The sequence below is a fragment of the Kogia breviceps genome, chromosome 2 (assembly GCF_026419965.1).
Source record: "Kogia breviceps isolate mKogBre1 chromosome 2, mKogBre1 haplotype 1, whole genome shotgun sequence".
In the NCBI taxonomy this organism is placed as follows: domain Eukaryota; kingdom Metazoa; phylum Chordata; class Mammalia; order Artiodactyla; family Physeteridae; genus Kogia; species Kogia breviceps.
This window is the reverse complement of record NC_081311.1, coordinates 105,662,278-105,806,456: the sequence shown is the minus strand read 5'-3', so window position 1 is coordinate 105,806,456 and position 144,179 is coordinate 105,662,278. Positions and strand designations below refer to the sequence as shown.

The following is a 144,179-nucleotide window of genomic DNA, read 5'->3' as shown; positions in this document are numbered from 1 at the left end:
TTAGTATGATAATCTAGGTCAATCTTTGTTGCTGCAGATGGCATATATCTTATTTTAAAAAATATTAAAAACTTTTTTTCTGGAAATACGATACCATTATAACTTTTTGTTTTGTATTTGATGCCTAAAACTAGCATTCTCCCAATTTAGGGACTGTTATGTCCATATAACTGGATATATAAGATAATAGCCACATGGAATGTTTTATGTCCCTTACATTGTTACTTAAAATGCTGAAGAACATTTTGTTGTAGAAGAAATGATAACAGGAATTAAGTATGAACTTACATGAATAGAATAGGAATATATCAGTAGAATATATATATATATCAATAGAATATATCAATAGAATATGGGAGAATATATCTCCCATACAGTTGAATACATGTAGCTTTATGCATGAAAAGAACTCTGATTCCCTAACTCATATTGCACACGCAGTTTTATCTTCCAATCCCAGAGCTATTAGAATATACAGCAGATGCCTTTGTGCTATTCATTTAAAAAGATTCGAACTTTCTTCCTTCCATAAATTCAAAGCATTTTAGTCACCAGCTGTATCTCACACTCCGTCCAGTGCTGTGGCATAAAATGAATCAGAGATAGGTAACACACACAGAGAGATATACGGACAGCAGGACAAGTATATTGAACAAATAGGCGAAATGAGTGAACGCGAGCTAGTGTGTAATATTTCAGAGTGACATATGCATCTCTCTTTCTTACAGCTTTATCTCCCTCAGCACTTCTTATTTGACTTTGAAGGCTGAGGGTGACATGAGGCAATAAATGAGTGCCAGGTGTGGTACCTGGCACAGAAAAGGTAATTCAGATGTTGGAAAGTTTTACTGACTCCATCTATTGCATGAAGAAACAGGCTCAGGAAGGTCCAGTGATCTGCCCAGGTTGTCTCCTGGTAAGCCAGAGAGAGAACCCCAGTTGAGATCTCTTAGACACCCTGCCCTTTCCAGCACGTAACCTTTTTTGGGGGGGGATGGGAAGAAGTAAAAATATATTTACTTTCTGATTACATGATCTTGTATTTAAGAAATACATCCCCCGACACACAGTTAGAACTAATAAATGAATTCAGAAACATTTCAGGAAACATGATCAATGTAAAAAATCAGTTATATTTCTATACACTAGTAATTAACAATACAAAAATAAACTAATAACTTTACTTACAATAACATCAAAAATGATAAAGTACTTAGCAATAAATTTAAGCAAAGAAATCCAGCGCATAATGTGTACTCAACCTTTTCTCCTGTTTCCACTACTGGGGTGGAATGTGGTCAGGTAGTCAAATACCAGGGCAGGAGGGCTGCTTTCTCTTGGAGCATTTTACAGTGTCAATTCCAGGAGCAGGTCGCTTCATAATGAGCAGGAAGGTAGCATGGTGGCCGAGGAGGGAAGATGGCATTTCATGAGAGGATTCATCTACTATCTGAAGCATGGACAAGACAGATGTTTTTCCTTTGTTTTATTGAGGTAGAATCAACATACAGTGCTATGTCCATTTAAGGTGTACAGCATAATGGCTTGACTTACATATATTGTGAAATGATTGCCACAGTATGTTTAGTTAACATCCATCCATCATCTCAAATAGATATTAAAAAAAGGGGCAGGGGTGAAAAAAATTTTTTTTCTTGTCATGAGAAGTTTTAGGATCTCCCTTAGCAACTTTGAGATAAACCATACAGCAGTGTTAACTACAGTCAGAAGACAGATTTTTATAGTTTTGCAACTTTAGAGGCTTATGCTGTGCCATTTTGGAAATACATTTGAAAATTTGAAAAGAATTTACCTATTACCTGCCAAGTAGGCATCAGTGAGAGCTTAATTAAATGTAAACGGATGAAAAAGGGTATTAGAAGCTGCTGTAAATCAAAGAAGGGTTTAAACATTCATAGTTTCTTTAGAGACCCCATGTCGGAAAAAGAACATGGGCTTCCTTACTGGTGAAAGACAGCTTTCTGCTCCTTGACAAGTTACAACTTTAGGTATAAACTCTATTCAGTTGTAAAGGCTTGATGCATCAGTATCTTTGGAAGTCCACAGGGTCAAATTTTCATCCTCATAATGTAGCTGTAGCTCTCCTTTTCCTTGGCTTTCACGTTTTTCAGCAGGTTGCTTCTCTCCTCAAAGACTGTTTCTTCCCCAGCGTCATAGCACCCAGCTCCCCGAGTGTACGCAGTGACCTTCGTATCCCTTAGTGGGTGATGGTGTTCTCTGCCTGGAATTTGCACCTCTCCAGGGTGCAGTGTCAGCTAACCTTTCCAAGCCATTTCCTACTGCCCTGCTCGGAGTCTGCTGCTTTAGCCACATTGATCCTCTCCCCTCTCCCACACCCGCTCAGACACTGATGTTTGATTGGTTGCTCTTACCCACCGGGGGTAGATTTCCTTTCTCAGTAGGACACTCGGGGTTAAAACATAGGATAAAAGATTCGTTTTCCATCTCTGGTCTCAAAAAAGATTCTGTACCTACTATTAACAATCATTACCCCCCTTTCAACCTCCCTTTCCCCCAGCCCGAAGCAGCCACTAACCTACTTTCTGTCTCTATGGATTTGCCTGTTCTGGATATTTCATATAATATGTGGTCTTTGTGACTGGCTCCTTTCACTTAGCTTAATTTCTTCAAGGTTTATCCATGGTGTGGGATGAATCAGTACTTCATTCCCAGTATGGCTGAATAATACCCTATTGTGTGGATGTACCACATTTTGTCTATCCATTCATCCACTGATGAACATTTGGATTGTTTCCAGTGTTCAACTTTTGGCTCTCATGAATAATGCTGCCATGAGCTTTTGTGTGGGTCTAGGTTTTCATTTGTCTTGGGTATCTACCTAGGAGTGGAATTGCTGGGTCAAAGGGTAACTCTATGTTTAACCTGTTAAGGAACTGCTAGACTGTTTTCCAAAAGAGCTGCATTATTTTCTATTCCTACCAGCAGTGCTTGAGGGTTCTCATTTCTCTATGTTCTTGCCAACACTTGTCATGACCTGAATTTTTGATTATAGCTGTTTCAGTGGATGAGGTGATATATCATGGTGTTTTTCATTTACGTTTCCCTGATTGCTAATGATGATAAACTTGTTTTTTTCATGTCACTGTCAGGTGTTTAACCCCAGCTGTTTTCTGCCCACTACACATATGTGTTCCTAGGTGTGTGATGACCAACCTTTTCTGCCTGAATATTCTAAGGGATGTGACATGCTTGTATTAGTAGCAGTACCTGGGGGCCTATCAGAATGGAGGGTGTGTGTGTGTGTGTTTCTGTGTGTGTGTACACAACATTCTTACAGACCCTGTCCCTCCTACTGAGAATCCCTTTTAATTAATTTATTTTTTTTAAGTATATATAGTTGATTTACAATGTTGTGTTTCAGGTGTACAGTACAGTGATTCAGTTTTTTACATATGTATGTATATATATATATGTATATATATTCTTTTCCCTTATAGATTATTACAAAATATTGAGTATAGTTCCCTGTGCCATACAGTAGTTCCTTATTGGTTATCTGTTTTATGTATAGTAGTGTGTATATGGTAATCCCAGTCTCCTAATTTATCCCTTCCCCGTTTTCCCCTTTGGTAACCGTAAGTTTTCTAAGTCTGTGAGTCTATTTCAGTTTTGTAAATAAATGCATTTGTATCCTTTTTTTAAAAAAATTCCATATATAAGCGATATCATATCGATATAATATTTATCTTGCTCTATCTGGCTTTCTTCCCTTAGTATGATCATTTCTAGGTCCATTCATGGCATTATTTCATTCTTTTTTATGGCTGAGGAATAGTCCATTGTCTACATATACCACATCATCTTTATTCTTTCATCTGTCGATGGACATTTAGGTTGCTTCCATGTCTTGGCTGTTGTAAATAGTGCTGCAGTGAACATTGGGGTGCATGTATCTTTTTTTTTTTAAACATCTTTATTGGAGTATAACTGTTTTACAATAGTGTGTTAGTTTTTCCTTTATAACAAAGTGAATCAGTTATACATATACATATGTTCCCATAACTCTTCCCTCTTGCATCACCCTCCCTCTCACCCTCCCTATCCCACCCCTGTAGGTGGTCACAAAGCACAGAGGTGAACTCCCTGTGCTATGCGGCAGCTTCCCACTAGCTATCTAATTTACATTTGGTAGTGTGTATATGTCCCTGCCACTCTCTCACATCGTCACCGCTTACCCTTCCCCCTCCCCATATCCTCAAGTCCATGCTCTAGTAGGTCTGTTTTATTCCAGTCCTACCACTAATCTCTTCATGACATTTTTTTTTCTTAGATTCCATATATATGTGTTAGCATACAGTATTTGTTTTTCTCCTTCTGACTTATTTCACTCTGTATGACAGACTCCAGGTCTATCCACCTCATTACAAATAACTCAGTTTCATTTCTTTTTATGGCTGAGTAATATTCCATTGTATATATGTGCCACATCTTTATCCATTCATCTGTTGATGGACATTTAGGTTGCTTCCATGTCCTGGCTATCGTAAATAGAGCTGCAACAAACATTTTGGTACATGACTATTTTTGAATTATGGTTTTCTCAGGGTATATGCCTAGTAGTGGGATTGTGGGGTCATATGGTAGTTCTATTTGTAGTTTTTTAAGGAACCTCCATACTGTTCTCCATAGTGGCTGTATCATTTTACATTCCCACCAGCAGTGCAAGAGTGTTCCCTTTTCTCCACACCCTCTCCAGCATTTATTGTTTCTGGAGCTTTTGATGATGGCCAATCTGACTGGTGTGAGATGATATCTCATTGTAGTTTTGACTTGCATTTCTTTAATGATTAATGATATTGAGCATTCTTTCATGTCTTTGTTGGCAATCTGTATATCTTCTTTGGAGAAATGTCTATCTAGTTCTTCTGCCCATTTTTGGATTGGGTTGTTTGTTTTTTTGTTATTGAACTGCATGAGTTGCTTATAAATTTTGGATATTAATCCTTTGTCAGTTGCTTCATTTGCAAATATTTTCTCCTATTCTGAGGGTTGTCTTTTCATCTTGTTTATGGTTTTCTTTGCTGTGCAAAAGCTTTTACGTTTCATTAGGTCCCATTTGTTTATTTTCGTTTTTATTTTCATTTCTCTAGGAGATGGGTCAAAAAGGATCTTGCTGTGATTTATGTCATAGAGTGTTCTGCCTATGTTTTCCTCTAAGAGTTTGATAGTGTCTGGCCTTACATTTAGGTCTTTAACCCATTTTGAGTTTATTTTTGTGTATGGTGTAAGGGAGTGTTCTAATTTCATACTTCTACAGGTAGCTGTCCAGTTTTCCCAGCACCACTTATTGAAGAGGCTGTCTTTTCTCCACTGTGTTTCCTTCCCTGCTTTATCAAAGATAAGGTGACCATATGTGTGTGGGTTTATCTCTGGGCTTTCTATTCTGTTCCATTGATCTATATTTCTGTTTTTGTGCCAGTACCATACTGTCTTAATTACTGTGGCCTTGTAGTATAGTCTGAAGTCAGGGAGCCTGATTCCTCCAGCTCCATTTTTCGTTCTCAAGATTGCTTTGGCTATTCGGGGTCTTTTGTGTTTCCATACAAATTGTGAAATTCTTTGTTCTAGTTCTGTAAAAAATGCCAGTGGTGATTTGATAGGGATTGCATTGAATCTGTAGATTGCTTTGGGTAATAGAGTCATTTTCACAATGTTGATTCTTCCAATCCAAGAACATGGTATATTTCTCCACCTATTTGTATCATCTTTAATTTTTTTCATCAGTGTCTTATAGTTTTCTGCATACAAGTCTTTTGTCTCCTTAGGTAGGTTTATTCCTAGATATTTTATTCTTCTTGTTGCAATGGTAAATGGGAGTGTTTTCTTAATTTCACTCTCAGATTTTTCATCATTAGTGTATAAGAATGCCAGGGATTTCTGTGCATTAATTTTGTATCCTGCTACTTTACCAAATTCATTGATTAGTTCTAGTAGTTTTCTGGTAGCATCCTTAGTATTCTCTATGTATAGTATCATGTCATCTGCAAACAGTGACAGCTTTACTTCTGCTTTTCCTATTTGGATTCCTTTTATTTCTTTTTCTTCTCTGATTGCTGTGGCTAGAACTTCCAAAACTAGGTTGAATAAGAGTGGTGAGAGTGGGCAACCTTGTCTTGTTCCTGATCTTAGTGGAAATGGTTTCAGTTTTTCACCATTGAGGACGATGTTGGCTGTGGGTTTATCATATATGGCCTTTATTATATTGAGGAAAGTTCCCTCCATGCCTACTTTCTGCAGGGTTTTTATCATAAATGGGTGTTGCATTTTGTCAAAAGCTTTCTCTGCATCTATTGAGATGATCATATGGTTTTTCTCCTTCAGTTTGTTGATGTGGTGTATCACGTTGATTGATTTGCGTATATTGAAGAATCCTTGCATTCCTGGAATAAACCCCACTTGATCATGGTGTATGATCCTTTTAATGTGCTGTTGGATTCTGTTTGCTAGTATTTTGTTGAGGATTTTTGCATCTATGTTCATCAGTGATATTGGCCTGTAGTTTTCTTTCTTTGTGACGTCTTTGTCTGGTTTTGGTATCAGGGTGATGGTGGCCTCATAGAATGAGTTTGGGAGTGTTCCTCTCTCTGCTATCTTGTGGAAGAGTTTGAGAAGGATAGGTGTTAGCTCTTCTCTAAATGTTTGATAGAATTCGCCTGTGAAGCCATCTGGTCCTGGGCTTTTGTTTGTTGGAAGATTTTTAATCAGAGTTTCAATTTCAGTGCTTGTGATTGGTCTGTTCATATTTTCTCTTTCTTCCTGGTTCAGTCTTGGCAGTTGTGCATTTCTAAGAATTTGTCCATTTCTTCCAGGTTGTCCATTTTATTGGCATAGAGTTGCTTGTAGTATTCTCTAATAATCTTTTGTATTTCTGCAGAGTCAGTTGTTACATCTCCTTTTTCATTTCTAATTCTATTGATTTGAGTCTTCTCCCTTTTTCTTGATGAGTCTGGCTAACGGTTTATCAATTTTATTTATCTTCTCAAAGAACCATCTTTGCTATTGATCTTTGCTATTGTTTCCTTCATTTCTTTTTCATTTATTTCTGATCTGATCTTTATGATTTCTTTCATTCTGCTAAATTTGGGGTTTTTTTGTTCTTCCTTCTCTAATTGCTTTAGGTGCAAAGTTAGGTTGTTTATTTGAGATGCTTCCTGTTTCTTAAGGTATGATTGTATTGCTATAAACTTGCCTCTTAGAACTGCTTTTGCTGTATCCCATAGGTTTTGGGTCGTCGTGTCTCCATTGTCATTTGTTTCTAAGAACTTTTTGATTTCCTCTTTGATTTCCTCAGTGATCACTTCGTTATTAAGTAGTGTATTGTTTAGCCTCCATGTGTTTGTATTTTTTACAGATCTTTTCCTGTAATTGATATCTAGTCTCATAGCGTTGTGGTCAGAAAAGATACTTGATACGATTTCAATTTTCTTAAATTTGCCAAGGCTAGATTTGTGACCCAAGATATGATCTATCCTGGAGAATGTTCCATGGACACTTGAGAAAAATGTGTATTCTGTTGTTTTTGGGTGGAATGTCCTATAAATATCAAGTAAATCCATCTTGTATAATGTATCATTTAAAGCTTGTGTTTCCTTATTTATTTTCATTTTGGATGATCTGTCCATTGGTGAGAGTGGGGTGTTAAAGTCCCCTACTATGATTGTGTTACTGTCGATTTCCCCTTTTATGGCTGTTAGTATTTGCCTTATGTATTGAGGTGCTCCTATGTGGGATGCATAAATATTTACAATTGTTATATCTTCTTCATGGATCGATCCCTTGATCATTATGTAGTGTCCTTCTTTGTCTCTTGTAATAGTTTTTATTTTAAAGTCTATTTTGTCTGATATGAGAATTACTACTCCAGCTTTCTTCTGATTTCCATTTGCATGGAATATCTTTTTCCATCCCCTCACTTTCAGCCTGTAAGTGTCCCTAGGTCTGAAGTGGGTCTCTTGTAGACAGCATATATATGGGTCCTGTTTTTGTATCCATTCAGCCAGTCTGTGTCTTTTGGTGGGAGCATTTAATCCATTTACATTTAAGGTAGTTATTGATATGTGCGTTCCTATTACCATTTACTTAATTGTTTCGGGTTGTTCTTGTAGGTCTATTCCTTCTCTTATGTTTCTTGCTTAGAGAAGTTCCTTTAGCATTTGCTGTAAAGCTGGTTTGGTGGTGCTAAACTCTCTCAGCTTTTGCTTGTCTGTGAAGGTTTTAATTTCTCCATCAAATCTGAATGAGATCCTTGCTGGGTAGTGTAATCTTGGTTGTAGGTTTTTTTCCTTCATCACTTTAAATATGTCCTGCCACTCCCTTCTGGCTTGTAGAGTTTCTGCTGAAAGATCAGATGTTAGCCTTATGGGGATTCCCTTGTGTGTTATTTGTTGTTTTTCCCTTGCTGCTTTTAATATGTTTTCTTTGTATTTAATTTTTGACAGTTTGATTATTATGTGTCTTGGCATGTTTATCCTTGGGTTTATCCTGTATTGGACTCTCTGTGCTTCCTGGACTTGGTTGACTATTTCCTTTCCTATATTAGGGAAGTTTTCAACTATAATCTCTTCAAATATTTTCTCAGTCCCTTTCTTTTTCTCTTCTTCTTCTGGGACCCCTATAATTCGAATGTTGGTGCGTTTAATGTTGTCCCAGAGGTCTCTGAGACTGTCCTCAGTTCTTTTCATTCTTTTTTCTTTCTTCTGCTCTGCAGTAGTTATTTCCACTATTTTATCTTCCAGGTCACTTATCCGTCCTTCTGCCTCAGTTGTTCTGCTACTGATCCCATCTAGAATATTTTTCATTTCATTTATTGTGTTGCTCATCGTTACTTGCTTCCTCTTTATTTCTTCTAGGTCCGTGTTAACTGTTTCTTGCAATTTGTCTCTTCTATTTCCAAGATTTTGAATCATCTTTACTGTCATTATTCTGAATTCTTTTTCAGGTAGACTGGCTATTACCTCTTCATTTGTTAGGTCTGGTGTGGTTTTATCTTGCTCCTTCATCTGCTGTGTGTTTTTCTGTCTTCTCATTTTGCCTATCTTACTGTGTTTGGGATCTCCTTTTTGCAGGCTGCACATTCGTAATTCCCTCTGTTTTTGGTGGCTGTCCCCAGTGGCTGAGGTTAGTTCAGTGGGTTGAGCAGGTATCCTGGTTTGGGGTACTAGTGCCTCTGTTCTGGTGGATGAGGCTGGATCTTGTCTTTCTGGTGGGCAGGTCCATGTCTTGTAGTGTTTATTGGGATGTTGGTAGCCTTATTATGATTTTAGGCAGCCTCTCTGCTAATGGATGGGGCTGTAGACCTGTCTTGCTCTTTGTTGGGCATAGGGTGTCCAGCACTGTTCGTTGCTGGTCCTTGAGTGAAGCTGGGTCTTGGTGTTGAGATTGAGGTCTCAGGGAGATTTTTGCCGCTTGATATTACGTGGAGCTGGGAGGTCTCTTGTGGACCAGTGTCCTGAGGTTGGTTCTCCCACCTCAGAGACACAGCCTTGACACCTGGCTGGAGTGCCAAGAGCCTTTAATCCACACGGTTCAAAATAAAAAGGAGAAAAAAATAGAAAGGCAAGAAAGGAAGGAAGAAAGGAGGAAGGGAGGGAAGGAAGGAAGAAAAGAAGGGAGGGAGGAAGAAAGGAAGGGAGGGATGAAGGAGGGAATAAAGAAAGGAAGGGAGGGAGGAAGAAAGGAAGGGAGGAAGGAAGGGAATAAAGGAAGGAAGGGAGGAAGGAAGGAAGGAGGGAAATAGGAAAGAGGAGGGAAGAAAGGAAGAAAGAAAGGGGAGAAGACAAAATAAAGTAGGGTAAAATACAGTTATTAAAATAACAAAATAATTATTAAGAAGAAAAATTTCTATCAAAGAAAAAAAAAGAAACAAAACAAAACAAAACAAAAACCCCCCAAAACGGGTCCGTCTAACCCTAGGACAAATGGTGAAAATAAAGCTATACAGACAAAATCTCACACAGCAGCACTCACATACACACTCATAAAAAGAAAAAAGGGGAAAATAATAGTATATCTTGCTCCCAAAGTCCACCTCCTCAACTTGGGATATTTCGCTGTCTATTCAGGTTTTTCACAGATGCAGGGCACTTCAAGTTGACTGTGGAGCTTTAACCTGCTGTTTCTGAGGCTGCTGGGAGGGACCTCCCCCTCTCTTTGTTCGCACAGCTCCTGGGGTTCAGCTTTAGACTTGGCCCCGCCTCTGCGCGTAGGTCGTCCGAGGGCGTCTGCCCTTCGCTCAGACAGGGCGGGGTTAAAGGAGCAGTGTTTATGGAGCAGCTGATTCGTGGTCTCTGGCTCACTCAGGCGCGGGGGCGGGGGGGGTGGGGCACGGATGTGGGGCGAGTCCGCGGCGGCAGAGGCCGGCGTGACGCTGCACCGGCCCGAGGCGCACCGCGCGTTTTCCCGGGGAAGCAGTCCCTGGATCCCAGGACCCTGGCGTTGGCGGGCTGCACAGGCTCTCGGGAGGGCCGGTGTGGAGAGTGACCTGTGCTCGCACACAGGCCTCTTGGTGGCGGCAGTAGCAACCCTAGCGTCCCACACCCGTCTCTGTTGTCTGTGCCGACAGCCGCGGCTCGCACCCGTTTCTGGAGCTCCTTTATGTGGTGCCCTTAATTCCCTTTCCTTGCGCCCCAGGAAGCGAAGAGGCAAGAAAAAGTCTCTTGTCTCTTCGGCAGCTCCGCGCCGCGCCCGTTTCTGGAGCTCCTTTAAGCGTCGCGCTTAAACCCCTCTCCTCGCGCAGCAGGAGGCAACGAGGGAAGAAAAGGTCTCTTGCCTCTTCGGCAGCTCCGGACTTCAACCGGACTTCCTCCGGGCCAGCCGTGGTGCACTAACCCCTTCAGGCTGTTTTCACTCTGCCAACTCCAGACCTTTCCCTGGGATCCGCCCGAGGCTCAGTTCCCAGCCCCGCCCGCCACAGCGGGTGAGCAGACAAGCCTCTCGGGCTGGTGAGTGCTGGTCGGCACCGATCCTCTGTGCGGGAATCTCTCTGCTTTGCCCTCCGCACCCTGTTGCTGCGCTCTCCTCCGCGGCTCTGAAACTTCCCCCCCTCCGCCACCCGCAGTCTCCGCTCATGAAGGGGCTTCTAGTGTGTGGGAACCTTTCCTCCTTCACGGCTCCCTCCCACTGGTGCAGGTCCCGTCCCTATTCTTTGTCTCTGTTTATTCTTTCTTCTTTTGCCCTACCCAGGTACGTGAGGAGTTTCTTGCCTTTTGGGAGGTCTGAGGTCTTCTGCCAGCATTCGGTGGGTGTTCTATAGGAGAAGTTCCACGTGTAGATGTATTTCTGATGTATCTGTGAGGAGGAAGGTGATCCCCGCGTCTTACTCTTCCGCCATCTTCTCGCTCCCCCCCTTTCTTTTCTTTATGAGTAAAAACCACTGCAACTTTTCTTATGAGGAGTCCTTTTGAGTCTCTGAAGTCTTTCACAAATATGGTCAAGTCTGATTTCACTCCACAAAAATTAAAGAGAATGTTGTGTCCTTTTCCTATCCAGGAATTCCACCCTCCCCCAAGCTTTTGCCCTCTGCTTGTTACTTTCAGATCATTTGCAGTGGCAGAGGGCTTTATGCAGATTGCCCAATTATTTCGGGTCCTAGTCAAAATCACCTTGCTTTAAGAGGTATTTCTAGAGTAGTGAAACTGCTTTGTTTCTTTGAAAACTCACCGGGGAGCCGGAGGGCCAACCAACTTGTGTGACTGTGCATTGCTGACCCAGGAGCTCTGACCTCACACACATCCCTGCCTCCCTGGTGACCCTCCAAGGATGCCCCACCCCACCCCCACCCCCACCCCCCGCCCTCTTGCACTCTTCATTTTTTTTTTAAAAAAGAAGATGTTGGGGGTAGGAGTTTATTAATTAATTTATTTATTTTTGCTGTGTTAGGTCTTCGTTTCTGTGCGAGGGCTTTCTCTAGTTGTGGCAAGCAGGGGCCACTCTTCATCGCGGTGCGCGGGCCTCTCACTATTGCAACCCCTCTTGTTGTGAAGCACAGGCTCCAGACGCGCAGGCTCAGTAGTTGTGGCTCACGGGCCCAGTTGCTCCGCGGCATGTGGGATCCTCCCAGACCAGGGCTCGAACCCCTGTCCTCTGCATTAGCAGGCAGTTTCTCAACCACTGCGCCACCAGGGAAGCCCCCACTCTTCATTTTTATAGGTCCACCTGGCCACAGAAACATTATTTTCAGCACCTGTTTATTAGCCATCTTTAATAACCTCATATATTAATAAATGGGTGACATGCTATCTTGGAATTATATGGCCAGTTTTGGCAAAGAGGTCAGACATCAGTATCACTCAGTGCATTTTTCATTTACTAGAAATTGTGAATTTGCCTAATTTTCTTTGGTAACCTTTGTCGAAGTCATTCCTGTAAAATCTGGCACTTCCCCTTTCTTTTTCCTCCTCCCCCAGCTCTCTAAACTCCGGTGCGTTGACAGAACGCTCCATCTTCCAGAATGGCTCTCACAAGATTGCTGAGGGATTTTTATTTTTTCTTTCATCTCTCTTTCCTAGGTTTCATCGCCCTGTTCCTTGCATCAATGTGAAGTGAACAGCCAGAAAATGAGGGGAAGCCTTGATCAGTTAGCCTTAAACTCTCAGTTGCATTCCTAATTTGGAGATACATGATGGAGTTCTGTGGCTCAGATGCCTTGATGTTTCCTTGCCCATCACACCACAGCAGATAACGAGTCATTCCTGTCCTCTTGCTAAATAGTACAGAGGCACCTTTGCATTCCCATTCCCTGGCAGCAGTGTTCAAGTTTTTTCACTCTCTGCTGCAAGACCCCCCTCTCCTTCTGTGTAGAAGTTCGAGGATTAAATGATTAAGGAATCAGTCACTGTGAAGTCTTTGAAGGACAGATATGACGTGTCATGCTATGTTCCTTGGGACTTTGCCTGATTACTGTTTCATCTGAGAGGGGCCCTGCCTCTGGATTGCTAGCTAAAAGTGTGGGAGTCTGACCGATAATAGTAATAACCCACTTCCTGTGTACCAGGAGCTGTGCTTGGAGCTTTGCACAGACATTAATTCATTTACAGATGCACCAGCATACTTAGTATCTCTGATTTCTATTTTTCAGGTTGATAATTGGTGTCCTCATTTACCTTGGAGAGCAAAAAATCCCTACGAAGAAGCTGATTGTAATTCATTGGTAAGTGATTTTGGAAACCTCTTACTAGCCTTGTGATTTGAGTATGATGCCAAGTGATGCATGTGGAATCTTCTGCCAGCTGTAGTCTGAAATAACAGTAAACTGAAGAATTTCTATCCCCAGCCCTGTGGAAGTCTGAGTGACCAAATCAGTCAACCGGTTAGCATATGTTTATTTATTGAGCAGTTCTCTGAGGGTTCCTACGTGATAGGCTACTGATATGAATAAGACCTGGTGCCAGACGTGGAGGCGCCCAGTGATTTAATAATGAGGGTGATGAGACGGCTTAAAGATGGCGGAAGAGTAAGACGCGGAGATCTCCTTCCTCCTCACAGAGACATCAGAAATACATCTACACGTGGAGCTTCTCCTGTAGAGCACCCACCGAACGCTGGCAGAGGACCTCGGACCTCCAAAAAGGCAAGAAACTCCCCACATATCTGGGTAGGGCAAAAGAAAAAAGAATAAACAGGGACAAAAGAATAGGGACGGGACCTACGCCAGTGGGAGGGAGCCGAGAAGGAGGAAAGACTCCCACACACTAGAGGCCCCTTCGCGGGCGGAGACTGCGGGCGCCGGAGGGGGAAGCTCCGGAGCCGCGGAGGACAGCTCAGCCACAGGGGTGCGGAGGGCAAAGCGGAGAGATTCCCGCAGAGGATCGGTGCCGACCGGCACTCACCAGGCCGAGAGGCTTGTCTGCTCGCCCGCCGGGGCGGGCGGGGCCGGGAGCTGAGGCTCGGGCTTCAGTCGGATCCCGGGGAAAGGGCTGGAGTTGGCAGAGTGAAGACAGCTTGAAGGGGGCTAGTGCGCCACGGCTGGCCGGGAGGGAGTTCGGGAGAAGTCTGGAACTGCCGAAGAGGCAAGAGACCGTTTCCTCCCTCTTTGCTGCCTGGGCGCGAGGAGAGGGGATTAAGTGCGCCGCTTAAAGGAGCCCTAGAACCGGGCGCGGAGCTGCCGAAGAGACAAGAGACTTTTTCTTGCCTCTTTGCTTCCTCGGGTGTGAGGTGAGGGGATTAAGAGCACCGCGTAGAGGAGCTCCGGAAACGGGCGCGAGCCGCGGCTGTCGGCACGGACAGTAGAGACGGGTGTCGGACGCTAAGGTTGCTGCAGCCACCACCAACAGGCGTGTGTGTGAGCACAGGTCACTCTCCACACCGGCCCTCCCGGGAGCCCGTGCAGTCCGCCACTGCCGGGGTCCTGGGATCCAGGGACAGCTTCCCCGGGAGAACGCACGGCGCGCCTTGGGCCTGTGCAGCGTCACGTCGGCCTCTGACGTCGCGGACTCGCCCCGCCCCCGTGCCACTCCCTCCCCCCAGCCTGAGTGAGCTGGAGCCCCCGAATCAACTGCTCCTTTAACATCGTCCTGTCTGAGCGAAGGGCAGTCGCCCTCGGACAACCTACACGCAGAGGCGGGACCAAGTCCAAAGCTGAACCCCAGGAGCTGTGCGAACAGAGAGGAGAGGGGGAGATCTCTCCCAACAGCCTCAGAAGCGGCGGATTAAAGCTCCACAATCAACTTGAAGTTCCCTGCATCTGTTGAAAACCTGAATAGACAACGAATCATCCCAAGTTGAGGAGGTGGACTTTGGGAGCAAGATATACTATTATTTTCCCCTTTTTTTTCTTTTTGTGGGTGTGTATGTGTGTGCTGCTGTGTGAGATTTTGTCTGTATAGCTTTGCTTGCACCATTTGTCCTAGGGTTAGACCGACCCATTTTTCTGTTTTTTGTTTTTTTGTTTTGTTGTTGTTGTTTTTTTGTTTTTTTGTTTGTTTGTTTTTGTTTTTGTTTTTTAAAAGGAAATTTTTCTTCTTAATAATTATTTTTTATTTTAATAACTATACTTTATACTACTCTGTCTTCTCCCTTTCTTTCTTCCTTTCTTCCCTCCTTCCCTCCTTTCTTCCTTCCTTCCCCCTTCTTTCCTCCCTTCCTCTCTTCCGTCCTCCCTTTCTTCCTCTGCACCTTCCGTCCTTGCTTTCTTGCTTCCTTCCTTCATTTCTTCCTTCCTTTCTTCCTTCCTTCCCTCCCTCTCTCCTTCCTTCCTTTTCTTTCCTCTCTATTTATTCTACCTTTTATTTTGAGCCGTGTGGATTAAAGGTTCTTGGCGCCCCAGCCAGGCACCAGGGCGGTGTCCCTGAGGTGGGAGAACCAACCTCAAGACACTAGTCCACAAGAGACCTCCGAGCTCCACGTAATATCAGACGGCGAAAATCTCCCAGAGACCTCCATCTCAACACCAAGACCCAGCTTCACTCAAGGACCAGCAAAGAACAGTGCTGGACACCCTATCCCCAACAAAGAGCAAGACAGGTCTACAGCCCCATCCATTAGCAGAGAGACTGCCTAAAATCATAATAAGGTTACCAACATCCCCAAACACACCACCAGACGAGGACCTGCCCACCAGAAGGACAAGATCCAGCCTCATCCACCAGAACAGAGGCACTAGTCCCCCCAACTAGGGAATCTACTCAACCCACTGAACCAACCTTAGCCACTGGGGACAGCCACCAAAAACAACAGGAACTACGAACCTGCAGCGTGCAAAAAGGAGACCTCAAACACAGTAAGATAAGCGAAATGAGAAGACAGAAAAACACACAACAGATGAAGGAGCAAGATAAAAACACACCAGACCTAACAGATGAAGAGGTAATAGCCAATCTACCTGAAAGAGAATTTAGAATAATGATGGTGAAGATGATGCAAAATCTTGGAAATAGAATAGACAATTTGCAAGAAACAGTTAACAGGGACCTAGAAGAAATAAAGAGGAAGCAAGCAACGATGAGCAACACAATAAATGAAATTAAAAATACTCTAGATGGGATCAATAGCAGAATAACTGAGGCAGAAGGACGGATAAGTGACCTGGAAGATAAAATAGTGGAAATAACTACTGCAGAGCAGAAGAAAGAAAAAAGAATGAAAAGAACTGAGGACAGTCTCAGAGACCTCTGGGACAACATTAAACGCACCAACATTCGAATTATAGGGGTCCCAGAAGAAGAAGAGAAAAAGAAAGGGACTGAGAAAATATTTGAAGAGATTATAGTTGAAAACTTCCCTAATATAGGAAAGGAAATAGTCAATCAAGTCCAGGAAGCACAGAGAGTTCCATACAGGATAAACCCAAAGAGAAACACGCCACGACACATAATAATCAAACTGTCAAAAATTAAATACAAAGAAAACATATTAAAAGCAGCAAGGGAAAAACAACAAATAACACACAAGGGAATCCCCATAAGGCTAACATCTGATCTTTCAGCAGAAACTCTACAAGCCAGAAGGGAGTGGCAGGACATATTTAAAGTGATGAAGGAAAAAAACCTACAACCAAGATTACTCTACCCAGCAAGGATCTCATTCAGATTTGATGGAGAAATTAAAACCTTTACAGACAAGCAAAAGCTGAGAGAGTTCAGCACCACCAAACCAGCTCTACAACAAATCCTAAAGGAACTTCTCTAGGCAAGAAACACAAGAGAAGGAAAAGACCTACAAGAACAACCCGAAACAAGTAAATGGTAATAGGAACATACATATCGATAATTACCTTAAATGTAAATGGATTAAATGCTCCCACCAAAAGACACAGACTGGCTGAATGGATACAAAAACAAGACCCATATATATGCTGTCTACAAGAGACCCACTTCAGACCTAGGGACACATACAGACTGAAAGTAAGGGGATGGAAAAAGATATTCCATGCAAATGGAAATCAGAAGAAAGCTGGAGTAGCAATTCTCATATCAGACAAAATAGACTTTAAAATAAAGACTATTACAAGAGACAAAGAAGGACACTACATAATGATCAAGGGATCGATCCATGAAGAAGATATAACAATTGTAAATATTTATGCACCCAACATAGGAGCACCTCAATACATAAGGCAAATACTAACAGCCTTAAAAGGGGAAATCGACAGCAACACAATTATAATGGGGGACTTTAACACCCCACTTTCACCAATGGACAGATCATCCAAAATGAAAATAAATAAGGAAACACAAGCTTTAAATGATACATTACACAAGATGGACTTAATTGATATTTATAGGACATTCCATCCAAAAACAACAGAATACACATTTTTCTCAAGTGCTCATGGAACATTCTCCAGGATTGATCATATATTGGGTCACAAATCTAGCCTGGGCAAATTTAAGAAAATTGAAATCGTATCAAGTATCTTTTCCGACCACAACGCTATGAGACTAAATATCAATTATAGGAAAAGATCTGTAAAAAATACAAACAAATGGAGGCTAAACAATACACTACTTAATAACGAAGTGATCACTGAAGAAATCAAAGAGGAAATCAAAAAATACTTAGAAACAAATGACAATGGAGACACAACGACCCAAAACCTATGGGATACAGCAAAAGCAGTTCTAAGAGGGAAGTTTATAGCAATACAATCATACCTTAAGAAACAGGAAACATCTCGAATAAACAACCTAACTTTGCACTTAAAGCAATTAGAGAAAGAAGAACAAAAAACCCCCAAATTTAGCAGAAGGAAAGAAATCATAAAGATCAGATCAGAAATAAATGAAAAAGAAGTGAAGGAAACAATAGCAAAGATCAATAAAACTAAAAGCTGGTTCTTTGAGAAGATAAATAAAATTGATAAACCATTAGCCAGACTCATCAAGAATAAAAGGGAGAAGACTCAAATCAATAGAATTAGAAATGAAAAAGGAGATATAATAACTGACACTGCAGAAATACAAAAGATTATTAGAGATTACTACAAACAACTGTATGCCAATAAAATGGACAACCTGGAAGAAATGGACAAATTCTTAGAAATGCACAACCTGCCGAGACTGAACCAGGAAGAAATAGAAAATATGAACAGACCAATCACAAGCACTGAAATTGAAACTGTGATTAAAAATCTTCCAGCAAACAAAAGTCCAGGACCAGATGGCTTCACAGGCGAATTCTATCAAACATTTAGAGAAGAGCTAACACCTATCCTTCTCAAACTCTTCCAACAGATAGCAGAGGGAGGAACACTCCCAAACTCATTCTATGAGGCCAACATCACCCTGATACCAAAACCAGACAAAGACGTCACAAAGAAAGAAAACTACAGGCCAATATCACTGATGAACATAGATGCAAAAATCCTCAACAAAATATTAGCGAACAGAATCCAACAGCACATTAAAAGGATCATACACCATGATCAAGTGGGGTTTATCCCAGGAATGCAAGGATTCTTCAATATACGCAAATCAATCAATGTGATACACCATATCAACAAACTGAAGGAGAAAAACCATATGATCATCTCAATAGATGCAGAGAAAGCTTTTGACAAAATTCAACACTCATTTATGATAAAAACCTTGCAGAAAGTGGGCATAGAGGGAACTTTCCTCAACATAATAAAGGCCATATATGACAAACCCACAGCTAGCATCGTTCTCAATGGTGAAAAACTGAAACCATTTCCACTAAGATCAGGAACAAGACAAGGTTGCCCACTCTCACCACTCTTATTCAACCTAGTTTTGGAAGTTCTAGCCACAGCAATCAGAGAAGAAAAAGAAATAAAAGGAATCCAAATAGGAAAAGCAGAAGTAAAGCTGTCACTGTTTGCAGATGACATGATACTATACATAGAGAATACTAAGGATGCTACCAGAAAACTACTAGAGCTAATCAATGAATTTGGTAAAGTTGCAGGATACAAAATTAATGCACAGAAATCTCTGGCATTCTTATACACTAATGATGAAAAATCTGAGAGTGAAATTAAGAAAACGCTCCCATTTACCATTGCAACTAAAAGAATAAAATATCTAGGAATAAACCTACCTAAGGAGACAAAAGACTTGTATGCAGAAAACTATAAGACACTGATGAAAGAAATTAAAGAGGATACAAATAGGTGGAGAAATATACCATGTTCTTGGATTGGAAGAATCAACATTGTGAAAATGACTATACTACCCAAAGCAATCTACCGATTCAATGCAATCCCTATCAAATTACCACTGGCATTTTTTACAGAACTAGAACAAAAAATTTCACAATTTGTATGGAAACACAAAAGACCCCGAATAGCCAAAGCAATCTTGAGAACGAGAAATGGAGCTGGAGGAATTAGGCTCCCTGACTTCAGACTCTACTACAAGGCTACAGTAATCAAGACAATATGGTACTGGCACAAAAACAGAAATATAGATCAATGGAACAGGATAGAAAGCCCAGAGGTAAACCCACACACATATGGTCACCTTATCTTTGATAAAGGAGGGAAGGATATACAGTGGAGAAAAGACACCCTCTTCAATAAGTGGTGCTGGGAAAACTGGACAGCTACATGTAAAAGTATGAAATTAGAACAATCCCTAACACCACACACAAAAATAAACTCAAAATGGGTTAAAGACCTAAATGTAAGGCCAGACACTATCAAACTCTTAGAGGAAAACATAGGCAGAACACTATACGACATAAATCACAGCAAGATCCTTTTTGACCCATCTCCTAGAGAAATGGAAATAAAAACACAAATAAACAAATGGGACCTAATGAAACTTAAAAGCTTTTGCACAGCAAAGGATACCATAAACAAGACCAAAAGACAACCCTCAGAATGGGAGAAAATATTTGCAAATGAAGCAACTGACAAAGGATTAATTTCCAAAATTTATAAGCAACTCATGCAGCTCAATAACAAAAAAACAAACAACCCAATCCAAAAATGGGCAGAAGAACTAAATAGACATTTCTCCAAAGAAGATATACAGATTGCTAACAAACACATGAAAGAATGCTCAACCTCATTAATCATTAGAGAAATGCAAATCAAAACTACAATGAGATATCATCTCACACCGGTCAGATTGGCCATCATCAAAAACTCTAGAAACAATAAACGCTGGAGAGGGTGTGGAGAAAAGGGAACCCTCTTGCACTGCTGGTGGGAATGTAAATTGATACAGCCGCTATGGAGAACAGTATGGAGGTTCCTTAAAAAACTACAAATAGAACTACCATACGACCCAGCAATCCCACTACTGGGAATATACCCTGAGAAAACTATAATTCAGAAAGACTCATGTACCAAAATGTTCATTGCAGCTCTATTTACAATAGCCAGGACATGGAAGCAACCTAAGTGTCCATCAACAGATGAATGGATAAAGAAGATGTGGCACATATATACAATGGAATATTACTCAGCCATAAAAAGAAATGAAACTGAGTTATTTATAATGAGGTGGATGGACCTGGAGTCTGTCATACAGAGTGAAGTAAGTCAGAAGGAGAAAAACAAATACCGTATGCTAACACATATATATGGACTCTAAGGGAAAAAAATGTCATGAAGAGGTTAGTGGTAGGACGGGAATAAAACACAGACTTACTCGAGCATGGACTTGAGGATATGGGGAGGGGGAGGGGTGGGCTGTGACGAAGTGGGGGAGTGGCAGGGACATATATACACTATCAAATGTAAATTAGATAGCTGGTGGGAAGCTGCTGCATAGCACAGGGAGATCACCTCTGTGCTGTGTGACCGCCTGGGGGGTGGGATAGGGAGGGTGGGAGAGAGGGTGATGCAAGAGGGAGGAGATGTGGGAGCATGTGTGTATGTATAACTGATTTAGTTTGTTGTAGAGGGAAAACTAACACACTATTGTAAAACAATTATACTCCAATAAAGATGTTAAAAAAAAAAAAAAGAAAGAAAATGGAACATCATAAAACTATACAAGCAAAGAGGAAAATCAATAAAATTCAGTGCAACACACAAAAAAAAAATAAAAAAAATAATGAGGGTGATGGTTGTAAATAATGACTGTGTCAACACTGCAACATAGGCCCATGGAAATTAATAAAGAAGTGGCGATCTCAGCCTGCATGGGTCGGGAGAGCATGTAAAGAGAAGATGACCTTGGAGTTGAATTGAAAGCAATGAATGAGTTTATACCAGGTCAAGGAGAGAAAGATGTCTCTGATGGCAGGGGGAAAGGTGCCTGTACAAGAGCCTGGCATTTTCAGGGAGTAGAGCCTGGTTCAGTGGAACAAGGCTATAGGGGTTTGGATGAGCTGGAATGAAGACGAAATGGGAAAGGTAGGTAGGGGCTGTGAAAAGATTTGTATTCAAAGCTCAAGTCTTTATTCTTCACCCCAGGGATCAGCTAATTTTTTTCTGTGACAGGCCAGATAGTAAATATTTTCATCTTTGCAGGCCAGATCTCTGTTGCAACTACTCAGTTCTGACCTGTGGCACAGGGCAGCCCTAGGCAATGTGTAAATGAGTGGGCGTGACTGTGTTCTGATAAAACTTTAAGTAGAAGAACAGGCAGTGAGGGGGATTTGGTCCAAGAGCCAGAGTTTGCTGAGCCTCACTTAGACCATGGGATTCTTGGGGAAACTGTTGAGTCAAGGACATGGTCAGATGAGTGTTAGAATGAACTATAGTAACTGCTGAAAGATGGATTTAGTGAATGTTTTATTTAGATGTTAGATGATAAAAATACTAGTGTTATTATTTTTCTCTGTTATTTCAATTGCTGGTTGCATCCACCTACCTTAGAAAAATAGTCTTCCTGACTTTTAAGTTATTTTGGCTTGAATTTCAATTTCTGACTGTGTTGGGTCTTTGTTGCTGCACGTGGGCTTTCTTCTAGTTGCAGTGAGCGGGGGCTACTCTTCGTTGCGGTGCGTGGGCTTCTCATTGCGGTGGCTTCTCTTATTGCGGAGCATGGGCTCTAGGCATGAGAGCTCAGTAGTTGTGGCTCACGGGCTCTAGAGCGCAGGCTGAGTAGTTGTGGCGCACAGGCTTAGTTGCTCCGCGGCATGTGGGATCTTCCCGGACCGGGCCTCAAACCTGTGTCCCCTGCATTGGCAGGTGGATTCTTAACCACTGCACCACCAGGGAAACCCTTTTGGCTTGAATTTGAAATTTTATTCAGTTACTATAGGAAAATGGTATTCCTGGCTTTTAAATTCCTTAGAAAATAATAGACTTTTGTTTGTTTGGATTGGGACAAAATTAGAGGATGAGCATTTATTTCTCTACTTAACTTTGTGGACAGAATGAGGCTTTTTGGCAGCCTACACAATGGCAGGTAACCTGTTAAGAATTGACTTCAGTTTTCCCAGGAGTCTGCTACCCTGCAGTAGATCAAGGGGCCAATAAATTCGGGTGCAGAGAATTTCAAGGTGTATCGAGCACATTCACTGTAAAATATGCATTTTTGACGTAGTTCAGGGCTTTGCAAGTCTGTGCTGCCTTTCTCCACTTCTGATTTTTCTAAAAAATTTATTTATTTATTTATTTATTTTTGGCTGTGTTGGGTCTTCGTTGCTGTGCGAGGGCTTTCTCCAGTTGTGTCAAGCGGGGGCCACTCTTCATCGCGGTGCGCGGGCCTCTCACTATCGTGGCCTCTCTTGTTGTGGAGCCCAGCCTCCAGACGCGCAGGCTCAGTAGTTGTGGCTCACGGGCCTTGTGGCTCACGGGCTTAATTTCTCCACGGCATGTGGGATCGTCCCAGACCAGGACTCGAACCCGTGTCCCCTGCATTGGCAGGCAGATTCCCGACCACTGCGTCACCAGGGAAGCCCCGCTTCTGATTTTTTAATGATATCCCTTATGGCAGATGGCAGTCAAGAGGGCTTTGCCTCAACTTGCAGTCCTGGGAGCTTCAAGCAAAGCTGTTTAGCAGACCAGACTTTTGAAGCCCTGTGTTTAATTGACTATCTCTTTCAAGTTTTGAAACGTCACATCATGAAAACCATTATGCTTTTGGACTTCTTATCTTCTACTCATTTTTATTAAATTTCTGTTTCTAGGCAGAAATTCGTACGGATTTTAATATTCTCTACAATATGATGAAAAAGCATGAAGAATTCCGATGGATGAGACTACGGATCCGGCGAATGGCTGATGCGTGGATCCAGGCAATCAAGTCCCTGGCAGAGAAGCAGAATCTTGAAAAGAGAAAGCGGAAGAAAGTGAGTTTCTGATTAATTCACTTCGGTTGGATGCCAGTTTTCTTGAAAATTTGATTTTCGTGGAGACAAGACTAAGAGAAATGTCATGTCTCAAATGATATTCCCTCAGGGTGAATCAGTGCAGTCTCTTCCTGTACAGCCATTTTTTGGGCTGTCCTTTTCCCCAGTTACAATAATTATACTTAGCAGGAACTGGCACACATGTTTCTTGGGTGAAGCCAAGCAGAATATCTGCTTATACGATTTTGCTCTGAACCCTCTGACTCTGTCTCAGTGGCATCAGGAAATTTAATTCTCTCTTCTTTACCCAAATACAATCTTGAAGAACTTCCTGTTTACATCATCATGACAATTTTATATTCTTGGTATTTGTCAGCTCTGGGAATTGGGCAACTAACTGGTGAGTTTCATTGCTGTTGTGTTTGGTGGTGCTTCTGCTTATGTTTCTGAGAGAGAGATACTATGAGTTAAACGTGAGCCAATTTGTTGTGAAGCTCATGAGGAGATGCTTGGGAAACCTCTGTAATATCCCTGAGCATGAAGATCTTATACCCTCTTAGTTATACATCAAGCGGCCATGACTTTAGATTAACTATTCTGATGAAGAATAAACGAGAAAAGTAAACAATCTGTTCCCATATCTAAAAATCAATGAAAAATGAATTTGGTATTCATAATTTGACTAATTTGATAACTTTGGGGCTAAAATACAGATACACTTACAGAACCCCAAGTCACAGTTTAATGAGTTAGTCTTGCTTAGATCCTTTGAGTTTATGGGACAGCAGGACCAGACATCCTGGCATCAAATAGTCCTCCAGGAAAGCATATGTGGTCATAGATCCAGGTGAGCTATGAAAAGAAAGAGTAATTTCTATATAATCCTCTGCAGTTATCTCCAGGATATATTGTTATGTGAAGACATGGTAGGTGGAGAATAGTGAACATTATTTTTAAAAGGAAGAAGGAATTTATCTATATATCTGTATCTATACCTACATGTGTACCTATAGATATATACATATACACACACATATATACACATATATAATGTATATATGATATACATATATGCTTCTTGCTCAGATTTTTAAAATGGAATAGCAAAGCATGCAATTAAAAATAAAGGAGATTGGGCTTCCCTGGTGGCGCAGTGGTTGAGAATCCGCCTGCCGATGCAGGGGACACGGGTTCGTGCCCCGGTCTGGGAAGACCCCACATGCCGCAGAGGTGAGCCATGGCCGCTGAGTCTGCGCGTCCGGAGCCTGTGCTCCACAACGGGAGAGGCCACAGCAGTGAGAGGCCCGCGTACCCCCCCCCCCAAAAAAAAAACCAAAAAAGGAGATGGATGGTGGTAATGATTGCACGGCAGTGTGAATGTACTTAATGCCACTGAACTGTACACTTAAAAATGGTTAAAATGGTAAAGCTTATGTATGTTTTACCACTATAAAAAAAGGTCTAATAAGGGGAGTCAGAGGGGGTAGTGTGGAGGCAACAAGTATAGAAACTAGACTTCTCTGAATAGATCTTGCTTTTTGTAGATTTGACCCTGGAATCATTTTACTTAAGTGTAAAACAATTTAATTACAAAAAAAAAAAATCGTAAGGAAAAAATAAAGCAAATGAACTGACCACGTGTCCACTTTTACTCTAAGCACACAGAGAAGGGCTCTTCTTAGTGACTTCAGAGCACAGTACTTTGAATATTTCTGATGGGATATCACAAATGATTAAAAAAACTGCAAAAATACCTGAAAACAGTTTTTCTAATCCGTAAGAGGTGGTGGTGTTGATGTTCTCCTTCCGAATCCATTATGTGTATTGGAATAAAGCAAATTAGCAATGATGTTAGTGTCCCAGAGAAGTGGAATTTTCAGTGTGGGAGAGAGGAAGTAACAGATGTGAGATGGATAATGTTATAAAAACGGATAAAGCTGCTGTAATCCTGGGTTTGAATTGGAAAAACCAGTGTGAACTCATGATTATTTTTATCCTTGAAGAAAAATAAATTTTCTAGCTATGTCCACTGAAAAGGCCTATAAACAACGATCATCTAGAGTATGCTAGGCACCAGACTTTGATCTTTAAATACCATTTCCACTATATGATCTAAAAGGTTCTTGGAAAAATGGCTGATTAAGGCCTGAGACAGACGTTGTACAAGATGAGGTTGGAACACCTTGTCGTGTCAGAGAGCAAAGAAACTATCAAAGACCACTAGGATTTTGTCAAAGAACTTAGAAGCCAACTTTAATAGTCTCCCATTGTGCAAGATGGCACAATTTGGCAATCAGTAAGAATAATAACTGCAGTTATTGAAACACATCAAATATACTTATATTAATGATTTTATAATGATATATATATATATATTTAAAATCCTCATTGGTCATCATTAGAGTACACTAAAGAACAAATTAGTTATTTTGAAAACTGTTAAGTAAAAGGAGAGAATCAAGTATCTACCAGGTTTTTTCTATGTAAGCTGTCCTTCGTGAGGGGTAGTTTCTCTTTATAGAAGTATTACAGCTAATAAATGCAGAAGGAATGATAGAATATCACCATTTGCAACACCTAATGGATTATTGCATCTAGTTACTGATCATCAGTAGCTGCTAACATCACAAAACAGAAACACCCAGATTTTGTTCTCACTACTGGAAGTACACGGCACCACCTGTGAAGTAGTGTTGCCCCAAAAATCAAATACAAATTTGATCCTGGCTGCAGAACTGATTACTAATTTACCATAAACCCAGGGGACCAAAGAATCTGTTACACAGTCAGCAAAATCTAGAGTGTGAGAGACTCTATTGGAAATACAACCCAATTTCTTTGACAAATAAATTACAAGCCTCTATCGCCCCAAAAAAGTATAATCGGGCACCACTGTAGGTTAAAGAAGAGATGTATGAGGCATTACAATTTGTGCACTTTGACTTCTGACTCAACCAACTGCTCTTGAAAAAAATAAGTGACAATTGAGCAAGTGTATAGACTAACTGGGTATTGGATGATACTAAGAATTTAATAGCTATGTTAGGGGCATTGGGGTGATGTTACGGTTATGTTTTTTAAGTGAAAGTTTGTTTCTTTTAGAAATTTCAACTGAACTATTTACAGATGAAAGAATGGGCTGTCTAGGATTTGCTTCAAGATAAGCTAGAGAGGTTGGGAGAAAATGAGGGATGTACATTAAATAAGACTTGTCAGGAGTTAATCATTGTTGAAGTTAATAATTGTTGAGTACAGTGGAATTGACTATATTGTCATGTCTGCTTTTGTTAGTGTTTGAAATTTTCCGTGTTAAAAGCTTAAAGATATTCCAGCTGTGGAAGAAAAGCCCAATATAGTTAAAAGATATTTTATTGTACTGCTTGATTCTCCTTTAATTCCGATTTTCCAAATGTACTCCACTTTTGGAAAGTAGGATTACCTGTCCCTACCTCACACTCATAGCCATACCAAATGCAGTAATGACTTTATTTCTCTAAAACAACAATGAAAAATCATTTCCTTCCTTTCTCTGTACCTTCTAGAAAAATTGTTTACCCCATGTTGAGATTTCATTAGAACGTAAACATGACTTTGGAATTGGTGGTGGCTTTTTGGTAGGTTACTGTGGAGTTTGTACTTTGTCCGACGGGAATCAGTATGTGCCTCTTTTTTTTTTTTTTTTTTCAGGTCCTTGTTCACCTGGGCCTCCTGACTAAGGAATCTGGATTTAAGATTGCAGAGACAGCTTTCAGTGGTGGCCCTCTTGGTGAATTAGTTCAGTGGAGTGATTTAATTACATCTCTGTACTTACTGGGCCATGACATTAGGATTTCAGCTTCACTGGCGGAGCTCAAGGAGTAAGGAGATTATTTTTCAATTTTAAAATCAGAATACAAAAAAGAAATTGTAAACTCTTAAAGCCCTCTATTGGTGTGTAATTTCTTGTGGAGGAAAATGAAAGTGATAATTCACGAAACAGGAGATAAGAAGATTATTTTCAGAAGCTAAATACATACACTGTGAAAAGGCTAATATGTTTTCATTGTAGCTGCAGCCTCCAGAGGCTTGATAAATGAATGCCAGAAAATTCAAACTAAAGAGCTTATTCTTTGCTGTTACAGGTGCTTCCAGCATCTGCAGCAGGAAACATTATTGACTTTCCTAATTCCCTGTCTCTTGCTGAAACTCATACCCTTCCCTACTCAACAGCAAGCTTTCTAAATCTTCAAACGGGGCAGGTTCCTGTTTGCAATTTAATTTGGATAGAATGAGTTTCTTGAAAGCCCTGATCCAATCCTATTTCAGTTAGCCCACTTTCAACTCTGCCTGGGTTTTTTGGTTTCTCTGAAATGTGCTTCTAGCTCAAGCCCTCTCTTAATCCCTTTTAGATTGACACGACTGGCTAAACAGAAATGCTTAGAGCCCCTTCCCTCCTTTTTGGATAACTGCCCATGGAGACTCTCTACCCAACAGCCAAGTTAACATCTAGCAATATGTCAACTGTTCCAAGAGAAATGGCTTGAAGGAACATTCTAGAAATGGAAGAGGTGTTAAGACAATGTTATGTCTCACCCTGCGCCTACTTTATTGTCTAAAACATTGATGCCCAGAGAAGTCACTTGTGTTAAGTCTGAGGTCCACTTCGATTTAGTTGCAGTATCGGGATCAAAGCAGTAATAGCCATAAAATAATGTCAGCTCTCTTGTTAAGTGATTTCCATACACTGAAACCATGAGCCGGGCTTTAGTTACTGTGGTAGTAGCAACAGTTATGACAACCATAACACTGATGATGCCTATTAAGAGCTAACATTTGGGGGTTTTCCCTGGTGGTCCGGTGGGTAAGATTCCACACTTCCAACGCAGGGGACCCGGCTTCGATCCCTGGTCGGGGAACTAGAACCTGCATGCATGCCGCAACTAAGAGTCTGCATGCCGCAACTAAGGATCCTGCATGCTTCAATGAAGATCCCGTGTGCTGCAACTAAGACCCACAGCAGCCAAAATAAATACATATTAAAAAAAAAAAGCTAACATTTGTTGAGCACTTCCCGTGCACCAGTTACTAAGTGTTTTACACGTTTTATGTTATTTAGTCCTTAGTGCAAACCTGGAAGTAGGCACTGTTGCTTTCTGCATTTTAAAGATGAGGAAACTGAGATTCAAACCAAAAAAGATTTCCTCAAAGTCCCATGCAGGGTACGTGGAGGAGCCAGGATTTGAGCCCTCTGTCTGTCTGACCTCAAAGCCTGTGTTCTTGACCACCGAACCACAGTGCTCCTTTCAGAACTCAATAAACCTGAGGTCTTCTGAGCCTTTCACCACTTTTGTCCCTTTAACAGCTGCCTCCTGTTGCCTTCCTCCTGCTTCTTTTAAAACACACTGGGGAACACAACGTATGAATGAAGTGGGTGCCTTCATACATTGAGCGTTCATTCCTTCAGTGCTCTCTGTGGGCTGCTTCTTGGTACGGAACATACAGAGATGACCAGTGTGTTGCCAAGGAGATGCCAACTTTTGATAATTACCACTAATACGTTGCACAATATTGACACTAATTGCAATGTGATTAGTTCTAATTGAGGTGAGGATGCTTAGCACAGGGAGTGCAGAATCTGTGAATATTGCTTACCACTGTGTATTGAGCACCTAGAACAGTGCCTGGCACACAGTGGGTGCCCATAACTAGTTACTGAACAAATGAGTGAAGGGATGAATGAATGAGTGGGGGGTGAAGAAATGGGGTACAGTGGGAGCTCTGGGGATAGGTGCTCCCCAGGGAGCTCCAAAAAGGCATATTAGGGATCTACCAGGCAGAGACTTAATTTGCTGGTCAAGAAGATTATGGAGGTCTTTAAGCCCTGGTGACAGGGCCAGATGTGTTTTATTTGAGTAGATACTTGTGGAAGCAACATGGAGCAGTGGTTCCCAAACATGACTGCACATTAGAATCACCTGGGGATCTTTTTAGGCTCCCTAAGCCCAGACCATATCCCAGACTAATTAAATGACAACCTATGGGGGTAGGACTCAGGCATAAGTATCTGTTGATGCTTCCAGGTAATTCCAAAGTGCAGGCAGGTTTGGGAACCACTGAATACAGGGTGGACCAGGAGCCAGCGATGATGGCTGAGCAGGCCAAATGCAGTCCTCTGAGTTTTTTGTTAATCAAGTATCACGGGCCCGAAGCCACAGCCGTGGCTGCTTTCGTTCTCCAAGAGCAGAGCTGAATAGCTGTGACAGAGAATGTGTGGCCTGCAGAGATGCAAGTGTTTACTACCTGGGCCTTTACAGAAAAAATTTTCAAATTCTTGGGAAGAAATTGGTTATATGGAACCTACCTCTTTCAGAAACCCAGTGGAGAAAAGGGTGCCTGGAGCAGTGTCAGTATGGAGCTCTAGGGCAGAGGCCTATTGATGACTCTTGCCCTTTGGAGTGGGGTGTCCATAATCTGGTGAAGGCCTGTTACAGGGTGTGAGCAGGGATACAGAGCCCAATGATGACTGATTTCTGGGTGAATGGCAGTATGGGTAGCACTTATTTGCTACCCATTTGCTACCCATTTGCTACCCATATGATCAAGCATGTTGGCTCTGAGCTCAAGGGTGGGTTTGGATGGATGGATGGGTTTGTATGGGTGGGTGGATGGAAGGAAGGATAATGAAAAAGTATAAACCATAGTGCAGTTCTGTAATATAGTCTAGTCAGAAGGAAAAATCAGACATAAAAGAAATTTGCAAACAATACAAGACAGTACAGAAAGAAGTTTATATTGTAGAGGCTAGAAATGGAAGACATTTAGGAGGTCAGTAAGGGCTGTATGATAAGAACAGTCTCTTGGGAGAAACTAATACAAACTGAGTATCTAGTATCCATAGGTACTTTCCACTGAATACCTAATTTAACTACCTGAAAAATTCCTGAGAGGTTGTTGTCCTACCATCTTCTCTGTATCCAATCCTGTTTTGTGTGTTTTTTTGTTTTTTTTTAAATGAGGAGAGATTCAGAGAAGTTAAGTAGCTTTCTAAGATTTTAGAGCTGCTAGACAGTCGAGTGTGATTTAATTAGTCTGGGATATGGTCTGGGCTTGGGAAATTGGGAAAGATCCCCAGGTGATTCTAATGTGCTGGCATGTTTGGGAACCACTGCTTCATGTTGCTTCTACAATTATCTGTTTAAATGAAACACATCTGGCCCTGTCACCAGTACTTAAAGACCTCCCTAATCTTCTTGACCAGCAAATTAAATGGAGACAGATTGAGACCCAGCTCTCCCTTGGTTTCCAAGGCTGTGTTTGTATACAACCATTTGCTTTTGCAAGAGTCAGAATTGAGGCTTTGGACGGATGTGATGAGTGGGCAGAATTTGGATAGGCAGCTGATTGGGAAGGACCATGCCCTCCTCCCTGATAAGGATTCTTGGGATGTTTATTTACCTGTTAAAGTTGCTAAGTGCAGTACCTTGTAGTAAATTGGTTTTTTTGTTCGTTTGTTTTTTCCCCTCTCTTCTGTCCTTTCTCTAGAATAATGAAGAAGGTTGTAGGAAACTGATCTGGCTGCCCAACTATAGGAGACAGAATTGTTGAGCTCATTTATATTGATATTGTAGGACTCGCTCAATTCAAGAAAACTCTTGGACCATCCTGGGTTCATTACCAGTAAGTGCTACATACTGTTCTTAAGTTTTTAGAGCTTTTTATTTCTTTAACAAGGGTTACATGGTTGCTGGTAGAAAAAGCTTATCAAATATTATCATTTTTTTCTTTTATTTTATAATTGTCTCTATTTTTAACATCTTTATTGGAGTATAATTGCTTTACAATGGTGTGTTAGTTTCTGCTGTATCACAAAGTGAAAGAGCTCTACATATACATATATCCCCATATGTCCTCCCTCTTGTGTCTCCCTCCCACCCTCCCTGTCCCACCCCTCTAGGTGGTCACAAAGCACAGAGCTGATCCCCCTGTGCTATACGGCTGCTTCCCTGTGTAGAGTGTTTCTCATTCCTAATTGAAGTTCAGATTCTCCTCGGTGCCTTTTGACTTTCAAGTGCTATTCATTATTTTCATTGATTTCTTTTTAAAATAGAAAACAAGTATCGAACCTCCTTTTTACCTTCCCTAACACTTAGCTTGCCTCTGTCAGTCTGCCTACACTAATCTCATCTGTTTAATCAAATAATGATTTTGATAAACTATGGACAGGGTCGTTTCTTGTGTTCCTTAGGTTTGAGTTGATGACTTATTTCTCTGTCCCTTTCCCCCATCGGTATTCTTGTCATTCTTAGAAGAGGAATCTGGGCGTAGCTTGTCTGAATGCTGGGGTCTTGTACTTTTAAAGATAAGCCTCATGCTTAGTATCACCAGAGTGCATGTGTTACTCTGTGTACAGTTTTTATTACTTAGTAGAAGATCTCACTGTTTCCCTCTTATGGGTTTGAGACCATGGTTTAGTATTTGAAACAATTTTACGTGGTATACAAGCATGACACTAAATAACATTGAATTATATAATGAAGTTTATTAATTTTTTCAATTTCCTTTCAATCTTTCTAAAAAAGGCTTAGTTTGATACTACTGTATCTCCAACACCTCTTTTAACACTTGCATGAGAGTAGCTGTAAATCTCAACATTCAGCAGGCAAAAAAAATACCTAGTTTGAGTTTAGTAATTCTTATTAAAGAAGAGTACTATGGAAGATTGATCAAGATGACCCAGTAGGACGATGTGGGACTCGCCTCCCCCTATGTACACATCCAGAATACATCTAACTGTGGAACAATTCTCATTGAAAACCAACTGGAAACTGGCAGAAAGACTCCTGTACAACCAAGACCGTAAGAAAGATTCCCATGTAATCGGGTAGGAAGGGAAAAAAGGGGATCAGGTAGGGACCCCTGGGAGGGGACTCAGAGGAAAAGGGAGATTGCACAAGTGGATACCTGCCCTGGGAAGTGAGCGGTGAGAGCCACAGATTGGGCACCTGAGTCGTGGGGTTATACACAGGAGAAACAAGCCCCCTTGTTAGGTTGGAGGACCACTGGCACCAACAGGAGAGCTGTGGAAGGCCTAGACCCTGCTTGTGAGGAGCATGTGTGCCCTGGCTTGCCCCTGAGGCAGGGCAGAGAGGACGGACAGAGGTTTCCTGCAAATGCCTCAGCACATACCAGCCCTAGCCCAGCAAATGCTCTAGCCCCACTTACTCCATGTCACAAGATGGCACTGGAGCTGGGATGGCCACAACGAGAGAGAAGACTGTGGGACACAGAGACGACCTGGTCCCAGGATGGAGCCTGGGCAGTGGGGGAGGCAGTGGCCATTGTTGGCACTTACTCAAGCAGTGTATCAGAAGCAGCCCAGACCTCTAACGGCGGCCACTCAACCACAACTCACCCTCCACTACATGCTGAGAGGCCACGCAGGCTCCAGCTGCCAGGGGTGCTGCAGCAAGGTAGGGGTGGAGGAGATTGGAGGCGATGAATGACTGAGGGGCAAAGGGTACTTGGACCCGAGGCTGCAGCGGAGCAGAGCGAGGGAAATAATTGTTGGTGCCTATATAGACAGTGCACTGGAGACAGCTCAGATCTCTGTGGTCAAGCTACACAAACCGAGAGCCTGCACCCTCTGCCCTTGCTTCAGCACTCCCTCGTCCTCTGGGGTCAGGGTCCTAGTGCTGGGAGAAGGGGAAGCACACACTTAAAGGAACAGAGCCAGCTCGGACCTGAACCTCAGGGCTTCTACTTCAGCAGCTTGGCATCAGACTCCACCCCTGATAGGGAGGTGATGGCCACCAAGCAGAGAGGAAGCCCCACCTCACACCCGCCTTCAGCTCTGGCCCCTTCATTCCAGCCCCACCCATACCAAGGTGATCGCTGCCAGCACACCCTGAGGAAAGGGTGACTTGCATTCACATCAAATCCAGCTCTCCCACCAAAGGCACTGGGCACATGCAGTCTGTATCGGGGTACTCCCATGTAAGAACACCCCTTCAAAACTGCAGTAGGTAACTTTTTCACCTAAATTCATAGAGGCAGAGAAAGTTTAGCAAAATAAAAAGGCAGAAGAACTGGTCTCAATCGAAAGAACAGGAGAAAACCCCTGAAAAAATAACGAAACAGAAATAAACAAATTACTGGATAAAGAATTCAAAGCATTGGTAATAAAAATGTTAACTAGAGTAAAGAGTAGATGAACACAGAGTTTTAACCAGGAACTAGAAAGTATAAAAAAGACCCAACAAAAATGAAGAATTCCATAAGTGAAATAAAAAGAAACAGACACACTAGAAGGGATGAATAATAGACTAAGTGATATAGAAGTACACCTAAGTCATCTGGAAGATAGAATAATGGAAATTGCCCAATCAGAGCAGCAAAAAGAAAAAACAAATTAAAAAAAAATGAGAACAGTTTAAGGGGTCTCTGGGATTACATTAAGTCTACCAACATTCACATTATAGGTGTCTCAGAGAGGGAAAGAAAAGGAGATCCAAAATGTATTTCAGGAAATTATGGCTGAAAACATTCCAAATCTGAAGAAGGAAACATATCCATGTACAGGAAGCACAGAGGGTCTCAGTCAAGATGAACCCAACCAGACCCACATCAAGACATATCATAATTAAAATGACGAAAGTTAAAGAGAGAATTCTAAAGGCAGCAAGAGAAAAATAAGTCATACAGTGGAACCCCATAAGGCTATCCACTGATGTTTCTGCAGAAACTTTGCAAGCCAGAAGGGAGTGGCATGATATATTCAAAGTGCTGAAAGGGAAGAACCTGCAACCTAGGATATGCTACCCAACAAGATTATCACTTAGAATAGGAGCAATAAAGAACTCAGACAAGCAAAAACTAAGAGTTCATCAATACTGAACCAACCCGAAAAGACATGTTAAAGGGTCTTGCTAAGTGTAAAAGAAGTAAGAATCTATAGGAAAGGGAAAATCCCACTGGGAAAGCCACATATATAGTAAGGACTGAAGATCAACCAGTTAAATAAGTATGAAGATTAAAAGACAAAAAAATTATAAAAGCAACTATAGCTATAATAAACAATAAGGGGGGAAGCATGAAGATTAAAATATGACATCAAAAACACAAAATGTGGCGGAGGGGAGTAAAAAATACAGATCTTTTAGAATGAGTTTGAACTTAAATGAATACCAGTTTAAAACAAGTAGATATAGTTACAGGTCAACATAGAACCCCATGGTAATCACAACTCCAAAACCTACAATAGATACACAAAACATACAAAGAAAGGAGCAAAAGCATACTACTAAAGAAAATCATCAAACCACAGGGGAAGAAACAAAAAGAAGAAGAAATGAACAGAGAACTACAAAAAACCAACCAGAAAACAAGTAATAAAATGGCAGTAAGTACATATCTATCAATAATTACTTTAAATATCATTGAACTAAATGCTCCAATCAAAACACATAGGGTGACTGATTGGATTTTAAAAAGATCCATCTAAATGCTGCCTACAAGATACTCACTTTAAAGCTAAAGACACAGACTGAAAGTGAGGGGATGGAAAAAGATATTTCATGCAAACAGAAATGGCAAGAAATTGGGGTAGCAATATTCATATCAGACAAAATAGACTTTTAAAACAAAGCTTATAATAAAAGAAAAAGAGCATTGTATAATGATAAAGGGATCAATACAAGAAGGTAGTACACCGGTTAACATGTATGCAGCTAGTACAGGAGCACCCAAATACATAAAGCAAATACTAACAGATGCCGGAAGCCATCCAGCATTGCCATCTATTGCCTGAGCAAAGCTCGGTGAGAAGTTATGGCATGAGGAAGCAAAGCTCCTCTCCTGGTGGGCGGCGGAAAGCATCTCTTCTGATTCTAGGAAAATTCTTGCTAAAAACTGAGGGGGTTTCTGGAGGGTTTAGGCCAAGAAGATGGAAGTATTACAAAGCAAATTCCCCTCGGTACGAGACCACAACAACCCCTGTAACCACAACAGTAGCTATACCCACTGTAAATAATTTACTTTGGAAAAAAGTCCCTTGGTCAGGCAACAAAGGAGTGTTTCAATTAAGGAGTAGAAGTTTAAAGGAAGAATTAGATAAGCTATTGCTCATAGAAGGAATAAGGGATATAGAAGGGAAGCAAATAGTGGGGTATTATGTACAGGATGCCCCCAAATGGTGGATTATGTGGCATGCCCCCTCCCCGTATATTGTAGGAAAAAGAGAGAAGCAGAAGGACTTTACTGTAAATATTTTACGAATGAATTATATGTAACTATTGATTGCCTTACGTAGAAAATAGAATTGTATTTTCGCACAATGTGTTTTGAACAAGGTACCGAGAATACTGGGACACAGGCCAATATATGATGTTAGCTGAAGTAGAAAAGAATAATTAGCTTTCTAGACCTAAACATCCTGTTTGCGCGAAAAGATCTTAAGACGGAACAATGCTTGCTAATGTTTTCTGTGTGTAGGTGTAGAAATGAGGTAATGAGTCAAAAACAGGAGTTACGTAGAAAATGCTGATGCTATTGTTTAGAAAATCCTATATAAGAAATGATATGTCAAAAATAAAGCTGTCAGAAGCTTAACAGAAGCTCCTGCACCTACCCCCTTTCCCCGTTTATTTATTTATTTTTCTCGCCGACGCCGTTGCCTCCATCTCAGGGACCCCTGGTTCTGCCGGGGCTGGACCTCGGTAAACAGACATAAAGGGAGAAACTGACAATAATAGTAGGGACTTTAACACCCCACTTACATCAATGGACAGATCATCCAGACCAAAAATCAGTAAGGCAACAGTGATCTTAAATGACACAATAGAGCAGTTGGGCTTAATAGATATCTACAGGTCATCACATCTGAAAACAGCAGAATACACATTCTTTTCAAGTGTACATGGAACATCTCCAGGATAAATCACATGCTAGGCCACAAAACAAGTCTCAACAAGTTCAAGAGGATAGAAATTATATCAAGCATTTTTCCTGACCCCAACGGTACAAAACTAGAAATCAATTGCAGAAAGAAAAATGGGTAAAGAACAAACACATGAGACTAAACAACATGCTACTAAAAAAAACAATGGATCAAAGAAAAAAAGAGGAAGTCAGAAAATACCTTGAGACAAATGAAAATGGAAATACAGTCTCTAAAATATATGGGAGGCAGCAAAAGCAGTTCGAAGAGGGAAGTTTATGGTGATACGAGCCTTCCTCAAGAAACAAGAAAATTCTCAAACAACCTCACTTACCACCTAAAGGAATTAGAAAAAGGAGAACAAAGCCCAAAGTCAGCAGAAGTTGGGAAATAATAAAGATCAGAGAGGAAATAAATAAAATAGAGACCAAAAAAAAACCAGAAAAGATCAATGGAACCAAGAGCTAGTTTTTTTAAAAGTTAAATAAAATTGATAAACCTTTATTCAGGCTCACCAAGAAGAAAAGAGAGAGGACCCAAATAAACAAAAGAAGAAGTGAAAGAGGAGGAATAACCAGTACAGCAGGGATCCAAAAAATCATAAGAGTACTATGAACAGTTAAATGCCAACAACCTATAAGAAGACCTATAAGAAAAAAGTGAACAACCTATAAGAAATGGACAAATTTCTAGAAACATACAACATGCCAAGACTGAATCAAGAAGAAACAGGGGCTTCCCTGGTGGTGCAGTGGTCGAGAGTTTGCCTGCCGATGCAGGGGACACGGGTTCATGCCCCGGTCCGGGAAGATCCCACATGCCACAGAGTGGCTAGGCCCGTGAGCCATGGCCGCTGAGCCTGCACATCCGGAGCCTGTGCTCCGCAACGGGAGAGGCCAGAACAGTGAGAGGCCCGTGTACCAAAAAACAAACAAACAAACAAACAAACAGGGAAGAAGAAACAGACCATTTGAACAGACCGATCACTGGTAGTGAAATTGAATTTGTAAAACGAACAAAAAAAACCTCCCAGCAAACAAAAGTCTAGGATTAGGCAGCCTCACAGGGGAATTCTACCAAACACAAAGAAAAACGAATACTTACCCTTCTCAAACTATTTCAAAAACAAAGTTGAAGAGGAGGGAACACTCTCAAATTCATTCTAAAATTCCACCATTACCCTGATACAAAAACCAGAAAAGACACTACAAAAAAAGAAAATCACAGGCCAATACCTTTGATGAATATAGATGCAAAAATCCTCAACAGTATATTAGCAAACCAAATCCAACATTATATAAAAAGAATCATACACCATGATCAAGTGAGATTTATTCCAGGGACACAAGGATGGTTCAGTATTCACAAATCATTCAATGTGATATATACCACATTAACAATCAAAAGGATAAAAATCACATGATCATCTCACTAGATGTAGAAAAAGTAGTTGACAAAACAACATCCATTTATGGTAAAAACGCTCATCAAATTGGTTGTATATGTAACATATCTCAGCATAATAAAGGCCATTTATGACAAACCCACAGCTAACATCATACTCAGTGTTGAAAAGGTGAAAGCCTTTCCTCTAAATTTAGGAACAAGACAAGGATGCCCCCTCTCGCCACTTCAATTTAACGTAGTATTAGAAGTCCTAGCCACAATAGTCAGACAAAAAAAAAGAAATAAAAAACATCCAAACTGGAAGGAAAGAAGTAAAACTGTCACTATTTGCAGATGACATATAATACTTTATGTAGAAAACCCTTAAGTCTCCACCAAAGAACTATTAGAGCTAACAAATTCAGAGAAGTTTTAGGATATAAGATCAATATACAGAAATCTGTTGCTTTTCTATACATTAATAATGAACTATCAGAAAGAGAAAGTAAAAAAACAATCCTGTTTAAAATCGCTTCAAAAAATATAAAATTCCTAGGAATAGACTTAACCAAGGAGGTGAAATACCTATACTCTGAAAACTGTAAAACATTGATGAAGGAAAATGAAGATGATACAAAGAAATAGAAAGATACCCTGAGCTCTTAGACTGGAAGAATATTTTTAACATGGCCATGCCACTCAAAGCAATCTACAGATTTAGTGTGATCCCTGTCAAAATACCCATAACATTTTTCACAGAACTAGAACAAATATTCCTAAAATTTATATGGAACCACAAAAGACCCCGAATTGCTAAGCAGTCTGAGGAAAAAGAACAAAGCTGGAGGTATTTCGCTTCCTGACTTCATTCAGTCTATACCACGGGTCCCCGACCCCGAGGCTGTGGACCAGTCCTGGTCTGCGACCTGCTAGGAACCAGGCCACACAGCAGGAAGTGAGCGGCAGGCAGGTGAGTGAGTGAAGCTTCATCTGCCACTCCTATCACTCGCATTACAGCCTGAACCATCCCCATCCCTGATCCGTGGAAAAACTGTCTTCCACGAAACCGGTCCCTGGTGTCAAAAAGGTTGGGGACTGCTGGTCTATACTGCAAAGCTTTAGTAACCCAAACAGCATGGTGGGAAAGTAAATTGGTGTCGCTGCTATGAAAACAGTATGAAGGTTCCTCAAAAAACTAAAAAATAACTACCATATGATGCAGCAATTCCACTGCTGTGGTGTATATCCAAAAAAGTTGAAAACATTAATTCAGAAAGGTATGTGCAACCCAGTGTTCATATCAGCACTATTTTCAATAGCCGTGGTATGGAAACAACCCAAGGGTCCTTCAATAGACAAATTGATAAAGAAGAAGTGTATATGTATATATATGTATATATATATATATATATATATATATATATATATATATATATATATATATATACAGTGAAACACTCACTACTCAGTGATTTTAAAAAAAGAATGAAATTCTTCCATTTGCAGCAATATCAGTGGACCTAGAGGATATTATGCTTACTGAAGTAAGTCAGACAGAGAAAGACACATGTAGTATGATATCACTTATATGCCAAATCTAAAAAATAAAATGAATGTATTCAGCAAAACAGAAACAGACTCACAGATACAGAAAACAAACTAGTGGTTACCAGTGGGGAGAGGAAAGGGGCATGGGGCAAGATAGGGGTATTGTATTGAGATACAAATGACTATGTATAAAATAGATAAGCACAGGGAATTATAGGCATTATTTTGTAGTAACTTTTAACAGAGTATAGTCTAAAAAAATAATCACAAAAAAAGGGAAGAATAGTAATATACTTTTTTGTGTCTTCCATTTATTACAGTTGATACTGTCTTTTATTTGTGGTCTATAAAAGTCTCCAATAAATTTTAAAAGGTGAATACATTTAACTAAATATCATAATTATTTAATAGTGTCAATGGTCATGAATTGGGGTAAAAATCATGAAATTAGTACCAGCTTTACTAACTGGTAGTATATATTGACCTACGTTTCGTTTTGAATCACCTTCCTAAGAGAGCACTCTGAAATATTTCAGTAGTACAACTTGGACATCCCTTCATATGTTTCTTTTCTATTGTTATTCTGTAAAGAGATGTTTTGATGTGTTCTTTAACTTAATCAATAAATGCATCTTTAATGGCCTGACCTAGGTTTCTCCATTTCAGGTTAGCTTATCGTTTAGTATTATTAACTTTAATGTCCAAGGTTATTCCAGATTGGAAGTCCTTTAGAATTGAAAAAAATAAAAATTCATAATATTGTTAAAATGGCCATAATACCCAAAGCAATCTACAGATTTAATTTGATCCATATGAAATTACCCATGACATTTTTCACATAACTAGAACAAATAATCCTAGAATTTATATGGACCCATAAAAGACCCAGAATTGTCAAAGCAATCCTAAGGAAAAAGAAGAAAGTAGGAGGCATAACCCTCCCAGACTTCAGAGAATACTACAAGGCTACAGTAATCAAAACAGCATGGTATTGGCACAAAAACAGATATATGGATCAATGGAACAGAACAGAGAGCCCAGAAATAAACCCGCACACCTACTGTCAATTAATCTTCAACAAAGGAGGCAAGAATCTACAGTGGGGAAAAGACAGTCTCTTCAGCAAGTGGTGTTGGAAAAGTTGGACAGCTGCATGTAAATCAGTGAAGCTAGAACACACCCTCACACCACACACGAAATTAAACTCAAAGTGGCTTAAAGGCTTAAATATAAGGCACAATACCATTAAACTCCTGGAAGAGAACATAGGCAAAACATTCTCTGACATAAATCGTAGCAATGTTTTCTTAGGTCAGTCTCCCAAGGCAATAGAAATAAAAGCAAAAATAAACAAATGGGACCTAATTAAACTTATAAGCTTTTGCACAGCAAAGGAAACCATAAACAAAATGAAAAGACAGCCTACAGACCAGGAGAAAATACTTGCAAATGATGTGTTCAATAAGGGATTAATCTAACAACCCAATCAAAAAATGGGCAAAAGACCTGAATAGACATTTCTCCAAAGAAGACATACAGATGGCCAGTAGGCGCCTGAAAGGATGCTCAACATCACTAATTATTAGACAAATGCAAATGAAAACAACAGTGAGGTACCACCTCACACCAGTCAGAATGGCCATTGTTAAAAATTCTAGAAATAACAAATGCTGGAGAGGGTGTAGAGGAAAGGGAACCCTGTTACAGTGAGGGTGGGAATGTAATTTAGTGCAGCCACTATGGAGAACAGTATGGAGATTCCTCGAAAAGCTAAAACTAGAGTTGCCACATGATCCAACAATCCCACTCCTGGGCATATATCCGGACAAAACTCTAAGTCGAAAAGATACCTGCACCCCTATGTTCATAGAAGCAGTATTTACAACAGCCAAGACATGGAAACAACCTAAATGTCCATCGATGTATGAATGGATAAAGAAGATGTGGTATATATCTACAGTAGAATATTACTCAGCCATGAAAAAGAATGAAATACAGTAAGTACCCTACATACAAACGAGTTGCATTCCGAGAGCACATTCATAAGTCCGATTTGTTCATAAGTCCAACAAAGTTAGCCTAGGTATCTAACTAACTCAGTTGGCTATATAGTACTATACTGTAATACATTTATAATATGTTCTCATCTTTGAAAGTTTGTAACTTGAAAGTTTGTATGTTGGGCACTTAATGGTAATGCAATTTGCAGCTACATGGATGGACCTAGAGATCATCATCAAATCTAAGCAAAGTAAGTGAGAAAGAGAAAGACAAATACCATATGATATCACTTATATGTGGAATCTAAAATATGACAGGGGGGCTTCCCTGGTGGCACAGTGGTTAGGAATCCAACTGCCAATGCAGGGGACACAGGTTTGAGCCTTGGTCCAGAAAGATCCCACATGCCACAGAGCAACTAAGCCTGTGTGCCACAACTACTGAGCCTGCGCTCTAGAGCCTGCGAGCTGCAACTACTGAGCCGACACGCCACAACTACCGAAGCCCGCGTGCCTAGAGCCCATGCTCCGCAACAAGAGAAGCCACGACAATGAGAAGCCTGCACACCACAACAACAAAGAGTAGCCCCTGCTTGCCACAACTAGAGAAAGCCCACACACAGCAATGAAGACCCAACACAGCCAAAAATAAGTTAATTTTTTAAAATAAATAAATAAATTAATTAAAATATGATACAAATGAACTTATCTACAAAACAGACTTACAGACATAGAGAACACACTTGTGGTTGCTGGGGGTTGGGGTTGGGGGTGAGGGTGGGGGAGGGATAGACTGGGAGTTTGGGATGAGCAGATGCAAACTATTATATATAGAATGGATCAACAACAGGTCCTATTTTATAGCACAGGAAAGTATATTCACTATCCTGTAATAAACCATAATAGAAAAGAAAAAATGAAAATTCAAAATATTAAGAATCTTCTCAAAAACAGAGTGGGGGGGAACACCCATTGTTGTAGAATTTCTTTGCAGTGGCAGTGATTTTCTCACTGGGCAGTGAAATGGTCTTGGACAGAGGAAAGGGATTCATTGAGAGGAGACTATCCACTTTTCATTGCCTTTTGAATATACAGGCAGACCTCGAAGATACTGAGGGTTTGACTCCAGGCCACTACAATAAAGCGAGTATCAAATTAAAGTGAGTCACACAGTATGTTTGGTTTCCCAGTGCACATAAAAGTTATGTTTATACTGTACTGTAGTCTGTTTCATGCAACAGCATTATGTATTTTTTTAAAATACATACCTTTATTTATTTATTTATTGGAGCATAATTGCTTTACAATGTTGTGTTAGTTTCTGCTGTACAATGAAGTGAATCAGCTATATGTATACCTATATCCCCTCCCTCTTGGACCTCCCTCCCACCCCCACCCCCTCACCCACCCCACCTCTCTAGGTTGTCACACAGCACTGAGCTGATCTCCCTGTGCTATGCAGCAGGTTCCCACTAGCTATCTGTTTTACACATGGTAGTGTATTTATGTCAAACCTAATCGCCCAATTGGTCCCACCCTCCCCTTCCCCCCATGTGTCCACATGTCCATTCTTTACGTCTATATCTCTATTCCTGCCCTACAAATAGGTTCATCTGTACCATTTTTCTAGATTCCACATATATGCGTTAATATATGATATTTGTTTTTCTCTTTCTGGCTTACTTCACTCTGTGTGAAAGACTGTAGGTCCATCCACATCTCTACAAATGACCCAGTTTCATTCTTTTTTATGGCTGAGTAATATTCCATTGTATAAAGGACACATGTACCCCAAAGTACATACCTTAATTTTAAAAATCCTTTCACAGGTATGAAATGCACAGTGTGAGAATATAATCAATAATATTGTAATATCTTTGTATGGTGACAGATGGTAACTAGACTTATCATGGTGATCGTTTTGTAATGTACAGAAATATGGAATCACTATAGTATGCACCAAGAACTGGCATAGTGCCAGTTCAACTATAGTCAGGTCAACTATACTTTGAAAAGAAAGACAAACTCATGGAAAAAGAGATCAGATTTGTGGTTACCAGAGGCAGGGGTTGAGGGGAGGAGGAGTTGGGGGGTGGTAGTCAAAAGGTGTAAACTTGCAGCTCTAAGATAAGTAAGCACAACCCAAGAGTTCTTATCACAAGAAAAAAAATTTCATTTTGTATCTATACAATGATGGTTGTTCACTAAACTTGTGGTAGACATTCCATGTTGTATACAAATCAAATCATTATGCTGTACACCTGAAACATATTCTGTGCTGTGTGTCAATTATATTTCAATATAAAACTGGAAAGGGAAAAAAAGTTTATATACTTTATTGCTAAAAAATGCTAACCAACCTCTGATAATGCAGGGTTGCCACAAACCTTTAATTCGTAAAAAATGTAGTATCTGCGAAGTGCAAAAATGTGAAGCACAATAAAATGAGGTGTGCCTGCAGTTTCATAAAAAAGCAAGATAAAAATCTGGGTTTGGTCCAGGATAGCACTCTACCTTCTGCATCAGGTTTTTTCTGATTTTTGGTTTGTTGGTTTTTTGAAATCATGAATCATGGGCTGCCATAAATGTTCTCCGCTATATGGGAGTGCCATATTTCTTCTTGCTAATAGGCCTTGTAAATAAACAAACTTTTTCTTTTTAGCTACAGCATTAAAAAAAGAAAGACAGCTGTTTTTCTCTGGCGTTTTGTGAGTGGCAAGCGTCTGATAAATGTGCAAAAGGAACTGAGTGTCCCTAGACTTACATATTCTCATGATTAAGAAGGGCTGTTTGGATGGAAATATATTCTCAGTGGTAGTGTTTAGGTCAATTAAAAAGGATGATTTTATTATTAAAATGGTCACCATTGGTATTTGGTTCTTGTTGGATGAAAAGGCATATTTTCTCTGAGGGGAAGAGTGTAATGTTTTATCCCTCCTTTCTTTAATAAATCATCTGTGTTAGTGATATTAGCTGGCAGGAGGTCTGTTAGGATTTTAGTGCTGCCGTCTTTGTGGTCTGATGCAGCTAAGATCTCATCCAAAGGCCAAGCAGGTCCTCTAGAAAGTTTCTTGCCCATTTCTTTCCCTTTTAAAGATTAGAAATTGTCGGCACTCTCTGTATTCATCTTGGGTGATGGAAGATGGTAAGAATTAAATGTAAAGTTATCATTTGGGTTTTTTTATTTAGGAGCAAATCTATGAGTCCTGTTGATCTTGGAAAAATATTTATAAATTCTGTCCAATTTATATAGTGACCCAGGACATTCAATGAAACATTTATTAAATACCTACATGCAACTAGTATTCTGCTAGGTACTGCAAAACTCATATCCATGTTGCTTCATGTGAGGCCTTTGCTGAGCACGGAGAACACACAGGAAAGTGAGATGCAAATAGTCCAAGATATACCATGTTTTACATCAAACTCCAAATTAGAAAGTAGGTCCTGGCAAGGAGGTTGTGAGCATCCATCTAGTAATAGTGTGGCTTAGTGCAGAAAGAATGTTCCAGGAATCCTTTGGCGTTTCTGCAGACAGCTCTGTTAGGAGGCCAGCTGCCTTGGACAGTGAGGCAAATATCTTTTTAAGTCATCAGTCTGTTCTTGATGCTCCAGACACACAAAAGCCATTAGAGGAACAGCATCAATACTAAGGGCACACACCCAGTTCCAAAACACACAGGTGTAGAAAGTGATTGAAGAGGGAAGCCTATAATGTTCAGCCTCCTCTGTCATAGACAGAGATCAGTCTCCTGCCTCGGGTTTATAAGACAAACCCAGATAAGCTAAAAAAAATAGACAACTCCCAAACCAAAGCTTCAAGTATAAGCATGTAGAGTTACAAGTATCTCACGCATCCCATCATTCATTCTGTAGCCTTCCGTTGAGTAGAAGCCAGCCTCACGTAACGTACATATAGGCCCCATGTAATAAAAGGTCCAAGATTTCAGGAGTTAGGCTCCTGTCAGCCATCTTTACTCATCAGGGTTTGTTTTAGTTATCCAAATTTAAAATAACACCAGTAAAACTCCAAGTTAAAAATAGAGTCACGGGGCTTCCCTGGTGGCGCAGTGGTTGAGAGTCCGCCTGCCGATGCAGGGCACATGCGTTCGTGCCCCGGTCTGGGAAGATCCCACATGCCGCGGAGTGGCTGGGCCCGTGAGCCAATGGCCACTGAGCCTGCGCGTCCGGAGCCTGTGCTCCGCAACGCGAGAGGCCACTGAAGTGAGAGGTCCGCGTATCGCAAAAAAAAAAAAAAAAGAGTCACAAGCTACGAAGGGTCAGTCAATTACAAACAAGTGGAGGTAGCCAGAGCCTTCAAGGCAGAGGTTTCTCTGATGAGGGTGGCCTTTTTCTCCCTGCTGTGCCTGCTCAGGGCGCGTTCACCTTTGAATCCCAGCTCTGTCCCTCTTGTGGGAGCTGAACCTTCCCCAGCCCCAGTTGTCAGTGTGTGTCCCTCCATCCCCTCCGCCCCTCTCCTGTAGCAACCTTTGCAGCGCTGCCACCATCATCCCAGCTGTTTCTTTCTTTTTTTTTAATTGAAGTATAGTTGTTTTACAGTGTTGTGTTAGCTTCAGGTGTACAGCAAAGTGATTCAGTTATTTATACATATATATCTAGTCACTGTGAGGATCGAATGTTCCTTGAGAGCCACATGGGAATCCCGAAAAAGGACACTGTTTCTGTGGTCAGTTTGTATTTTACTTTGTGGTCCTGGCCCACGCTCCTTGCACCTTGCCTCCCCTCTTTCTTTTCTTCCTTGTCTAGACAAATAGTGCTGATCTCTGATGTGAAAAATCATCACACTAAAATGACAGTTTACTGTTGCTCTTCCTGGAAAATCCAATCTGGTGTTTGCATTCTTTTTTTTGTGCAATATGCATTGATGTAAAAATAATTGGAAGATGGACTTCCTCCTAGTGGGGAAAGGAAGAAAGAAAGTGAATCAGATGCTTAAAAGTCATCGTAATCATCTGATTCTAAAATGTGGGCTCGGGCTTCCCTGGTGGCGCAGTGGTTGAGAATCCGCCTGCCGATGCAGGAGACACGGGTTCGTGCCCGGGTCTGGGAAGGTCCCACATGCCGTGGAGCGGCTGGGCCCGTGAGCCACGGCCGCTGAGCCTGCACGTCCAGAGCCTGTGCTCTGCAATGGGAGAGGCCACAACGGTGAGAGGCCCGCGTACCGCAAAAAAAAAAAAAAAAAATGTGGGCTCTATCTTCATTTACTTTTATGCTTATTGGTCCAGTAAGAGCCATTCAGAATTATTACTGATACATAACAACAGAAAATAGTGCTTTTTCATTGGCCAGTCATGAGTTAAATTTACATCAGTGTTTTGAGAACCAGTGATGAAATAAATGTAACCGAAATCAGTAAATTCTGTTTTAGTATTGATTCCTTTCTTCCGATTGGTCATTCCTAACGTACTCCAAAACAATGGTCAGAAGGCTTTTTCTGTAAAGAGCCAGATAGTAAATATTTTAGGCTTTGCTTGGCCATGTGGTCTCCGTTGCAGCTACCAAAGTCTACTGCTACTGTGTGAAATCGGTCATAGACATACAGAAACAACTAGGTTTGGCTAGTTCAAATAAAACTTTATTTTTGAACACTGAAAGTTGACTTCCATATAATTTTCACATCACAAAATATTCTCCCTTTTTTTTAACCATTTAAAAATGTAAAAAACATTCTTAGCTAGAAGGCCATACAAAAACAGGCAATAGACCAGGTTTGGTTGATGCTGTTCTAAGGCTTTTGTGGAATAGCCAAACAAAACATTTTCAGTTTCACTTCTTTTTGAGCTCTGGGAGAAAACAATAATGCCCTCTTACTATCAAATACATAAAAATCACCACTGCCTATTGAGTGAGATTCTAAGCTTTACCTAAAATCACGTACTGTAGTTAGTTGATGAAAATCTTGAATAATTGTTGAAGGAGACAGGACACGCCATGTGCTCTGAGCAGAATAAGACCTCCGTCTCAGTCTGCCCAGGCTGCTGTACCAAATCATCACAGCCTGGGTGGCTTATAAATAGCAGAAATGTATTGCTCACATTTTGGGAGGCTGAAAGTCTGAGATCAGGGTGCCAGCGTGGTCAGGTGAGGTCGCAGACTTCTCGTATCTTCATATGGTGGAAGGTGCTAGGGAGTTCTGTGGAATTTCTTTTATAAAAGCACTATTCCTATTTATGAGGGCTCCACCCTCATGACCTTATCACCTCCCAAAGGCCCATTTACTAATACCACCTCCTTAGGATTTCAGCGTATGAATTTGGGGGGACATAGTAACCTCTAAAAATGGTAGTCCTTTTTTTGCGGTACGCGGGCATCTCAATGTTGTGGCCTCTCCTGTTGCGGAGCGCAGGCTCAGTGGCGTCGGCTCACGGGCCCAGCCGCTCCGCGGCATGTGGGATCTTCCCGGACCAGGGCATGAACCCGTGTGCCCTGCATCGGCAGGCGGACTCTCAACCACTGCACCACCAGGGAAGCCCGTAAAAATGTTAGTTCTGTATTTCTTCCACAGTTGTTCATTAGGCACCACTGTATGCTCAACCCAGGCTTGGGGTACACCAGTGACCATGGCAGTCTGCAGTTCCAGCTTTTTATTTCCCTGGTATTTGAGCATCTTCTATGATTAGTCAACTCATCTAGAGCAGATTGTGTGAGATTTGTGATGTCTCTGGCTCGAAAGTCACATGTGAGGATGTTTGGTAGACATGCTAGCGTAAAACCTCTCAATTCCTGCCCAGTGGCGTTCAGTTTAAAGGATTTGTCCATCTTTGGTGGTCCCTGAGGGAGTAGAGCTTTTGTTTCTTTGACTTTGGGGTCAAGGTTGTAGTTTTACCCATGGCATCTTTTATCTTTCAGGTGCATGCTGCGTGTCCTGGACTCATTCGGCACAGAACCAGAGTTCAACCATGCCAACTATGCCCAGTTGAAAGGCCACAAGACCCCCTGGGGCAAGTGGAATCTGAACCCGCAGCAGTTTTACACCATGTTCCGTGAGTAGTTGTGTCTCACCTCTACTTTCCAGAATGCCGCCAAAGACAAATGGGAAAAGAAATGAGGCCACCATGTATTTTCAGTTGTGATTCCCAGAGCCCTTAGCTGTAGAAATGGGTGCTGTGGAACCATTTTCTTGGGAAACACTGGATTTTTTTTTAAACCGTAATTGAAAGGCTATGTGAACATTTTCTAAAAAGCCTTAGAAATGTTCTGGAGAAAAATATTCAATATGAGGTATCACTGGAAACCATCTGGGAAAGGACTTTGGATGGACTTTGGCAGGCAGTAAACATGCTTCATGCCACACAGGCACTGTTTAGGGTCCACTTGATGATTCAGGAGGAATGAGGTCTTCCATATGCATACGTTTTCCAAATAATTAAACCTTCATTATTTAAGCATCAAACTTTGTAAAGAAAAAAAAGTCTTTTCAAAATGGAACGATTTAAAACTGTTTCATACCTTACTGGCTTCTTAAACCTTGGGCCTAAGATGAAATCTCACCTCCCTTGCTCACGTGGCATCCATGTTGCCACAAGCAGTGATTATTTTGTAAAGTGATATAGTGGACAGGCTAAAAGTTGATAAACCCGCTGACCCCAGCTGTAGCCTTTCAGCAATTTTCTGTGTTCCTTTCCCACATTCACCATTTCTTGTTGCTGCCATCAGTCTACCTGCCTGTAGCTTCATTTCATTTATAATTAGCTGAGGGCTGTGAAGCCAAATACCAAATCCTGTGGTATTCATGCCCAAAATGAATTTATTGTTTAAGTCCGTAGACCTTGGTGATTCCCCTTGATGAGGTGAATTCCTGTTCTGGAAATGAAAGGTCCCCTGAGTTAAACAGTTCATTTGGACACTCAGAATGCAGATTTCCATTTTCCTAAATTATCGGAATAATTTTAATCCAGAGATTTCCATCCTAGAATTAGGATCTGAGCTGCTAATCTGTTTCCTTCTTTAAGACCCAAGGCTCTCTGCCTGCCTTTTCCCCATGTACTGACCCTCCCCCCTCACGTGCCGCCACCTGAAGGTGACCTTTTGTCAGGTTCACTAAGTGCAGCATCAAACACATTGGACTAATCCTTGGGTGTGGAGTATGAGAAGGAAGGATGAATTAAGAAGGGCTGTGGCAGATGGGGAAGTGATTTTAAAAATCGGCTCATGTTTAAATGTTCATTTTAGCTCAGAGCAGTGTTTGAGAGTGTTCTCTATGCATCATAAACATTATTATTAGTGCTCCTGGAGCTCTGTCATCCTATCGTAGCCTGTCACGGGGGCACAGTTCAGGGGACAAACTAATATAGGGCATGGTGGGTGACAGGTGTCTGGCAGCATGGTGAGACTTGGCTGGAGTTACCTTTGGATCGACATTGCTGTGTAACTTTGAGGGCCTGGGATGAGGTGACACAAAATAACCTAAGAAGTGACTTGTGTGTTACTTCACATACATAAAATGTTAGCTGTGTCCAAAACGGCCAACACTACTTAAATGACACGGTATATCTATGCCCTCCATGGGATGGTATTTCCCTCTATCTGGGGCGTAGAAATAGGAGGCTTTTCCAGAAAGAAGTTCTCTTTTAGAATGTTGGAATTCAGAGTCCAAAAGAACTTATTTTTATTGTCCATGAATGGAGGATTTCAGCAGTGTTGGTTGATTGAATTGAAATCAATTCACTGCTTACATTATAACTAAAGATGGAAAAATAGATTAATTCTTGTTAACCCGGGAAAGAGATAGTTTCTTAACTGACTCAGAATTCAGCAGGAATCGGGGGCAAAACTGACACATTTGTCTGCCTAAAAAAAAAAGAAACCTATATGGCAAAATCAACAACACACAAAAAATAACACCATAGCAAATTGTGTTGCAGAGGATTAATATCACTAATGTATAAGGAGTTTCTAAAAATTGAGAAGAAAACATTCCACAATCCAGTAGGAAATGGGCAAAAGCAGTTCGGAGAAAAAAGAAATGTATTCCCCCAATATATGAAAACATGTTAACCTCACTCATGATAAGAGGAGTGCATTTTAAAACTGCACCAAGATCCCATGTCCCGCATATCAGATTGGCAAACATCTGAAAGTTTGCTAACGCAGCTCTTCCTATGGTGAGACTTAGGGAAAGCAGTGGGAATGCAGCCCAGCTGGCACTTGCCCCTGTGTAAGGGATTTGTCACTGTCTAGCATAGCTTCCTAGGCATCCTTCCTTTGACAAGGTCATATCTAGGAATCCATCCCAGAGATAAGTGAGCAAAGGTCAGACATGCTATGTGTACAAGGCCATTTATTGTGGCACTATTTGTACTAGTTGTGGAAATAACCCAGAGGTTCCTAATAGGGGACGGAGTGAATAATATGGTCTATTGATAGAGTGAAGTCATGTGTAACTGTGCAAAAGGACCAAGGAGAGACTCCATTCTCTGGAGGGAGATGTCTAGAATATATTAAGTGATAAACACCAAAGTGCAGGAAGGTATGTGGAGTCACTCCCTTCTATATAAGAAGGGTATGGGGGGAGGGAAGTGTGTGTACATGTATGAATGTGCTTGTGTTTTCAAAAGAAACAATGGAAGAATAGCAAGCTAATAAAAATGATTACCACTGGAGGAGGGTTTGCAGGGACAGGGATAGAAAATAAATGTCTCTTTTTTTTGAATTGAAGTATAGTTGATTTACAATGTTGTGTTAATTCCTGCTGTACAGCAAAGTGATTCAGTTATACATACATCTACATTCTTTTTTATATTTTTTCCCATTGTGGTTTATTACAGGATATTGAATATAGTTCCCTGTGCTAGATGTCTCTTAACGTACTTTATTTTGACTTTGGAACCATATAAATGTTTTGCATAATTTTAAAAGAAAAAGAATTCACTAAAGATTGAAAAGGGATCAAAAAATGAAACAACAAATCTGTATCAGATTGGTGCTAATCTCTCACACAGATAAAATAATTATTTCAAGTGACTTTATATATATATATATATATATATATATATATATATATATATTTTGTGTGTGTGTGTGTGTGTTACTTGGGCCTCTCACTGTTGTGGCCTCTCCCGTTGCGGAGCACAGGCTCCGGATGCCCAGCCGCTCCGTGCATGTGGGATCTTCCTGGACTGGGGCACGAACCCATTTCTCCTGCATCGGCAGGCGGACTCTCAACCACTGCACCACCAGGGAAGCCCTTCAAGTGACTTTAAAGCACAGTCTGGACCATACAGTTGTAGTGGGGAATATTTATATTGTTATTTGAAACTGTTACAGTTTTACTGTAGGAACTACAGTTTGCAGTATATAGGAAGGGGGGAGTGTATAAAGAATTTAAAGATTGTATAATACTCAGCTTGAATAGGAAATATCACTATGAACTTATATTTTCTCTCTGAAAAGGAAATGTTTCCTAACTCTGTACTTTGAAAAGGATCAAAAGTAAAGACAATCCAGTGGCAGTGGGTATCCTTAACACTCAAACTGGGATTTCCTAAGTACCTTTCCCACTAAAGGAACCTCTTTCTAAGATAAATAGGTGATTCCAGGTCTAGGGCAGGAACCGTTGAAGATGGGACATCTTTAACGTGGAAGCGAGGAAGCTAAGAAGGACCCCTGGGGTGGAGTCAGAAGGACACAGGAGCCAAAGCTGGGGTAGTTTGAGCAGCAAAAACAATAATGACTGCAGTGGATTGGAATCAAACCAGTGGAAAGTAATCCATGAATCCAGAATGATAGTCCAAGCAAGAAAAACCCAGAAAATCAATCGATCACCTTTGCGAGTTGCTAAGACACCAGCTTCATTACTCTGAAAAATAAGTGGAAAGAATCCAGCTTTGATTGCACCTTTCTAGGACAAATTGTATTTGAAGATAATCAAATAGTTGATGAGAGCACGTTGTTAATTATGGGGAAATCACGGCTAATAAATTCAAAAGGAATGAAAAATTAGAAAATCATCATTTTATAACTCCTAATGAGACAGTGGAGCAAGGTGGGGACCATCAATGGTGGCAAAATCCATCAAGTAACAGGGTGATGGAAAATTTCCTCGTGGCTAAGTCCGGGTCCAGTCTAACTCGGTCGTTGCCACAGAATCTTCCTTCGGGTAAGTGTGACTATTCTCAAGGCCTGAAGGGGAAGATGAAAGTGTCAAAAGTGTACCTATGTCTTGTCAATTTTTAAAAATTGAAACAGATTTACTAGTGCTTAATAGATGGGCTGATAGTAATCATGACACACTTGATGTATAATGTGCACATACGCTGTGGGTGTACTTGGATTGTTTTCTCTTGATGGGATGCACAAGGAAAAGTTTGGAGACCACAGAAGTAGTGTTGTTCTTGTAGAATCCGGTCGTCGTCAAGTCCGGCTGTCTTATTATGGGATTACCAGTGTTCTGGCAGGTGTGCAGTACAGGGAGAGGGTGGAGAAGGCTGTTTAGAAGGGGCCCAGCAGGAGGATAAGGAAAGAGAAGAACGCACCCACACTGTTCCTGAAGCATGTTTAGGAGTAGGGAAGTGAGATGGATGCTCCTGACCAGGCTGATGCTCTTGAATATTCAGAGAGCACGTCTCACTTTAAGGCTGCTTGTATCTCCTCTAACTCATTTCCTCACTAAGTTGGTAGAATTTCTACAAGCTGAAAAGCCTGGCTTTTCTTCACTGTTTTGCCCCAAATCTCAGAATTTCACTACAACTATCCTCTCTGTGTATTGTTTGCATTGGGGCATTTTTGTGTGTCAGCACAGACTGTTCCCAGCACCTTCCTAAGCAGCTTCTATAGGGACCAACCGAGCGGTCAGACAACAGTAAGGACATTTAGCTAGATCTTTGAGCGATGGTTTTTTCCAGGAAGCTGAGCTGAGAAGTGCAGTTCTTCCTCCATCAGGGCAGGCCTCTTGTTCCTTTTCCCTCTTGTCCATACTCTAGTGTCACTTCTGAGCTGGGCGCTGAGACCCTCCTCCTGCCCCAGAGCCAGCTCTGAAAAGCTCAGCCTGGACCAAGCTATTCCTCCTCAAAAACCACAGTGCCTTCCCTTTGCCCATGGGGTCAGGTCCAAAGTCCATAGCATAGCTCTCGGGCCCCCTGCCTTCTCTCCCCTACCACAGCCCTCCCCTGACCTCCCTGACCTCACCAGACAGTCTGCTGGTCTCTGAAGGTGCCACCATGATTCCTCACCACCTCTGCCGCCTTCATATCACACTTATAGCAAAATTTTATTTTTCTCTTGAAGTCTCTAAATGACTTCCATCTTTCCAATCAAATTAAAAAAAATAATAACTCTATTATAAAAACAGGGAAAGCCTCCCCAAGGAAAAAGACCCCCATATCCCAATGTAAGCATTTTTATCTTTTTCAGGGGTATATTTTTGCATAGTTATAACACACATACTAAAATTTTATATATGCTTTTTTTCCATTTACTATATCAAAAAATATTTTCAACTTTTAAAACCCTTGTTTCCAAGGCTGTTTTATGTAGTCTATCAAGTGGACTTTGTATTTATTTGGGGTACTTTTGCTAATTCTTGTTGAGAATTAATTGTTGCTTTTTCTGGGCTTGCCAGGGACTTGACCCTATATTTAGGGATTATTTCAGTCAACAGCTTTTAATCTGCTGTGCATACTGCTTTTTCTAAACTCCTTCAGGAGTTTAGAAAAAATAAGGTATTCTCTTATTTTTCTCAGTCCCAAACAAGGTGCATCATACCCCAGTAAAGGAATGAAAGGAATCTGCCCACACAGAAAAATCAAATAGAGAAGACATCTGCCTGTACCATTTACAAGAGAAAATAAAACCCTGAAGTTGGTGTCTTGCACCTTGAATTATCCCGTATTTGGACAGTTCTAATTATCTGCCTGACACCCTCTTTCACAACTTCATCAGGCTTATGTAAGAACATCAGTAGTGGGAAAACATCTTCATCTAATTGAGTTTTCTCCTCTCTTGCCCTGAAGACTGTGGCTGAAAGTAGCAGTAGCAGAGATTACCAGATTCTTTTTTGTTATGTTTTGGTTTTTTGTTTGTTTGTTTGTTTTTGTTTTTTTGCGGTACGTGGGCCTCTCACTGTTGTGGCCTCTCCCGTTGCGGAGCACAGGCTCCGGACGCGCAGGCTCAGCGGCTATGGCTCACGGGCTCAGCCGCTCCGCGGCATGTGGGATCTTCCCCGACCGGGGCACGAACCCGTATCCCCTGCATTGGCAGGCGGACTCTCAACCACTGCGCCACCAGGGAAGCCCAATTACCAGATTCTTCATTCCTAGTTTCAGGCAAGCTGCATCTCAGACTTATATTTACCTCCTGTTGTTGAAAAGTTTCCGTAACGTTTATTAGTCTGTTTAGCAAACTCACTGTTCATATCACTGTAACAGAACATTTTGTATTTTCGAGGCAAAGTCTGTTTGTATTGGTTTATTTTTACTTGAGTAATTTTTTAGTCCTTTTGAGAATTTGCCTTCTGGGTGCTCATATTGTGTAATTATAGTCTGGGCTGGGAGATACTCAGTGTTTTTCGATACATGTAGAAATTTGGGAGCTGTGATAGAGTTGAGTGAGGAACAGACTAGGGATTCTGGAGGCATGAGAGCCTCCCTGTTTCACCTCCAACCCCTTTGCATTTGTTATACCATCTGGCCTCTGATGTTGTGCTTTCTCCTGTAGGCTTTTAGGTCTCCCAGGGTGCCAAGTTCTCTCTGACAGCCAGGCCATTGCATGTGCTGTTCCTTTGGCTGGAAACCGTGTCCCTCGCTCCCCCGTCCCCTCTACTCACCCTCCAGGGAGGTGTCCTGTCCTCCAGAAAGCCTTCCCTCCCTGAGCCTCTGCTCCTTCCCCTCCCCCACCCCACCCCTGTGTGCCTGCCCAGATGCCACTTGGCGATCTCCACGAGCATCATCACTGCTGAGTCCTCAGTCCCTGAAGTTGTAACATCACTGGTGATAAATATTGGTTGACTTAAGAATAAAGAACAAAGTAGACCCAACCACAGAATGGAGTTAATGAAAATGTAAGTAACATCATGGCACTCCTGTGCCCACAATGACGTAGGCTCTCACTGTAGGGAGAGATGAGTCACCCCAGTTGCCTCAAGGCCTGGAGTGGTCTGGCCCCACCCAGGCCTCATCTCTTACTACGTGTCCTCTTGCTTACTACTCTCTAGCCTCCTTACTGTGTTTTGGATGGGCCAGGCACACTCGTACCCGAGGACCTTTGCATCGGTTGTTCCATCCTCCAGAACATTGTTCCCTTAGACTTCCATATCCTCTCCTTCAGGTCTTTAACTCAGATGTCACTTCAGTGAGACTAACCCTGACCCCCCTACCTTTTTTTTTTTTTCTTTTTGGGCCTCTAACTGCTGAGGCCTCTCCCGTTGCGGAGCACAGGCTCCAGACGCACAGGCTCAGTGGCCATGGCTCACGGGCCCAGCCGCTCCGCGGAATGTGGGATCTTCCCGGACTGGGACACGAACCCGCGTCCCCTGCATTGGCAGGCAGACTCTCAACCACTGCACCACCAGGGAAGCCCCCCCCTACCTTTTTTAAATGCAGCTCCTTTGTCCTCCAACTTCTTATACCCCTTCCCTGCTTTCTTATCCTCTGTAACTGTATTATCACTTAGCATTTATGCTTCATGGACTTTTGTTTATTTTCTTTTTTTTCTCTGCTGGAATCTGAGGATAGTATTAGTAGGAGTTTTGATTGTGTTTGTTCATTGCTGAGACTCCAATACCTTGAAGATTCTCTGGCACATAGTAGGCATTCAGAAAATACTTATCAATTTAATTAAATTAAATTGAACGATAATGCCTCTTCTATCTTTAGTCCATGCCACAATGTAGGGAAGGGTAAGAAATGTACAAATCTAAGATTACACTGTAGCACAGGGAACTATATTCAATATCCTGTGATAAACCACAATGGAAAAGAATAGTTTAAAAAATGTGTGTGTGTGTGTGTGTGCACGTGTGTATAAACTGAATCACTTGGCTGTACAGCAGAAATTAACACAAGATTGTAAATCAACTATATTTCAATTAAAAAAAAATCTAAGGGTACAGAAGCTTCCTAAAGCCAGTGAACTCATGTTACTCTCCCTTGTCTTCCCACAGAAAGTATACACATGGTTGGGTTTTCAAGAGTTGTTAAATCATACTGGTGGTCGTTGTCATTGACATTCTGACTCTTTGAGTTTCTCCAAGGACTTGGGGTTTGCATCCATGTTTATTTGCGTGATCAGATGGGAATAGTGGCTTGTAGACCAAAAATTTTGCCTGACAAAACAGGAATTTTAGAAACAAGCCAGTTCCCTTTCATGCAAGTGAAACATGTTGGCTTCAGCTGAGGATCCATGGCTTCCATGTACGACTTTATTTTCAGGGCCTGACAAGCAAAGGAGCTATTCATGATTCACACAGCCTTTTTGGCCTTTCAATTGGACCAGGAGGGCTCTTGCCTTTTACATCTGTGCTGAACAGTGAGTAACAGGATCAGCCTTGTAATTCCTTCAGTCTGAGACTCAGCCTTCAGGAGTAATGTTCTTCTAAGGGGACCATTCCCTCCTAAATTGCTTTTTGACACTTGAAAAATTTACTCTGGTGTGCCTTCTGTCAACAGTTCAGATGCTCATCTTTTCAACTCAACTGTACATAATAGTTTCCCTAGCCTGTATCCCAGCCTCTTTCCTGTCTCTCAAAGAGCCTAGCATCACTACCATTTGGGAAACAAAATCAATTTTGATGAAATTTGAAGCAAAACATCACCATGTGCACTTTTTAAAATCAGATGACTACTTGTGTGATGTAGCTATTTTGCAGTAGAGTTTTTTTCTGTCTCGTAGGTTTCATCATCACCAGAATCAGCATCAAAATTGTGAATGCCATGAATGACAGCAGCCAGTATTCTTCCCTGTTTTGTTATGAAATTTTTGAAATATAAGAAAATGGAAAGAAATGTAAAATAGAAACCCAAAGCCTAGACTCCACAATTAACAGTTTGCTTTATTTGTTCTATGACCTATCTGTCTGTATGTCTATCTTCTCCCCATCCATCAATCCAATTTATTTTTCCTTTTATGCATAAAAGACCACTTAACCCTTAGATGTTTCAGCATGACATCATTAACTAGAGTTCAATATTGGTCACCAGATTGTGTTTATTTATTTATTTTAATCTACAAAACTGAATTATTTTATTTAATTGTTTACTGTCTTCCTCCCTGGCTGAATATAAGCTCCATGAGGGGAGATTCATCCACTCTTATCTTGTTCACTGGTATATCCTTAACTCCTAAGTTGTTGCCTGGCTCATAGTAAGTGCTCAGTAAATGTGCCAAATGTTGAATGAATGATGATACTGAGAAACCTGTGATGTTAGAATTTTAAAAGCCTGGATCACTGATTTGTTTCCCTTCTTCCCAACATCTCCTTTGTGACCTAGATTAAGAGATATGTTCATTTATCTATTTAATAAATATTTATTGAACATCTGTACTATACCAGGCCTGAGCTAGGTTCTAGGGTAGAGTGGTGAGCTGCCTTAGCTAATGATGAATCCTGAGAAGAATGGGCTTTGGTTTGGGAGCTTGTGTGCAAAGAACATGATGCTGGAAGTAATTCAGGCATGACCTCTGCTGCCTAGTAACAGAGCTCTGCCTACAAAGTCAGTCACACCAGGTAATGAAGCATTCATCATTGACTTAATCAGTCGTTCATTCAAAAAATATTTCCTCAGTTCCTACTCTGCTCTGGGCTCCTGGAAGTCGGAGGCACATAAAACATGGCTCAGTCCTCAAGGAGCATATAGTCATAAGTGGAGACAGTGATGTGTGGTAAGGACTCTAACTCTTTGTGGTCTAAGAGAGCAGAAGAAGGGTGCTCACCTCAGCCTCAGGGAGTCAGGGAACCCTTCAACTAGGAGGCGATGAGAGGTGAGACTTAAAGGCAGGAGGAAGTGATGGACATGCCAGACACATGCCAGCATGAGATAAGATGGAAAAACATGGCATTAAAAACTCCGGGTAGGTCATGAAGAAGAGATATCCGTGGAAGGGTGACCTGGAATGACAGGTGCACTTGGGCGCTGCTTTCCCTGGAGGGAAGTGAAGCTTTTCAGCAGGAAACTGCCATAGTCGCATCTTTGTTTCAGAGGATACCTTGTCAGGCAACACAAAGGATGGATTGGAGTTAGGAGGCAGTGAGAATGGGACGAAGGGGCAAGGCTGGAGGTGTGGAGACTACTCGGAAATCCACTGCAGAGTTTACGCGGGTGCAGTGATATTCGATAGTCATTGATTTAGATAGTCAAGAATTGGAAACATCCTAAAGTGGTAGGGTGTATTAGACAGGATTTCAGTCAAACTGGCTCGGTCACAAGGGTTTGTTGGCTCTTGTCACTGGGAATTGTTAAAACTGGTTTTAGGCAGAGCTGGATTCAGGGCTTGGAGGATCTCTTTACTCTCTCCCTATCTCGGCTTTGCATGTCTCTGGATTGGCATCATTCTCAGGCAGGCTCTCCTCACATGGGCACGGAGATGACATTTGCAGCTCTAGACTTCTACCCTGCCAGCTTAGTAACCGTAGCAGCAAGATGTTGACTCCAAAAGTAGCATGCTTATCATGGAAAAACTGTGTTGGATGGTAAACCCATCTTTCAAGTGAGCCTTGGTCAAGTCGAGTCCTGTGGATCATGTGCCCATCCTTGGAGGCATGGGGAGTGGGGGAGATAAGGGGTCAGGACTGGCACCAGTTCAAGCCACCCGAATGGAACAGAATTGCATGGCTGGCTTGGGAATTGCAGTTAGTTTCACTAAGTGATGCTGGCAGACCAGACCCATGGGCATTCCATCTTGAAGGGGTGAGTCTAGGCACTGAGGTATTGTCCTGCTTTAACAAGTAGTGATGAGCTATGGTTATTACCCCAGAAAGATACCTGTAGCACTTGCTGTAAGAGAAAAAAGAAATTCACAAAAAATCCAATTTTGTAAGACCCAACTTTGGTTTGAAGACTAAAAAGGATCCATGAGTCTAGAAAAAAGGAGCCTAATAGTGGTTATTTCTAGGTGGTAAAATGATGGGTGACATCATTCTTTCCTTATACTATCTTTCTCTGTTGTCTGAAAAAAAGTTATACACTGAGAATGTGTTTCTGTTATAACCAGGAAAACCATTTCTATTTAAAGAAAAACTTACCTATTGAAGTTTTGACAAGATTTGATGAGGTCAGACTAGGAAAGGTAAACAGGAGAGAAGGAGGTGCTGGCTTTTAAGAAGCTGACATCCCCTGGACTTGGTGAATTGGATGGCTGTGAGGCTGCAGAGGGAACCCAGCTGGCTCTGCAGTTTCTGCCCTTCCTTGGTGACTAGGTGGCATGGGGGTCCCCAACACTGCAGGGCCAGCCGTGGTTAAAGGCTGGCAGACATCTGTTAGAATGAATTTTGTACTTCTTAAGAGATGTTTAGAACTGACTGGTTGAAAAATGAGACCTAGGAGAATTTATGCTGTTCAAAGAAGGTTCAGTTTGACTTAATAAAAATTGTGAATTACATTTCAAATGAGGACATTTTAACTGCTTGGTAGATATAGTGTATACCTAATTTATTAAGTAGATGGTAAGCTCCATGAAGGCAGAAACTCATCTTTATGTTGTAGTTCCTCAATACCTAGCATATAAATGTGGTTCATAGAAAGAGTGCTCTAAAATGTTTGTTACTGAATGAACTATTCCATCTAAACTAACAGTAATTCTTAAAAGAAGTCATTGCAGGAGTCAGCTCAGGAAACTCACCAACCTGATTTGGTTTGTAATCATTTATAAATAGGTGCTTTCCAAGTACTTAAAATAATGCTTTTCTTAATAAGAAAAAAATGTCCTAAAATTCTTTAAAGATCATTACTAATGTTTAGGAAATCTCTTCCAGTTTGTACCATGTAGAAAAAATCAGCTTGCTTCCACATACATATAAGTTGCTCAAGAAGTTGAGGAAAGTCTCTCTCTCTCTCTCTCTCTCTCTCTCTCTCTCTCTCTATTTATTTATTAGTCTTTTATGTGTATTTTAGTCTACCTTACAATATTATTTTCCTCCAAAGCATGTTTACCACTCTGGTTCACAGAGTCCAGAAAATATTTGGACTCCGAAGCTGTATATTAAAGTGCTTTAAGGAGCTTGGGCTCTGGAAACAGCTGGTCTGGCTCTGAATCCCAACTTTGCCATTTCCTGGCGTGTCAACTTGGGTAGTTTAAGTAACTCTCTCTTTTCTTATCTGTACAAACATGTTATAAGGTTGTCATGAAGATATAATGAAATGGTCACTATAAAGCACTCAGACTGTCAGTTATTTAAAAAAAAATCACATTTGTTTACCACCCGTGTTGGAGTGATTTCCAAAAGTACAAGATTTCCTGTGTCTCATTTAAGATGGGATTTCTTTGATTTACCTTGAAATGTAAATACCTTCCCTTTGAATACCCTTCCCACAGCTGAAGTCTATGTTCCCATCTGAAGGCAAAGCAAAAGACAAAGCTTGGCCTGAGGGTAGATCTCCACAGAAAGGTCCTTTCAGATCCATCAGCCTGTTCTTTCGGCTTTTGGTTTATTTTAAGCAGCTTTAGGAAGACTTGTGTTCAGACCAGGGCCTGTGATGGGGATGACACCAGAAAGGCACCCAGCTGCTGGCTGGCTCCTTGGAAGCAATGCACACCTACTATGTGGTTACTTCCGAATCACCTGCCGGACGAGTCTCAGCAGAGCATCCCCTCATGTTATAGACAGTCAGTGTCCTGTGGGTCCAGTGTGGCCTGGGAAGAGACGTGGCTGGTCTGCCTGCTGCTCTTGAAATGTGGCAGTGCGTTTCTAAGTGCTACCTCTATTTTTCCTTAAGTCTCACCTGAGCTTCTTAAACTGCTCCTGCAGGTTGTCGGTCCCCAAGTTTAATACTGCAGATGAGAGAGAGGAGTTGAAATAAGGTGTGCAGATGAAAACTTAGAGGAGAGCTTGTATGTGTAATTTATTCCTCATACAGTGTCCAAATAGTCAATTTAGTACCAAATGGTAGTCATAATGGTAAACACTCACCATTCCCCACAAGTTTTTTTATTATTTATTTATCCTTCCCCTCCCCTCCCCCCTCCCCTCCCCCTCCCCCCTCCCCTCCCCCTCCCCTTCCCCCTCCCCCTCCCCCTCCCCCTTTCCCCCTCCCTCCCTGCACCCTCCCTCCCCTTATTTCCTTTTTTAAGACAGGCCCACCTAGAGACTAGATAACTGAACTGCAGAAACGAGTATCTAAAGCATGGAACTTTAGTCACTGCATAAATTTTCTGAAGATAAAACCACGATTTCAGAGTTTAAAGTGTCCGATTCTAGTTCAGAATTTCTACGACGAACCAAAGTTTGGTTTCTTTTCTTTTTTTTGCGGTACACGGGCCTCTCACTGTTGTGGCCTCTCCCGTGGCGGAGCACAGGCTCCGGACGTGCAGGCTCAGCGGCCATGGCTCACGGGCCCAGCCGCTCCGCGGCATGTGGGATCTTCCCGGACCGGGGCATGAACCCATGTCCCCTGCATCGGCAGGTGGACTCTCAACCACTGTGCCACCAGGGAAGCCCCAAAAGTTTTAAAAAGAGATTTTTTGAGCTGCCTTATCGACATTTCAAATGCACGCAGGCTCTCTTCCCCTCCCCCAGACCCCTTCAAACCCCCTTCCCGCCATCTCCTCCAAAAGCAAAGAATGAAAGCAACTATTGCCTCTTGTTGGCAGTAGAACTTATTCAGCAATTTACTCTCCAGCCAGCTGCAGCCATTGCCATTGCCTCTGGGCACTTGTTCAAAAACGGGGAAATGAACTAACAGATTGGCCAGACCACACACGACTCCTCAGTCACAGCCCTATCGTCTCCTCATCTGTCACCCCCATTAGGCAGCAGCCTGGGAGGCGGGATGGTGATCAGGAGTATTTAGGCATCTCGTTCACATCCACAGCTCATGGCTCTCCAACCGGCTTCCTGGTTCATCTTCCTGTGGGTGCATGAGTGGGGCCTGGGCCTTCAGATCCCTAGAGCATCTTTAAGGGCTTCTGTCCCTGCTTCCCACCTGAGAGAGTCCTGAGGAAACCAAAACAAGACACAGGAACCAGCTTCCTCTGGTTGTGCATTGTCGACTACCCACTGGTGAATGAATAGGGCATGACAGCACTGTATGGATTTTATTGACTATCCAGTCTCTCTCCACTTAAGTTATTTTTAGTTGTTCTATTAAGGTCAGAGTTAAGCCAAGCAGTTGCTTCATTTCATATTGTGAGGCCTCTGTAGGCTTGGTCATCTCCTGAAAAGCAGATTTCTCTGGCCAGATGAATGGATAGGAGAGGAGGGTCTGTGTTTCCTCAAGAGAGACTCATTGTCTGATTGTGGCCTTCTGGTGAAATTCCGTTTTAAAATTATAGGCACAAGAGACAAATGTTTGAGAAGAGAAGGGTATGAGTTTGCTTTCTCCCTTGGTCAAGTGTTAGAATAGAGAAGTTTAGAACTCAGATGAGGAGTGATCCAAAGGAAAATGCCTCTTCTTTTCCAGAGTAGTCTATCCTGGAGACTAGACACGGTTCCTTGGGGTGGTTGGCTTTTGAGGGGGCGGGTTCCCCTCCCAGTGAGCTTCACCTTTTATTCTGTCTTCCTCCCATCCATCCATTCAGTACACAGCCCCAGAATTACATCTGTCATTAGTGAGTGATTCTTGGAGGAGGTGCAGGGTTGGGGTGATGTTGCTTGGTTTTGCCCCCCAAATCCCCTTTTGCCCTACTGGATGGTGAACACACAGCTGGAGTAGATGAGAGCAGCCGGGTGCACTGACCCTATTGAGGACCATGGATTCAGCCCTGCTCCCTGCAGATTTCTGGCCACTAGTTGGTAAAACCTGGACAGAGGGAGACAGTAGCCTTGGGCTGAGGAAAGAGGAAGGAGGGGAGAATCCAGCTGAATGGGTTTTAAACAGTTGGACTTTGCACTGAACAAAGCAGGATTGGGCTTGGGTTAATCCATCCTGGAGAGGATTGTTCTCTGTGAAGGTGGAGCTGGGGCTGGGTGGGAGCAGGCCACCCCTTGCTCCTCCCAGGTGAGAGAACAGGGTGAAATGAAAACATTTAAAGATGTTTGAGATAGCTTACATGACATTTGTAATTGTTGGTGTTTCTTCTTGCTGATTGAATCCTAACTGCCCTGTCCCATCCTTTCCACGCCAGCTCACACCCCAGACAACAGCTTCCTGGGGTTCGTGGTTGAGCAACACCTGAACTCCAGCGATATCCACCACATTAACGAAATCAAGAGGCAGAACCAGTCCCTTGTGTACGGCAAAGTGGATAGCTTCTGGAAGGTGAGTCAGTCTGTGTGTGCCTCTCGCTCTGCAAAGAAGCTTGTTGCGTAATTTAATTTAACTTTGATCTGGGAAGTAATCAAGCCAAGTGCCCACAGCTTGACAGGGTCTGCTTAGTAAAAAAAGAACATGCAGAGATTTGGGCTGATTGGCGTTTGGGGTTCTAATAAAGGCTGTATGTACCTGCTCATCTGTACAGTGACTGCACAGCAGTGCCCCTCACTCTTTGCATTTTGGAAGTGATGCATTCCGGCTCCTTTCCCATCCTCTGCTTACTTCCAGAAGCCAGGGCCTCACAGGGGCTGGATACCTTTCTGGAGCAAAGCATTGCACAAGGAGACCCTTTGCCAAGTGACTCATTTCCTCTTCCCTCTGTGAAATGCTTTGTAAAGGGAGGCAGCTCCCTTTGCCTGGGGAGGGCAGTGGCCCTTGCATCCTCTTGGCTGTGATCAGTACTCCACTACGTGGGAAAGGGAGCTGCCTGCCTGGGTTGACCACAGGCAGTTTACATGGGGACATCTTGGTTGAAACAACATTCTTGGCCACAGGCTGAGCCAGGTTTTCCAAGAACACTGGACTGTTGGGCCCTGGAGGGCCCCTTGGTCCTCCTGGGTTATTTATTTCCAGGCCCCATCTGGGGAAGGTATGAGAGAAGAGGAACCGGATTGGGGCCTGACCTGTTGACATGGCATGCAAGTCTTTTTATAAGGAAAGTCCGCCTTAGTATGCAAATTTTGCGGTATTTCGGAGGACGTGTTTGTACAAGATGGAACAGTCTCCAGGACTTCGAAAACGTGCCTCTTCCTAAACATAAAAGTTAATCACTTTCTGGAATGCTCAGGAACTGTGCTCTCCTGTCACCCTGTCTCCCTTACTTAGGAAGTTAGAAATCTGATCACTGAGAGAGCACACATGATGTGCAGGTGAAAGATTCCCTGTTCTTGGTTTTCTGACCCCATGTTCAGAAAAGGGAAAACATTGCCACCCCCTTTGCAGTTCTAAAATGCTAACTATGTGAAAGGGACAACACATCAGCCTATTTCCAGGGAAACTGATTTGAAATTTATTTCCAGATAACTGTCTTTGCTATAAACAGCTAGAATCCTGTTGTAGTTTAGTACAGTGGTTCTCCACTGGGGACAGTTTTGGCAGGGGGACATCTGGCAATGCCTAGGGACAATTTTGGATGTCATGATCGAGGGTAGGGACCCTGGCATCTACTAGGTAGAGGTCAGGGATGCTGCTAAACATCTAACAGTGCACAGGCCAGCCCCACAGCAGAGAATTATCTGGCACAAAATATCAGTAGTGCCAAGCCTGAGAAACTAGAGCTGGTTAATAAGATTTATTTCCTAATATATTATTCCACATTTTCTCCTCTCAAGTAGAATAAAATCAGTTGAGATTATAAATGGTTATTTAAGATGTTCCCATGAATTTATATCTTTGCTTCCTTTGTGTCAAAATCAGCCCTGTGTGAACAGAGCATTTTTCTGCTGACATTCAGGTGAACTTGTGTTGAAAAGGGCACATTGGATGTTCTCATTCTCAGCTCCGTTGTAAAGAGAATGGATCATGGCACTGGTTTTAGGAAGACTTGGGCTCTTAAAAAAAAAAAAAAATTATAACTCCCTTTTCCCTCCTGTACCTGTTCAAAAAAATTAGTTTGCATGTCCACGTGGACTTGACCTTGAAATGATACACTTCTGTTTTGGACCCAAGTGCAGCTTCTTCCTAGGTGCTTCTGGCAGCTTTTTCAGTTTCCCTCGAAAAATAAAACAATAAATTGCTTCTGAAGGCTTTTTGGCCACCTTCTTTTGGACAAAGTAATACTGCCAGTAAAAGGATGATTTTCTTGATGCCAGTCAGAATCCCTAAAGTATTAACCGTGTTGGCCCAAGTGGTTTAGGGTTGGAAATCCCTCCAAAACCCCACAGGTGACCTGACCTTTCCATGCTGTGCATCACTCAAGAATTACCAAAGGCTGAGTAAGTGGTGAGTTTACATTAGAATTGGTTTGAATACCAGAAATCTGGGGAGTTGTTTCCATTTTAATACATTATTATTAGCCAGCATTCTTTGATGCGAAAGACCCCAAAAGATGAAAAATACTGTACAGTTTTCACATAAATTCAGGACATCATCTCAGACTTCTGAACACAGCACAGTATATGAGAGTTTAGTTTCTTTCTTCAAAACTTCCCCATCCCGTAGTACCTAGTGCATAGAAATCAGTCACGTTCAGCACTGACTTTAGCTAGCAGGAAGGTTGGTGTATTTTTTTCCAGTCTTTTGTCCCATTCTCTCCTCCCACCCAACCAGACATCCTTGGGAAAGGGAGCAGGACTGTCAATCCTGGGAGGTTTAGGATTGCAGCAGGGGCATGTGGGCTGGCACAGCTTTCGACCAGATGATTTGGGCGGTCCTCCCTCACCCTCAGATTCTAGGACTCACTGAAATTCTGAAGATAGCTGCTGTGCTATTGCTCCTACTCCACTTCCTCCCCACCTGCCGGGGCACGTGACTGGGGAATGCCACTTCATGACCCCTCCACCTTTCGCCGATTGGCCCAGCAGGTTGTCCTCTGACCCAAGGCAGAAGGACATTGGTGGTTGGCTACCGTGATTCTGGCTCAGAAAGCCAAGCTAGATCGATGGGATTCTTCACCTGACATTGGAAAGTAGAAGGGCAGTGAGCTGTGGGTGCAGAAGTCAAAAGGATGTGTCCAGAGGTGTGATGAGACCCCAAAGCCTTCCAGGAGTCCAGTGATGAGGAAGCAGGACTGATTTGGAAAGGGAGAGGGTGTTTTTGGGAGGATGATGCAGCAGAACTATAGGTAGGAGAGGCACCACCGTGAGAAATGTGGGGTGCTTTGCAGGGACCAGGTAGGAAGGCAGACAGAAACCACCCCGCGCAGCCTGGAGAGAGAGAAAGAGTAGTTGCTGGAGTTTCTGGAAGCTTTCTTTTTCCAGATCATACATGTCTATCACACTCTGTTCCCTTCTAATATCCTGAGTTGTTTCTGTCCCTTATAGTCATATGAAGGGTATCTTCTAAAATATGTCTTCCCTGCCTTGCAAATGCCTATCATTGCAAATGTCTGTTAAATATACAGGCTAAGGAGGAGTGGGCTGACTCTTCAACTCCCCCCGCTGGCCCCCAGTTCATGCCTGAGGTACCCTGTGGTCTTGTCCTCATGTTATAATCCATAGTAGCGAGGTGGCTGGGAAAGAGGGGACCTTGCTGTCTGATTCCAGAACTCAAAGATGCCTGCTTAGGAAGCATCATTACCCAAGACCCTTAGCATCAAATGGGATGGAATACAGCCTGATTCCAAGAACAAATCTCTTTCTTAGCCTGATAGTCCACAGTTCTAGGTTCTCCCTGTCTACCCTGCTGTAGTCCGGTCATTGGCATCAGCTAACATGTGCCTAGAAGGAGAGAATTCTCTCCAGTATGGCCAGATTCAAAGTCTCCTTCAACATCCTGTTACCATAAGTCATCAGGGAGTGAAAACTTAGGCAATTTTGTAAAAATAAGGGATTTTGAAAATTGTAGAAATTAGAAGTAATTGAAATCTTGCTTAACTGTATTCTTTATTTCCATGTTTCTTAAAAAAAAATTATCCTGAGCACAACTGATGCTTCTGTTGATGGTGGGTCAGCATTTTACACATATTTACGATCCCACCATGATGTTCTTATTACTTCTTGATACACACCTGCGGCTAAAGTAACTGTTCTGGAGGCCTTGCTTTGAGCCCCTCCAGGGAATAAGCATAGCTGCTGAACCAACAAACTGGTGTTCCGATGTTAGCCTGCAATTCACCAGTGTGAGAGGTAATTAACCACTTTGAGCCTTAGATGCCTGACCTGGGAATTAGGAGCAGTAAACAAGTACCATGTAGAGCGGGGCTTCTCGGCCTTCATCGTGAATAGGAATCACCTGGGATCTTGTTAGAAGCTGCTAACTCTGATTTAGACCTTCTGGGGCAGGGCTGAGATCCCGCATTTCTTGAAAGCACCCAGCTGATGCACAGGTGATGCTGATCAAAGCACAAGGCTGTTTTGAATCGCCGCGCCGGGGTCAGGGGTCGGAGTTCGGGTCGCGGGGCGGAGAGAAAAGAGGGCGGGTGGGAGATGCTGGCGCCAGACGCGGAGGAAGGAGCTGCGACCAGCCGCTGAGAGGCCACGGAGCCCGCGAAGACCGAGCCAGCCGAGCCGCTACGGCCGCCACCGCGTCCATGGCGGCCGCCAAGGACACTCACGAGGACCACGACATCTCCACCGAGAATGCCGACGAGTCCAACCATGACCTCCAGTTTGAACCAATAGTTTCTCTTCCTGAACAAGAAATTAAAACGCTGGAAGAAGATGAAGAGGAGCTTTTTAAAATGCGGGCCAAGCTGTTCCGGTTCGCTTCAGAGAACGACTTCCCAGAGTGGAAGGTGCGGGGCACCGGGGACGTCAAGCTGCTGAAGCACAAGGAGAAGGGGACCATCCGCCTCCTCATGCGCAAGGACAAGACCCTCAAGATCTGCGCCAACCACTACATCACGCCGATGATGGAGCTGAAGCCGAATGTAGGCAGTGACCGTGCCTGGGTCTGGAATACCCACGCAGACTTCGCCGACGAGTGCCCCAAGCAGGAGCTGCTGGCCATCCGCTTCCTTAACGCCGAGAATGCACAGAAATTCAAAACGAAGTTTGAAGAATGCAGGAAAGAGATTGAAGAGAGAGAAAAGAAAGGATCTGGCAAAAATGATAGTGCCGAGAAGCTAGACGCTCTTTCGGTGAAGGAGGGCAAGGAGGTGGCTGAGGAGGAGCAGTGAGTCGGCTCCCATTGTGTTCTTTCTCGCTGTCTTTTCCCTTTTTCTTTTTTAAAATTTTGCCCTGCACCCTTCTTTTTGTTTTGTTTTTACAAGGGACTTTATATAAAGAACTGACTTCCAACATTCAGGTTGTTTTTTTCTAAGTTTTTGCCCTAATGAAGACGACTTCAGAAAATCTATTACCCAGTCGTGAGAATGTACTGTGCTAACTTTCTTTTCCATAGTGGAAACACTTATTTATAGTCATTAAAATAGCAAACAACACGTTTGAAACTTGAAGAAGAAAAAAAAAAAAGCACAAGGCCTTGGGATGTTTGGGGTTGTGGAGAGTGCTTGGCCCTGAGTAGCTGGCCAATCAGTGAATAAATAATCCCTTTTTGGGGCTTCCCTGGTAGCGCAGTGGTTGAGGGCCTGCCTGCCGATGCAGGGGACACGGGTTTGGGCCCCGGTCTGGGAAGATCCCACATGCCGCGGAGCCTGCGCGTCCGGAGCCTGTGCTCCGCAACGGGAGAGGCCACAACAGTGAGAAGCCCGCGTAACGCAAAAAAAAACAAAAACAAACCTTTTTCCTTTTCACTTTGGCCTTCCTGCTCCTCCTGTCAGGCTGCCAGCTCTTAAGTTACTTTTTACCCCTGATAGTGCCTGATTCCAGTCACCCGCCGGGTCTCACTTCCCACTAAGCACATTTCTGTACATTTGCAAACATTGCTACTCTGCTAGTCTCTGGTGCGTGGCCCCTTCGAGTGGAGCAAACCTGTGGTGAGTAGTGGGTTCTGAGGGGAGGGGCGAGGCCTGGTGTCTTGCTGGTCATCTGCCGTCCTGGTTTGTACAGTTGGTGCCTACTGGGCAGTAGGGTGTAGTGGTCAAGAACACAGATGTGGGTTCAAATCCTGCCTCGGCCACCCCTGCCTGATCTTGGGCAAGTGGCTTAACTTTACTCGGCCTCATTTTTCCTGGGGGTGATGGCAATAGGGTTTCTGTAGTGATTAAATGCAATAGTATGTGTAAAGTGCTTAGAAAATGGCCTGGCAAAGAGTAAGTCTAAATAAATGTTTGCTGCTATTATTAATATCATTATTGGGGTCAGATTGGAAACATAGAATTGATGGGGCTGTGAGATTGGGGGTGTGCAGTGTAGAGCCTGTGGGGAACTGGCAAATACAAGCCTGCGCCCAGATATCCAGATTCCAATTTTGAAACTCTGGCCCCTGAGTGAAATTTGTCTTTGTAAATAAAGTTTTATTGGGACATAGCCACACCTGTCCATTGCCTATGGGTGCTTTTGCACTAAAGTGGTAGAGTTGTGTAGTTGTGATAGACACTGTATGACCAGCAAAGCTTAAAATGTTTATTATCTGGCCCTCTATAGGAAAAGTTTGCTGACCCCTGAATTACACCATGTCCCATGTAAACCAAATCTCTCTGGGAGGACACATATGGCCAACAGTCCCTGTTGGATCTCATCAGGGGTCTTTTCAGCTTGTTTTGGGAGTTCTTGGTTATCCTCTGTATAATTCAGGCTGATGGATAAGCAATCCATGGTAAATGAAGTGCGATTTTACTAAAATCTCTGTTACTATAAAGACAGAGGCCCCAGCCCTGGGCCTGGCACCTCTTAGTAGTAGGCAGTCGGCAAAGGCTACCGCTTATTTGACAGCTAACGCATTGATAATAAAAGAGGGCCTTATTAGTGCGGTGTTTACACTTCTCTGGGCCTTTCACAGCCATCATTTAGGGAGGTGCGTGATGATTCCTTCCGAGGAAGCAAGGGCAGCTGTTACCTCCTTCACCATGCTGCTTTCTAGAGGAGAAACCGACTCAAGGAGATGGAGGGACTTGGCCGAGCTTCTGCAGCGCATGGCATGACAAATCCAGAACCAGGATCGAGGTTCTGGCCACCGCCCCTCTTGGAAACTTGCCTCCCTGCTGCCACTTGCTGGAGGAGCTGTTCTGCGCCCCTCACGCCCACCCCCATCGGTGAGTCCATGCTTAGAGCAGGATTCAGAAGCCAGGAAGCAAGGTCTGCATGTGTGACTTAGGTGCACAGCAGGAACCGTGGGCAAATACTGGTAACAGGTAAAACATTGCTCCCGGGTGCTCACCACACAGATGAGGAACTCAGCAACAGCCTCACAGCCAGTGCTGCCCAGAAATACGCCTGATTTGAGCACTTCCAAGTGTTCCTGGCTCCAGGCCCCAGGGTTCTGGCTTGCCCCAGTCCTAGCCTGCCCTGGCAGCAACCAAAGTCAGCTAGTCTCACCTGAATTTAGAAAACTCCTTTTTACCTAGATGACAAAGACTGTGTGTTTATTTTTTTTTAATTTACTTTTTAAAAATTAAGTATTGTTGATTTACAATGTTGTGTTAGTTTCTTCTGTAAGCAAAATGATTCAGTTATACATATGCATACATTCTTTTTCATATTCTTTTCCATTATGGTTCATCACAGGATATTGAATATAGTTCCCTGTGCTATACAGTAGGACCTTGTTGTTTATCCATTCGCTATATAGTAGTTTGTATCCGCTAATCCCAAACTCCTAGTCCTTCCCTCCCCACCCTTCTTCCCCCTTGGCAACCACAAGTCTTTTTATTTTTTTAATTTTATCGAAGTATAGTTGATTTACGCAAGTCTGTTCTTTATGAAAGATTGTGGTTTTAAAGCTTCCCCTAAAATGACACATAGTCCCATACCCACAGGCCCCAGAACAGGGAAAAGGATGATTTATTTTTACTTGTAATATAGTTTTATTATCACATTTCAATTATTAAACAATGAAATTTCCAAACAGATATCCCACAGAACTACCTCTTTTTTTTTCAGTAAAAATGTTACACTACTATGGTTTCTTCTCACATTCAGTGTTTACCCTATATTCAAGTTTCTGATAAATCAACTGTAAGTTGAAATTTTGTTTCTGAGACATTTCCTGGCATACTAGGCAGTGCATTAGAAAAGGGATGATATTGCATTTAGTCTTTAATAATGTTTTAAGCATCTCGATATAACTAACAACCATTCAAAACGAAAGTGCAAATGCACAAATGAAAGAGAACAAGTTTCGAAGCCTATAATGAGTCTTATAGAATATAAATCCATACAACTGCAAACAGCAATGTAATACAACCTTTTCCTTCTCTCATCGTAACTTCCTGGCCCCCACCCCCTGCGTTTAAGTTTATTTATTTATTTGTTTGTTTATTTATTTATTTTTGGCTGCGCTGGGTCATCATTGCTGCGCGCGGGCCTTCTTCAGTTGCAGCAAGCGGGGGCTACTCTTTGTTGCGGTGCACAGGCTTCTCACTGCGGTGGCTTCTCTTGTTGCGGAGTACGGGCTCTAGGCGCGCAGGCTCAGTAGTTGTGGCTCGTGGGCTCTAGAGTGCAGGCTCAGCAGTTGTGGCACGCGGGCTTAGTTGCTCTGTGGCACGTGGGATCTTCCTGGACCAGCGCTCGAATCCGTGTCCCCTGCATTGGCAGGTGGATTCTTAACCACTGCACCACGTGGGAAGCCCCTTCCTGCGCCACCCCCTTTTTTGTGTGTGGTATGCGGGACTCTCACTGCTGTGGCCTCTCCCGTTGCAGAGCACAGGCTCCGGACGCGCAGGCTCAGCGGCCATGGCTCACGGGCCCAGCCACTCCGCAGCATGTGGGATCTTCCCGGACCAGGGCACGAACCCATGTCCCCTGCATCGGCAGGCGGACTCCCAACCACTGCGCCACCAGGGAAGCCCCTCTTCCTGCCCCTTTTAATCCATTTTCCACACAGCAGCAGCCCGTGTGATGTTTTTAAAAATGTAAATTGGATTGTGTTTCTCCTTTTCTCAAACCCCTCCAATGGCTTCCTTGTAAACTTAGAGTAGGTTGAGTTTCAGGTGAAATCCGGTCGGCCAGTCGGTGGTTAAGCAGCCTCTCTGCAAGTAAGCCACATGTGCTCTACACCCGCTGCTCCCCCTGCTCCCCAGGCTCTGGCTACGCAAGGCCTCAGGTGCCACTCCCTCATGCCGGGGGCTCAGCCTCTGTAGGCTGTTCCCTGCCCTGGCACCATGCAACCCTCGCCTCCTAGGGCCCCCTTGTCCCACGTGTATGTCCTCAACCAAATGTCACCTCTCCCCATCTGTATCACAACATCCTCTTCCTTCCTCTTATGTAATTTTAATCATTTTGTGATTATATTTATCTTTTTCTGTCAGTCTCTTCTTAATTGCTAAGAAATTAAGCGATTTGAGGACAGGAATCATTATGCTTTTGTTGTACGCAGCATGGTACCTGGCATATGGTTGGCATGCAGTAACTAGTGGGTGGATGAATCTCCTTTTGATTTCTTTTAACACTGATTTATATGTGGAGTTTAGGGTACGACTTGGAATGCGCTTTGCTTTGGGCATTGCCCTGTGCTCTTGTCTGAGGGACACTGGAAGGAGGGATTTGAAGCAAAAGGAGTGGAACTCTACCTGTGTCAAGAGGTTTTCAAAACCCCTGGTGAAATTAGTAGTGAGAGGACCTGGGATGAGGCTGGAACCTGGCTCTAGGCCAGCTCTACCATCGTCTTTGGGATTTGGAGCAGCACCTCTGTCCTCATTTTCCTCCCTTGTGTGAATGAAGAAGGTATTGGTGAAAAGGAGTGAATTATTGATACACCCAACGGCATGGCGGACCTCAAAGTAATTACACTGAATGGAAAAACCAGACATAAAAAAGAGTCTCTACTGTATGGGTCTGTGTATATAAAACTCTAGAAAATACAGACTAATCCATGGTGTCGGAAAGCAGATGGGTGGTTGCCTAGAGAGGGTTGAGGGAGAGAGGTGGGTATATCTGCCATCTTGATGGTGGTGATGGGTTCACATTATATCCATATGTCAACACTTATAAATTGTACACTTTAAATATGTGCAGTGTTTTCCTTGGAGGGCAAAAATCTGAACAGATGACCATGTAGGGGGAGGAAGCAGGCTTTTGAATATGTTATTCTGTGCAAGGTGCCTCAGAAACCAAGCATCTGGGAGAGCAAACGTTCATTGTTATGATGTTGCCAGAAGCCATTATATTGCCTTTAGAAAGCACATGTGGCCTTGGATGCAAGTTTAAAAAATGTGCAGTTTATTATATGCCAGTTATACCTCAGTAAGGCTGTTAAAAATTAAATTAAATCAAAGTTGGCAAACAGTGGCCTGTGGGCCTATGGCCTGCAAGCTAAATATGGTTTTTACATTTTGCAAGTTATAAAAAATACAATAAGTAAATAAAAACAAAGGAATATATGACAGATACCTTATGTGTTCCCACAAAGTCTACAATATTTGCTCTGAGTCCATCTACAGAAAAAGTTTGCTAAGCCCTGGATGAGATCAATAATTATTCACCTGTGTTCGCTGGGGCCCTGGGGACCAGCTCCTGTGGGAAATAGAGGGGCGGCTGCACGATATGGTCCCCACTTAGCACAGCAGCTCTGGTTTATCTGTGGCATAGATTTGGATTTCCAGTCAAATTTCACTGGGAGAAAGGGTTCAACTGCTTTAAACAACCAAAAATAAATATTGAAAGTCTCTAGACTAGGTGACCTCTGAGTCTGAGATAGAATCCCATACTGAAAACTGTGTCATTATCTAGCTCAGTGATTTCGTTGAATTGGGCCTAATTTAAATTAAAGCAAAATTGGAAACGGAAGTTGTTTGGAGAAATGCTGTTTTATTTCGTAATTGGGTTTAACTGCTTTTAGTATATTGTTTTAATGAATCGCCAAAGACCTTTTTCATTAAAGGACGTACTGAAATCCTTGAAAACACATTTTTGTAAGAGGTTAAACCTTGTCATCCTGTTCTTTAAGGTACTTGGCCAGACTTTTCTTCTCAGATGAGGTAGAGATAAACCAGATACATTTAAACCTACCTTCAGTCAAATTGGCCTATACGTTTTGAAATAACAAAATTGGGCTCAGTCTTGGTGAGATTTTTCTGGAAAATGTATTGTGATCACAGCTTGCGGTTTTGGTTGCAACCAGAAGAGCATTCAGAAGCATCCCTGTATCTCCCCCAGTTTATTCCCCTTGGGCTTGGGGAGTCAGTCAGGAAAGACCTCTTCACCATCCCTGCGAGACCACACTTGTCTAGAGGCAGGACTTGCATGTCCCCATGCAGATGTGCCCCTCCAGGACGGCTGCTGACCGAGCCTCAGTCGCCTGTGCGTGCCGTCCTGCCTGGCTTAGCGCCTGGCCCACAATAAAGGACAGTCACTCTGCAGAGCCTTTTCCCACGTTCAAGTACAAGCTTGGGGGTGGGGTGGGGGGAGGAGAAGGAAGAGAAACCAAATGCAAAGAGAACATCAGGCATGAATCAATGGCTTTTAAGATTTTAAGGGCTGCAGTCCGAGAGACGTAAGGACTTTTCGAAAACAGCGTGAGCCATGTGCTGACCGTACTACCTAACCCTGTGTGGCATCTGATGTGAGCCTGTCGGTGTGTGAGGAGTGAACTTGTGAACTCGAAGCTCAGAGAGCCTTGGGTGGCCTTTTCCCCATCTCATCATCCTAGCGGTCTGCCCCCTGTTTCAACCAGCTCTCCTCTGTCGTCTAAAACCCACCAAGGATTTTTGTTTGTCAGAGAGAGCACATCCTCCTTGTCATCCTTCCGTTTAAGCCCAGAGACGCAGATTAGAGACAGTCTGGGGCAGTTGGAGGAACCCTGGGTGGGAAAGCTGATGCCCAGATTCTGATTTCAGCGGCACCGCTTGCTCGCTCGCTGGCTGCTTGTCCTTGGAATTCATTTGCCCTCTGGGTCTCACTTTCCTCATCTGCAAAATGAGGTAGAGGCCTGGATGTTCTTTGGTTTTGTTCCCCAGAGTTCCATGATTCTGTAATATGAGCTCCTTCTTGGCCTCCTCTCATTCTTTCAAGGGCAAAGGCACAGGGAGATCACCTCCAGGACAAGCTTCTGGGCCGTCAGAAATAGGGCAGCAGGATAATTGGGCCAGGCACAGAATCCATAAAACCGACTGCCTGGGGAAAAGGACGGGGTTGCTGGGACACAGCATTCGTGTGTGTAGAAGAGGTTTCAGGAGGTCCTTGACGGTAAAAGCTTCTGTGAGTCGACAGTGGGGGGAGCTGCCGAGAGTGGATCACAGCCCTTCAGCGGTAAAGAATGAAGGACTGGTGTTCCCATCCATTGGAGAGCACCTAGTGGGCTTCAGGGTGTGGCGGTCACTCTGATAGGGTTCCGTCCTGCTTCTGCCCTGACCACTTGTGTGATTGCAGGCAGGTGCCTTAGGTTCCCTGTGGCTCTCTTCTCTCATCTGTGAAACGGGTGGTAATAATAGCACCCCTCTTTAGCGTTCTTAGGAAGATCGCATGAGTTAATAAATACAAAGCTCTTAAAACAGTGCCTGGTATTCATTAGTATCTGTTGGTTTTTGCTGTTATTATCATCAGCTAGCCAAATTAGAGTCTTTTGATTGGAAGGAGTGCCATGTGGGGTGACTCCGGAGCATGCTTTAGGAAGACTGCTTGAAGACACTGGCGTGTCTGTCCTGGAAACAACAAGCCTGATTGAGGCTGCATGTGGGTGGCTGAGAACTCCAAAGGGGCGGCAAACAGATGAGGAATCAGATTGGTCCTGGAGGACCCAAAAGGACAGTAAACGGGCTGGTCGCTACTCATGAACTTGCCGAGCTTTCAAGGAAGATCAGGCGAAGCATAACAACCGTCAGTGCCGTCCAGAGATGAGGCAGGCCTCCTGGGAAGCCATTAAACACCCTGCTGCTGTTGGCTGCAGGAACATTGGCAAGGATTTGGAGAGGTGTCACTGGTACCAGGGGATTTCGGGCTGCCTGAAGTGTACTGAGAGAGGATGTGTTCGTTGAAGGCGGGTGGAAAAGGGCAGGAGGGTGGGAGACAGGAGAACGCACTCCAAGAAGGAAAAGCCCCCATGGACATTTTCTTTAATTATTATTATTATTATTTTTTTTTGCGGTACGCGGGCCTCTCACTGTTGTGGCCTCTCCCGTTGCGGAGCACAGGCTCCGGACGCACAGGTTCAGCGGCCACGGCTCACGGGCCCAGCCGCTCCGCGGCATGTGGGATCCTCCCGGACCGGGGCACAAACCCGCGTCCCCCGCATCGGCAGGCGGACCCTCAACCACTGCACCACCAGGGAAGCCCCTAATTTTTTTTTTTACTGAAGTATAGTTGATTTACAATGTTGTAGTTTCAGGTGTACAAAAAAGTGATTCAGTTTTATACACACACACACACACACACACACACACGTTTCTGAAAAAGAATATATTCTTTTTCAGATTCTTTTGCCATGTAGGTTACCCCATGAACATTTTTGTTTAGCCATCACAACATTTTTTTTTTTCTGACCATACCACGCACCATGCGGGATTTTAGTTCCCTGACCAGGGATTGAACCTGTGCCCCCTGCAGTGGAAGCATGGAGCCCTAACCATTGGACTACCAGGGAATGCCCAGCACAACATTTCTTAAATTGGGAAATTTCCCATTTGGGAAGGTTCATCTGAAAAGCCAGAATCCCCAGTTTCTCTTGAAAATGTAGGTGGTGTGGCTGGCTGGACTCTTTAACTCCTCATGTGCCAAAGAGTGGCTGAGCTAAGTAGTGGCTGCCTCCATGAATGGGTTCGGGGATGTTCCAGGGGCGATAGCCCTTCTGGGGCCATCTCTAACCTCCATGGCCTGCTTGGCCCCCAGAGGCATTTGAGATTGTGACCTTGCCCTAGGGAGGCTAGGAAGAAGCCACCCTTTCTGTCTCCTGCTTTCAGGGAGTAGGTTTCCAATGAAGAGGATGAAGTGACAGAAAAAACGTTGAATGGAAGAATGAATTCCATGTTTCATCCGGGCCACGTCATCCTTTGAATGGCCTGTGTGGAAGTCTGCCAAGTTGTGAGGCATAAGGGGAGTTTGAGAGGAGGACGAAGGCCCTTTGCAGCCTGTGGTTCCAGCGGGAAGCCCAGGTCCTTGAAATCTGGATGTGAGGCTTTGAGCTTTTCTTCTGGTCAGAGCCCAGCCCTGATAACATACTGCCAGAGCTACGTCTGCCAAGTGGTCTTGTAGTTGAAACAGTTTCAACCTTTGGGTTGATGGTTAGGGCGTCTGGGAAGAATGCATGGCCATCGACTCTGCATCTGGGGCTTGGAGCCAGTCAGCTTACTGCTCATGTATAATGTAATAAAGTCTTCAGGCTCCTTCCCACCTGGGAGTGAAAACCTCTCCTTTCAACCCAACTGCTAGAGCCTCTCCGGGCTACAGCTGAAGCAGCAGCTCTGTTGTAGGGCCATGCAGGGACTTGGCCTGGTCCTCTAGGGTAGCAGTGATTTATGGGGGTGTTTTTGCTAAAATGATTTCCAGCCTCTGTTCCAAGGAAATGCAGGAAAGCTTAAGTCAGTGCTTAGAATCTAGGTCAGTGTTAAACAAAGCTGCCTGATCATAAGTTCCACCTGGGAATTTGTTAAACATCCTGATGTAAAGGGCCCTCCTCAGAATCAGAACCTCCAGGGAAAGGACCTGGGAATGCTATGTTACTCCAGGTGATTCTTTTAGATAGGCGAGTTTGGGAAACACTGTACTAGGTAGTCACAATTTTCCTAGATCAGTAAAACCTTAATCGCTTCCTTTCCATGCATGGTGGACGGCTGCCATGTAGCCAAGAACCGCCTCATGCTGTAGATGTGTGTGTCCTTGTTTTACCAGGCAGTATCCTGTGCTCCTAGCCCCAGCCCCCTCCCCCAAGGACCCACCCTCTTATTTCCATGGTAATAGCAAGTTGCCCAAGTTAATCCGTGCAAGGGTGCCATTACCTGGTACCAGTTCCAGTTTGAAGTCTCAAGACTGCTTGCCTTCTAATCCAGTAATTCAAATAAGAATTTGTAGGAGTTTGAGAAGTTACAAAGCACTTCCACATCACCTCAGTTTTACAGGCGTCAGTTTCACAGGTGATAAAACCTCGGAAACGTTTAGAAAAAAACCAGTCCACCTTAAGGTATGTATGGATGATGGTTCTCTTGATGCCATTCCATTCCTTTTACTGCAACGTGTATACTTTGAGAGGTCACCGATGGTCCAAAAGTGTGAGAACGATGAATGGTGGAATTTTAGGCCTTGTCACAGGTGGTTAGGGAGCTGTTTGAGGGCCCTAGGGGTGGAGAGTAGTTTTCTTGGTGCCCCTCTGGAGAACCACCATCCAGTTGCCTACTCTTGTCGGTGACTGGCAGCTCCCACAGAGCATAAACAGCTGAGTGTAAATTACCGCAGCTGGGAGAAGAAAACATATCAAAGTCTTGTGGGTGAAAAGAGGCCCCTCATGCCCAATAGAGGGTCCCCTCCAAAAACCAGGACCGGCTGGGGTAGCAGGAGGCTGAGGCAGCCAGCGATCATCCTGAGGGTGAGGTGCTTCTGGAAGGTTCTGAGTCACTGCCTGCCTGCTCTCATAACTCTGGGATGAATTCCTTTGTAGCTCTTAGTAAACACAGCTGTTGTGGTTGTAATTTGCCTCGAGGCTTTTTACTATTACTCCAACCCTAATAGTTCGGCAACGGGTATGGGAACAATGGTGCTTAGGGATGGGTGAAGAAGTTGCTGAGAGCCGAGAAGAGAGTGTCGGCTGACTGGCCAGAAGCCACTGAGCGATGCCAAGCGTGTGGAAGCCATGCTTCACGGAGAAGCAGGGCGACCAGCAGGCCTCAGGCACCCATGTGCTTGCTGAGCAGCATGGGTCGCGGCCAGAGGACCGTGCAGAGGGGAGTTACAAAAAGTGCCGGGAGGCTGTTCCTTTCAAGCGAAGAAGGGGTTAAGATCATTCTCGAAAGGAGAGAGAGACATAATGCCTGTGAATTTATAACAGTCTGAAAGGCGTGCCATTCTGAATGTGAGGCACAGATTTGTAAGAACAACTGAGATATCGTATTGATATAATGTTTCCCTCAAATAGAACATTATTTAAGGACAGCTTCTAGGAATATGGTTTCAGATGAGACTTCTAGGCATCACTCGAGTTCTTCCAAAAGCGCAGTCACAACTAGACGGCACCAGGCTGAAGCTGCTTGGGCCCGGAGGATGTAGCTACCCTGTTAAACGCAGAGATCCTGAGAGCAGAGGCTGAGCGGCACGGTGGTCCCACACACCTGCCTGCAGCATCTCAGCCCAGCTGAAGATGTGCAGTCCCAGGAGACTTGAGAGACGTGGAGAGATTGACCAGGACGTCACCACCGTCCCCCCTCAAGGAAAGCTTCATGGGGGGAGGAAAACTTGGATGTCTGTGTTTGGTTGAGGAATACAGGTTCCTGAGGCTACCTGCCTTCGTCCTGGGAGAATGAAGTTCATTCCCCATGAGCCTTGCCAGAGAGGGGCTCAGACACAACGAAAAGGGGATGCCTTTACATGGGGTCCCTGTGGTCCGTATATCATCCCTCGTTTAGAAACTCAGCAAAGAAAGCAAACTCATGGCAGTAGAAGGAAGTAGAAATGTGGATTTCTGGCTGTTTCTTGGTGAAAAATGCCAGGTAGAAGTATTGTTTTAAAACGAGGTTAGAAGCAACTCAGATTATAAATCTGAGTATGGTAGTCAAATAAGTTGATCGAGTGTGTTGGTCTGGTTGCAGGAAGTTTGAGCTCTTGCTGGTGCTGTTTACAGTGCCACGGGCACCAAGTGTACAAGGTGTCTCTGTGAGTTGGCACCCAGGTGGCTTCCCAGGCCAGCTGGAATCCTCGAGGAATAATTTTTGGTAGGAAATGAAGCTGTGGACTTTACCCTGTACAACCTTCTACATCAGCACAAAGCCATGTCATTGAGGCTTTGAAACAGGCCCTGCAAGGACAGAGCAAGTGGAAGGGTTTCATAGCAAAAATACAGATTGGGAGCATCGTTTACAATGTACAGTGTTTCTGGAAGCAGAATTCATCATTTTATTACAAGAAGAGCTATTATGACCATTGAGAAACTGATAAACCAATTGAGAAGTTTTTTTTAATGTAGTTATATGTGTGCTTCTCAAATCATATTTAGCATCTATGTACAATTTCATACTTAAATAAAAATCATATAAGTAGCATATGCTCATAAAATCTGGCTATGCAGCCCTCAGTACTGAATGAGTCCATCTGTACTCAAGATAACTCGGGACTCCCTCCCTCCCTCCCCCCCCCAAGAATCCTGGTCCAGCCTCAGGGATGGCAGAGCTCCAGGGAACACTGGAATTATCCCTTGTCAATTGGAATTTTTATAGCTGGCTGGCCTTTGCATCTCCCTTCCCTGATTCTATTTAACTAGCTTGAGCTCCTTGAGGAGGCGATGATGAAAATGGCAAATATTTGAGCACTTCCTGTGTTCCAGGCGTGATCCTCCCAGCAGTTCTATCAAGTCAGTACTGTTATTAACCCCATTTTCGAGTGAGCAACTGAGGCAGAGATTAAGATCCTGCACGAATGTACTAAGTGGCTGAGTCAGGATTTGAATTGAAGTATTGAATACCGCAGCCCCTACACTGGACCGCCTCCCAAGAAGTGGATTCTCCGTAACGTCTTCCTCTTTCTCCTGCGCATTCCCTCAAATCCCAGGAGGCTGACTGTATCCACAATGGCATCGATAGATTTCAAGGAAAAGTTCTGTAGCATTCTGTGTGGAGACTTAAAATCCCATATGTAGAACTAGTGGAACTGAATACGTGAAACCATTTGCCTCTGTCCCAAATCTAAAGGTGAAACCTGTCCATTTTCATTATATGTAAAACAGTTGTTCTAGAAACAGTCATTAGGAACCTACTTGCATATCAGGACTTACAAAGACATGTTTGCTCTTGGGGAGCTGGAGAGACAGAAATACTGACCCGGACAAGTGAAAAGTGAGGGAAATTTAAAAATGAAGTTTAGGGACTTCCCTGGTGGTGCATTGGTTAAGAGTCCACCTGCCAGTGCAGGGGACATGAGTTCGAGCCCTGGTCCAGGAGGGTCCCACATGCCACAGAGCAACTAAGCCCGTGCGCCACAACTACTGAGCCCATGTGCCACAACTACTGAGCCCATGTGCCTAGAGCCCGTGCTCCGCAACAAGAGGAGAAGCCACCGCAATGAGAAGCCCGTGCACCGCAACACAGAATAGCCCCCGCTCGCCCCAGCTAGAGAAAGCCCGCGCAAGCAACGAAGACCCAATGCAGCCAAAAATAAATAAATAATAATTTTATTTTTTAAAAAAAGATTAAAGCTAGGTGGAAGAGTACTCCCATGAGCCCAAATAAATGGCTTTTGAAGACGTCGGGACTTGGAGGATGAGGATGGCCTCTGTAAGGCATGAGTGATGGTCCATGTGTGGGCTGGGGGACTCCATCTGATTTCCTTAATGAAGTCATAACTCACAGCTCAAGTGAAGGAGGGAGGGCCCTGGGTGGTAGTGGTGGGAGAGAAGGGGCCTAGGAAGCCAACAGCGCTGGCTTTCACCCCGTATCTTCATCCTCTGTCCAGAGTGCTGGGGAGTTTCGTGACTGAGGAGTGGGAGTCGGCAGGGGCCTCCCCCATAGGGTCCTGCAGCTTGTCCTCCACGCAACCCCAGAGGTCATGACCATTCCCATTACAGGGAATGAAGTAGAACAGTGTACAGCCCTGTTGACCCAAACCGGTTGGTGACCGGTCCAGGTCCTGGAAGCCTGCCAGGGTTTGGCTGGGCCTCCAGATGGTGCCACTGAACTTGCAGTGAGTAATGTCAGACAGGCGGGACCTCTCCACCAGCTTTATAAGGCAGTACCATTACCTGCATTTACCAGGAGGAAACTGGGTCTGGGAGACATGGAATTTGAACCCCTGCCCAAGAGAGGATACATCGAGTTCAAAGACTAACTTTCTTTTCCTCCCTCTCTTTCTTTCCTCCCTCCTTCCCTTGTTCCCTCCCTGTCTCCCTCTCCTCTTTCCCCCTCCACCCTTTTCTTCCTTTCCCCCTTTTCTCGCCTTCCCCTTCTTCCTCTCCTTCCCCTTCTTCTCACCTTTTCTCCTCCCCTCGTTTTTTCTCTCTTTCTTTCCCTCCCTTTCCTCTTTATATATTTTAAAATATTTAGATCATTTGCTAGAATTCATATAGAGTGTTTGCTGGAGTTAATAATAGAGAATTTGTCCTAAATCAGACAGTGTCTTTTTATTTTCTTAACTCAGGGATGATGTTTACATGGAATAAATTGGCAGTTGGACAATTACACCAGTGGCGTTTGGTAACAATTTGAAGGAGAAGCTGAGGTGTAGCCACTTTCGTGGACAAATCCCTCACCATTTAGACCAGATAGTTAATTCCTCTTCAGTGACCCCTCAGCACAGCACATCTCCTGGGCTGATGGAGCCGTAGGAAGAAGAAAACTCTTCTTTATCCTTACCCAGTGGGTTATTGGATGCCGCTGGAACTAGCAGGCCTCTTCCCATCCTTCCGCTGAAGCCAGGGCCCAAAATACTAGATTACCTTTGCTTACTTATATTTTGTGAGCTTGTGCTGACTTGCAGGATTGTAATCCAAGGATAATGCCCCCCAAAATGGAACTCAGTTTGCAACCATTGGTAGGGTGGGTCTTCCTACCAACACCATCTGAGGTGATACGAGCTCAGCACACCCAGACCCCTGCTCTGCCACTAACCATCTCGGTGCTCTGACCAAGTCGCTTCACTTGCTAAACCATGTTCTTATCCTTCAGATGGGCTCACAGCATCTGTTTCGGCTACTTAATGGGGTTGACATGAGAATCAAACCATATATAGTTGAGAAAATACCTTTTAAACTATCACGTGCTAGATGGGTGAACTGTTGCTTCAGACCCATTAGAAGTTCATTCAGCTGGAATGAGCAGAGTACGTCACCAACAGTGGGTAAGACAAGAGTTTACTTTTCATCTGGGGGTCAACAGCCCAGGGCAGGGGCAATTCTCCACTTTAGGGTCACTAAAGACCCAGGCTACTTCTGTCTTTCTGCTCGACCCCCTTAGCATGCTGGCTTTCAGTCACAGAAACTCCTGCAGCTGCAAGCATCCTATCTGTGGTCAAAGCAGAAAGGAGGGTGATGGGGCTGGAGCCAGCCACATCTGTTCCTTTATCAGAAACATGCTCGTTTTCCCCTGGTATGTCTTGTTATCTGACTGCAGTCACATGGCCATCTTTGAGCACAAGGGTGGCTGGGAAAGTGGAGGAACGGGCAGTCGTGACCGGCTTTTCAATCAGGATTCAAATAGCCTCAAGAGTACTGAGATTCCTGTAACAAGGTAGAAGGGAAGGGAAGTGGATTTTGTGTCTGTGGCACGTTCACTTACCCCTTTCTCTTTATCAAAGTCACATGACACTTTGGAGGTAGAACATGTCGTCGGCAATATTGAGGAAGACAAAGTAAAAAAATCTGTGTGCTCCGGGGCCCTTCCTCCCCTACCTGATGTGACTTGATTATTCCGAGGTCTCCCGCCATCAAAACTGATCAAGTTTTTCTTTATTCGGTCCTCTCTTCCCCACCTGTTTTCTACTCATGTTTTCTAGAGCAGCTTTGTTGCCATCTGCTCTTTTACAGAGAACTGGCTGATGCTCATACTGGCCTGATCAGCAGATGTGTCCAAGCAGGTACCATGGGCTTAATTCCAGCACAGTCCTCAACAAACCCGTGTGGCATCTACGTCACCCAGCACACACCTAGGTGCTTTTTCTAGCCCTCCACTCCCAACTGCACTTAGGCCTCTAGACTCAGGAAGTTCCCTGGCCTTAGCAGGAAGGTAAGCCAGTATGCCAGGTACCTGCTTACTGATGCTCAGGTACAAATTCACCCTTTCTAATTGCTCTGTGACAGTGGATCTGGACCCTGGCAGTATTTCTCCTTTGAAACTGGTACTAGAGCATTATCAGTACAGGGTGCGTTAAAGACCTCGCAGGAGGGAAAGGATGTGGCATCTAGTTCTCTAGTGGCTTGTGCAGCACCCAGGCCCTAAAGCGGTAGAGGAGGAGTTGGGGACCATGTGGCCGGGGCGGAGTGTGTGTGAGCTGGGGGAAGCAGAGCCTGTGGCAAGGTTCCCATCTTCTAAAATCAGTCTCTGTCTCTCTCTTATTTACCCTTACCAAAGTCAGATTGAACAGGCCGTTCGGCCATAGACGTGTCTATAGAACCCTAGAGGCAGGGCCCAGCAATGACAGGCATGGGCTTCAGACACAGACCAGGATTCGTTTCCAGGCTCTGCCACTTAATCACTGTGAGCTCTTTCATCTGACACTGAACTCATCTAAGCCTCGGTGTTCCCAGCTATTAAATGGGGAGAGTAATATACAACAGACACGGTTATCTGGATTCCTTGAGATCAGTTTTTTTTTTTTTTTTTTTTGGTACGCGGGCCTCTCACTGTCGTGGCCTCTCCCTTTGCGGAGCACAGGCTCCGGACGCGCAGGCTCAGCGGCCATGGCTCACGGGCCCAGCCGCTCCACGGCATGCGGGATCTTCCCGGACCGGGGCACGAACCCGTGACCCCTGCATCGGCAGGTGGACTCTCAACCACTGCGCCACCAGGGAAGCCCTTGAGATCAGTTTTTTTTAAAACATTTCTATTGGAGTATAATTGCTTTACAATGATGTGTTAGTTTCTGCTGTATAACAAAGTGAATCAGCTGTACATAAATATACATCCCCATATCTCCTCCCTCTTGCGTCTCCCTCCCACCCTCCCTATCTCACCCCTCTAGGTGGTCACAAAGCCCCGAGCTGATCTCCCTGTGCTATGAGGCTGCTTCCCACTAGCTATCTATTTGACATTTGGTAGTGTATATATGTCCGTGCTACTCTCTCACTTCGTCACAGCTTGCCCTCCCCCCTCCCCGTGTCCTCAAGTCCATTCTGTACGTCTGCGTCTTTATTCCTGTCCTGACCCTAGGTTCTTTGGAACCATTTCTTTTTCTTGTTTTAGATTCCATATATATGTATTAGCATACGGTATTTGTTTTTCTCTTTCTGACTTACTTAACTCTGTATGACAGACTCTAGGTCCATCCACCTCACTGCAAATAACTCAATTTCGTTTCTTTTTATGGCTGAGTAATATTCCATTGTATGTATGTGCCACATCTTCTTTATCCATTCATCTGTCGATGGACACTTAGGTTGCTTCCATGTCCTGGCTATTGTAAATAGAGCTGCAATGAACATTGTGGTACATGACTCTTTTTGAATTATGGTTTTCTCAGGGTACATGCCCAGTAGTGGGATTGCTGGGTCGTATGGTAGTTCTATTTGTAGTTTTTTAAGGAACCTCCATACTGTTCTCCATAGTGGCTGTATCAATTTACATTCCCACCAACACTGCAAGAGTGTTCCCTTTTCTCCACACCCTCTCCAGCATTTATTGTTGGTAGATTTTTTGATGATGGCCATTCTGACTGCTGTGAGGGGATACTTCATTGTAGTTTTGATTTGCATTTCTCTAATGATTAGTGATGTTGAACATCCTTCTGTGTGTTTGTTGGCTATCTGTATGTCTTCTTTGGAAGAATGTCTATTTAGATCTTCTGCCCATTTTTGGATTGGGTTGTTTGTTTTTTTGATATTGAGCTGCATGAGCTGCTTGTAAATTTTGGAGATTAATCCTTTGTCAGTTACTTCATTTGCAAATATTTTCTCCCATTCTGAGGGTTGTCTTTTCATCTTGTTTATGGTTTCCTTTGCTGTGCAAAAGCTTTTACGTTTCATTAGGTCCCATTTGTTTATTTTTGTTTTTATTTTCATTTCTCCAGGAGGTGGGTCAAAAAGGATCTTGCTGAGATTTATGTCATAGAGTGTTCTGACTATGTTTTCCTCTAAGAGTTTTATAGTGTCTGGCCTTACATTTAGGTCTTTAATCCATTTCGAGTTTATTTATGTGTATGGTGCTAGAGAGTGAGATCATTTTTAGACGTGAAAACATTTAGTGGAGTGCCTGGCATCTAGTAGTCACTCCATCAATTGTTGGGGCACTCAGGCTCTCTGTAGGTGACTGGACTGGGTGATTCTTGAGTCCTTTCCACTCTGAATCCACACTCGTGTGGGTCCACCTGGCTTCAAGCCTCTTGCCTTACCTCCTCTGCATCTCTGCCTGTCTCTCCCTTTCTCTCTCTATCTCTGCTCTTTCCTCTCTCCCCTGATCATCCATCCTGTTGTCATGCTTCTCTTGATTCTTTCTCCCTATTTTTAGGCTGTTGCTGTGTGATGAATTAACAAGAGCTTGATGAAACAGTTTAGAAATATTTGCTCAGGGCCTTGCAGAAATGCATATGCGTTTGTTCTGAATATTTTATTTTATAGTGACTTGCTAGTGTTACTTGTCTCCAGGGCCAAGTGTTCCCTCTCTAGTTTTGTTCTTTCAGGAATAAGATAAGAAGGAAGCATTATTCTGTCCATGACCTGAAAGACAGATGAGTCACAGCTCAGGAATAGACACAGAGGTCTCAGTCTAAGCGGTTTCTCGTCCTTGGGAGGAAACATCTGTAACTTTTGAGGGCTCTCCTCCTCCAGCTGGATATAGAGTTCAAAGAATTAAATTTCACGTAGGCAAACCAGCAGATGGGGGCAGCCTGCCAGCACCTGGAAACCCAGAGAAAGTAGTTCTGTGGGCGAGTGCTGCCTCTGATGGAATTGGGACTTGTTTTACCAGCAAGCAGCTGTGAGCTGGATGGCAGGCTGCCTGAGGGCAGGCACCGGTGGTCTTGTTCACATTTGAAACTTGGTGTCCAGCCAGGCTCTGGCCACAGGGGGAACAAAATAATCTTTTAAGAAATGAGATGTGAACTTGTGGATGAGATGGGCCAGGGCAACGTGCTGTTGATTCCAGACCCTCTCAACAGCAACTCCAGCATTTTGCAGTGAAAGGGAAAAGGGGGAAATTAAAGTGCTTTGCATCTTGCAGTTGCAAGGGATTAGGCATGGGCTCTGTACTTGGTCTTAACTCCATCACTTGCTCTGTGGCCCTGGGCACCTTTAAACCTCCATAAACCCAGCTTTCCCATCTGTAAAACAAGAATGACACCAACAGTGCCTGGGTCATAGGGCTGCAGAGATGAAATAAGGAAGGTCAGGGAATGGTTCATTTAGTGGCTACCGCATAGTAAGTTTCAAGGAAGGCTTGCGGGTAGCTTCCTTTCCTCTAAGTCAAGGAAGGTGTCATTTAGACCCGGAGATTTTTTAGCACTAAGAAAGGGATTATGAGATCATTTTCTGGTCCATCCTCTCCCATATCTGTTCTTTACACAGCAAGTTTTTAAAGCTTCATCTGCTAAACAGGGATCACAATACTCATCTCACAGGACTGTGGAAAGGAGTAAACTAGAAATACGCATTAGCCTAGCTGGCACATAGTAATTGCTTAGTAAATTGTAACTATTATTATCTTATGACATCACACCACTATTCAGCATTTATGGTTGTACTTAAGTTAGCCTTTTAAGGAAAAACCGTTGTCTCTATCTAGGCTCAGCTTTAGGCCACTGAAATGTAGGTACACCCTCCCTGGCCTTGCTTGTGCTTCAGGGAGTCTATTTAAGAAAGGGGAGGGCAGACCCCGCCCCTACCCCACTCACCTCCAGCGCTGTAGCTGTCAGTAAGCCACCTGTCTTCTCCAAGCTTCAGTTTCCTCATCTACCTGGCAGGTATGCTGTCAAAATCTGACGAGAGCAGAGTGTAAATGTTGGCGCCTTGCCAGAGTGGAAGCCATCATTTTTGTGATTATGTCTTAATTCCATATTGCTTTCACTGTCACGCATATGATTAGATGTTGCCCTATTTAGCTGCTTTGTGTTTGCTCCACTGCTGCCAAGTGGGTTATATTCGATTTCTAGAAGGCAAGAACCTTCTGTCATTCATTCATTCATTTAGAATAGATGTGTATTGTATGCCAAGCAGTATTTTGAGGTCTGGTACTGCAAAAGCAAATAGGTCGTAAGGTTGCCCTCATGGGACTTATATTGTAGTAAGGAAAAAGGCGGTGATAAACCACTAAGTCAATACATAGTATAGTAGTACGTTGAAACTTTCTATGAGCAATGATAAAATTAGGTAAGGAAACTGAGAATGGTGGGCAGGGTGCTCTTGTTTTACGTACACCTGCCCCCTCCCCCAAATTCCAGTAAAGTCCTTACAAATAGAAGAGCCTCTGTCATTTTTTGTGGAAATGAGTTTCGAACTCTTCTTGAATCACAGGGAGTTTGAATTCATATCTTTGGCCTGATTACAAGACTTTCTAAAATGATTGTGATTCCGGGTACCCAGGTACATGTCTGGAAAGAGCGATTGGCTTCAGAAATGCAAACGTTTTCTGAAAATCCTGCCCAGGCTCTCAAATGCATATCTTAGTCTTAGCTTCTTCAAACCTTGCTATTAACTCTGGGGAACTTGGCCTTTAGAGGTTTGTTCTGTCCATCATTTCAATTTGCTGTTCTTTAGAAGTTGATTTTTAGCTGCGTGCATTCCCTCGGCCCTGCTTAAGTATGAACACAGGTCTTTTATGGTAAAAACACATTAGAAATGTATATTTTAATGAAAAGCATTATTTGCCTAATAAACCCTGGTGGTATGAAATAAGTTTAGGCTTGGGGGAATTTAGAAGCGGCTTTTTTTTTTTTTTTTTTTTTTTTTGCGGTACGCGGGCCTCTCACTGCTGTGGCTTCTCCCGTTGCGGAGCACAGGCTCTGGATGCACAGGCCCAGCGGCCATGGCTCACAGGCCCAGCCGCTCCGCGGCATGTGGGATGTTCCCATACCGGGCAAAAGCAGGTACCACCCCTAGAGATCTGGATGCAGGAAGGCTGTGCAGGGCGTGAGGATTACAGATATTCTAGGTGAGTTTGATATAGATAGTAGGGGAACCAAACTTAGATAGAGCTTTTCAACCTCTGCCTCCCAGATGATTCTAAGGTATTCCAGAGACTTCAGGATATACTGGAAAATTGAGAGTAGAACAAAAGTTCTCTTCACCAGCCCCCACTTCTCAAAGGCCTGAGTAACCTACATCTGCCATTTCCTTGTCAAATGTGCTGAGGCCAACAGCCCTTGGAATTTGGGGCACCCACCATTAAAATTGTGTGCATATCAAACGTCAGGTGTGTCTGTTACCAAACCTGTTTATGCCACATACTTGTGTTGTAATTATATAATTTCATTAAATATTATGTCAACCGATATATATATAAGTATGAAAATTAACAGTCACTTCTGTACAAACTTAGATTGTAGCTTTGGAAGGATTTGGTCAAAGTGAGTCCTCTGAAAAATGATTCGCTGTTCAATTATGGATGGTTGAAACAATAGTAAAATAATGGGAAAATTCATAAGAGTTTTGAGGCTGCATTTACATTGCTCTACAAGTATTTTTAAGTTTACACGACACTTTAAAGAAATGGTAGTGATTGCATTATAGTTTTAAGTTAAAATAAAACATTACTGGTATATAGGTATCACTTTTCATTTTTGTCTACTTTAAAGGATTCTTTAGCTGATCAACTACTTATCCCTCTTTAGTTAAATAAGAAACAATGAACAGTGATATCTGCTGTAAATAAGGAGAGTAGCTGTGATCAGCTATTAACATATTGATACAAAATTAATTTTCTATCTACTTAAACAATAGTAAATAATTTAGTGAACTTTCTATTTTTCTTATAAAACACAATACCTCTAATTTAAATCAATCACTGAAAGGAAAAATTAGTCAAGGACCTGTTACTAACCTAGCTATTGAGCTGTACTTCACTAAAAGATTTGCTTTGGAAATTGTCTTCTTGGCTGCCCCAGGCTCTTGTCAGTACTGCCATGGTCCACTTTATCCACTTCATATCCAGTTGTTATTTATAATACATACAGTGGTTAATCTCATCCTTAACACATCTCAGAGCTCTGAATCAGGGTTGGCAAACTCTGGCCCATAGGCCACCACCTGTTCTGGTATGGCCCCTGAGCTAAGCATAGTTTTTATGTTTTTAAATGGTTGAAAACAAATAAAAAAAGAATAGTAATTTGTGACATGTGAGAAATACATGATTTTAGGTTTCACATATAAGGCAGATCATACCGGATTTGTCTTTTTCTGTCTGACTTATTATTTCACTTAGCATAATGCCCTCAAGGTTCATCCATGTTGCCACAAATGACAAGTTTTCATTCTTTTTTTATGGCTGAATAATATCCCATTGTATATGTATACACCACATATGTGTGTATATATATGTGTGTGTGTGTGTGTGTGTGTGTGTGTATATATATATATACACACACACACACATATATTAAATATACATTCACGTTGTTGTGCGGCCACCATCCAGCTCCAGAACTCTTTTCATCTTGCAAAACTGAAACTCTGTACCCATTAAACAACTCTCCATTCCTCTCTCCCTCCCAGCCCCTGGCAACCATCCTTCTACTTTCAGTCTCTGAATTTGACTACTCTATGTATCTGATATAAATGGAATCATACAGTATTTTTTTTTCTTGTGACTGGCTCTTTTCAGTTCACTTAACGTCCTTAAGGTTCATCCGTGTTGTAGCGTGTGTCAGAATGTATGTTCTTTTAAAGGCTGAATAATATTCTAGTGTGTGTGTGTGTGTGTGTGTGTGTGTGTGTGTGTGTGTATCACATTTTCTTTATCCATTCATCCATCATTGGATACTTAAGTTGCTTCCATATCTTGGCTATTGTAAATAATGCTGCAATAAACGTGGGAGTGCATATGTCTTTTCAAATTAGTATTTTCATTTTCTTTGGATAAATACTCAGAAGTGGAATTATTGGATCACCATGGTAGTTCTGTTTTTAATTTTGGGGGGGAACCTCCATACTATTTTCCATAATGACTGCACCATTTACATTCCCACCAACAATGTACAAGGGTTCCCTTTTCTCCATATCCTCATCAGCACGTGTTATTTCTAGCCTTCTTTTTTTTTTTTTTTTTTTTTTTTCTTTTTTGGCGCGTGGGCTCAGCAGTTGTGGCTCATGAACTTAGTTGCACCGCGGCATGTGGAATCTTCTTCCCGGACCAGGGCTCGAACCCGTGTTCCCTGCAGGCGGATTCTTAACCACTGCGCCACCAGGGAAGCCCTAGCCTTCTTGATAATAACCATTCCAACATTTGTGAGGTGATATCTCCTTGTGGTTTGGATTTGCATTTCCCTGATTATTAATGATGTAGAGCATCTTTTTTAATGTACCTGTTGGCCATCTCTATATCTTCTTCTCTGTATCTTCTGAAAATGTTTATTCAGATCTGCCCATATTTTAATCAGATTGTTTGAGGGTTTTTTCTATTGAGTTTTATGAGTTCTTTATATATATTGAATATTAGCTGCTTATCAGGTACATGATTTGCAAATATTGTCTCCCATTCAGTAGGTTGTCTTTTCATTCTGTTGATGGTTTCCTTTGCTGTGCAGAAGCTTTTCAGTTTGCGTAGTCCCACTTGTTCATTTTTGCTTTTGTCGCTTTTGCTTTTGGTGTCAAACTCAAGAAATCATCGCCAAGACCAATGTCAAGGAGCTTACTGCCCATGTTTTCTTTGAGGAGTTTTATGATTTCATTTGTTATGTTCAAGTCTTTATTCAATTTTGAGTTAATTTTTGTGTATGGTGTAAGAAAATAGTCCAGTTTCATTCTTTTGCATGTGGTTGTCCAATCTTCCCATCACCATTTATTCAAGAAACTCCTTTTCCAGTTGTATATTCTTGGCTCCTTTGTCATAAGTTAATTAACCATATATGCATTGATTTATTTCTGGACTCTCTATTCTGTTCCATTAATCTCCATGTCTGTTTTTATACCAGTACCGTACCGTTTTAATTATTAAAGCTTTGTAATGTAATTTGAAATCAAGACGTATGATACCTCCAGCTTTGTTCTTTCTCAAAATTGCTTTGGCTAATTGGGGTCTTTTATGGTTCCATACAAATTTTAGGACTATTTGTTCTATTTCTGTGGAAAAGGCCATTTAAATTTTGATAGAGATTGCATTGAATCTGTAGATTGCTTCAAGTAGTATGGACATTTTAACAATATTCTCCCAATCCATGAGCATGGAATATCTTTCAGTTTATTTGTGTCTTCTTCAGTTTCTTTCATTAATGTCTTGTCATTTTCAATATACAGGTCTTTCACCTCCTTGCTTAAATTCATTCCTAAGTATTTTTTTCTTTTTGATGCAATTGTACATGGCATTATTTTCTTGATTTCTCTTTCTGATAGTTCATTATTAGTGTATAGAAGTGCAACAGATTTTCGTGTATTGATTTTGTGTCCTGCAACTTTACTGAATTTGTTTATTTAGTTCACAAAGCCTAAAATATTGATCTGGCCCTTTAAGAAAAGAAGTTGTGAACCCCTGACTCAAATGCCAGCTCTTCCCGAGTCTCTTGCCTTTTTAGCTGTCCCTCTAGGGAGCCACTGCTTCTAGTCCTCCCCTTTCCCACTGTCCTTGAGGGCTTGCCTATAGCCTGGCTTTAAAGTAAATGTATTGAATGTAACTGGGTCAGTTTTTCAAGGGTTCTTTGTTCACCTGTTTAATCCTGGCCAATCCTCTGGTGTGGAAGACCCCAAGCTCCTAGATCTTCTAAAGCACAAAACATTTGTAAAATCAAATCTCAGCTGTCAAAAAAACTTAATGGGTTAAGAACTATCTGATTTCTACAATTACAAATTTATTTTAAATTCCTCAATTTACTTTTGGTGCCACCATTACCTTTTTGAAGTTGTATGTACAAGCCCTTCTGCTATATCATGATATCTATATTCCCAAGACATCTCTAACTGCGAAATCACACACTAAAAATAACAGAACTTAGGAGAAAAATAGGGTCAAACCAGTCCACTTCAAATCTAAACACTCTGAACCACAGCGATTATAAAAAATAACACTCCTAATAAAAATTGCAGCAGGGTTGAAAAAGACACATTTAGAACCTAAAAATTAGATACTATAATAACTATATAACTTTACCTTTAAAAAAGTCAAATCAGTATGCTTGTGCAGGAAGGGAGGTTAGGATGATTTGAGGCTACTTCAATTTCACGGAAGCTCGGTAAGATGCACAGTGATGGAAGAGACCCCACGGGAGCACTTTCCAGACAGAACCCATGGCCGCCCTGAGCCAGGAGGGAGAACAGGTGTGGTGCACAGTCCTCTGTCCCTCTGTGGCTTACTGCATGCAGTTGAGTGAGTTTCTTTTGCATTCAGCTGCTGTTAGTGATTCTACAGAATATTAATGTGCCAGGAAAAAAAATCGCATATGCACCAGAGCCACTAAAGTGCTCTGTTCACATCATTCCCTAGTTTGCCCCCATGTAGGAGTTATTAATATTGAAGAAGAATGCATTTTAGCAGAACTGACTGTACTTCCTCCTTTAGACTCTCTCACTTCTTACCTTTCTCCAAATAATGTTACGTATTAAACAGCAGTATGGGCAGGAGAATCTGAATCCCAATAACTGGCCAAAAACACAAGTGGATATCAAATGAGCATTAAAAATTTCAGGTCAGCATTTATGTCAAGACAGCGTGTATATATTGCAGTATATATTAAATGCAAAGAGAATGAAGAATAAAAGGGCGACTGGAAGGTTATTAAGCACCTAATCCTTCCAGTGCCATTTAAAGCTCCTCACTTCCAGCTCCCAACTGGAGAAATTCTCAGCTGCTGATTGAGTGGCATGTTCAGTTCAGATGGGCTCCATCATGTGCAAATGTACATCCAACAAACTGGGAATGGTGGACAATATTGTTTTTTATTCCACCAAAATTTGAGGTGGTGAGGTAAGCCTCAAAGACCAAGTTCTAGACATATGTCTATAATTTTTTTAAAGATACATATAAGGTTGGGTATTTATAAATATATATCAACACATGTATAGGGCATGACAATAAGAAAATGAAAAACCCTTAACAATATAACCCTAGAGAAAGATAACAAACCCACTGGAGTTGAAGAATATTGAGCAGTCTTAGGAGGAGGAAGAAATACAGAAAATTAGACTTTGATAAATGTTGTTAAAAGAAAAATAAATCTAGCATTGTTTGCTCAGGGCATATAAAATGAGGTCATACTGGTCCTACTAGAGAAAATATGGAGCAGCTCAGCAGAAGCTGTGCTAAGTGACAGCAGTCTCGTGGAAGGTGAGATAAGGTGTAAGTAGCACCTTGTTAATCAGCCAGAATCACATCACAGTAAACACTGGGAACATTTTAGTATGCTGGCAGAAATCCTCAAAAGGGTGTCAGAGCAAAAAATTCATGCAGAGTAAAATAATGGGTTATTTCTGTTTGTTTGGTATTTTTTTTAATGTTTGAGTTGACCAAATTTTTTTTTAAAATATATTTATTTATTTATTTTTGGCTGTGTTGGGTCTTCGTTGCTGCATGTGGGCTTTCTCTAATTGTGGCAAGAGGGGACTGCTCTTCGTTGTGGTGCGTGGGCTTCTCATTGCAGTGGCTTCTCTTGTCGAGGAGCATAGGCTCTAGGCATGTGGGCTTCAGTAGTTGTGGCTCACAGCCTCTAGAGCGCAGGCTCAGTAGTTGTGGCTTATGGGCTCTAGAGCGCAGGCTCAGTAGTTGTGGCATACGGGCTTAGTTGTTCTGTGGCATGTGGGATCTTCCTGGATCAGGGCTCAAACCCATGTCGCCTGCACTGGCAGGTGGATTTTTAACCACTGCACCACCGAGGAAGCCCAATAATGGGTTATTTCTAAGTGTCGAGAATTAGCTTGTGGCTGGACTATAGAGAGACAGTTAAGTGTCAGGGTATGAGCAGCTGTCAGGGGTAAAATGTGAAATGTTTGAACAAGCCATTGATGGAAAATGAGAAGGGGAAGGGTGACCTCAGTGGTGTTAGAAGAAATGCCATTCAAATGAGTAACTGCATAGGTAAAATGTTGGCTTTAAAGTTTCCCCAGGTTGGAATGTTGCAATGGGTGGGTGTATTAACTAAATGTGGAACTGCATTCAAATGTGAATTAGATTATACACACACCAAAAAAAATAATTTCTCAAACAAATTAAGGGTTTTGTTTTTCTCTGATTTAAGTAAGACAGGTAACTTAGGGCCGTTTTAGTGGCCTATCATCTGGAATCCAGGCTGTTTTTGTCCTTCTACTCAGCCATCTTAGTAATGGCACCTGTCCTCAAAGTTACCTCTTGATCCAGTATGGATGCTGGAGCTCCAGCCATTAGGTCTTCAACCCACTTAGGATGCAAGAGGGAAGGATAGAAGGGGTACATCTCTGGTGAGGCAGCCCTCTTTAAAGAGTTCTCTTGAAACTTGTACCCAGTCTTGACCTACTCCAGTTGCTAAGGAGACTGGAAAACGTGACCTTTTATCTGGAACTATTGCTGCCCTAAATAAAAGTGGAGTTCTTTTCATAAGCAGGAAGAGTGTAACCACCAGCTCTTTCTGCCACAGAGGAGATATGTGCTGAGCTACTCTTTGTATTAAATGAAGGGTGGGGAGGATACCCAGGAAATATGCCTGTGTGGGACATCTCCAGATAAACAAAAGTTGGGGTAAAGATTAAAATAAAGAACAAGAAAATGTTATCACAGTAGGAGTATGTCAAAGCCCACTTGGCCAGGTAAAAGATATGTATGATATATTCTCTTTACTAAATAAGCTGGCACAGACACTACCTTTCATAGAGCCATGGTGAAGAGCTTTTTTCCAATCCTGATTCTGCCATGTCATTTACTAGATGACCTTAGACAGGTGTCTTGATCTCTCTAAGCCTCAGTTTGTCCATCTTTAAGGTGGCAACAGCAGTCCCTCCCTCCTAAGGTAGTCGTGAGGATTAACTGAAAAGCTGCATAAAAAGTCCCAGTACAGGCAGAGCCCAGCACACGGGGCACCACACCCACTAACGTGGCTGCTAAAAGTCCCGTTCAGCTGAGAACAGAGCAGCTGGCAAGCTCTTGTCACGTCATGCTGCAGGGCGAGGAGGTGTCACACTCATCCTGACCCAGTCCTGAACAACTCAGAGGAGTTGTTTGGTGAAAGAGAATGAGAAGGGGCAGGAATATTGAGAGGAAGGAGCCCTCTCGTAGCCACGGAGAGTTGAGTATTCATTGTGTACCTGAGAGCATCAAAGCCAGAAGAAAAAAATATGTCTATGAATGGAAGACTATGCCTGCAAAAACCCCCAAGGGAAAATGACTGATTAGGTGATTGTTGAGGAATCAGGATACTTCCCATATGTACAATTAATTCTGTGATTACGCAATCCCAGTGATGAGAAATTAGGACACACCAAAATCGTTACCTTGACTTCATGGGGGTCAGAGCCTTGGATTGTGGAAGGATGCACAAAAGTTGAAAAAAAGAGAGGCAAAGAACTAAAATTTTAGTAAGTTTAGAGGAGTCTAAACCTCAAAAGTTGCCACCTCTTCCCCCAAAAGTCAAGGACAGCAAAAAAGAGTGTTTGAACACTTCAGAGTGTTTGAAAGCTTTTCTCAAAATAAAACATAGTGACTCATGTATAGTTATCATGGAAAATATCTAATAAAAGAACACTATAATGAGCCCCCATGTACCCCTCACCCAGCTTCACCAATTATCAACTCATGGCCAGTCACGTTTCATCTTTATCCCCCATCCCCAGATTATTTTGAAGCAAATCCAAGACATCTTCTTATTTCATCCCTTAGTATTTCAGTGTGTACTTCCAAAATATAAGGACGCAAAACAGTTTAACAACAATACCATTATTGCACCTAAAAATAATTACTAGTAAGTTTTTAACCTTGAATATACAGTGTGCAGATTTCTTAGATTAGTCTCATAATTTTTTCATTTTATTCAGTCAGGATGCAAATAAGATCCTCACATTGTGATTGGGTATGTTCCTTAACTCTCTTTTAATGGAAGTTTATTTGTTGAATAACCAGGTTATTTATCCTGCAGAGTTTCCCACAGTCTGAATTTTACTAATCACATACCTATGGTGTGATTTGCCATCTTTTTCTTCCTACTTTATTTTCTGAAATTGGTAGATAAGATATTCGAGTTTGATCAAATTCAGGTTTGACTTTTTGCGAGGCTGCTTTGGAGGTGTGGTTGGGGGTTACCATCAGGAGGTGCAGAAGTCTGGTTATCTTGCTTTTCTAGATGTTCTCAGCCATTAAAAATCATTGCCTACATCCGTTAGTTCATCGGTGCTTGCAGTGGTGATATTCTAATTATTAAAGTGTCTTTACGAACTCAATTTAAATATATTGGATGTTTTTCAGTCTGTCGAAGTTATTCCTACTGATATTATATTGACTTTTAAAATTAGCCGATTTAAATTTCATAAATGCTAAGTTTGGGAACATCTGGAAACTCATCTAAGGAAAGAGACCTGGATAACATCTGCACTCAGCTGTCCCCCTCTGCCTTTTCCAGATTCGCTCCTTTTTTAAAGGAAAGCTTTCTCACTTTACAGTTTTTAAATGGAGTTAAGCCTCAGCCCCTCTGCTGTCTCCATATGCTTTACCAGCTGAACTTTCAGACCTACCATCTAGACAGGTTCCCTGGTGATTGTTTTTCCTAGAGACCCAGAGGCCCACAATGGTGCACATATGGTATCTAATGGTGAGTAACTGAGTTAATGGTGTGTGAAGGTGACCTGAATAAATATGAAATGAGAGCTAATGCGGAATACGGCAAACTGCTCCTATAATAAATTTGGAATGTTTCTATTTTTGCATAAGTGGGTATTAGGTAACTCTCTTGTAGAGAACCTATGTAGCCCTGAGCTCAGAAATTCTGTCAAAGACACAGGAGATCATGAATCTTTTTAATGAGGATACTCGCTTTCCCTTTTTCACATTCTGTTGGAATTTGGAAGATCACGTCATTCTCCTTTTACACTTCCGCTTTCTAAACTGAGAACTGCAAATGACCAAGACTGATGAGGCACTGGTGTGGTTTATCAGTTTATTTCCAACCCTTCCTCCTAGGAAAAATAGATGCCAGTAGAATTTGACATGCCCACTTTATTTCGCTGTGGGCAAGTAGTTATTTGCACGCATCTGTTTAGGGCTGGATCGCTACCTGGCTTTCAGTTTGCTTTTGATTGTTACAGCCATGTCAATGAAAAAAATTTGAGCATGACCCCCCCTCCAAATCTAATGATATTAATTTATTGATAAAAATGAACAATACTATAATAATATTATGTACATTCTAAGAACCTTGAAAACTACAAACAAATATTTTCTCATTTTTTTCTTACATCCCCTGGATCTCCTTGTGTATCCCACTTTGGGGTGCACTTCATCAGTTAGGTTAGGCACTGTATGAGGTTCCAGTGGACGCAGTGGTACCCTCCAGACAAACCGCACACCAAAAGCAAAATTCAACTTCACCTGATTTGTAAAATCAGGAAATACAGAAAGAAATTATTTTAGTTATTTTCAACATAAAAGTTTCTATTGTTTTCAGAAGTGAAATTTTATTTTGAATCATATGGCAGGGCCCCATATCCATTTCAGAGGTGGGACTTCTTGAAGGACTTGAATCTGACTCTGTTTCCACTAGTATCTGCGTGAAAGAGTGTGACTATCACCAAGGATAAAGTTAAGTCACGAGAAGTATTCTAGCATATGAAAACTCAATCACACACACCCCTCCCAAAAAATCTAGCATAGTGGTCACTGATTTTTGCTAAAATAGTCAATGCAGAGTTCCTTTTTTAAAAATTTTTATTTTATAGTTGATTAACAGTGTTGTGTTAGTTTCAGGTGTACAGCAAAGTACAGCAAAGTGATTCAGTTATAAATATACGTGGATCTATTCTTTTTCCAATTCTTTTCCCATTTAGGTTATTACAGGATATTGAGCAGAGTTCCCTGTGCTATACAGTAGGTCTTTGTCATTAAATTATTTGGGGGCCAGGTCTCCCCTGAAGTGGGCCACTCCCCATCTCTCTACACGGTTTGTTTTGCTGGATAAATATCTCTTATTCAGTATCAGTTTTGCCAGTTCTCAGACTTGTGTTTCTCTTTGTCCTGTTTCAAACCCCAGAGGTCTTTGCTTTTTGGACTCCTGACTGTTTCATTTAGCAGATGTCTACTGAGCAACTTCCGACAGTGTTGATCTACACTGGTGCTCAGAGACATATATGACTAACGCCTTGCCTTCCCTGGAAACTGGGAAGCAAGTTGGGGATGTAGACACACCATGCCCTCAAGCACTGTTTGAGGAGGTGGGACACAATATAGGGGAAAGAATGAGGGTCTGTGGGCTGGGAGACGCAGTAAGTACCAGGAGAGTGGGGGAGGCAGGTGGTTGCCATTAGTGATCTGCTTGAGGAAAGTGTCAAAAAGAAGGTACCATTTGAGCGCGTCTGAGCCATGAGCTCAGGATGGAAGAAAGGCTTGATAAGGTTGAGAAGTCCTAAGAAAAATCCCAACCCTGGCACCGCTCTTTGCTGTTTGAGTCACTTGTCCACATCATCTCATGTAACTTTTTTGGGGCCTCTCTGGAAGGGAAGGTTATCACCTGAAGAATCCAGTTTCAAGTGGGTGAAACCACTTGCCCAGGAGCACACAGCTGGTAAATGGTAGGGCCCAGGCTGAAACCCAGGCCTCCTGACCCCGGCTTTCTCACCCTTTTCCCTGTGCCTCCCTAGGGCAGGTCATGGTGAGCGTCGGTTTGGGGGCAGAGCTTCAGAACTCGCATGGTGCCTGGGAAATGTGTGAGGGGTCGAGGAAGAGGTGTGGACTGAGTGGGAGAGAGGAGGGTACACAAAGCATGAAGGAGAGTTTCCAAAGTGATGGACAAGCTTGAGACCTCAGCTTTATATTCCCAGTGTATTTTAATTGTTTCTGTTTTCAAACTCTTCTAAATTGGACACTTTCGCTGTTTTTCTTTTCTAAATGTATTTATTTGCAGCATTTTAGATTCAAATGTGTGTGATTAGTCTGATCCCTTTTATTTTGCTAACTTCATGTTTTCAGAAAGTCAGGAATGAAGGGAAGAAATTTCAAGAGATGTGATTTATTTCAAGGAGAGGGAAGAAGGGTATTTTTAGCTTCCCTCTTAAAATCAGTCCTTCACTTAAACACCAACGGTTAGCTGTCCTTCGAAGGGAACGTTCTCTGCTGTGCCAAAATCAGAATCTTAATCTGGACTTCCCTGGTGGCGCAGCGGTTAAGAATCCGCCTGCCAATGCAGGGGACACAAGTTCGAGCCCTGATCCGGGAAGATCCGACATGCCACGGAGCAGCTAAGCCCGTGCGCCACAACTACTGAGCCTGCGCTCTAGAGCTCACGAGCCACAACTACTGAGCCCACGTGCCACAACTACTGAAGCCCACGCACCTAGAGCCTGTGCTGCACAACAAGAGAAGCCACCGCAATGAGAAGCCCGCGCACCGCAGTGAAGAGTAGCCCCCGCTCGCTGCAACTAGAGAGAGCCCGCATGCAGCAACAAAGACCCAATGCAGCCATACATACATATATACATTTATTTATTTATTTATTTATTTAAAAAACTTCCTCAGTAAGCGCAGACAGATTATGCCTGGCATTGGGAAGGTGGTTCTTGGTTTGATTGGAGCAGGGCAAGAAAAGAGCCTGAGATAAGAGAGTCCTGTGTTTTAAATGGCCTGGTTTATCACATGTCAGGTCCCAGCCTTTACAACAAAGATGTGTTGACACTTGCTGTTCAGAGGGGAGAGATTATGCACATTATTACCAAAGGACACATCCATCATCATGAAGTCATGGGTATTAATGCATATGGCAGCTGGCTGAGTGCCTCGGAGAGGAAATTTAACAAGCACAGCCCTTATGCAGTAGAGCTGAATCCTGGAAATTCAAAACAGCAGTGGAAGCAAGCCTGCGAGGGCCCACCTGGAGGTGGGATCCCCTCAGTCAGGGACCCAGCATTGAGGACAACAGACCCGTTGGTGAGTGAAGGATCTGTTCTATTCCACAGGGGGGCCTTGCACCCTCCAAGGTCAGCGGTGAGCCCTGTCTCTGCTGGGTCGAAGCACTGGGTGTTCTTTCAGAGGCCTGCAGAGAGTGGGGTGCGTGATTGTGTGTGCGTGTCAGATAATGTGGTGGGAATTATGACCCCAGCACGTAATAATAAAAAAGTCCCATTTGTTTCTGCGAATGCTCCTGTGAGATAATAGGGCAGGTTTACTCCTCCCTTACTTTACGGGCAAGAAAACTGAAGCTTGGCCAGTGGCCCAAAGGTCCCACAAGAAGTTACAGAGCTGGATGAAAATCCAGATTGCTTCATTCTTGACCCCAGAGTGCCTACTAAATTTTACACAAATGTGGATGGGTCCCCAAAAGGGGCCAAATAACTTCAGATCAGTGTGGGGGCTCTTCACAGGCAATTACCAATTCCCTCCTCTCCGTACTCTGAGTGATGAAGCAGGGCTGGAACGGGTGGCCCAAGTCTGCCATCCATTCTGGGAGATGGGGCTTATGCCGAGTGCCAACTGCTGGTAAGAGCCCCCAAGCATAAGGATCTTCAGAAAGCCCTCAGCCTTTTTCAAGCAGTGCTGTTCACCTGACATGTAACTGGTCCAACGATGAAAGAGCTTGTTGGCACATTAAATTATATCTTATTCGGAGATGTCTCCCTCCTGTGTAGACTTTGCAGTCAAGATCTGGGACAGTACCAGCGGGCACGTTTGTGACCTGCCTAATCTGTTTGGCTTTCCCAGTATTCCCAAAGAGGTGCTTTTCATTATTCATTAAGGCTCCAAAGAGAAGAATACCTCCAAATACTACCGTAGAATCAAATCATTTTATTAATTTTCCAGTAATCAGTGAAACGCTAAAGGAAACTTTTCTTCAGTCCCAGACTGTGTGTTGCTGTTTCTCTACAACACGGTGGCCTGGTCTTGTGGTTTTTGTAATTCAGAATTAAATTAATGGAGCCAGTCTTGCAGCTCCCCCAACCTGACCCCCATGTTTGCAAGGTCCAAGGAGAAGCATGTGCGTATTCAGTGTAGCCTAAATCGTGTCCTTGTGTGATTCAGCAAACGCAAGCTTCCCTTCTCATTCCAACCTGGGAGAGGCTAGCAGGAAAGTGAGGCATGTGGGAAACCATCCCTCTTCGGAACGAAGGATGGAGGTGTACACTGTCCCGTAAATCTGGCTCATATGCAGTTTCTCTTCCTGGTTTCCCAACAAAATAGGGCTGTCTCTGTTTATCCTGCCCAGATTTCTACATGGTCACTGCAATGAAATGTACCCTTCAGGGTGGCCAAATGTGATTTTGGAGACAGGTGTTATCCTTTTTTTTTTTTTCCTGTCTGTAAGGAAATTGCATGTGGAAACGTTAGAAACTGCAGGAAAGCAATTCCCTTTCATCCTGCATGCATCCAGGCTAGGTATGTATTCTTCCAGCCATCTTGTGTGAGCTTATTCGTACATCTTGCTTCATGTGAAAGAAACTTTTTGAAATTAATAAAAAGTGTTCCTGGATAAACTATGAGTAAAGATAGATGGACAGATACAGCTGCACTGTCCAGTAACATGACTATATGAAAAGCCCTGATTTTGGTGGAGTGAGTGACAGATCCACAGAAGCTGACACTTGAAAACAGAAAATGTCATGTTGTTTTTCGTTACTGAGAGAGACCAAAAGAGAGAGACATTTTTCCCCTTCTTGTAGAAAAAAAAATACATTAAGTGATTAAAAAGTATTAATCTAACACTTTTTGGTTTTCATGCAGTCATGTTTTTGCTCCTTATTGACATGATTGTGTAGATTTTATATACAAAGTTCAGAAAAGAAAATATTCACAGTCTTGTGTTTCTTTTCTGTTATTATTATTTATTTTGTTTCGTGGTTATTGCTGAAAATAATCTTTGATCCAGAGGAGCGGGTGTTAACAAATGTTCCCCTACAGCTGTCAGGTGGCCCAAGTACACCTCGGGTTTTCATCTGGAGACCAGCCTCGGTCTGATTCTTTGGGGGAGGGGGAGGGGGAGGGGGAGAGTGAGTTATTGGAGAGGTGACCCCACCTGGAGACAAGGGGTCTGCCTTTTGGAACCCCTGACAGTTAGTCACTGCCCTCTTCAGTAGAGGGCCACTCTCTGGAAAGGGGTCAGATGTGAGATTAACGATTAGTGCTAAACATCCAGGGACGGTGAGCTGGTAGGAAAGTGGACCTGAGTGGCTGTCAGCAGCCACTACGCCTCTTTTCCTTTGCAGACGAATGGGTGTTGCCCTTGGGAGAGCAGAGAGGCAGGTGCTTTCAGTCATAAATTTAAAAAGCTTGCAACTCTTGGGCTCAAAGGACCTTCAAATCATCGGGCCCCTCATTTTTACAAGGGAGGAATTTGAAGTTGCAGAAGATAAAGTAGGTTGTCCAGGCTTCTCTGGGTCGTTCCAGAGAACTAAAGTTTATACCCAGATGTCTTGCCTCACAACACTTCACTCTGAACACCCTTGCACAGCCTCACCCAAGACTTCTCATTGGATAACTTGAGAAATTCACAAGGGAGAAGTCCAGGCGGCAGGGAGGAAGGTCACGTGTGGCGTTTGCAGTTGACAGCTGCCGCAGGGTGAAAGTGTGGTTGATGAGGACGCTTTCCATCCCTGGACGTTGGCAAAGTGAGAGAACACTGACGGAAAATGTTTGCCCACCTCCTTTTTCTCTTGACTCACCGACCCACCACCCTACCTCTTCCCTCTATCTGCACTTACCCTGCTCAGAAGTGCTTTGCCCTGTGCCTCTTGCCTTTCTGTGTTCCTGCCATCTGATAAAGGGAGGGAAGAGAGTGATCTTGAGTCCTCTGGCCGTGGCCTTGCCACCAGTGTGCTTGGTGGAATGACAGTGTGACCCTTCCTCACCGCTCCATGTCCCCACCTGTAGCACAAGGCCCTCTACCACACACTTCTTGCAGGCATCAGTTTCCAAAGTTCAGTCGTCTGCACCAAATCGTGACTTCAATTAACTGAAGATTTTATTTTATTATTATTTTTAAAAATTTTTTATAAATTTATTTTATTTATTTATTTTTGGCTGCATTGGGTCTTCGTTGCTGCACACGGGCTTTAGTTGAGGCGAGTGGGGGCTACTCTTCGTTGTGGTGCACGGGCTTCTTATTGCGGTGGCTTATCTTGTTGTGGAGGACGGGCTCTAGGCACGTGGGCTCAGGAGTTGTGGCTCGCGGGCATTAGAGCGCAGGCTTCAGTAGTTGTGGTGCACGGGCTTAGTTGCTCCACGGCATGTGGGAACTTCCCGGACCAGGGCTCGAACCCATGTCCCCTGCATTGGCAGGCGGATTCTTAACCACTGTGCCACCAGGGAAGCCCTAACTGAATATTTTAAATGAACTCACTTTTAAAATAATTACTTTAGCTTTGTCCTAAGTGATTATTATCTATGAAATCACATGGATATGTTACTTAGGTTTTTCTAAACCACATATAAATAGATTTACAACTGTTAAAATTAAACATTTTTATACGTATTTCACCTAAAGTCCCCTTATATATGTAACCATTAAGTTGAAAGCGTGGGATCCCGTAAAATACAAGCAAGAAAAACTCTTCTCCCTTGAACCGTACTGTTTTTTCCGCCCCTTGGATCCAATTCTGGCAGGTCCTTGCAACTCTCAAATAATAAAAAACCTTTCTGTTACTTTTAGTCCCAAGAACAATCCAAGTGCAGTAATGGAAGTATCCACTTCAGTTTAATACTTGGAACTCTGAACATCATTTCAAGTTAAGCTCCTTCCCTCCTGCCTCTAAGTGCAGCTTCTCCTGGGAAAGCTGAAGGGGAGGTGGCAGGTGTGGCATCTTTGTCTCCCCAACTTGTAGGGCACCTTCTTACCCTCCCCACCGTCTTCCTACCTCCCAGACCAGCTGCTGATAGTTATCCCAACAGGTACAGCGGGTAGAGGGCCGATGTGGGGAGAGGGCAGGTAAGCTCTTACTGGCACCATCCAGTATGAATGCTACCTAGTCCCAGCAGGTGTGTGATGCTGGACCTTCTCTCTGGCAGGACTATTGCGGGTCCTTGGGGTCCCCCTCTTCCCACAGATCACTCATCCACAGTAATATGTTCCCTTATCACAGGCGATGCCACCTCAGACTGGTTGAGTGGCTTCCTCTTGGTACCAGTGTCTGGTAGCCCACACTCCCCATGGCCCCTTGCACAGAGCCCTTCCCAGTAGGACTTAGTCGGGTGCCCTTCTGTGGGGTCCACACCTGCACCAAGAGAAACCAGCATCCATTCCTTTGAGAAATTCTAGGAGCTCCGGGAGATGCCAAAGCAGGCCCTGCTCACGATTCCTCCTTCAGGGCATCCCGTTGACCCCAGTCTCCACCCATGAGGCATTGCAGGGCTTGGGTCTGGCACTGATCTGTGTGCCTCAGAAATTCCCGGGAGTGCACGTGAAGCTCTGCAAGTGGTCCCTTAGAGGCCCTTCTTACCTGGTTAGGTAGCAGAGGGGAACAGCCCACAGCTCCCCCAGGATGGCCTCCCTCCTTCCCTCTTGGGGCGTGGGACGTGGGCTGGCTGCTCACTTTGGGGGGCACTTGGTACCCATGTTTGATTGCTGGCCTCTGGGGTCTTGGTATAAGGGGCGAAGCAAGCCCATAGGCACACCGTCCCACCTTCCACGGGTGTCTTGCTGCTCTGCCGAGGTGGTGCCCAGCCCCAGTGCTCCACAGGCCTTCCCTGGAGACACACAGGACACTCCTGCACAGCAGCCAGGTCGCCTTTGCCATCAGACAGCATCTGATTGCGGGGCACGGGCCAGAGCCCATCAGAATATCATCTCCACTTTGTCGGGAGTAGATGAGTCTCTCAGGTCAAGTCCGTTCCATCCACAAGTCACTGACCCTGTGGAGGTTCTATAGCAAATGCAGCTTCCGATTTGCCAGGCAACCTCTTGGTTTTCTAACCTTCCATAGTGACAGCTCTCTCTTTGTCATGGGACAGTCTGTTTCTGTGATTACTGCCCAGACAGACTGATGAGCGGAGCTCCTGAAAGAGCCTGGTTACACATGTAGGCCGCAGTGGTCTGTTTTCAACCTTTCAGCCTGTTTTCTGAGCACAATTCGCATAGTGGGGTGGGGGGGCTTTGTGGCTTTCAGGCTGGAGCAGAGTGGGGGGTAACATTATCCCTAAGTGACTGCCTCTGCATTGGTGAGGAGACCAGCCAGCTTTACAATTTGAAGACCTCCTGCCCGTCTCAAAGCAGAAAGGAGGTCGTGTCAAAGGGCTTCTTGTTTTTACAAGCTGGGTGGCACATCCCCAAGGCCCTTTAAAAGGCATTCGTTAAGTAGCAGAAAGCTCCAGTGCTAAGGCAGGGAGATCCCGGAAACCTGAAAGTGCTGGGTACGGGGAAGCATACTAATTAACCAGCTGGTTCTGAGGGCAGGATCTGGAGGGGGGCCGTTGGGCAGTGACTTGAAGGCTCTAGCCATCCCCGGACTCATCGCTAGGTTGTCCCATTTGATGGCTCAGGGCAGTGTTAGCACTCTGTGTTTTAAACTAAGAGTATGTATTTAAACAGTTTTTACATACATTTCATTATTCCCATTTCTAGCTCAGCACAGATAGTCAGTGTCTAATAGAACTGGAAAGTGGTATTATCCCCTGTTTGTAGATCCATCAAGTTGCAAAAACAGGGCTGATGGCTCTTTCCACATTACTCATGTATTTAGCCTCAGAAATCTCCCAATTTCTTTCTTCAGGCCAGAGACCAAAATCTTCACCTGACCAGACAGTGGAGAATAATAAGTCAATGGCTCTTGAAGATTCTTTCCTTTTCACTCACTCTGTTCTTTTGTCCTCTGTCCCAAACACAAAGGTAGGTAGGCTTTAGAACCACTCCTTTCATAATTGAGGGCAGCCTTACATACGACTGACTATTCACCCAGTGCTCTAGATGCATTGTAATTTATACCAGGTGAGGCCCAGTCAAGAATAAGTGTCTATTTAAAATAGAGAACCAACAAGGACCTACTATATATATAGCACAGGGACCTCTGCTCAGTATTCTGTAATAACCTACATGGGAAAAGAATTTGAAAAAGAATAGATACATGTATATGTATAACTAAATCACTTTGCTGTACACCTGAAACTGACACAACATTGTAAATCAACTGTAGTCCAATATAAGATAAAATATCTTCTAAAAAAGAGTTAAGTGTGGAGCCCAATACAGCAAAAAGAAGTAGAGTCCCTGCTTTTTATTGCCCAGGCCCATAGCTGGACTGCCGGCCAGGCTGGAGATGAGAGCAAGTTTCCTCTTGTTATTATTCCCCCTGTAATTATTGAGCACCATCTTGTCTCCTAGAGAGGTAAGGATTTGGGGGGAGGAGGAGTGAGGGGTAGGTAGGTAGGCTTTAAGAATCTTAGCTTCCTGGAGTCTTCCAGAGCCCTTCGAGGCCTGAATGGGACAGAGCAAGGACCCACACACACACACCTTAACCTTGGGAGGCTACTTGAAATATAAGTGAGCCAAGGACTGCAAAGACTTGAAATTAATTCTGTAATGTAAATTGTTTCTGCTTCACTGCTGAAATTCACAGAGATTTGCATTTTAGAACTTGACTTCTAATCTTGGAATAAAAGAATTTTTCATCTTTGTTGAATGTTTGACTTCAGGAGCAGGCAGGTGAGGTAGTTTCTTGTTGTCTCTCTCTTGCTCCCTCCCTTTCTTTGACCTCCCAACTCAAGAGAGAACCTGATACTTGGTAGCTATGTTGAAAGGAAGATGAATCAACCATGAAATATATCTTTTAAGGTTTGCAACTCTCTTTTTATTTTATTTTGATTCAAATACATCCTTAGGGAAAGTCACGGACCTTAAGCTCATTTGCTGGGAGCAGGTTTTGATGTAGAAGAACTGGGCTCCTGAAACAGGGTGGGAAGGTGGGCTAGACTCCATAGGTAGGAGGAGCTGGGCCATGCCTGAGACACCTTTTCCTGTAAATGCCTTGTTGTTCGTGCGCCCTCTTAGTCTTCTTCATGCAGCCAGTGTGGGCTTACCGAGCACCTGCTCTGTGCCAGGTCTCTGCAGTCACAGAACCTACAATGTCCTGACCTTCAGAAGTTCACAGTCCCATTGCGTGGCCACACAGAGTGACAGCGCAGCCCAAAGGGGCCAAGCAGGAAGATACCAAGGGTACACAGGAGGTGGTAGCCAACCTCCCCCGGGTGAGCTCAGGAATGCCGACTTGTCAAGGATGAGGGGGAAGGAGTCCATTCAGGAGAGAAAAGGAAGGAGGAAAGAGGGCGTCTCAGGGGAAGACGTTGCGATGGCGGGCCAGACACACGCGAGAGAGCAGGAGAGGTTCGGGAATATGGAGTAGGTTGTAGGGGGACCTTAAGCAAAGGAGGAGAGGGCATGGCCGGAGGTGCAGCTGCAGAGCCTGTAGAAGCCCATGGTTGTGAAGATCCTCGTGTGTGCAGTTGGGGAAGTAGTCTCTCATTGCCATGAGGAGCCTTTGGAAACTTTTATAGAGGGGAACTAAATCTTCAGTTTTGGAAACTGTGGCACTAGGGACGGTGGATTGAAGGACTGAGATCCTAGAAATAGTGTCTTAGCCCAGAGCTTCTAGAAAGGGGGCCTGAGACAAAGATTGATAGATTACTACTTGTTGGGGAAGGAGGTGCAAGCCCAGGGCTGTAAGGCTGAAGGGGAGGGGCCAGGAGAAGTACCAGATGGATCCAGGCTGGCTCCGGCTTCACCAGAAGCCACACACACGCAGCAGCATGGGCGCTGGGCACTCTGGACCCCCTGGAAGGTTTGCAAGGAGGGACTGACTCTACCTTGGCATAGTCTGTAGAAGAGAGAAAAGAGGCTCCCTCCTGTTTCCTGCTTCTCTTTGGCACTGGTTCACGACACGGGGAACTGGCGTCCCATACATCTGGGATGCTGTTTGGGAATGGAGGTCCCCCCCAAACCATGCCCCTCATCCCTGGTGTAGCTTCTTCCCAGTCTGACAGCGGAGGGGAGCCTGGCTTGTGTGAGCACCAGCTGAGACAGAGAAAGAAGAGCAGGCAGTCCGGGGAATCTGAGAAGGCTCGTAAGGGGTGTGTCACCATTCAGACAAGAAGCTCCGCTCAGAGACGAGGCGGAGGCTGCAGTACAGAAAGATGTACAAGATCTTCATTCTGTAGAGTCAACAAGCCCAGCTCCAGCCTTTCGGGGAGATACATCACAGTAGCAATCAGTAAGGGCTTCCATGGCTAGTGTGGGGTGAGGCATAGCATACTCCATGGCCTTGTGGTTTCCTAAGGAAAATATATGATTCATCATTGTATATTCATTCATAAAGTCATGGAATCAACCAATTCCTATATTTGGCAGGGAAGCAGAGGAAGCTACTATAAAAATGGTTAAAAATCCATGATGCTCAAAATAAAGAATCTGATCACCAGTGTACTTCTCAGGATTCTTTCTGCTGAAATGGCAGAAGCCGAGCTTTCCTAGCTTAGGACTGGGGGACTCTCAGAACCCAGGGAAGGGCAGGCATGCCCTGGGCAGAGCTGTAACTGGAACAGTGGACCAATACCCTGCTGGGACATGCACCCTCTCACACTTGACCTTCTCTTTGTGACGACTTACTTTCTCTCTGTCTGGAGCCGACCTTCATGCAACAGGACTGATGCTGGCTTCAGCAGCCTGGTTTCCAACTCACTGCTTTGGCTCTGGAGAGGGATTGGCTCTTCACACCCATTCAGCCCTTCCTGGGAAGGACGCCCACTGGCTTAGCGCTTACCAGGTGCTCTCCATTGACCAACTAACTCTGTGCAGGGTAGCAGGATTATTATTTTTTAAATGGGATGCCACAAGGTGCCCTGTGGTTGAGGGGAAAGAGGGTCCAGGAGAAGGGATGTGCATATCTGCCATGAGGAGCAAGGGTGTTGATGGGGAGAAAAGTACATAATGTCCACTGCAACCCAGAGCTCAGAACGCTACCATTCGCCAAAGAGCCTTCCTGTACCCCTGACTCACCAGCTGGAAAAGAAAAGGAAGGCTACAGATTGTGCGGTTCTGCCTTCTACCTCTACCCCTGCTAAGGACTCAAGCGAGTGTTGCTTTAGATTGAATTGTTTTCCTAAAGCTCTTGATTCAAGCTCTGAATATCTTATGACCAGTTCTACAAACAGCTGCCGCCAGCTACACACTGAAAGCCCTGTTCCTTGGCCCCAGCATGTTCTCTCCTTTTCCTTAGCATCTTCCCATCCCCTGCCTCCTGATGAGTTTGGGTAGATTTAAATGAATTTAGGTAGATTGAAATTTTAATCAGTTTGATTGGTTGTATTTAATGGGAATTTAAATTGAAGTGAAGACCGAGAGCATTGAGGGGCTGCAGGCTGCGAGCTGGGACCTTTTGGAGGCACATCTCACCCCCAAGACAGGGGTGGTGGCATGCTGCGGTGTGGTGACTCCCTGCAAGCCCTCTTGGACTGTGTCTCAACAAATTTGTAGGTGATGGGGTTTATGGTGGAGATGATTTTCTCTGACCTTGGTCTCTTAAGTCAGAGGAGGAAAGCTTTCTGGAGAGTGATATTGATCCAGTTCTTGGATCAGTGGGACCCCCAGTTCTGGGGTGTCACCTTGACCGTGGGCCTGGATGTCCAAAATCAAGAGGGGAGGGGTCCTGGTTGCACACACACCCCTCCCACTGGGGGCCTTCGCGTGGGTGGGGAAAGGCAGACCAGGACCATGATTAATTTACAAAACTGCAGCGCCGCCTTTTTTTTTTTTTTCCTTAATTTTTATTTTATTTTGGAGTATAGTTGATTCACAATGTTGTGATAGTTTCAGGTGTACAGCAAAGTGATTCAGCTATACATATACATGTATCTATTCTTTTTCGGATTCTTTTCCCATATAGGTTATTATAGAATACTGAGTAGAGTTTCCTGTGCTATATAGTAGGTAACCTTGTTGGTTATCTATTTTATATATAGTAGTGTGTATATGTTAATCCCAATCTCCTAATTTGTCCTTATTTCTTAAACACAAAGATAGCATTTTCCATTGAGGAGAGACGGAGATCCTCTGAACCTCTTTTTGGCAAAAACTAGGTCCTCCAGTGAGATGGCAGTGGTGCAGGCTTTGGTGTCGAACCGACTGGTTTCTGTTCTTTCTTGATTGCATGTATTTTAATTTTTCTATTTCAATTGTGAAATATATCAAATATGCTCACCACCCAGATGTACAGATGTTGATATTGTCCAATAGTTTTCTTAAGAGAAAAATGATATAGTTCAAATATCTTGAAAGCTCCATCCGCCTCCCCAAACCCTCCCTTGCCTCCTCAGTGATCAATAGCTGGAAATTGTATCTATCATCCCCATGCATATTTTTGTAGTTAACTCCAAATGGCCATATGTAAAACTATTGTTGATATGCATAACATTGACTACTACTGCTTTGCATGGTTAAAAAATGGCATCGGGGCTTCGCTGGTGGTGCAGTGGTTGAGAGTCCGCCTGCCGATGCAGGGGACACGGGTTCGTGCCCCAGTCCGGGAAGATCCCACACGCCGCGGAGTGGCTGGGCCCGTGAGCCATGGCCGCTGAGCCTGCGCGTCCGGAGCCTGTGCTCTGCAATGGGAGAGGCCACAACAGTGAGAGGCCCGCGTACCGCAAAAAAAAAAAAAAAAAAAAAAAAAAAAAAAAAATATATATATATATATATATATATATATATATATATATATTTATATATATATATATATGGCATCGAGCCATACAGATTCCGTCCCAGCACGGCTGCTCACTTGTAGAAACCATGGACTAGTTGCATCACCTTTTTGAGCTGCAGGCAGATTGTTAAGATGCGCATTGTGTTCACCCTGGCACAGTCCAGGTGAGCGAGGATCAAAGCCTGGAGAGGAGGAGACAATTTGATATTGCAGAGGCAGAATCAGCAGGGCTTTGTGACTAATTTGATGTGTGGAATGCCAAGTGTGATGCTGGTACCTGGCTAGGAGACGAATGCCAATCATTGATATCGGGCGCCTGGGGGTAGGGTTTCTGGTCTGGGAAAGTAAGGCACTGAATGACCTGTTAAGGTGTGGAAGTGTCCGTGGCAACCCAGGAGGGGAGGTTCAGGAGGCAGTTGGATTTTGGGAAATTCAGGCAGTGGTTTGGAGCTGGCGATGCCTCTTTGGGTTCCCTTCGCATCGGCTGAGCATTCACTTGGGGAAGGAAGGGGGTGGCTCCTCCCCGGAGTCACCCTGGGGAATCACCCTGGCCAGATTTCTTCAGAATTCTGACAAGTGACAACAAGAGAGCAGAGGTGGAATCACTTCATTGTCATGTCATCTTGAAAGGTTAGGGTTATGCCTGAAACATTTCTTTATCCCTCTAATAACCTGTTGTGATTTCCTCCTTCATGAAGTTACAGAAATCCTCTATGAAGGGAATTTCTGCTTTCAGACTTTACCATGCCTTCTTGTTAATAAGTTCATAGACTTTATCAGCCTTGGCCTATGCTTCTTTCTCTTTGCCTGAACTTGCCTCCTTGTTAAACTTCAAGGAGCTCCCGCCTTTTCTGGGAGGGATGGTAGGACATGTGTCTTCCCAGGCATTCGGTGTGGGAATCCTAACCTCGAGTTTGTCTGCAGTGAGTATTCGTCTCCAGGTTAGGACCTGGGTGATCATTCACTGTTCTCCTTTGTCGCTCACTGCGGGCCTGGTTCAGGGGCTGTTGGTCCATCCTGACTAGTTAGCAGCTGGTTTTTCACAGGGAAATGTCTCTATTTGCTTTATTAAAGAAAAGATGCCTGCCTCCACCCCCGTCCCTGCCAAAAGCCCTGCATGACATCCTGACACCCTCCCTTTAGATGGGAGGGATCCACCCAGAGTAACCCAGACTAAAGAGTTGGGGAGGAGGGGGAGGAAGTTTGGGCAGCTGCTATTATACTAAGGATCCAGACAGACTCTGGGCCGATGGGGTGGGACCCAGAAGCACCTCTGGGCCCTGCTTTTCTCTCTTCTGTCTCTCTGCTTTCTTTTCTCACTCTCTCGTCTCTTCCTCTCCCTTCGTCCTCCTCCTCTTACCTTTCTTTCCATCCCCTCTTCTAACTCTCTCCTCCCCCTCCCTGCCCCCTCATCAGTCTGTCTCCCCCTCCCCCATCTTTCTCTCTCCCTCCTCCTTCTCCCTCCACCTCCTCTCTCCCCCTCCTCTCTCCCCCTCCCCTCCTCTCCCCTCCCCCTCCTCTCTCCCCCTCCCCTCCTCTCCCCTCCCCTCCTCTTCCCCCTCCCCTCCTCTTCCCCCTCCCCTCCTCTCTCCCCCTCCTCTCCCACCTCCTCTCTCCCCCCTCCTCTTTCCCCCCACCTCTTCCCCCTCCCCCTTTCTCTCTCCTCCTCCCCCTTGCTCTCACCCTTTCCCTCCACCTCCCCTCTCCTTTTGCCCTGCTCCTTCCCCACCCCTGCACTCTTTCTATCACACTCACAGGGGGAATGTCTAGGTCGCAGTCACTCCAGGTCCCTCTTATTACCCATTATGCATCTTTGTCTCCCTCTCCTCCTTTCAGCTCTTACCAGGTTCTCTTCTCATCCCCACCCCCAAGACTGGCATCTGACTTCCCCAGAACTTGCATCTGGTCCGTAACTGCCCAGACTCCAACTCCGCATGGCCTTTTTGCTCCAAAACCCCAGCCGTCTGTCAGTCCTCTCTCTGTGAGCAGGGTTCTTAGCTCCTGAGAGAGAGTCTGACTAGCTCAGCTCACTGCCCCAGGCTGCCGGCCACACTGTCCAAGGCTGCCGGCCGGCCTGGGGATGGGCCCCTCAGGTCAGACACACCCTGGGCCGGCCAGGAGTGGCAGGGGGTGGGCAGGGTTTCAGAAACCCTTGCCTGCCTACCAGGGGTTGGGGTGCAGGTAGAGCCCCTGAGAAGGAGGTTTGTGGGCTCAGGAGTAATCAGGTCCCTCTAGCACAAAAACTGTGTCATAGACCCCCTCCAGTTAACTCACACCAGGAAGATGATCCTCAATTTGGCTCAAGCTGAATGGGAGTCATGGTTTATAAACTGTTCCTAGTCACCTCTGCATGAATGGAAGGGTATACATTTCTGAGGTAATGAATTTAGCATCTTCCAGCCATGCCGAACGTGGCATGAAATTAGACTTTAAGTCGGAATGTTCATTTTATTCACACAGTAGGGTGCAGGGGTGGACTTGATTGATTCCAAACAAAACAAAATCATTCAGTGCATAAAATGGAGAATGTGGACTGTACTGTTTTTCCAGTCATGAAGACTTTGGATACAGGATTTGGAACATGTATCCCCCAAAGTTGAGTCCTTTGTAATATTCTCACCTGCCAGATGTAGGCAGAGGGGTAGACCCTGAACCGGGCTCACGATGCCTGGAGCTGCCCTATCAGGTCAGAGTGAGGGCCCCGTGCCCCAGGGGTGTCGCTGCCCCTCCTCTCTTCAGAGCCAGCTTCCCCCTTATGTGCTCTGTGGCTGCTGATGCCACACCCCCATGTCCCTTGAGGTCTTAAGTCACAAAACCGGCGTTATTACACTTTCCTGGAGTGTGTGAAAACAGGCTTCACATGGGAAAAACCCATCCCACTTTTATACAACTGGAAAACATTACAGAACTTGAATCTTTCAAATGTCCAAAAAAAAAAAAAAAAAAACCCGAAAGACAACCCACAAAATCCAGCTTGTGTGACTTAGTCACACGGAAACGTGGAGAGGAAGGGAAAAGGAGCTTGCTTCCTCCATGCAGGTGGTTTTGATTTAGAAAATGTGCCTCGAAATTCAGTACCTACCAACACAGAGGAGAGGTTTTGTTTTGCTTCTAAGAAAAGTAAAACTACTCTTGAATGTTTCAGGGCTCCTCAAAGTTTCCATTTAACGTTTTTTCCACTTTTGTCTACCTGGATATTCTCATTATCTCTGCATCTGCTGAGTCAATCAGTGTATATTGTGGGAAACTCTCATCTCCCCGTGATCCGAATTAGGTGGGATCCAGTTCTGACAACACGAGTTAATCATCACTAGAAATACTGGCAAGAGCTGGGGATGTTTGTGTTCCTCGGGGACAGTTTAGCGTCTCCAGATAAATATTCCAATCCAGCTGACTGCCTTCTCTGAGCGTTCCTTCCCCAAACTTACTCCCCCATAAGGAGGACAAGCCAAAAGCAAAGTGCTGGGTCCCCGGTAATTTACAAGGCTAGGACAATACTTCAAAACAATTGGTCTTGAGCCATCATTGGTATTCAGTAGTATGTCGCTATAGGATATGTTTCTTCTTGCAGAATTGTACAGTATCCATGTGACTGTTTTTACCCTCAAAATCCAGTCAGATTACTTTTGAAAGAAGTTTTAGGAACAAAAAGTTTTAGTTTTGCCAAATTCATGCAATCTTGATGTTAAGAGCTCCTGCTCTTAAGAGCTGCCTGCTATGAGGCAGGTTTTTATGAGAACGAAAAGAGAAATACCTTCTCCTTGTGTCCCCTCTTTAGAATAAGAAGCTCTACTTGGACATCATTCACACATACATGGAAGTGCATGCGACTGTTTACGCCTCCAGCACAAAGAACATTCCCAGTTACGTGAAAAACCACGGGATCCTCAGTGGACGGGACTTGCAGTTTCTTCTCCGAGAAACCAAGGTAAGTTTTTTGTAGTTTTGTAAAAATGCGTCAGTATTGTTGTGCGGAGGTTTGTTTCTCTTGCCATTGCAAATGAGATCAGAGTCTTCAGTGCTTTCTTTTCAGTGGTACTGTTGATCTTCAGGTCATTGCTGGGCAGTGGTTTTCTAGCCTAGGTGTAGCTTAAAAGTTAGCAAATTGTGAAAGGAGGTTGCTACCATTTAAAACTTATTTACTGAGGACCTGCTTTGTGCCAAGAAGCATCAAGTGAGGGGCTGGGGACATGGTGGCAACCAGGAAAAGTAGGGTATCAGACGTTCTCAGAGAGCAGCAGCTTTCCCAGCAAGCCTGGGGCACTTAACTCCTCCACCTCTCCAATCACCCCTGTTCAAGGAACCCATCCCCCAACTAGCTTTTCATCATACCTGCCTGTTCAAAACGTTTGTACTGGACACTGGAGAAGTTCAGACAAGGGAAGAGTGTTTGGGGGCTCAGGGAGCAAGGAAGGCATCGTGAGAGCTGTGAGAGATGAAGGACGCGGCTGTGGACGCACCTGGCATTTGGCACAGACGGCAGTGAGTCAGGTGGTGGAGGTGGAGAAGACACACCCAGGAGAGTCAAGAGACCAAGCCAGCGAGTCTGTGTGTCGGGAAATAGTGGAAGATAAAATCTGATAAGGGGCTGAGGGTCTGAATGTCACAGATGTAGAATTCAGGCCACGTGGTGTGGGTAGGTGGGTAGGAATAACTGATGGACGGTCATTTCAGTAGCATGATGAGCGTGGTGTTTTCACATCCTGGGGGTGTCCACCCAGTGGTCTCTGTCCTTTCTATAATTCTGACGTGGACGCACCCGGTGAGGTTAGCGGACCTGCAAATAGATCAGTGTTAGGCCTTGAAGCGTTGGCTGGCACATTGATGTATTCCTCATGTTTATTAATAAGCTCTTTTTAAAAAAAGTTAAACGTATGTATCTTAAAAATCTTTCCGTATGAGAAATAGCTGGGCTAAAGGATATATACATTTTTAGTTTTAAAGGTTATAGCCAAAATGGCTCTGTAGATACTATACAATCTATCAGTCAGTGCTTGTTACCTTTCTCTCTTTATGAGTGAGGTAGAGCACCTTTTCACATGTTTATGGCATAGATTCCTGATTCCTGCCTCTAAATGCTACACGTTCTTTAGGTAAAATACTGCAATCCATTAAAAGGGTTACGGTATTGAACACAATAACATCACAGGTATTAGACAAATATATCAGACTTCAGTAAATTATTTAGATAAGTAAAGAGGATTGCAATACATATCATGAAAATTCATGTTTATTAATAAGCTCTTATTTGTGAATTTTACAAGTATGTCTCTAGCAGCTCCTATGTGCCAGGCATCATGCAAGGGACCCAGGAGCAAAGACAACAAGCACGATCCCTGCCCTGCATTATCAATAGTGAATTGTTCAGCTCTGGTCCTGACTTCATTTTCATTGTCAAGGTAGAGGGGAGAGGCTGAGCGGATGAGCTTCTGTGGCATCATAGCATTTCTGATCAGTGTGTGTGATACTTCAGTGTGGGAAAGCATATTCATATATGCTGTCCTGTTTACTTCTCACCACACCCTTCAGAGGTAGGCAGGGCAGGTGTTACTGTTAACTTTATTCTAAACAGGAGGAAATAGACTAGAGAGTTGGGCTTGTCCATTGTCACTGAGGTCACCCTGGAGGTAACCCTGACTCGTGATTTTTTTATTGCAAGTGAAAGCTCTGCTAGGCCCTTGATGTACCAGCCTCATGAATAAACATACACACTTAAGAACGTTCAGTGGATACTCACAAGCCCAAAGAATCTGCATCTCCTTTCTGCCTCAGTTTCTCCATAGGTAAATGCATTTGATCATTTCTACCTCCCAAGTCATGTGTGTGATGCCATGAACAAATTCACTTGATAAATTTCTCTCCTTGGCCAAAGATCTGGTTTGTTTCATTAAGATTTTATTTCTTTACAAGGTCATCTGCAGTCTGATGACGGTGGCCATCACCAGTGCTCCCCCGTTTGCACTGTTTGCTTTCTGTTCACCTTCTGTCTTAGGGGAGGACATTTTAGAATCATTAGAAAGTCCGGGCTCTTTCGCCGCAATGCTGTTTTTGCTTCATTTTACTTTTCCCCACATCAGATTGTGGGAGAAGCTCAAGCTCCTTTAAAATTACAGTTGGCAGCGCTGCTTCTCTGTCATCACTGTCCCACACGCTTCTATTAACCCAGCTGTGTGAATGTCTTACTCAGCCTTACAAATCTTAAAAGAACACTTACTTACAGACTGTCCACTTACCCTGTCAGAGAATGAGAGATAGGCTGAAGCTAAGGTCCCTGATGTCTGGAGAGCAACAGAGAAGAGGCCTGGAAGGCCCAGGCCATGAGGTCAGAGATTGCCAGAGGTTACCCAAGGATTACAGCTGGAATTTTGAGTGTAAGGGTCATCTGTTTATCCTTGAAAAACTGGTACTTTCAGAGGATGTCGCTGATCCCATTTTGTATTTCCTGTTCAGAGGACTAGAATATATGAAAGGACTCCGAGTGGAATTGTGGCTAAAACCGTTGGCAAATATGATGAAAATGAGGCAGTTGTATTGCTGAGGCTACCCAGAACACAGCAGCAGCACTGAAATGAATGAATCTTGGGCTTTGGAATAATGACACTAAAGACTAGTCAGGCTTTGCCCTTATAACCCTTTCTGCCTCTAACTCCTTTCTCGGTGTCTCTGAGCAATTTAAAAGTGATTTATTCCAATCCACATTGAAAGTGCAGAACTGGGGATGCAGAGAAGCAAATGTGTGTGGAATGAATGGGATTTGCACGTTTCTCAGACTCGTTATGGGAGAGGGAAGCAAGTCGGGTGCCCCTCAAGGTCTAGAGACATATTGAAATGATTGATGCATAATCAGCTTTTGTCTTATTATTTTTCTTTATGAGCCATCTTTGAGCCTCTGCACCAAGCCCAGAAAACTGTCTCCTCAGCAGAATTATGTCCCTGCGTGCGAGGAGGGGCCCTCATGAAGGGCCCACAGAGCCTATGGAGATGGAAGGGATTCAGCGTAACCCTCAAGTCGGGGCTCAGGAGCTGGGAAGTTGTTGAATGTTGAAGACTCTTCTAATGGGCATATAAATGTGGATGAATTCATTATTTATCAAAAGACCAGAGACGAGTCATTCGGGCCAGCAAACTCCAGGAGAGCAATTTGAGCCAGCAAATAAGGACTGAACTGGGGTAGTGTGTTTTTATTTTTGGCTTCAGTCCCCATCTCTCTTAACGTGATTTCTTTCTTCTCCTTCCTAATTTTCCCCTCCCTGTGCCCAACTCCCCCAGTCTCACCAGGGGAATTTCCTTACAGATTGGGGCATTCGCATCCCACACTGGCTTGGAGGAGCATTTGGAGTGAGCCCAAACACATACCTCCCTTTCTGACAGTGAGAGTTGAGAACAAATCTGGCTGTGGGAAAGGAGAGGAAGAAGCAACTACTTCTCCTGCTGCTGCCACACACCTCTTCTGCCCACAACTCTGGCCATTTCCCCCTCCAGCCCTTGGATGGGGCATGGCGGCCCTGTTTCCCTCCCACATCAGCTCAGCAGCTTAGCTGTGGGACTCGCCTAGAAGCCCGGGCAGGGTTGGAAGATAGGCAGTATGTACTACTGTCCCTGTTCTATTCCATCCTTGGGTCTGACCTCCCGTATCAACCGTGGCTCTTCCTACAAGCTTGGATGTGGTTGCACAAGCTCTCTCGAAACCCCAGGGCCCAAGGCAGCCACCACCAGTGGACCAGAGCCTCGTGCAGCTCCATGAGAACCCAGGGGCTCTGCTTATTCTGTTGACAGGTACCTTCTCAGGGCCTGGCTTGCAGAGGCCTTCAGATAACCGTATGAAGAATGAAGGAAGGAGTCCAGAAGAAATCCACTCACCATCTGGGATCTTGGGGCCATGCCCTTAGGAGTGATTTCTTGCTTTTCTCCTGAATCATGTGCCTAGATCTCCAAGATCTCCCCAAGAAGGGACACTGTCCTTCTGATATGCCATGCTTGCCTCTCCGTGGTGTTGCCCACATCCTCAGGCCCTGTGAGAGAGAGCCCAAGAGCAAGCTTACTGCTGGAGCGACCCGTCTTCCATGTCTACTTCAGGTCCTCCAGTATTCAACCTCAGGCAGTCAAGCAAGTTTCATCCTGGTGACAGGTCCCAAAAGCCATTCCCGTTCCAACTAGATGGAAAATAATTTGCATACACTTACACATGCACACACACTCCATCCTCCGCCCTCCCCTCCCACATATGCATACAGAATGAGAAAGGTACGGACACAGGATTCATTAACCTCTCCTCACACCCAAATACACACAACCCATTCATGTTATCATGGGGCACGACCATGGGGTTTTACTGCAACAGTAACGACCGTTTCTCGAACCCTTCCCTGTGTTAAGCCCTTTTCGTGAATTCTTTCTTCATCACTAAACTCCTCTGACCTCGGTTCCATTAGAGCCCATCTTAACTGCGGTGGTGAGCCAGGCCTGTGATGCCTCCGCACCGTTAGGAGCTGACGGGTAGGCCTGGTGAGGTCTTGGTGTGAGCGTGGTAGTCCGGGACAGCTCCTCCAAGGAGGTGCACCTGAGCTGCCTTTTCGTGGCGGAACTTGCATGCTGGCACAGCTGAAGATGGTCGGCATCTACAGCTGTATATGTATCTGAATGTTCTCTTCCTCCCCATCTCCAGGGTAATATGCTTTCGCAATGCAAATTGCAATGCATTTGATTTTGTGCTGGGGCTTCCGAATGACCGAAGGGCAGGGACTTGTGATCTTGATGTTGTGGTTGGTTTTTTTGTTTTGTTTCTGGAAGGCTACTTACGTAGTGGGCATAGTCTGAGAGTCTACCCAGTGAGCTGGTCTCCAGGAAATGACCTTTGATTTAGTGGCCGAGACTGACTGACCTGGGGTGCTTAAACGTGCTTGGCAAGTATCATTGTCTCTGTCTCCTTTGCCCTTCTAGGCCTTTAGGAGACAGCCTTCAGGTAGAGTAGGTTAGGGGCTTATGGAGCCCAGGAGAGGGTGTAGCCAAACATATATGGGAGAGATTTTGGCCACTGTTTTTTCTTCCATCAGCGTTGGGTACAAAAGGGAAGACAGATGTCCAGAGAGGGGACCCTGCCGGCTACACAAAAGTATCACCTATCAGGAAAATAGATTTTCTCCATACCCAGCCTTGTATGGATTCTTTTTAAAGGTATAAAAGGGATACCTGTTATCAAAAGTGTAATGATTCCCAATCATTATGTGAAGAATAAACAAGTAAGGCTTGGCCATAACATGTGGCTCATGGGACTGGCCTTTGCTTGAGGCAGTCACTGTAAACTATGTCCTCTCTCTCTTCTGATGGATGCCCCTCCCTGTTTTGTAATCCAGCTACTTTATGAAACACAGAGAACTCATAAATACACATAAGCAGGTGCTGAACCTCTTGTAAAACCCCACAACCACAACTCCTGCACAGCAAACTCCAGCTAGATAACAAAAGGTCGTGCATGTGCTGCACTTAAAGTTGAACCTGAGTTTGAACTTGGACTAGCGTTTAGCGAACATTTACTAAGTGCCAAACCTTGGAATACATCGTTTCCATGAAATATCTCCTCGAATCCTTAGAGCAGCCCCATGAGAGAAAGCACGATTACTTTCACCACTTTACACATGAAAAGACAGGTTTAGAGAGCTTGTGTTACCTTGACTAAGGCCCATAGCTAGAGAGAATGAATTATCAGTGGACGTAAGATAATCCATAGAGAGAGGCATATAACAATTTCCCACAGTTACAGAGCTAGGAAATGATGCAGTCAGGGTGGGAAACCTGGTCAGCCTGACTCCAGAGCTTGTGCTCTTAATCACCACATTGTCCTGATCTCAGAACTACCTTTATCCACCTTTAAAGGATTCATTGTAAACTACTCCGCTTAGGGGTTTAAAACAATTTTGTTTCTCCTTTCACACAGAGTGAAAATCTGAGTGGTTTAACTAAACTCTTTGTCGACATGTAGGGACTTCCCAATCCTGGAGCTTCATCTGTTCTCTCTTCCTTAGTGTTAGTTCAAAAGTTAAGTTTTAGAGCATGTAATTTAGAGCTCTGTTTAGAAATGCTCATTGATGGAGTCAGAGCTGCGGCCATGGAGATGTCCCGTTGTCTGGAAGATCCTCATTACATTCTAGGCTTCTGGAAGCCAGATGAAGTATCAATAAAATATGCTGTGTCCTCCTGAGGAGTTAAGCCTCTGCACTTGAATGCATTCTTGCAGTGTCTGTCTTGCCCCCGTGCTAAGGAATTCCGTACGCGAGCACAATGTTGGGGGGAGTGGGGAATTAGGGGAAAAGCAGTTCAGTGTGGTTAAGGTACCAGCGTGTGGCAAGGCCGTAAGCCCTCAAAGGTTCATGGAATACCCTTTGGTGGTGATGACCTCTCTGCCTATCCTGTTGTCATTCAAACCTCAAGTGTGCTATTTGACCTTCATACATCTGCTCCATTATAATGTCACAGGTAGTGAGTACACAGGAAGCAAGAAGGAAGGTTGCTTATTGACAGAAGTGACAAAGAACTGTTATTTTGGTGTTTCCAAGTAATGCATTTCCCACGATCCTAATTAGTGTGACGAGAAGACTCATTGCCAAGAAATTGTGTGGTATTTGCTTTAGCTTCATTCTGAAATGGTGAGGCTTTGGAGAGTTAGCCCAAAGTGTTTATGTGTAGTCAGATATACGGATGCCAGCAGGGCAGAAGAGGTGGTGCAAATTGTTATTCACATATAATTAAGCCTAGGTCACATTCAAGTCCATTAAGCAGCAGCCTCAAATCCTTTTAATTAATGGGTTCAGATTGGTGGGCCTGAAGGAGCTAATTAAATTTTTTTTCCCGGGATTTTCTATTTAAATAGACAACCATTGTGCTTCCTACATTTCCTCCAAAGTTATTCTTTGTAATTTAGTGTTGTTGAAGGTATCAGCATTTCATGGCAGGCCTTGGTTTTCAGAGGTCAGAAAACACTGTGAGCCCCTGGTTAAACCCACGGAGACCCCCGTCTGTATCTTCCAGGATCTGGAAGCCCTGTGCTTTCCTGAGCCCAGCCACGGCCTGATAGAGGTCCTCTTTTCCCTGGAGAGCCGACACCTCCCCCACCTCCAAAATCTGCTGGGGGTGGCAGATCACAGAGATCAAAAGCCTCAAGGGTAGTAACCCTGGGTTCTTCATATTTAACAAAGCTGGGATGTCTTGGCACTAGTTCTTCATACCCTCACGGCAGACAGCTTCCAAGCTCCTCTGCTACCATGTTTTCCCTCACCCCTGTGTCTTCTGCTCCAGGAGAAATGGCCCAGCCAGCAGTGAGAGCTCGGCTGGCTTCTCAAAGCTTTTCTTCCACAGCATCCTCCTCTGTGGACGCCCCTGAGGGTCATGTCAAGGTTTACAGGATATGAAAGGTTATTCTTCCAAAACAATAAAAAGGTTAAGTACCCTGTTTTGTGCAGCAGAACATACAGTTATAGGATAGGGCATCTCTCCAGAAAACCTGAGATTTTAGTTTCTTGCCCCAGAAAATTCCCTGCGGGGGCTTCATGACTCTCCAATATGTCTAACATGGGCCACACTGTGTGTTCAGCCCTGGAATTGAGTGCCCAGCACATACGGGTTGCATCTTCCAGTGCTGCCGGGGTTAGACTCAGGGCTTTCTAGGCAGGAGTATTGCAAATCACCATTCAATTAAAGCAGCTGCAGAGACAGGATTACTGGGGAGAGGGCCTGGGAAAGGAGACTCAAGCATCTAGCCATATCCAATTCAGCAGCATCCTTCATTCTCGGGGCATCGCCGTGTGGATGTTCCCCAACATGATGGCAGAAGGAAAGGACACCCTGGGACCCGGTTATCCTTTGCCACTTGATGTGCCTGGGAGACTGGAGAGGTTTCAGGATAGGCTCCTTCATGTGGGTCATGTCACCAAGCCTAGACTTGGACCAAGCCCATCAGGACCCACAGCCGTCCAGTGGTGTGAAATACCCTGAGGGGAGGGTATGCAAGGATGCCTTTCTATGAGATGATGTTTCATTTCTGGACCCAGGAGTCAGTGCCACTGAACTGCAGGGAGTCTCCTTTGTCACAGAGGCTCTCAGCCGTGGTCCCTGCGAGGACTCTGAGATGTGTTTTTGCTGCCATCTCTTGTCTGCCGTGGGGACGACTCGTGGTTTACTTGCTGGGGTGGAAGAGCCTTTTGCCCAGTTACAGCTCTACACCCTCTCCCCACATTGAGGGGAAAATAAAACCCAAGATGCTGGTGTCCCCCAGCGAAAACCCCATTATGAAAACCCATGTTTGCTGACCTACCACCATTTTAATGCAGCTCCGTGTAAACTGTAATCAAACCGCCGAGCGACCTTTCTGTCCCCTCGGCCCAGCATCACTGAAAGGGCCTGTTGTTCCTGTGGTTCAATGAAGAAACCTTCTGTTTAGTTAAGCAAGTGTTTTTGCAGTCATGTCTCCTGGTAAGTTACAGAAAGGTTATTTTTGGGTCTTAGGTTTTGTTGTTGTTTTTATTCTTTGAATACCTCCACCTCCCTACCCCCTCAGCTGCCCAGCCTGACACTTACTGCTTTACTTTTTTACAAAGGAGGGAAATTCATAATGACCTGAGCAGCTTCCTGGGCCCTTAAAGGTCCCTGGTCATGTTTTTCAGGTCCTCGTGTAAGCTGGCTTCTCATTTATCCACCCCCAACCAGGGCCTGGGAACTTACCAGAGTCTCAGAGGCATCAGCACAGGAAAGGAGGCCAGAAGAGACCCCCATGAGCCAGGGACGCCAGTCTGATGGATGTGTTTACATGTGGTGTGCTTCTCTGTCTTACAAATGTTTGTTGGACTTGGGTTCCCTTATGAAGGCCCGGCTCCCTTGGAGGCCATTGCAAATGGATGTGCTTTTCTGAATCCCAAGTTCAACCCACCCAAAAGCAGCAAAAACACAGACTTTTTCATTGGCAAGCCAACTCTGAGAGAGGTAAGCATCTATAAAACTCATTCTACTTTCATTCATATGAATGGTAGCTATTTATTGAGTGCTAGGAGCCCATTTGAACCTCAGAGCCTTGGATGGTAGGTATCGTCAACTTCATTTCACTTAGTTGGGTGGAAGGAGGAGGGTGTGCAGGGGCTCAGAGAGATGGATGACTTGATTACATCCCCTCACTAAGTTGTGGCAGAGCCAGGATTTCAATCTATTTCTGTCCCTCTACAAAGTACAGGGTCTTTTCGCCCTACCCCATCTCCATCCTAATTTGAACAGATATCGCCAGCCTTCCAATTAGCTGAACTCTGATTTCCTGGATGATTAGAGTTTATGGAATAAAAAGAAAATCAAGGGCTTAACAGGTATTTTTAAAGAACTTACTCTCTGTGAGGAGCTTTGGGGAATAAAAAGTGGGCCGTGGGGTCCTTCCTTGAAGAATCATCATCCTTGAGAAAAAAGTGACTGAATAGCATGCCTGGTATTTTAGCCGACTGTCATCAGGTGCCATCCAGAGAAGCAATCCTGCCATTGCTCGAACCATTTGCTGAAGCCTTATTTGGATTGCCTTTGGAGGTCCTCTTGAAAATCCACAGTGGGTGATGAATCACCATTGAAGGCAGTTGGATTCTATTTGGGACAATAAACCAAAGTCATTTAGAGCATGTGAGTGACCAGGCTGGGTGTTTCTATATCTGGTTAGAAACACGTATGTGCAAGAACCCATAAGATTGATTTCTTGTTATTTCTTATTTATTTCTGCACAGTTTGTAAGTGGCTCTCCAGGCTGCTTTCAAGGAGGAAGCCTCTAAGTGTCGATTTGTCCCGGTGTCCATGTCATTTGGGACCGTCTGCTGGGGAGGATACTGCTGGGCAGCCCTCCCGGGACATGTTTCTAAAGCATACATTTTTCACCTCTGCTACTTTTATTGTTTTTTGTTTGTTTGTTTGTTTGTTTTGCGATACGTGGGCCTCTCACTGTTGTGGCCTCTCCCGATGCGGAGCACAGGCTCCGGACGCGCAGGCTCAGCCGCCATGGCTCATGGGCCCAGCCACTCCGCGGCATGCGGGATCCTCCCGGACCGGGGCACGAACCCGCGTCCCCTGCATCGGCAGGTGGACTCCCAACCACTGCGCCACCAGGGAAGCCCACCTCTGCTACTTTTAAACCTTTCTGGGTCAGTTCCCCAAATAGTATATAAACGTTCCCCAAATAGTATATAAACGACGTTTACCGTGATTTTTCTTTACCTTTCAGTCAGAGAACTTACCAGTAATAGAGTTGATCATTCTGAGACTTCTTTTCTTTGACCCTCCCCATCACTGGTGAAAGGGCCAAAGCAGATGGAAGAAGATCAAGAGCACAGATTATCCTTAAAAAGATGAACCTATGGCCCAGATTACCTCTGACAAAGGTTAACGAGGCGTGCGCATGTGTGTGTGCGTGCGCGCACGCTTGCTTTTTCCTTCTGCTAGTATTGTAAATTTGAGTTCTTCATTTTGGGGAGTGTTTGGGAGGGGCTGGGGGGTCATTCCTCAGCAACACTTAATGCACACAGTGTTTGGACTCCCGTGCTGTGTGGCAGGTACCAGAACACAGATCAGGAACCTTCAGTCTGGTACCCAGGAACTTACTCTTTGCAAAGGTTTGAAAGGATGCTCCCCAGCAGTGAGAATGTCTCAACTTAGGCATCTGTGCTTTAGCGTGCGACTGACTTTGAAACTTCGGAGCTCTGGGTAGAAAATGTGGGCTAATAAATCATTCCTGTGTTAGGTTTGAATGTAGGAAGTCTCTGAAGTTCTACATCTGCCTAAATTGGATAATTATTTGTAATTTTCAATGTTTTTTCCACTTTTTTGTGATAAATTATACACAGTGAGAAACGAAGATTTTAACCTTTTTTGAGTGTACAGTTCACTGGCATTCAGTACATTCGCAATGTTGTGCAATCATCACCGCTATCCAGTCTCATAGATTTATTGTTCCAAACGGAAGCTCTGTACCTTAACAGTAACTCTCCATTCTCCCCTCCTCCAGCCCTGAATAGAAGAGTAACCACTGCTCTACTTTCTGTCTATATAAATTTACCTATTCTAGGTGCCTAATGCGAGTGTCGTTGTACAGTGTTTGTGACCAGCTTATTTCACTAAGCATGTTTTCAAGGTTCGTTCCTGTTGTTACATGTGTCAGAATCTTTCCTTTTTAAGGCTGAATAATATTTCATTGTATGAATAGCCCACATTTTGTTTATCCATTCCTCTGTTCATCGACACTTGTATTGTTTCCATTTCTTGTCTATTACGAAAAATGCTGCTACGAACATGGGTGTACCAGTATCTGTTTGAGTCCTTGCTTTCAATTCTTTGTGGTATATATACCTATGAGTGGAATTGCTGGAACTTGCTCTTTATTTATTTTGAAATAATATTAGTCTTAAAGAAAAGCTGCAAAAAGAGTATAAAATTTGGTTATATGCTTCATGCAGCTTCCGCTAATGGTAACATATTATAAAACCACAGTGTAATTGTCAAAACCAACAAGTTAACATTGGTACCCTAATATTATCTAAACTGCGGACTTTATTTGGCTTTTACCAGATTTTCCACTAACATCCTTTTTCTGGTTCAGGCTCCCACATGGCCTTTACCTGTTATGTCTCTTTAGTCTCCTCCAATCTGTGCCAATTCTTCACTGTCATTCATGACCTTGACATTTTGAAAGAGTACCAGTCAGTTGTTCTGTACACTGTCCCTCCATTTGGATTTGACTGGTGTTTTCTCCTGATTAGTTTGAGGTTACACATTTTTGGCAAGAATCCCACAGAAGTCATGTGGCCTCAGTGTATCATGTCAGGGGGTACGTGATACCAGTGTCTTATTACTTGGTGGTGTAACCTTGATCACTTGGTTAAGGTCGTGTTTGCCAGGTTTCTCCACCGTAAAGTTACTGTTTTTCTCTATATTGGGGGAAGTACTTTGAGACCATGCAAATACTCTCATTCTCCTCCAACTTTTGTCCATTTATTTTTACCATGTATCAGTGGATCTTTCTTGCAACCATTGTTACAGTGATATTCTGATGATTTTTCCCCCATGAATTTTTTTTTCTGTTTTCTCATGATAATAACCATCTTAGTTAACATTTATTGGAGCACTTACTATGTGCTAAGGGCTCTTTAAAAATGATTTTTAATTGAAATATAGTTGATTTACAATGCCGTGTTACTTTTAGGTGTACAGCAAAGTGATTCAGTTTCATACATATATTTTTTCTTTTTCAGATTCTTTTCGCATATAGGTTATTACAAAATATTGAGTACAGTTCCCTGTGCTATACAGTAGGTCCTTGTTTTTTTATCCATTTTATATATGGTACTATGTACACATTATTCCCAAATTCCTAATTTATCCCTCCGCCTACCCCACCCTTTCCCCTTCGGTAACCATAAGTTTGTTTTCTATGTCTATGAGTCTTTTTCTGTTTTGTAAATAAGTTCATTTGTATCATTTTTTTAGATTCCACATATAAGTGATACCACATGGTATTTGCCTTTCTCTGTCTGACTTACTAATGCATGAAAAGCAAAGAAACCCATCAGTTTTCTTACCGCAGTTTCTATGTACAAGACGTTGGGAAATGATTCATCAAAAGTATTTTGGGGCTTCCCTGGTGGCGCAGTGGTTGAGAGTCCGCTTGCCGATGAAGGGGACACAGGTTCATGCCCCTGTCCGGGAAGATCCCACGTGCCGCGGAGCGGCTGATCCCATGAGCCATGGCCTCTGAGCCTGCGCATCCGGAGCCTGTGCTCCTCAATGGGAGAGGCCACAGCAGTGAGAGGCCCGCGTACCACACACACACACACACACACAAAAAAAAAAGTATTTTGGACTGACTTGGTACCTTCTTGATCATTAGAATTAGATAATAATTTAAATTTTGATAATTCTGAAGATTTTGATAACACTGTATTACAACTGAGTACTTTTTCCTGAAAAAAATTTAAGACGCTCTAAAACACAATCTAACCCTTTCCCAGTGAATGATGTAATGTTACACAGATCAGCCAGTGCGAAATTGTTGAGAAAAGTATGTTCATCCTTTCGGTTGTGATCCTTGAGCAACTTGCTTTTGGTTGAGGTGATAGAAGGTTTTCATTCTTCATGGCATAAAAAGGGAATAGGTGTTGGAGCTCAGGCATATTTGGTTCCTGCTGTCCTTTCAGATGGTCCTACCAGTGCTGGAATGAGACTCCAGTTAGAAAGGTACTGGGAGAGGCTTTCAACAGCTGCTCAGCAAGTGACCTCCCACAGGTGACTCCATCAGTCCTGGGCTCCCGTGGGAGGGCTCGGATGCAGAGGTCAGCTGACAGATGTTCATTGTATCCCCACAGGACCTATGATACTAAGTCAGGGCATTGGGGGAACTTACCAAGACACATTTCCTGTTTCCCAGGAGCTCAGATTTTGATATGGAAGTGTGATAAGAGCAATGCCTAATCAACGGGAATGCATAAGGAAATAGCTGAGTACATTAAGCGGGGGAAGTTAACTTGGAGTGGTGCCTGGTGGAGAATGTGCTGGGTTAGCTAGAAGGGGATACTGAGGGAGCTGTGCTTTACAGGAAAAGAAGAGTCGGGTTTTGAGTTGGAGAAGCATGAATGTTGATGCATTGGAGGGAAACCCCAAGCAGGTCACTTTACTTTATGCAGGAGGGCAGGTTCTATCTGATGTACATTTCCTTCTCCGCTGGAGACGGTGCAGAGAGCAGGCTGATAGCCAGTGACATGACACAGCTTTGAGAGGAGCCAGTGAACTTGACCTCACAGGCAGGTGGGCCGCCCCACTCTGCTCTTTCAGCTCACAGAATCCCCCTGATCAAAGATGCTTTTAATTGGGAAAGAGCTATCAACCCTTGTACAGATTTCTAAGGGTCAAGTATCCCTAGAAAGTATCCTATTTTTTTCCTCAGCAAATAGAAAAATTTTAACCAGAGCGTATATAATTACATAGCTATCTTTTTGTGCCCTTGCTAATCTTTTGAGCTAAGCATCAATAGATCCATGTAAATGGGTCCATAGAAATTGCATCTGTCTCTTCTTTGCCTTCATTTGAAGAGAAGTGTAAATTTTTCTTGGTATTTAGAAAACAAAAAGCTTTGTTTTTATTTTTGCATTGGACCCATTTTTAAAACCACAGTGTACACACTCAAGAGAAGTTCCATATGCCTTAAGTATAATGTGGTTGTTTCAAGTTACACTTTAAATGTAATATAATTTGGATTTCTCTCTTTATATTGGGAAACATATTAGTAGGTTCTTAATCATTATTCTGACATTTTGTAAACCATTAGAAATTCTCTGGCTCCAGGGTTTCCTTTTCCATAAAGAGAACTTGCATTCTTCTTGGAGATTTAACAGTCGCTCTGAAACAATGTCCCATATTTAATAAGATTTTCATTACTTTTACAGACTATACTCTAGTAAATATACTGATTGATATACGATAGCTCAGATCAGATGGTTCTCAATAAACTAACAAGGAGGAATGGAAGATTCAGAGGGGGAATAATGAATCACAAAATGCCTTACTCATAAAATTAAGTGACCCTCCATAAATGTAAATGAACAAAATGATAATGGCTCAGCATTTTGTATTTTCCAAGTGCTTAGAGCAACCTTGTAAATAAGCAGGGACCTTAAAGGCAGAGGGGAGAGAGACTGCTAAATAGTGACATTGATGGCAACTTTCGTTTACCCTGATTCAGTTTGGAGAATTAATTAGTTTGTTCTCCAGGCCACAAAATGGAAATGGTGTGACACTTCACTCAGCTTCAGGAAAGGTCTGATACAGACATACATTCAGTCCTGGGATTTTGTTTTAGGTTAGCTGGTTTTAAGCAAGTGATGAAAAGGCTGGTGTTTACATTGAGCTTCTTTTGGTCATTGTCTTAAGAACTCAAGAGCATCCTTTAAAAATTGTCATCTTGCTTTTTTGTCAAAAGGTAAAAATTTGTTGAAGGATCTAGATTTGAATTTGCTCTGCCGCTTTCTAGCTATGTGGTCTTGGGGAATTGTAAGCCCCTCTAACCCTCAGAATCCTCATCAGTACACAGGAAACCTGATAGATAATGTCTGCTCAGGTGATTAGCCCAGTGCCTGGCCCAACCGACGTGCCTCACTGATCCGTGCTCAATGTAAAATATGTGCTGAGAAAAAGAAAAGGATGCTCCCCCAGCTCCAGGAGCCTGCGGGCACTCTTTTTCTATCCCTGACCACACAGCTGAGCAAAAGAAAGAGGGTATATGTCAGAAGCATGAGGAGCTGCAGGCTATCGAGGGGCGTGACTCTGGCAGAAGAGGCAGAAGCAAAGTCTAGGATACCTGCACCTCAGAATCGCCTGACTTCCACGAGTGGGGGCCAGAGAAGGCTCAGAGTGGAGGCCCAGTAATTTATCTTCTGGGTTTCCCCCCTGAGTAATGCATGCACACCATTGGTGCGGTAAGACACAGAGAACGGTGGCCAAGAGCAAGCTGGAGAGGTGCCAGTTGAGTCACCCAGTCCTCTGAGTATATTGGGATCTGAAGAAAAAAAGAACCAGCTTGGCCTCAACCCTTCCAGACTCAACACCTTCTTTTATTCTAAGTGTATTATAACATCTACTTTTCACTCCTGAAATGAAAAATATACCCTCTGCTAACATATGTAATTTTAACAAAGAATGATTCTCTAACTCTAATATGAAAGAGAAGTAAAAGGAAAATTCTTTGCTATAAGGTAATAGATATTTTGTGTATATGTAGTCCAGAAATACTGTATCATACCCATGAACCACACTAGAAGGTATCATGGTGTCTCATTCCTCCTTACAGTGAATATGTTTGTATTTAAGAAGAATAAAACATTGAGCTGAATCTGGTCAGCCCTTTTTACTTATAATTGACATTAAAGAAAGAGTAGCTAAATAAAAAGGTGCCTACATGTAGACACACAGATATATGTGATTGGCATTACTGTGACAGCTTCAAATACAGACTGGTGGGCTTCCCTGGTGGCGCAGTGGTTGAGAGTCCACCTGCCGATGCAGGGGACACGGGTTCGTGCCCCGGTCTGGGAAGATCCCACATGCCGCGGAGCCGCTGGGCCAGTGAGCCATGGCCGCTGAGCCTGCGCGTCCGGAGCCTGCGCTTCGCAACGGGAGAGGCCACAGCAGTAAGAGGCCTGCGTATCGCAAAAAAAAAAAAAAAAAAATACAGATTGGTTTGGGTATGTTGTACTGGAGACCCAGATGCTCTGCGTGGCATTGACTTTGCTGCCATGATTTTTCTGAAATGATAACGGCTTATTGGTGAAATTCCCAATAAAACGTCTCTTTATTTACATGGCAATTATGTTCCTGGAAAACTCAGTGTATATTCAGACTGTGCCAAAGAGTCAGCTTCTGTGAACCCACCTGAGAGCTTGGGGCATGTGAAGGCCTGTGGGGAGTGGACAGCTCTGCCCTGTGCAGGATGGTCACACACATCTCAAGGCATCTGGCATCCCTGGTCCTCAGCCATGGGTTGGGGCAGCACCCGCCAACTTTGAGAACTGAAAATGCACCAGAATGCTTTCGTTATACCACAGCCTTAAAAGGATAAAAGAATAAAGGTGGGAATAAGTTTGAGGGGTAAATTTAACTGTCTTTAAAAAACAGATTCTTTAAGAACTGAGAATTGCCAATATTCCTGTGGGTTTCCTTGGCCACCCTTAGTTTTTAAAATAAAACCTCCTTTAAAACAAAAGCTGCCTTTCCTTGCTTTTCTGATCACACATTGCCTTTATGACTCGTAAGGCTCCAGTGTTATGCTAATTATTATTCCAAAATTCTCTCTTTTTCTGGTAGCATTATTTCCCTTTCTGTCACTTTTCATATGTGCCATTACGTGTCCTTCTATGACTTTAAAGCCTATGACAACTTTATTGTAATTTCCTTATACTTATCTGTCTCTCCTAACCAGTATTTTATAACAGATGCTAGTTTGCTCTAGGTGATTTTCAGGGCTGGGCTATGACTGAGGGTAAATATTCATTATTTCTTGGTGTGATTTGGGGGATTGAAGCCATCTGTAACAGCCTCCATGTCACCTGGTTATGACATTCTGACTCTTTCTCCAAAGTGGGACTCAAGGTGAGGAGCCATCACCGGACCTGCCCTGTGGATGTCATCTCACGCAGGGCCACGGCCCACATGCTGCCCTCCTGGGACCCCTAGACTCCCAGGAACCCCTCCAAAGTGCCCAAGATCCCAGCTCCAAGGGTCTAAGACAGCGTAGCCTGGCCGTGTGTCTTTTAAAACATCCCACATGAGCCTGATGGGCACCCATGGGCACCGCCAACTGTTGCCAGCGGGCACACTTTACAGCCTCAGAGTCCTTACCTGTACCCGTCAGCGCTGTGCCTGCTTATCCAGGTGGTCCTGACAAGTAGATGTCCTGCTGGTCAAAACAAAAAGGAAAGAAAGAAAGCTGTGGAACCCTCCCTCTTTTATTGTTATCTGCTTACGGGGTGTTTAGGAGGTTTCGATCGTCCAGGGTCAAAAACAAGAAATGACATTACCTACGCAGGTACAGCTCGGAACTGTAAAAAGCATAATGCTTCACCTAGCACAGAAGGTTGAAAAATGAAAAAAGCCAGTGTTTGTGAGACTGAGGTGTTCTGTTTTTTCTTTTCCAGCTGACCTCCCAGCATCCTTATGCCGAAGTGTTCATCGGCCAGCCACACGTCTGGACTGTTGACCTCGATAATCAGGAGGAGGTGGAGGACGCCGTGAAAGCAATTTTAAGTCAGAAGGTTACTTCTTTTATTCCATTTTCCCCCATTTGTGATGTGAATGGGATCATGTGGAAAGCATCACAGGCCCCTCGTTCAAGTAATTAGAATGTTTCCATGTCAGCTTGACTCTGAAATTAGAAAATGGCCCAGCTGTAGGACTGGCCTGGGGATTTTTGTGGATGTTCTGTAAAATGGAATTAGAGCTGGTGTCCAGATGTGTGCATGGATTCTACAGACCCTTTCGACATGGCTCCTGGGTCCCAGACACAGCAATAGAAACTTGAATTCTACTTGTGTCAGTAACCTCATTATGTAGCTCTCCCAAAGATCAGAAAAGATAGACCCGCTCCCCTGCAAAAAAAAAAAAAAAGAAAAAGTGAGAAGGAAAAGGACTAATTAAGGAAATACTGGGAAATCTTTTTTATAGCATCTGTTTATTTGGCTTTTCTACCTAAACATCTTACAAAATTTTGTATAAGTAACAAACATCTCTGGACTTTCCAGAACAATTCAGCAGACATGTATTAAGTACCTACTGTGTGCAGAGCGCCCTCTGAACCACTTTTAGGGACTCTCACTTCCATAAGCATAAACGGGACTGACTCCCTGCTTGTAGGAAACTTACCACCCTGTAGGGATGGGTCGAGTTATTCTCTCTCCCAACCCTGGGACTGCCTTGGATTCTACCAGTAAATCCTGCCCTCTTTCCTCCTCCTATCAGAGCAGCGATTACTCTGTTATAATTTTTTAAGAGAAGCAGTATAGGTATGGTTGTGAGGACAGGCCAGAATCAGACAACTTGGGTTGGGGTCCAGCAGTGTCCCCTCGGGCAGTTACTTAACCTCGGAGGCTCAGTTTCCTCATCCCTGATGTAGGCTAATTTCACCTACTTTACAGGTACTTGAGAGGATCCAATGAGGTAATGAATATAAAGTGCTTAAGTGCAGTGTCAATCTCATAATAAATGTCTAGTCAGGAGTATTAAGTCAATACTACATATATTATAATGTAACATTCTTTTTTACTGAAGTATAGTTGATTTACAGTGTTGTGTTCATTTCCAGTGTATAGCAGAGTGATTCCGTTATACATGTATATACATTCTTTTACAGATTCTTTTTCCATTATGGTTTATTACAGGATATTGAATATAGTTCCCTGTACTATACAGTAGGACCTTGTTGTTTATCCGTCCTATAGATAATAGCTTGCATCTGCTAATCCCAAACTCCCAATCCAACCCTCTCCTGACCCCTCACCCCCTTGGCAACCCCAAATTTCTCCTCTGTATCTGTGAGTCTGTTTCTGTTTCGTAGATAAGTTCATTTGTGTTGTATTTTAGATTCCACAAATAAGTGATATCATATATGTCTTTGACTTCACTTAGTATGATAATCTCTAGGTCCATCCATGTAGCTGCAGATGGCATTATTTCATTTTTTATGGCTGAGTAATATTCCATTGTGTGTGTGTGTGTGTGTGTGTGTGTGTGTGTGTGTGTGTACACATACACACCGCATTTTCTTTATCCATTCATCTGTCGATGGACTGTTGTTTCCATGTCTTGGCTAACGTAATACTATAACATTCTTACTTTTGTTAGTGATAGTCTGGATTTCCATTAGACTGTAAGCCACATGGGCAGGAACTATATCTGTCTCACTGCTGTGTTCTCAGGACCCAGCACAGCGATGTACCTAATGGATGATAGGAGGCATGGAGGGAGCGAGGAATAGATGTATGCAAATCAGCACAGTAAGGCAGAGTATGTTCAGTGCCAAGACCAACATGCCAGAGATGGAGGAGTGTCTGTCTTCTCTGCTTCTTTTATTTTTTTAATTGAAGTATAGTTGATTTACAATGTTGTGTTAGCTTCTGGTGTAAAACAAAAATGATTCAGATGTGTATATATATGAATACATATATTCTTTTTCATATTCTTTTCCATTATGGTTTAATTACAGGATATTGAATATAGTTCCCTGTGCTATACAGTAGGTCCGTGTTGTTTATCTGCTTTGTACATGATAGTTTGTATCTGCTCATCCCAAAGTCTTAATTTATCCCTCCCCACTCCTTTCCCCTCTGGAAACCATAAGTTTGTTTTCTATTTCTGTCTTCTCTGCTCCTTATAAGGACATCTGGAGAATGCAGCATTGAGTTAAGTCTCAGAACATGAGTAGGAATCTGCAAAGTTAAACTGAGAAGTGAGCCCAGAAAGACATGAGTTAGAGGAACAGTGAGAGTCAAGGGGAAGAGGCTAGAAAGGCGTATATCCCAGGAGTTGCCAGTTGGCCCATGTAAAGAAAGAGCTGTCTTTCCCCTTTGGGGAATAAAATGGGGCCCTCCCAACTGCCAGTTTCAGCTTACTGAGCACATCTCCTGGGGAACAAGAGTACTCCAGTGTGTTATCCATGTCCCTTTAGAGCAGGTCTAGTTATTGAGCTTTGAGGTAGCTGCTCAGAGCTTCCCGTCAGCGACGTGTACAGTCTCACCCCAGTCTCAAGTTTAGGGCAGAAGTCTCCCAGACCTCTGGTGGCCAAGCCAAGAGATGAAGTGCCGAGTGAGTGTGGTACTGCTGGCCACCTCAAGTCCCTGCTGCACGTCTGCAGTTTCCCACCAGAGGATCCTTCTTGCAGAGATCAAAGGCTCTTCTTTCTTCAGTCTCAGCGTCCTCTAGGGTATTAGCTTCTAAAGCTGCCATAACAAAGAACCACAAAATGGTGGTTGAAACAACAGAAATTTATTCTCTTACAGTTCTGGAGGCTGCAATTAAAATTTAGATGTCGGCATCTGAAATTACGATGTCGGCAGGGCCGTGCTCCCTCTGAGGCCTCTCATGGAGGGTCCTTCCTCGCCTCTTCCACCTTCTGGTGGCCCCAGGTATTCCTTGGGTTGCAGCTGCAACGCTTTCATCTCTGCCTCTGCTGTCATTTGGTGTTGTGTGTGTGTGTGTGTGTGTGTGTGTCTGTGTCTGTCTGTCTGTCTGTCTTTCTGTCTGTTTTCTCCACTTCTCATAGAGACATCAGTCATGTTGGATTAGGGCCCACCCTAAATCACTGTGACCTCTTCTTATCTTGATTCCATCTGCAAAGACCTTATTTCCAAATAGAGTCCCATTCACAGGTACTGGGGGTTATGACTTCAACATATCTTTTGGCGGTGTTGGGGGGGGACAGAGTTCAACCCACAACACTTAGTTAAGTGTGCATGCTTTTCAAGAGGAGTAATTTGAAAGCTAATATAGAGGCAGAAAATCTTGGATCATAGAGTCCAAAACTTTTTAGATAATAGATCCCTTTTGTCAAACAAAAATCTCGTGGGAATGCCTGACACATAAAGCACTAAGTGGGTGCTGAGTTCTGTCCACTCCTACATGAGGCTCTGTTCACTTCATGGAACATCTACCGTGCCCCTTTTTAAAACCCTGACCAACTCTTTCCCTAAAACCATTTAAGGCCACTTAAGGGGGAAAAAAAAGTAATTATAATAGTAGGTCATATGTAGGGAGAAGCTCTTTTTATACCTCCAGAATCTCTCTCTGTACATCTTTATGAGCCTTATCTCATTTAATCCTTCTGCAGATAAGAAAATTAAGGTTTAAAGAAATTAAGTAATTTACATAAAATCACACAACTAGTAAGTAGTAGAACCTGGATTGAAACTAGTATTTTTGACTAGTTTATTAAGAAAAAATTTAAAAAGAAAAACAGCATTAAATGAAGTAAAGGGAAAGACTAGAGTGAGAAAGTAAGGAATGAAATTAATACAAAGACTATTATCATTATAATTCTTATGCTTGTTATAAATGGGTCAGAAATTTGGTGCCAAGCTTTCTCATATTTAATTACAAGATTTTAAATTACATGACACTCAAAAAAGCAAGAAAACATGACCCATCATTAAGAGAGGACACCATCAATAAAACCAGACTCAGAGATGGCTCAGATGTTGGAATTACCATACAGCAAATTTTAAATGCTGAGATAAATGTATTAAAAAGTTTGCTGGGGACTTCCCTGGTGGTCCAGTGGCTAAGACTCCGTGTTCCCAATACAGGGGACCTGGGTTCAATCCCTGGTCAGGAAACTAGATCCCATGTGCATGCCACAACTAAGAGTTCACATGCCACAACTAAGGAGCCTGCGTGCCACAACTAAGGAGCCCACATGCTGCAACTAAGGAGCCTGCGAGCTGCAACTTAGGAACCTGCCTGCCACAACTAAGACCCCATGCAGCCAAATAAATAAATAAATAATTTTTTTTAAAAAAAGCTTTGATGAAAAAGGTGGACAACATATGTGAATAGATGGGGGATTTCAGCAGAGAGATGGGAACTTATTTTAAAAGCCAAATGAAAAAATGCTAGAACTGAGAAGTACAATATCAGAAATTAACTCTTTCAGTGGGCTTATCAGCAGACTATACACAGCAGAGGAAAATAATCAGTGAACTTTAAAGACTTATCAATAGAAATTACTGAAATTAGAGAAAAAAGAACAAGATAAAAAAGAGCATATGAGATCTCTGGAACAATATCAAGCAACCTAATTTATGTGTAATTAGAATCTCAGAGGAGAGACTGGCCAGAAGAAATATTTGTGAAAAGATAATGCTAAGAATTTTCTAAAATTAATGAATAACATCAACCTACAGATCCTGAGAGCTCAGTGAAGGCCAAGCAGGATAAATATGGAGAAAAACACACTTAGATACATCATAGCTGAACTGCCAAAAATGAAAGATGAGGAAAATAATCTTGAAAGCAGCCAGAGAAAATTTTATTACGTTCAGGGGAATAACAGTATGAAAGACCGCCAATTTCCCATCAGAAGTAATAGAGACCATAAAAGGGTCTGCAGGAGCCAGAGTGTGTAGGGCCTCCAAATAGGCCACAACAGGGATTCTGGATTTTATTCTGAGTATGATGGGTAGTTTTGAGCAGGGGAATGACATGACCTATTTTACATTTGAAATCATCAAGAGAAATTCCAGGAAATGTCTGACTTAAAATTCTGTGCTTAGTAGATAGAGGAGATAAGCCTCACCCCCTAGCCTTTGGTACCTTCTAAGACCGTCTGTCATTTAATGATGCCAAGCCACCTGTCAGGTGGGACCATGCAGAAGTTAACTGATATCAGAGAGCAGTTCCCTGTAGAAGTCGTACTCTGACTTAGAACGCTGAGTAATACTAGAGACAGGAAATCCCACTGTAAGGGAGGTGAAGAGGAGAAAATGGACGAAAAGATGGGGGGGGTAGGGAAAGTTTCCAAGGCCAGCAGGGACTGCATGGTGCAGCCTGCAGGCATCCTTCATATGGCCATATGAGTAACAGTCCTTTGTCCACCAGCAAGATAACCAAGCACATTCCCCGCTGCTTCTCCGTAACTGACCCCACTTGGAATTCTCAGTGACTGGTGTGGTTTCAACATTCCCTTTCATTCATCGCCCAAAAGACCTTGACTTGTTCCTGAAGGACTGTCCTACAGAAAACTGTCACACACACACACACGCACACAATCTGTGCAGCAAATCCAACACCAGAGGCTAGCCAGTGCTCAGTATTCCCAAAGATGGGGCTCTGGGGTGCTTTCCCACAGAGAGGGCCCTGCTTCTGTACACAGCAGGGTGGCTAGTGGAACTCACTGGCAAAGGTGGCTTAAGAATACAATTTCTTTCTTTCTTTCTTTCTTTTCATTTTTTTTTTTTTTTTGCTTTTCCTTTATAGGAAAATTGACTCCTTATCTTTTAAAACAGTGAACTAGCCACAGAGCAGTTAATGAGTCCCATCCCCTTTGGTTAAACTGGGTTTGGTTGGTAGGAGGACTCAGGAAGAGCCGTTTTTCTGTGTTTATTGCATAAGCCCTTTGAATTAATGCACTTTCATTTCTAATGGATACCCTTTAGAATATGTTGTAGGAATGACCCTTGAGCATTCAGTATGCTTCCCACCATATAACTGGATCTGTCAGTCGCGTGACAGATGGCCCACCGATGTTTATTTACCTCACTCTAGAAATCCTACTTATCCCCTTATAAATGAGCCCAATATGAAAGTCCTCTATTGTACATTTGTTGTTGTTGTTCTTATTCCTTCATATCTTTTCCCACAAACATGGGAAGAGACATATCTCTAGACAGTTAGAGAAAGCTTCTGGAATCACTCACAAGGTCATTAAATAAATATTCTTTAAAAGAAAAAGTCTACATTTGGTGTAAAGGACTGTGTTTGGGTTAGAGAAGGCACAGCAAGTGCAAAAGCTTGAGATGAGAAGACGCAGCTTGGAAGACATAAGTCAGTTAAAGAATTTTGAGCTCTTCTTAGATAAACTATCTAGGAACAAAAGGACCTCAGCTCATGCAGAAGAGTCCTACCCTGATATTACAGTACTTATGGCTCAGCCTCTTTTGGCTCTCTCTGGATGGATGTGGGCAGGGATGTCTGAGGTACAGCCCGTGTGATGTGTCATCTAATTGTGCATTCAAAGACATGTTATGAAATTACTAATCATGGTTGAAGAAGATTTCAAATGTAACGTGTGAATCAACACACAGAAAACGGGGGAAGCTGCCTTGAGGACAACTACTTGGCTGCCTCCAGAAGGGCGTCTTCTCTGTCAATTGTCCCATTTTTCTTAGGTCTCAACTCACAGATGCTTTGTCCAGGTCTCCACCCTGTAGATTTGAGATAGGCTAGTGTAGACTTAAGAGGGAGGTAGTGAATGTGCTGATAAGTGCTACTGGGCTTTCGGAAGCTGTAACAGACTGGATTGCTGGCCATATTCTCCCAAGTGACATTTCCATTTCAGATTAATAATGCCAGCAGGCTGCTCCTGAAGATGCAGGCCTCATAGTGTTGGCACAGGCATTGCAGAGCTCCAACCCGCATTTCTTCCCCTTCCATCAGGTGTCACAGTATTGATCCGATTGCCTCCCCTACCCCAGTGAAGCACCTTCTACGTTGCTTGCTACCCTCAAGTAAAGGCTAGGCTCCTTAGAGTAGAAATCACAAATCTTTTGTAGAAATCCAGTGAACCTTTTCCTAGCCTGTCTCACCAGTCTCCGTGATCCTAGTTCTGTCCTCCTGCTGTCCTTCTTTCATGTCAAATCTCCCACTAATGCTCCCCCCTGGAAAGTCTTCTGCATCTTTGCCCTCCTCAGTCTTGGCTTGCTGGAATCATAGCTGACCTTAAAAGCCCAGCATGAGCAGAAGTTGGCTTTGACCTTCTAACTTCCTGGGACCCTGTAGCTGAACTCTCTGGGGCACTTCATCACTCTGTTTTTGCACCATGAGTTCTTTGGGAACGTGCTCACCTACTAATGCAAAACAAAGCTTTTGTCACTGTCATGGGTCCTGAAACCACTCATCATGTGCCTTTCTCAGGGCAGGGAGCATTCATTCATTCACCAAATGTTTGCTGGTTCCAACATGTGCTGCCCCACTCAGCACCGGGATGCAGATGACCCAGCAGCCAGGGACCCTGCCCCATGGAGCTTACCTTCTAACATGTGACACTCTCCACCTTTTGTTGAGTCCCTACTGTGTGTTAGACACTGAACCAAGCCCTTTTTCTCCCCCGGTAATCTTTACCACACGTTCCAATAAACGGGTTTTTCTTATCACCATTTTACACGTGAAGGATCTGAGACTCAGAGATGGTAGATCATTTGCTCAGGGTCCCACAGCTGATAAGGAGCAGAATGAGGTTGTGAAGCCAGGTCTGCTGACTTCCAAGTTCATGGTCTTAGCCCCTCACAAGGATCCCTGCAGGTGTTGGCACCTGAGTGTCAGTGAATCAGTGGAGGACTGGGTAAGTGTTGCATGTCCTGTGTCTTCCTCTTTCATGATACCGTGTTGTGTTTCTGCAGATTGAGCCATACATGCCATATGAATTCACGTGCGAGGGGGTGCTACAGAGAATCAACGCTTTCATCGAAAAACAGGTAAGGCTCTTCAGAAGTCCGTCTGTCCTTGCTGTGTCCTACCTCCTGCTACCCCAGAGGACTCTCATGAACAGTTAAGAGTTTACCATGTTTCTGTGCTTATTTTCCTGATTTGGAGGACTCTACAAGCTAGAGAATGGCTTCTTGAAATTCTAAATTATGAACTGTCAAGGTCACTCCAAGGAGTCAGTTTGTCCTTAGGGTAAAAATGTTCTTTATGATGGTGGAAGGTCAAATGGAAACTTAAGGGAGAGACTGGATGGTTAAGATGAAAACGTCCTTCACCATCAGATCTGTGCCCTGCCCGGGTTCTAGGGGCCTTACAAAGACTTGGGTGGGGAGGGAACAGAGAGATGACTCAATATCTGTTTGGTAATTCCAAATATGTTTGGACTCTTCAGTGGTTTTCAAACGTTTTTAAAAATAGGACCCGTTTTCAAATGAAACTTCCCGTGAAATCCAAGTATATAAAACAGATAAAAGAGAAGTTCCCTTCCAAAGCAGAGGAGGGTTCCAGGGGTCCCACCACCCTGAACAGAGTTGGGAAACTATGTCTTGCGCTCTTAGAAGTAAAGGCCAAAAGTGTCATTCCTGTCATTTTAAAACATTTTCATTCCGTAGGGTTCAAAAGCAACACAGAGCCAGAAATAGGCAGACTGAGCACCCCTGTGGGTAGGGGAATATGAACTCCTTGAGCAGATGCCAGAAATAAGGGGCTGGTCTTAAAAGACAAAGCGGAGCGTCTTGGGGCAGTCATGAGATCTTGACACAACAGGGGGTGAGGACTCTGAAGGCTGAAAGTAGAAATGGCATGTTGAAAGTGGAAGTAGGTGCAGACCGTAGGCCAAGGCAGGTTTCAAAGGAAAGATTTGAGGCCACAGACCGTGGTGAGCAGCAGACAACAGCCCTGAGTGCAGCCGCTGGACGGGCCGAGCCAGAGGCAGAGGCTTCAGGGTGCCAGGTCTGATGTTCTGAATTTTTGTTAGTGGCAAGAAGGGAGTGCAGTGCAGCCAGCCGCCTGGGTTCCAGCCCCTCTGCCCAGACTTTCTGGTTGTATGACTTGGATGTGTTAGTTTCCTCCTCTGCAAACTGAGGATAATAATAGAACCTCATGGGGCTGATGTGAGGATTAACTGAGCCTAGTACATATGAAGTGCTTAGAACAGGGCTAACACATACTGCTCAGTAAAGACACACTAGTGATGTTACTATATTATACATTATTATATTATATTCTTGTGTATTATTTTATAACATAATATATTCTACAGTATTAGACTTTACCACAAGAGCTGAGCATTTGAATCACTATCTCAGTCACTCTTCACATGACACTCAACTTAAGAATGACAGTATCATCATCATAACTTGAGCAGCCCTTTACGTACAGACTTTATGCCAACACGTCCCAATGCATCTTCTCATTTACCCTCACAGTAATCCTGGGAGGTGGCGGTCATCACCCCGTTCTCTGCATATGGGAACAGAGAGTCTTAGTCGCAGGGCTTAGCCATGGAATCAGGGTTTGACACTGGTTTGGTCTGATCCCAGGCCGGCACCAGCAGCGTTGCTGTGGCCCCGGGTGATGGCACTTGTCCCAGAGCTATACTTCCCATCTTCTTTGATCTCAAGGGGCTGCTGGCCCTTCCTGAAGGTGTAGACAGGGCGGCTGTGGCCTCTGACAGTGAGATTTAACACATCACAGCTTTAACTACCCTCCGAGGAGGCCAGGATCCTACGAGGATCCCTGCAGCTGCTTACGGAACCCACTTCCGCCTTTCCTGTCTCCGCTTCCTCTCAGGGAAAATGGTTACTCACCACCAGGTGTAAAAAGACTTTTTAAATTTTATATTAGAGTACAGTTGATTTAGAATGTTGTGTACAACCTAAATCAATCAGGTGTACAGCAGAATGATTTCGTTTTACATGTACATATATCCATGCTTTTTCAGATTCTTTTCCCACGTAGGTTATTACAGAATATTGAGTAGAGGTCCCTGTGCTATACAGTAGGTCCTTGTTGATTATCTATTTTATATATAGTAGTGTGTGTATGTTAATCCCAAACTCCTAATTTATCCCTTCCCCAACCATTCCCCTTTAGTAACCGTAAGTTTGTTTCCTATGTCTGTGAGTCTGTTTCTGTTTTGTAAATAAGTTCGTTTGTATCATTTTTTTAGATTCCACATATAAGTGATATCATATGATACTTGAAAAGACTCTTTATCACATTTATTTGAAGACTGTCTTTCTTTCTTCCCTAAGATTCTTGAATCCCAGCCAGTCCTTAGAAGTTCTCATGTGGCCTGTTCTCTGTGAATCTATTACTAGGTTTCCTTTTCAACAGGAAGATCCCGTTCCCCAAATAGACTTTGTCAAATGCTCCGTGATTCAGGGCCACACCCAGCTTGTTCCCCTTGACATCCAAGTGCCTAGCCCTCTGCCTGGCACAGAGTAGGTGTACAAAAGCCAAAGACATGAATGAATGAATGAGGAAGGGAGTGAGTGTGTGTGCTTTTTTTACCTGTGTGCCAAGAGCCAGGAGGCTCATCTTGGCCCTTGTGGTTTGGAGAGCATGCTT

General features: G+C 43.5%; 1 protein-coding gene and 1 pseudogene across 1 annotated transcript; both read left to right on the top strand.

Moving 5' to 3' along the window:
• Nucleotides 1-23,033: 23,033 nt before the first annotated feature.
• Nucleotides 23,034-118,433, top strand: LOC131750373 (alpha-1,6-mannosylglycoprotein 6-beta-N-acetylglucosaminyltransferase A-like). Its single transcript, XM_067023115.1, has 7 exons — nt 23,034-23,190; nt 26,878-27,047; nt 30,712-30,846; nt 47,908-48,041; nt 63,271-63,404; nt 115,645-115,794; nt 118,317-118,433. Exons 4-7 carry the CDS (start codon nt 47,912-47,914, stop codon nt 118,431-118,433), a joined length of 531 nt encoding a protein of 176 aa, XP_066879216.1. The 5' UTR covers nt 23,034-23,190; nt 26,878-27,047; nt 30,712-30,846; nt 47,908-47,911.
• LOC131751498 (ran-specific GTPase-activating protein pseudogene) lies at nt 67,639-68,318 on the top strand (annotated as a pseudogene).
• Nucleotides 118,434-144,179: the final 25,746 nt, after the last annotated feature.

Excerpts from the sequence above, each read along its gene's own strand:
- LOC131750373 (XM_067023115.1), top strand. The coding sequence starts at position 47,912 with ATGCTGCGTGTCCTGGACTCATTCGGCACAGAACCAGAGTTCAACCAT. Across the intron at positions 48,042-63,270 it reads GCAGTTTTACACCATGTTCC|CTCACACCCCAGACAACAGC; the intron begins GTGAGTAGTTGT and ends TTTCCACGCCAG. Across the intron at positions 63,405-115,644 it reads AAGTGGATAGCTTCTGGAAG|AATAAGAAGCTCTACTTGGA; the intron begins GTGAGTCAGTCT and ends TCCCCTCTTTAG.